The sequence below is a fragment of the Ailuropoda melanoleuca genome, chromosome 4 (genome assembly GCF_002007445.2).
Source record: "Ailuropoda melanoleuca isolate Jingjing chromosome 4, ASM200744v2, whole genome shotgun sequence".
Lineage (NCBI taxonomy): Eukaryota > Metazoa > Chordata > Mammalia > Carnivora > Ursidae > Ailuropoda > Ailuropoda melanoleuca.
Genome location: NC_048221.1, coordinates 52,059,551 through 52,203,729, shown reverse-complemented (window position 1 = coordinate 52,203,729; position 144,179 = coordinate 52,059,551). Strand labels below are relative to the sequence as shown.

The window sequence follows — 144,179 nt, the reverse complement described above, 5'->3', positions numbered from 1 at the left end:
CCCCCACATACTCAACTCACACTCCCATTCTACAAGGGGAAACACAGAGGAGTCGCAGGTCCATCGCAATTACGAAATTCCTCTGAGTACGATTGATTCCCTTTGCTCCAGGGGTAAGGAATGAGTGCTGAGGAAGGCCTGCTCGCTGGGCTGGCTGCACAGGCTCGTCTTATTTTGTTGTACTTTATTGTACTTGGCAGATATTGCAGTTTTTACAAATTGAAGCTTTCAGACTTCCATGGAGGGAGTCATTGCAGACGCGGTAGAAATAGCAAGAGAACTAGAAACCAGAAGTGGAGCCTGAAGACGTGACTGAATTGTGATAATCTCATGATCAAACGTGAAAGGATGAGGAACTGCTTCTTGCGGATGAGCAAAGTGGTTTCTTGAGACGGAATCCACTCCTGGTGGAGATGCTATGAAAACAGTTGAAAGGGCAATAAAGGATTTAGAATACGACATAAACTCAGCTGATAAAGCAGTGGAGGGGTTTGAGAGGATCGACTCCAATTTTGAAAGAAGTTCTACTGTGGGTAGAAAGCGATCAAACAGCATCACATGCCACAGAGAAATTGTTTGTGAAAGGAAGAGTCAATCAATGTGGCCAATTTTATTGTCTTCTTTTGAGAAACTGCCGCAGCCACCCCAGCCGTCAGCAACCACCCCTGAGATCAGCCAGCAGCCGTCCACATCGAGACAGCACCCTCCACCAGCAAAACAATTATGACTGCTGAAAGCTCGGATCATGGTTAGCATTTTTTAGCAATAAAGCATTTTTAATTAATGTGCATTTTTTAGACATAGTGCTATTGCACACTCAAAACTACAGTATAGGATAAGCGTAACTTTTATACACACCAGGAAACCAAAAAATGCGCTTGACTCGCGCTGTCGAGGTGCTCATTTGATTGCGGTGGTCTGGAACAGAAGAATCCACAATACCGGCCGACATGTGCTTGTCTGTGGCTCTTGGCCCCACCCTCTGAGTCATCCTTCTTTTCCATAAGAAATGCCCCATGTTGGCCTGTTTCCTGCCCTTAGGATGTTGGGGTCACAAAGGCTCCTTTTTGTTTTATAATGTCGCTGTTCTTTTCAGTCCAAGTTAGTCAAAGAGAAAAATGTGTGATTTCCTATGTAGCAAATCACCCACTCCAGTAGACAAAAGCCAGACTTCCATTTCTTCCCAAAACAGGCCCTCTTCTACTTTGGGCCACAGGCAAGCTGCTAAGGGACAATGGCTTCAGGGAACCTCAGAAGCCTTTTTGTCTAGCTGAGAGGATCTATCTGATAATACCCATAAATCCAGCCGAAGTCCCAACACAGGGTTGCATGGCTGCATGCTTCATCTAACCTTGACCCTGAGGACACAGCTTACTGGCAGCACCCCATATTGGATCTTTTTAAAGATTTTATTTTTATTGATTTATTTGAGAGAGCACCAGTGCACAAGCAGGGAGAGGAGCAGAGGGGGAGGAGCAGAGGGGAAGGGAGAGGGAGATCATCTCCAGCAGACTCCCTGCTGAGCATAGAGCCCAATGTGGGGCCTGATCCAATGACCCTGAGATCATGGCCTGAGCCGAAACCAAGAGTTGGACACTAAACCCACTGAGCCACCCAGGTGCCCCCTTAGATTTGATTTTTTGCCACCAGGTTCCCTCCATCTCCCTAGGTTTTTATTTTCTTTGAGAATCTTTATTGGGCTACACAGGGTGGGAATGAGATGATTTTCCAACCGAGCAAGCTTGAGGTTAGAAGCTTTTCCTTTAGATTCACTTGAATACCAAACAGTTCTTTCGTTGGGCCATCTCTCTACCCATACCTCAGCTAAAGTGAACCATTGGCTCTTTCAACGTTCTGCCTTGAAATCTTCTTAGCCAAATCAACAAGTTCATGAACTAAATTTTCTATTTTCCACATTATTACAAGGAACAGTTTAACTAAATTGTTCTGTCAGTATGTAAGTTGGGTTCCCTTTCCTCAGCCTTTTATAACAATTTCCTCACAGTCCTTCCAGGTTCCAATAACAACCACATCAAGGCCCTTTGAGCCTCTGCCCACTGCCCTGTCCTTCAGCCAATGTCCCATGCTTTTGGTGGTGTTTATTGGAACTCTCCACTTCTCAACATCAATTCCTGTTTTGGCTAAAGTTTAAACCAGCAAACATTTATGATCTTTCACGATTCTGTGGATTGACGGGGCTCAGCTTCACACGATGTTGGCTGGGACAGCAGTCATCCGGGAGCTCTACTGGGCTGGACTATTCAAGATGGCTCACCGGCATGGCTGCAACTTGTGGGGACAGCTTGAAGGCTGGGCTCAGCTGGGGCACTGGGACACTGGGCCTCTCTCTTTCCATGCCTCTCTCGTTCTCTCGACTTGGCTCCTCCGTGTGCTCTGTCCCAGTGGTCTCTTCAACAGGGCAGGAAGACCTAGGACAAGTTTCATAAATTCTCTGCCCCTAGCTCTGCTTATTCCTCACCTGTCCCTGTTCCCCCAAGAAGGCTCTGACTCTGTACCCTTCTGACAGGGCAGTTATCTTGTTGGAGCCACCATTTATGGCCCACTTGGGATTGTTCTGTCCTGTGCTGAGCCCTGTGCTAGGGATTGGACCTGCATTTTTTTCCATTAAGTCTCAAGCAATCCCTGTTCGGCAGACATGACTTTCTCATTTTATAAATCAGAAATGTTCTGTGACTTGCCCAAGATCATAGGACTAGATAAGGGGCAAAGCTGGACTGGAATCCTGGTCCATCCAACGCCACGGTCTTTGCCCTCTTCAGTCCACTGTCAGTCAGTGAACCCCAGGACTAGGTCACTGCTGGCTGAGAGGAATCTCGATTTTTTCAGGTATAACATACACATGGAGAAATACATAAAGTTTACTAACCTTCCTTGTACAGCTCAGCGACTTTACATACGTACACACCCATGCGACAGCTGTCAAGATCGAGACACATACGTACCACCTCTGACCTTAACAAGCACCCTCATGCCTCTTCGCAACCTCTGACCTCTGACCTCTGCCGTCATCCAGTAGTTTTGTGTGCTTTTGAACCTCGGAGAAATGGAATCATAGAGTACGGGCTCCTTGGTCTGGCTTCTTTCAGTCAGCGTTGAGTCAGCCTATCAGGTTCGCTCCCGGCAGGCAGCTAACGGCAGACCCTCTTCACTGCCCTGTGCTATTCCGTTGCTGGGACACATGACAGTTTCGTTATCTAGTCTCCTGTGGGTGGGTATTTGGGTGTCTCCGGTTTGGGGCTTCTGTGAATACAGCTGCTAGGAACATCCATGTACTTGTTTTCGCGTGGACTTCAGCACTCATTTGTTTGTGGAATAGAACAGCTGTTTCATAGGGTAGGTATAAGTTTAACCTCACAGAAAGCACCAGGTTTCTAAACTGGTTGCTCCATTTTACGTTCCCACCAGCAATGTATGAGCGATCCAGTTAGCAGATTGAGATGTAATTCACATACCCTAAAATCCACCCTTTTAAGGTACACAGTTCAGTAGTTTTACTATACTCACAGAGTGGTATGACCATCCCTGCTAATTCCATAACATCTCATCACCCCAAAAGAAGGCCCACGTTCATTAGTAATCATTCCACATTCCTCCCTTCTGCCCCCAGCCTCCCCTCCCCTGGCAACCACCGATCTCCTTTTACTCTCTATGGATATGCCTGTTCTGGACATTTCATGCAAAGGGAATCATACAAGGACACCTGGGTGCCTCAGTCAGTTAAGTGTCCAACTCTTGACTTCGGCTCAGGTCACGGTCTCAGGGTTGTGAGATCGAGCCCCACACCAGGCTCTGTGCTCAGCTTGGAGTCCGCTTGAGATTCCCCCCTTCTCCCTCTGCCCCTCCCCACCACCTGCACGTTCTCACGCGCTCTCTCTCTCTCTCTCTCTGTTAAAGGGGCGCCTGGGTGGCTCAGTCAGTTAAGCATTTGCCTTCAGCTCAGGTCATGATCCTGGGGTCCTGGGATTGAGTCCCATGTCGGGTTCCCTGCTCTGTGGGAAGCCTGCTTCTCCTGCTCTCTCTGCCTGCTGCTCTCCCTGCTGTGTTTTCTCTCTCTCTCTGTGTGAAATAAATAAATAAAATCTTAAAAAAAAGAAAGAAAGAAAGAAAGAACGTCTTAAAAAAAAAGGCAATCATACAATCAGGCCTTTCGTGTCTGACTTCTCTCACTTCTCGTAACGTTTTCAAGTTCCGTCCATGCTGAGGCCTGGGTCAGTACTTCATTCCTTTTGATTGCCAAATAATATTCTATTACATGCCAATATCACATTCTGTTCATCCAGTTAACAGATGATGGACATTTGAGTTGTTTCCACATTATGGCTATCATAAACAATGCTGCTGTGAACATTGGTGTGCAAGTCTCCGTGGGGACATCCATTTTCTATTCTCGTGTGTGTGCACCTAGGAGAGGAATTACTGGATCTCTTTGGATCTTACAGATCCAGGGAAAGAATTCCTGATGCAGAAATTTCCAGCATGAAGACAGTCCACCCATACATCTGGGCCTCATCATCCACTCTGCAGAAGATGATTCACAGCTGGGAGGCATCCAGAGTCTTTTCATGATCAGCGGCAAAGTTAAAATCTAGATTTATCTAGGAGACAGTGTGTAGAGCAACCTCCTGGGGTTATAAAGGACGACAGACCTGAAATCCCACGGTTCGCTATTTCCTAGTTATGTGAACTTGGGCAAGGTACTTAACTTCTCTGAGCCTGGTGTTCTTATCTGTATGGTGAGCACAAACAACCCCTACTTTACAGATAGCAATCTTCTAGCATTTTGGTCCTGACCCGCGAAAGCAGCATGGATCGAGTAAGCTCGAGTTCCATCCCCTTTTGTCTTCCTTCATCCGATTCTTCCTGTGTCTGAAAAATGTGCTACTCTGAGCAAAAAATAGCTTCAGGCAGGAGCACTGGCTCTCAACTCTGGCTGCGCATTAAACTCACATAGAGATTTTTTTTTTTTTTTGGAAGCATCCCAATGCCCAGCGCCTAGCCCAGGAGTGCTGATTTAATACCCCTGGGTTAGAGACTGGGCATCTGTTTTTCAATGAAGCTCCCAGGGGATTCCGAGGTGTAGCCAGGGCTGAGAACGACTGTGCTAAGTAATGAATTAACTGTGATTGAGAGGCTGAAAGAAGGTTCTAGCGACCAACCAGCTGGTTTGCCCAGGACCAACAAAGTTTTAGCACTACAATTTCTGCATCCTAAGAAACCTCTCAATTCTGGGCCAATTGGGCTATTTGGCCACCCATCAGGAAGATGATAGACAGACGTCGAGATGTGGTAGATATTTAGGATTTCCTTTCAAGTTTCAGGTTTGAAGACAAAACTCTTTTGAATTTACAGAATAAAGACTATAAAACTGCTTACTACACCCCAGCTCATTTGTGGCATCTCAGCACAGAGTTTGAAATGCACAGGGAAGCTACCAGCTCTGCAGCTCCCCCACAAGCAGTGGGAAGGAGACAAAGGTCAGGAGGGAAGGGACTAGTTAGGACAGTACTTCCCAAACTTAAGTGTGTATGAGAATCAACAGAGAATCCTATACAATGTAGCTTCTGACCCAGCAGCACTGTGGTAGGCTTGGGACTGCGCTTTTCTAATAGGCTCCCAAGTGACTCTAAAGCGGCTTGGTCTAGAGACCACACTTGGAGAAGCTAGGGTCCAGGGACAATTTTTGGAGCACAAGCTTTGGGTGCAAGATGTAACTTCTCTCTTAAAATCCACATGACTCTGGAGAAATTCCTTCTTCTTTCATTTTCTTCCTTCTTGCAATTTATCAGCTATAAAATGGGGATAGAGGGGCGCCCGGGTGGCTCAGTCAGTTAAGCATCGGCCTTCGGCTCAGGTCATGATCCCCGGTTCCTGGGATTGAGCCCCCTGCTCAGTAGAGAGCCTGCTTCTCCCTCTTCCTCTGCCTGCCACTCCACCTGCTTATGCTCTGTGTCAAATAAATAAATGAAATCTTTAAAAAAATAAAATAAAAATGAAATAAAATAAAATGGGGATAAGAATATCTACATCACTGGGAACATCTAGAAGTTCCACAGTAGTTTAGGAAGCAGGTTGTTGTGAAGATCCCACGTGCCTGACATATATTAAGGGCTGACTGAATATTGGTTCTCTTTCCATCCCCATCTCCACCCAATTTTAGCTTCTGTTTCTCGAAGGGCTCTGATCAATTTCTTTTTTTCTTTGTTGTTGTGTTTTTAGAGAGGGTAGGGAAGAAGCAGAGGGAGAGGGAGAGAGAATCTCAAGCAGACTCCATGTCCAGCATGGAACCCAACCTGGGGCTCCATCTCACAGCCCTGAGATCATGACCTGAGCCGAGATCAAGAGTAGGACGCTTAGCAGACTAAGCCACCCAGGAGCCTTTCTGATCAGTTTCTTAATAGCACAGTCCTTCATGTTGTAGTGGGCATTGTATTGCCCAACGAGGAGTAGGCATTGCATTGCATTGCCCAATAAAAAACTATTGTTAGGGGCGCCTGGGTGGCTCAGTTGTCTGCTTTCAGCTCAGGTCATGATTCCAGGGTGCTGGGATGGAGTCCCACATCGGGCTCCTTGCTCAGCAGGGAGTCTGCTTCTCCCTCTGCCTCTGCTGCCTCCCCCCGCCGTTCATTCTCTCTCTCTCTTTCTCTCAAATAAATAGAAATCTTTAAAAATTTTTAAGAAAATCAAAAAACTATTGCTGAATTGTTCAGAAGTGCTGAGTAGAGGCATGTGACTGCAAACCTGCCAGGATTGTGGGGCCAGCTGCACCTTTAATTTAACCAATTGTGTGCTACACAGAGGGAAACCTCTTTTAGATAAGATGAAGATGTTGGCACTCAACAGTTTTTGTTTCAAGGCAAAAAAAAAAGAGAGAGAGAGAGAGAACAAAAGAGAGAGAGAAAAACCATGGGAGGACATTTTTTTTTTCTTAATTTGCAGTCTCAAAATGCTGAGGTGCATAGACAGCCCTAGAAGCAATGGCTTTGGGGGGCGCCTGGATGGCTCAGTCGTTAAGCGTCTGCCTTCGGCTCAGGGCGTGATCCCAGAGTCCTGGGATCGAGTCCCACATCGGGCTCCCTGCTCCGCTGGGAAGCCTGCTTCTTCCTCTCTCACTCTCCCTGCTTGTGTTCCCTCTCTCACTGTCTCTTTCTCTGTCAAATAAATAAATAAAATCTTTAAAAAAAAAAAAAAAAGAAGAAGCAGCAGCAGCAATGGCTTTGGAATTAGAAATTCCTGAGTTTGAGTCCCGGCACCATCATTCAGTATGCTGTATGACCTTGGGCAAATCACCAGCTGGCTCTGAGCCTCAGTTACCTCATCTGTAAAATGGAGAGGATGATCCCTATCTGGTCACTAGGGCCACCTCCCTCCAATACCATGCTTCTGTGACTCCTGCCCACCTCTCACCAGTCAGCTGCTGGGTGTCAGGCTTCCTCTGCGGAAGCAGGGCCACTTAAGCAGGATGCCCGAGGGAGTCAGGCTGCAGGCTGGCAGCCTGGGGCCAAAGGGCTCTGCATCTTCTGTTGTTCAATTTGAGCCAACCTTAAACCTTCAGGGACTTCTAAACACCATCCTAGAGTTACACGTCCCTCAGAAAATGCATTGGATCCAAAAGCACTGCCACCCCTTCCAGCCGCAATTTTACACTCTGCAGCTTGCTACAGGCCTTATCCTTTCGAGTACTGACAGCTGTGGCGGCTCTACCGCCTGCCCACGCCTGCCAGGACCTTGCCTTCGCATCTCCTTGTCCTTCCTCTACAGTCTGGGCTATCAGATGGTGGCAGGCTCTCCTGCGATCCCTACTGCACTTTGTACTCGGCAATCCGCATGCGCATGTGCTGACGCAGGTGCTATTTTTAGCCTCCACTCCCTGGGTGAGGAACAGAGCGGCAGAGACGCCAACTGATCCACCCGAGGTCACACAGCTGGGAAGCGGCACTGCTAGGATTTGAAGTCAGGCGGCTTAAACACTACCCCCACTGCCTCTGCCAGCGCCGTTGAGTGCTTGCTCCTATTTCTTTTTCTCAAACTAGCATTTGTTTTTCTGCTATTAAAAAAGATACATGCTCATTAAAAAAAGATACAGAAAGCTTTAAAGAAACAAGTGGGGAAAAAAGTCTCAAACTTGCACTTCCCACCCCTCCCCAGAAGTAGCACTCGGAGGGCGTCTCTGCAGCCGTATTCAAATACACGGTATACACAACTGGATAATAGCCTACAAAACAAAACCCGCAATGACGAGAAAATGATCCAGAACTCACCCTTGGCACCCATGCAGCCTCCGTTCCGCTGTCCCATGTCATCCTCTGCCTGTGTGATCCATGGGCAGTTCATCTAAGTTTCAGTTTTCCTTCTGTAAAATGGGGCTGATGATCGTCCAACCTCATGGAACAGACCTGAAAATTCTATAGTAATACACGAGAAGTACTTAGCATGGTTCCTGGAATTCAGTGAGTGCTCAATAAAAATTTAGCTTCCATTATGATTATTCAAGGCTGATACATGCTCCTTAGGTCAGGGAGCCTCCAGAAGGAAGATCCAGATTCCGGCCACAGAGAGAAGCAAAAAATGAAGTCTGGTTGCACATGGTCTAGGGGCTGAGATGAGGTACCCAGNCCCCCGGCGCTGAAATGTCCCTGCCACCTCCTCCCTCCAAGTAAATAGGTGTTGCTATTCCAAGCAATGCGTGCGATAAAAATACTTGTTTTGCTTTGGAGGGATTTTTTTTTTTTTTTAAGCCATGAAAATAACAGGGCAGTAGGCTGTCTATTTTAGTTTGGGGCCTTTGGCTCGCTTTCAAAGTCACGGCCCAAATGAGATCTATTTAGAAACAGGTCACTGCACACTCCGCACGCGTTGAGTGTCCAGTAGAGCAAGCCTGGATGGGTGCACCTAAGAGACTCTGGGGCCTGTACCCGAGGGGCAGAGTTGGAGCGAATTGCATTGCGAGCCATTGTTTATGCCCGAATGTAACAGCGAGCCCTGGCGTCTCCCCTGGGGGCCCCAGAGCCCTCCCCACGCCCCCGAATTGTCAGGAGGCGGAGCCGCCAGTCAGCCTCTGTCTCCACTTCAAGAATCCCGGGTCAGGGTGGGGCTGGGATGTGGGAATGCTCTCCACCTTCTCTATAAATCTGCGGGGCACGCAGCGGCCTCGGAGCCAGGCAAGCGCTCCAGTCCGGGCCGGCCATCTGAAAACGGACTGAAAGTTTTCCATCCTGTATAGACCAAAGAGTGCCTTTGGGAACTGAGAAAGACACTCTGGAGGGGATGGCCTGGGGTGGAGTGAAAAGAACCTGAACAGATTTAAGTTTGAATCTTGGTCCTGTCCCTCACTAGCTGTGTGACTTTGGGAAGGTAACTTCACCTCTCTGATCCCTTCTTATTAGTGAAATGCAGGTAATAAAGCAAACTTTACAAGACTGTTGGGAGGATTAAAGTAGACAATGTATTTTAAAGTATCTAGTATGTATAGAGTGGCCATGAGATCTGGAAACAGACGGATTTTCAGAGTAAATTGTTTATTGGTAATACATAACAAAATTCTATTTCCAGATTTTAGGGTTACTTTTTGGTAATAAATAATTGTTAGCACTGATATGGTACTTATAATGTCCAGGGCACTGTTCTAAATGCTTTGCATATATCAACTAATTAATGCTTTTTAAAATTTTTTAAAAATTTTAAAATTTAAATTGAAGTTAGCATCAACTCATTAATCTTTTTTTTTTTTAAAGATTTATTTATTCGGGGGGAGGGGCAGAGGGAGAGGGAGAGAGAGAGTCTTAAGCAGACTCGGTGCAGAGCCCCTTGAAGGGCTCGATCTTAGGACTCTGAGATCATGACCTGAGCCGAAACCAAGAGTCAGGCGCTTAATGACTGCACCATCTAGGCGCCGCAACTCATTAATTCTTAATAACCCTAGGAAATAAGCACAACATCATCTCCATTTTATAGGTGGGGAAACAGGCTCAACAGTCAAATGACTTACCCAAGGCCACACAACTAGCAAATGGCATAACCAAAAATCAAACCTGGGCAGTCAACCATTGCACTAGAGCTAACCCTTATGCTATACTTGTTTTTTCTAATACAATTGATGTCTTGACACTCAGATGATGCTAATAGGTAAAAATAATGACAGCAACAATTATGGGTCACAGAGTCTCAGCATTGCAAAGAATCTTAAGAGGTCACCCAGTGGGGGCGCCTGGGTGGTTTGGTCGGTTCAGTGCCCGGGCTTTTGCTTTTGGGTCCAGTAGTGGTCTTGGGGTCCTGGGGTAAAACCCTGTGGTGGGCTCTGCAGGGAGTCTGCTCGGGGATTCTCTTCCCCTCCCTCTGCCCCTCCCCCTCATGTGTGCACACACTCTCTCAAATAAATAAATAAATAAATAAATAAATAAATAAATAAAATCTTAAAAAAAAAAGGTGTCTCTCAGTGATTGTGGTCTTAACCTTCTGCCTTTCCAGTCAAAAATACACTGAAAATATTTGGAAAGTAGTTAACAAATGATTTTTTACTTTGCCCAATCTGATAGGTGAGAAGTGATCTCTCAGTGTAGTTTCTCTTATTTTGATGGTGGCTATCTTTCTCTGTTTGATTTATTTGCATGTTCCTTTTTGTGAATTGTTTGTTCCTATTTTCCAACTATTTTTCTGTTGGGTACTTGGTCTTTTCTTACTGATTTTAGAGCTCTTCTTATAGTAGAGAAACCAACTCATGATGAATTGAATTGCAAGTATTTTTCCCCCAGTGTGCCACTTGACCTTTGATCTTGCTTACAGTATTTATTACCATGCAGAAAGTTGACTTTATTGTGGTTGAATTTATTAACCTCTCTTTTACAGCTTCTGGCATCTGTATCATGCTTAGAAATGCCTCCCCATGCTGAGAAAACATTTTTTTTTTAAACTTTCGCATGTTTTCCTCTGCAATGTCTATGGTTTCATTTTTATATTTAAATCTTTCAGTCATTTGAGTTTCATTCTGGTATTTTGGTATTTCCCTAGGAGCTAGGAAAACAGCACTCTTGGTCCCATTCTTCTCCACACCTGGCACTTCCATGTTCCGTGTAAGATCATTTCTGTCCAGTTCTCCTTGGTTCCAATTTTGATAGGAACATTTGGCCTTAACTTGGTGTCTATATTAGTTTCTAGGGTTTCCTTAACAAAGTCCCACAAACTGGGTGGCTTACACAATCAGGCATTTATTCTCTTGTGGCTCTGGAGTCCATAAGTATGAAATCAAGGTGTCGGCTGGCCTGTGCTCCCTCTGGGACTCTGGGTCCAACCCTTCCTTGCCTTTCTCTTAGCTCCTGGTGGTGTCCGGCAGTGTTCCTTCCGTGGCTTGCAGCCGCCTCACTCCAATCTCTGCCTCTGTCATCATGTCGCCTTCTTCCTGTGTGTCCGTCTTCTCCTCTTCTAATAAGGACACCAGTCCTATTAGGCTAGCGCCCACCCTACGCCAGTACGATTTCATTTCCACTTGGTCACATCTGCAAAGACTCTATTTCCAAATAAGGCTGCATTAGCAGGTGCTGGGGATTAGGACCACAGCATGGCTTTTGGACAAGACACGATTCAACCTATAATGTTTGGTTCCTCAAAAATAAGCAAGCCTCCAGAGAGACAGCTTAAAAGTTATAGAGTAAATCATAAAGAAAAACATGAAAATACAGGTGAAAGACACCTGTAGCTTAAAACCCTTCCAAACTGGCACAACAGTTATAACTATAACTACAAAATCACTACAAATAAATGAAACAGCTTCAAAATAAAAAGGCAAAAAAAAAAAAAAGAAAGAAAGAAAGAAAGAGAAAGAAAGAGAGAGAGACTAGGAACAAACATTTGTCATCAATATTTAAGAAGTAAATAATTTTCAAGAATTCAACACGTTGATAAGAAAAATATGCCAATACCCCCACAGTCGAAGGTCATGAACAGATAAGTCAGAAAAGCTGTATGTGGGAAAACATTTACCTGCGTGATTAATCAAAGAGCTGCAACTTAAAGCAGCGAGAAAGTACTTTTCTTTTTCTAATAACCAACCGAAAAAAGATTATAATATTTCTGTGCTGGCGCAGTGATGGTGAAACTGGCAATCTCACACGCACTGGTGGCAGCGTCCTTCTAGAAAACAAGCTGGCAATAGAGATCAAGGGCCATAAAAATGTTTATTCCAGTTGATCCAGTAATTCCACTCCTGGGACTCTATTCCAGAGAAATAATCTGAAGTGTGGAAGCTGTGTGAAAAGGCAGAGCAAAGGGACGCGTATTGGATCCCTGTTCGATGCCAAGCTCTTTACATATCTTATCTCGATTCTCTCAATAACCTTGTGAGGTCCATTTACAGATAAGGAAACCAAGGCTCTCTGAGGTTAGGCCTCTGTCCAAGGTCACACAGCATTTTTTTTAAGGATTTATTAATTTATTTTTGAGAGACAGAGCCCGCCCTGGAGGGAGGGGCAGAGGGAGGGAGAGAATCTCAAGCAGATTCCCACCTGAATGTGGAGCCCGAAGAAGCCTCGATGTCACAACCCTGAGATCACGACCTGAGCTGAAATCGAGAGTCTAACACTTAACTGACAGAGCTATCCAGAGACACTGGGCTCTGATCTAGGTCTTTTTTTTTTTTTAAGACTTTATTTTTAAGTAATCTCTACACCCAATGTGGGGCTACACCCAATGTGGGGCTTGAACTTGCAACCCTGAGATCAAGAGTCACATGCTCCACCAACTGAGCCAGCCATGCTCCTGATCTGAGTTCTAAAGCCACTGGGCTCTCAGCTCCCCCTGGCTGGTTGGGAGGCAGAGCATCTAGGCCCTCCTTCAGGCCGGCTCACTCAGCTGCCAAATACGAGAGGCAGCGAGGTTTGCCCCAATGGTCTCTAAGATTTCTCTGGACTCTGAGGTTTTATGAATCTATTTATTGCTGTAGGTAAACCTCAGGAAGGATAAATACAGAAATGAGTAAGAATTACACAGACAATAATCAACACACTTTGTTTCCACCTTCATTTGGGACTTTCAGCCAAGACTGATCTTTGTTTTGGATTCTCATTTTGGGTCTATTGATGTGTTCTTAATTAAGATTCATTACTATGTTTAAGTGTCTATTTATTGAACAAATATATTCTAATGATTAAAAGTACAGATTCTATATATGTGAGCTCATTATAGTACTGTTGCAAATTTTCTCTTTGAAATCATATAAACATAAGTAGCTATTTTTTTAAAAAAGTAAGGGGAGAGGCACCTCTTATTAAAAAAAATAAGAGGGGATAGAATTGAACTGCTGGGAATTGCATCCAGAACTCACTCCTGTTAGCTTTGAGTCCTCGTCTCAGTTCCTTCATCTGTAAAATGGAATGGTAATGGTACCTGTTTCGCAGGATTGTTATGAGATTCAAGCATACGATTTATTACCTTACGTCATGGCATTATGCCTGATACATAGTTAGCTCTCAATCACTGTTAGCTATTGTTAATGTAAATTTCCTTTCTATGTTAACCAACTTGTTCTGGAGTCTTTTGGCTTCTGAAATTGTTTCTAAAAGAAAACATTGATCTCTCTCTCTCAGATAAACAAACAAACAAATAAATAAATAAAATTTAAAAAATAAAGGGGGCCCCTGGGTGCCTCAGCTGGTTATGTGTCTGTCTCTTGATTTTGACTCAGGTCATGATCTCAGAGTCTTGGGTTCAGGTGCTGCATGGGCCCCGCATTGGGCTCCGTTCTCGGCATGGAGTGTGTTTGGGATCCTCTCTCTCCTCTCCCGATTCACACCCTCTCTCTCTCTCAAATAAATAAATAAATAAATAAATAAATAAATAAATAGAATTTTAAAAAAAGAAAGAAGAAAACATTGACTTTCCAAATGTGGACAGGACACCAACATTACTGAAAGGACCCTGAGGAGGAAGATAAAACCAAAGTTGCCCAGAGGAAATGAACTGAGAGAAAACAGTCTAGAATTTTAAATGTGCAGATCATATCCAAGGCTGAGAAAAAGGCTGTACAGATGGGCCCAATTTCTATTGCTCTGGTGTCAGAAGGCTGCCCTCTTGTATCATTCGGCTAAGCCTTTCCCTTCTAGAGAGGTAGGTGCAGGGGTACAAATTCAAGCTGGTTACCAGAGGATCCCATCCCCACCTAGTGAACAAACAAAACTCCTCAGTTCTCACCTACTCAAAGTTATGAGGCCAATGTCTACTTGTAAAGGGTGCAAATATTGCTAATAATAGATCACCCAAATTCTCACAATGTGTTTAACCTAGTGTGGTGAAGGTGGAAAGGCCAATACCAAAAACTGTGCGTCCACAAGAGCCTGAGAGTCTGGCAGGCCATTTGAGGGCACAGAGCAGAGGAAGGAAGGCTGCAGGGTGCTGGGCAGACTTCTCCTTCAGTGGTCTTTGGGGCCTGGAACACTCTTCAGTTCAAAGATGCTCTCTCTGGAAGTATGTGCATAGCCTCCCCCCCGCCCCCCGGTGATTTCCCTGTTCTAGGAGCTGGCTCTCAAGAAGAAAAAGAAATGACCACACTAAATGTCCATATCATCAGAGGAAAGCAACAAGTAATTACTGGAACATCTGTTAGAACTTTATTACAAGTGATAGAAAAACTAATTAAATGGTTTTAAGTTTAGAAAAAGGGAATGTAACGCTGCATGGAACTGAAGAGCCCACATCTGGCTGGTTGCAGGTCAGGTTGGTTTCAGTGCTTAACAGATGTGAAGGACCCTGCAAGCCCCCAGGCTCAGCTCTCATCATGTAAAGGTAGCTGAGGCAGCCCCGGCACCCCCCGCCCCCAGGTTCAAGTCCATGGGAAAATTCAGAAGACTCATTTGGGAGCAGCTTCAAAAAGCTGGAGATCCACTTTGGATCTAGTTGGGTCATGTGCCCATCCCTGAACCAATCACAGTGACCAGTGCCATGTGCCACTTAGATTGGCCTGCCCTGGATTACGTGCTCTGTGTAATACGGGGCGCTATAGAGACGGTCTGTTACGTTTGAGATCCTCGAACTTGGCTGTGCTGCATTTGTTCCTCCTTTCTCCCCCCCACCGCCACCCCCGCACAGTGAGCCCCTGGAAGGCAGGGACCATGCTGGGCATCTTTACATCTCCAGCAGCAGGCTCGTAAGTGACCCCCAGCATGCAGATGTGCTCAGTAAATGTTCAATGAAATACTAATTGGAGATAATGAAGAATGAACTGGGCGAGCTGAGATGCTTGCCCATAAGGTTTATGCAAAACAAAGCAACACAAGCACGTCTCTAGCCCTGGTTATTTCATTCTCCCTTTGGAATCAGCCAACCCAAGCTAATGAAGGAAACTACCCATTTTAGACTCTGGACATTGGTGACAATGAAATAACCGGAAGTTAAAGTTTTAGTTGTTCGGTAAACCTTAAGATTTGCTTCCAAGCTGGAGCCACAGTTCCTCTTCTGCCTTAGTGACTAGTGAAATTAGTGTATATTAAGCACCAACTGTATGCTCAGTGGTACATACTGGGGGATGAGGGTGGTAGAATATCACAGAAATGAATAATATGGCCCTCATTCCAGAGACCGAGAGAGGCCACAGCCACTTCCATTTTTGATGCTCCTGGTATATTTTTTTACATGTACAGGTGCCAAAGCCGATATTAAAAAGTTGCCATAGGGGCGTCTGGGTGGCACAACGGTTAAGCGTCTGCCTTCGGCTCAGGGCGTGATCCCGGCGTTATGGGATTGAGCCCCACATCAGGCTCCTCCGCTATGAGCCTGCTTCTTCCTCTCCCACTCCCCCTGCTTGTGTTCCCTCTCTCTCTGGCTGTCTCTATCTCTGTCAAATAAATAAATAAAATCTTTAACAACAAAAAAAAAAGTTGCCATAGGGGCACCTGGGTGGCTCAGTTGTTAAGCGTCTGCCTTTGGCTCAGGGCGTGATCTCGGTGTTCTGGGATCAAGCCCCGCATCAGGCTCCTCTGCTAAGAGCCTTCTTCTTCCTCTCCCACTCCCCCTGCTGGGTTCCCTCTCTTGCTGGCTGTCTCTCTCTCTGTGTGTCGAATAAATAAATAAAATCTTTTTTAAAAAAAGTTGCCATAATGTATTTTAAATGCTTATATTCAACAAATTAATGTGTTTAAACCATAACCCCCCATTTCCAACATAACACAAATTAATAATGCTCTTTACGAGGTAATGACGACACTTATTTTGGAAACTTAATTCATAGCTGTGGCTGATGGTACTTTTCACAGATGGCTGTATCCCACATGAGTTTCTGTAACCTTGCCAGTCCTCCCATCAAGAGACAGAGGCTGTGTTCCCCGCAGTTGAACCTGGGCAGGACCGGGACTGCTCTCCCAGCAGAGTGCACTGGCGGTGATGCTGGGCGACTGAGTCATAAAGACCGCAGTTCTGCCTTGTTTACTGGTGCTCTGCAACGCCAGGTCGGAATTCTGACTACCTCGAGGCCACCGTGCTGGAAAGGCCAGCTGGAGGTGCGTTGGCAGACAGTCCTGGCTAACCACTCCCCCTTCCCCCACACATACCTTCCAGCCATCTCCACAGAGCTGCCAGACAGAGGAGTGAAAAACCGTCTTGGAAGCGGACCCTCCAGTCCCAGCTATTCAGGTCACCTCCAGCTATCAGAGTCCTGACACCTATGGCCCCAGACAGCCCGGAGCAAGCCATCCCTGCCAGGCCCTGTCTACATTCCTGACCCACAGAATCTGTGAGCATAACAACATGCTTGCTGTTCTACACCCTAAGTTCGGAGTGGCCTGTTGCACAATGGGCAACTGGAATAATAGTCTACCAGAGACAATGTGGTCCACTGATAAGGCTTCAGGTTAAACTGTAGGATGAGTGCTTCCTTTTATTCTTGTCAGTGTAACCTCTATGACTTTGCGGAGAAGCTTCCAGAGCTCTGTGGCCCTCCTGGCCTCTCTCCAGGGTCATCTACGTAATTTGTGGGGCCCAGCACAAAAATGAAAATGCAGGGCCCCTCATTCATAAAGTAGGAAAAAATGACTTGAAAGATATTGAAATGTAGAACTTTTCCCTTTCTTTCTCACCTTGTCATGGTGTTTTGCCTGTGCTATTTAATGTCGGATTCCCTGGGCGTAGGGATACTCAGGGCGAGGGCGGACTCCGACGGCTGTGTGTGTCTGCCTGCTGGCTGCCGGAGTCCCGCTCTGGGCTGGCTGCCAGACTGAAAGGCTAGACCTGGGCTGGAAGCAGGAAAGTCAATCTCCCCTTCCCATGGACCCACATCTTAACTCCTGGTGGATAGTGTGACCTCGAGGGACCCCCGTTTGCCTGCCAAATGTGCAGTGGTCCTGCCACACTGGCGAGGGCACATTAAGATTAAACATGCCCTCTCCCTCGCCTGTGCCTACGCCTCCCCGGGCCACGGGACAGCAAAGGTTACTGGGTGGGAGTGGAGGCAGTGAGGTTGGGCAGGACCCGGCTCGGGTGGGGGGTGGAGGGAAGTGGCAGAGAGGAAGGGGAACAGGCAGCTGAGAACCCCAGGGAGGGAGAAGCCAGGAGGCAGGACCACTTGTGAGCAGGGCTTTCAAGCCTCTGGGGTGTATGCTCCATTGTCCCACTGGACTTCACTTAACAAAACACAAATTCAAAGATAAAATTTATTATGCATTTCAAAACAGAGACCACGGAGCCTTAAACCCCAAGAGCTGGGCCTTCTGAGTGCAGGGGCCCTGTGTGACTGCACTGACCTCGTGCCCATGAAGCCCACCCCGGCTCTCCCTAACACAGATGCTTTTTTTTTTTTTTTAAGATTTTTATTTTTAAGAAATCTCCACACCTGGCATGGTGTCGAACTCACAACCCTGAGATCAAGCGTCACCCACTCCACCAGCAGGTGCCTGAGCCAGCCAGGTGCCCCTCCCCAACACAAAACGCCTTAATAAGGATCTCAGCTTCACCAAAGTCTTGTGAGATGGGCGTATTATCCCCATTTCAGAGATAAGAAAATCTTTCAGACGGATGTAGTAGCTTATTTGCCTGGCCCGGAGTCACCCAGCTAATAGAACAAGGAGATGGAAATCAATGTCTGCTTCCGAGGACCGTACCTTTCCAAAGACCAGCTGAGGCAATGAGAGGTCAGGAAAAGTCTGCATAAGAAGGCGTGGGCTACCGCAGGGGCTGCATGGGAATTCAGGAAAGGACAGAACATCAGAGGTTGCAGCTGCCAGAGCAGACTTTGTGGAGACACATGGCCACTGAGCTGGGATTAAAAATAGGGAAGAGCGGGACACCTGGGTGGCTCAGTCGGTTAAGCGGCTGCCTTTGGCTCAGGTTATGATCCCAGGGTCCTGGAATTGAGTCCAGCGTTGGGTTCCCTGCTCAGCGGGGAGCCTGCTTCTCCCTCTCCCAATTCCCCCACTTGTGTTCCCTCTCTCACTGTTTTTCTCTCTGTGTCAAATAAGTAAATAAAATCTTAAAAAAAAAAAAAAAAGCATCTGCCTTCAGCTCAGTTCATGGTCCTGGGGTCCTGGGGTTCTGGGATTGAGTCCCGCATTGGGCTCCTTCCTCAGTGGGAAGCCTGCTTGTCCTTCTGCCTGCTGCTCCCCCTGCTTGTGCGCTCTCACTCTCTCTCTCTCTCTGATAAATAAATAAATGAAATCTTAAAAAAAAAAATAGGGAAGAGCATTTCCAGCAGAGGGAATAGCATGAGCTGTTTCACCTAGTGTGTGGGGTTCCACAGGCCTGAGAGGAGAACAGAACAGGAGAACAGGTCGTTCACTGGACGGGAGGCGTTAGACCAGTGGATTAGGAGAGAATTTCAACAGGAAGAGAACGCTCTTTACCAAATGTCACGAAGGGCACTGAGGCCTCGGCTTGAGAAACTCTTCTGGAGGGTTGTTTGAGTGTGAAGGAGAGGCATTTCAAAGGCGGACTGTTGGGGCTTAGCGGAGGGATGGGTGAGAGAATTGAGCCTGAGTCTAGACCATTTTTGGACAAATTTGGCCCTAAAAATTTGGGGGAAAGGGAAGAAAGAATCAGGGTGGTAACCGGAAGGGGGAAAGGGACATTCGAAAGCGCTGGTGTTTTTCTTCGTCACGATCGGCAGACTTGTCCAGCGAGAGCAGAAAGCAGTACGTCAGGGAGAGACATTGGAGAGGGAAGGGAGGAGGAGGAGTGCTCCCTGAGCACCTATTGCGTGCCAGGGCCTGTACTTTCCTGTTTCATTTCCTCCCAATAACCCCTGACGGTAAGTCTTCCTGCTCCTGCGCCAGCGATCCGAGGGAGAGGCCAAGAATCGACAGCAGTGAAGGCAGGGCTGGGATTGGATCTCTTATTTGCCTGACTTCAGAGCCCAGAGCCTACCCCTCTGCGCAGAGGAGAGATGAAGGGTTGGGTTTATTAAGGAAAAAAAATGTGTGTTCTCCTCAGCAGCTGCTCCAGGAGGAATCTGCTGGAAAGGGGGCAGTGAACAGCAGCTCCGGCTCCTGTTGAGGGTGGGTCTTCAGGCCTGAGGTGTGGTCTGAAGCTGGGAGGAGGCAGGTGGAGGTTAGCCAAGGAAGTGGTGGGAAAAGGCTGTGCACTGGCCACGCCCAAGAGGCAGGTGGACCCCATCAGTTGTTGCATGTGGGGCTGCCTATAATCTCGGGGCTCTGTAGCTGAGAAGCTAGCGTGGAAAAAGGGATGTGCTTCTGGGAAGCCTGGTGAGGTGGGCCAGGCACCTGAGGGCATTGCCCGAGGCCTAGCCCTTAGAGTCCTGGGCGATTAGTCTTGGTGAAGGTCACATTGAGTCGGGGGGCTGGGGCGGGTAGTTTGTGTGGAGTGTGAACACTGGAGAAGGTGGGAAGCCTGTGGGACAGACTGTTGACCCCCCTCTCCCCTCTGTTTCTTATTCCCCCATTCTCAATGTCCGTTTCCAGTGTGCACCATTTCATTGCACCTCCAGGCCTGGGTTGTTTTTTTTTTTTTTTTTAATTAAATTTTTGAGTGGGTAACACACTCACATGGTTCAACAGTTAAAAATTATTAGAAGTTTAGGGGCGCCTGGGTGGCACAGCGGTTAAGCATCTGCCTTCGGCTTAGGGCGTGATCCCAGGGGATCGAGCCCCACATCAGGCTCCTCCGCTATGAGCCTGCTTCTTCCTATCCCGCTCCCCCTGCTTGTGTTCCCTCTCTCGCTGGCTGTCTCTATCTCTGTCGAATAAATAAAAAATAAAAATTTTTAAAAAAAATTATTAGAAGTTTAAGAAAAAAATGAATACAAATAAGATAAAAATTCTTTAAAAATTAAAAAGAAAACAAAAGAAACAAAAAAGAAAAAGTAAGTAAAAATTATAAAAGGTAAGGCAGTGCAAACTATTTTTTTCCCTCCTATACTCCATACTCCCTGCTCCCACCCTCCCCCTCGCCTGTGATCACTGTTAGTAGCATTTTGTGTGTCCTTCAGACTTAATTTAAGCAGATGTTTTTCTCCCTTTTCCCAAAAAGTAGCATACAGTCCACACTGTTTTGTCCCTTGTTGTTGTTGTTTTTTTTTTTTTTCCTTCATTAGTATTTCTTGGCTATCTTTCCATATCGGTACATAAGGGAGTTCATCTTTCACCTAACTGCACGACATTTCTTTGTTTAGATTATAAGCAATGTAGCAAGGAATAACCTTGTACACACAGCACCCCACACACAAGTGTATCTGTAGGATACATTTCCGGGAGACTACCTTTGACAAAAAGTATGCACATTTATAATTTTGATATTGCCAAATTGATTTCCATAGAGATTGTTCCAGTGTCCCCAAGTAATTTCTGAGAGAACCCAGGTATTAATTTCGACTTGGTTTCCAAGATGACTCCTGTAGGCTTTCCTGTACAAGATACCACAACATGTATTGTGGTTAACACCCCAGTAGCCCCTCAACCACTCCTCCACCCCTATTAAGGACTGCCTCATTATGGTTTAAGGGAGACTGACTCTAGGGGAGACATCTTTTGTCCCTCCAGACCTCCCCTTTACCATTCTCTTCTGCCTCAGGGAGGCAGTCTCCAACTGAGAACTGCATGCTGTTTCCCAGACTATCCATATTGTTCCCACCTCCTGCCCTGTCCTCCCACCCTTTTCAGTCTGGAAAATTCTGACTCCTCCTTTAAGACTTAGCTTAAGTGTTGCCTCTGCAGAGGCCTCTCTGACAGAACGGGTCACTCCCTCCCTCCTCTGGTGTGGTACCACAGAACTCTGGTCATCTGGCCTTTAGAGCACATTTGGATCACCAGGTGGGGTAACTGTTTGTTTACAAGGCTCTGTCTCTCCCAGCACCCAACCCAGGTCAGGCCCACACTTCAAACTCCTCTGTAACTAAAATTAAACTCACTGGAGAGGCAGGTTGGCATGGAAAGGCATGGAAGTTGTGGGAGTCAGACTGCATATAACTCCATCCTTTGTCCTCTTCCCACCTCACCCTCCCTCATTCTCTGTGCTCTAAACCACACTGGTCCACACTCCTTTCCCACTTCATGTCCCTTCACGTGCCCGTTCTAGATGCTCTTCCCCTGGCTTCCTCATCCTTCATTGCCCAGCTTAAGTCCTACTCCCTAAGAGAGGCCCTCCATGGCTGCTGAGCCTAAAAGCACATCCCCTTCCCATTCTATCATTTTCTAGTCATTCCCTTCATTGATTGACCATGATCCTAGTTCTTAGGTTGATTTGTTTACTGGTTTGCTGCATGTCCTCCCCCATCAGACCTTCAAGTCCTTGAGGGGAGAGACCTTGGCTTATTCACTGCCATGGGACCAGGGCTAACACAGGAGCTGGCCCATGGTAGCACAAGGAAATCTTTATCAACTGAATGATGAATGAGTGAACAAATGAACAGGTCCAAACCCCCTCTCCATCACTTCCCAGCTTTGTCCTTGGATTAATTACCCTCTCAGAAGGGTTCCTCATTTGAAGATCAGAAATTTCAGGTAGTAATGTGTACTGGTGATTGTATAAAACGACTGATACATGAAAAGTTTCCATAAATGGTAGCTATCACTCGTTTTTCTTTCCTTCACCTGAAAAATTCATCCTTTTTGCTAGGTTTAAAGACTGTGTACATTTTTACAAAGAATGTTTTATTGAGGTGTAACACATGCATAGAAAGAACACATATCAATTTCCACACACACACACACACACACACACACACACACACACACCCATGTAACCACCTCCCAAACTAAATAGAACATTCCAACACCCACGTAAGTTGCCATGCTAGCCTCCCCCTACCAATGACACCTATTCTTTCCCTCCTCTCTTTGATCTGAGATCATGGCATGTCCATTCTTCCTTCAAACTATTTCTGACTCATTTCCACCCTTATTCCTCTTTCTTTTCTAAGAACTCTAGTTCTTTTGACTTTCCCTACCACCACACCAGAGGCTTTTAAAGTAGAGGACATTCAACCCAGTGGGGTGCAAGATGATGCCTGCAATTGTACTCCTAGGTATATGCCTAAAGGAACTGAAAATAGGTACTCCAACAGTACATGTATACGCATGCTTACAGCAACACTATTCACGATAGCCTAAAGATGGAAACAGCCCAAATGTCTATCAACCAATTGTGTATGGTGGAACACTATTCAGTCATAAAAAGGAATGAAGTACTGATAAATGCTGCCACGTGGATAAACCTTGAAAACTTGCTAACTGAAAAGAACCAGACACAAATGGTCAAATGTTGTATGATTCCATTTATATGAAATATCCAGAAAAGTTAAATCCTCAGTTATAGAATGCATCTTGGTGGTTGTCAGGGGCTGGGTGGGAATGGGACGGAAATGCTAAATGGGTAAGGAGTTTTGCTTCGGAGTGATGGAAATATTTTGGAACCAGAAGTGGTGATTGCACAATACTGTGAACATATTAAATGCTATTGAACTGTTCACTTTAAAAGGGTTAAGTTTTTGCTATGGGAGTTTCACCTCAATAAACTAATTATTTATTTTTTTATTATTTATTTATTTATTTTTTAAAGATTTTATTTATTTGACAGAGATAGAGACAGCCAGCGAGAGAGGGAACACAAGCAGGGGGAGTGGGAGAGGTAGAAGCAGGCTCTCTGCTGAGCAGGGAGCCCAATGTGGGGCTCGATCCCAGGACCCTGGGATCATGACCTGAGCTAAAGGCAGACGCCCAACAACTGAGTCACTCAGGTGCCCCTCAATAAACTATTCTTGAAAAAAATAAAATAGCCCCTTTTACTTGTCCACTGTGAGGTTTGAATGAAGCACAGGCTCTCTAAGCTTTCTTAGCTGTTAAGCGCTGGGGCAAATACCAGCTGGGGACCACCAAAGGAAGAAATGGCCTGGGGGTCAGCAAGTGTGGTTTTGCTGCTATACCCTAAGTAGTAATGGTATTATGAGAAGAGATAGCTATAATAATTACAGCTAACACTTCTATGTTTAATTCGAGCCAGGCACTGTTCCAAGTGCCTTACATCTTAAACTCACTAAATCCTTACAACTCTAAGAGGTGGATACTATTCATGTTTTCTCTACAGATGAAGAAACTGAGGAACTGAAGTTTAAATGACTTATCTCAGTCACAGATGAGGAAGTGGCAGTCCAAATTCGAAACTAGGCAGTCAGACTCCAGGTACTGAAGTCTCAACCCCCAGGCTCTGTGCTAAGTGCTTTCCATGTTTTATCTCATTAAATCCTGTGAGGTAGACATTACTGCTATTACTCCTATTAAAAAAAAAGAAAAACAACTCTCATGGATCTTCTATATTCAATGTCCTCCAGTCTTTCCTCTGAATTTTTTTCCATGTTGATCCTCACATAGTTGTCTTTATCTCACATTGCTTCATCTTCATTTTTCTATAAACTGCACATATTACTATCTGAATTTATTATTTATGCTTTCTTTTATTCTCTCATCACTAGAAGGCAGGACTTTTGATTGTAGATTTCCCAATAACCAGAACAATGTGTGGTACACAACAGGCTCTCATAAATATTTAAATAAATGAATGTTGTACATGGTATTGGGCAGTTTTGTGTGCCTGTGTTTGAATAAATAGCATCATACCATAAAAATGTTCTACTTACAAAAAAATGTAATGTCTTGGATTTTAAAAAAAATCAGTACATGGATCCTGCTCATTATTATTATTATTTTTTAAGGTTTTATTTATTTATTTGAGAGAGAGAGCACAAGCTGGGAGAGAAGCGGACTCCCCGCTGAGCAGGGAGCCCACACGGGGCTCCTTCCCAGGACCCTAGGATCATGACTAGAGACGATAACCGCAATCTTTTTAAGACAGATAATATCCCATATTGTGGATGTAGCACCGTTTAAAGTCTTCTAATTAACTCACATCTTTTCCAGTGTATCTCTAATGCAAGCAATATGGCAAAAAACATCTTAGCACATGCCTATTTGTACTATGGGTACACATTTCTCTAAAATTAGTGCCTAAAAGCGAAATTGCTGGCACGAGGGGTATACACATAAAAAATGTCAGTAGATAACACCAAACTGCCCTCCCCATAAGCATTCCTGCCAGCGCTGAATTAGGGTACAGAGCAGGTTTTCATATACTTTGGACCAGATTGGATATTATCAGTCCTGTTAACTTTTTGCCAGTCTGATGGGGGGAAAAGGTCCCCTAATTTACTGATAAGGAAAGTGAGGCTCAGAAAACTTTTATGGTCGGGGTGCCTGGCTGGCTCAGAGCATAGGACTCTTGATCTTAGAGTCCTGCGTTCGAGTCGCACGTATGGTGTAGAGATTACTGACTTAAATTTTTTTAAAAAACGGAATCTTTAGGGGCTTTCCCACACAACCCGTAAGTGGCTGAGTGGCGATTCGAATTCCGACGTGCCTAAGGACAGGACGCGCCAAAGCTATATACAGTATCCTGTGTGTCCTCCGGTAAGTCTGGTTATCTCCGGGCCTGTGATGCTGGCAGGCTGGCGTTCCTCTCGCTGCTAGGCCCTGGACCCTTCCGGGAGTCCGAACACCGACCCTTCTCGATTACTGAGCCTCCCTGCCAGGCGCCGACCAGTACCGGTATCACAGCCTTCACGGCTCCGAAATGGCGACGAGTGACATTGCGAAGCCACGCCCCCTCCCTGGGGGGCGGGGCCTGAGTTCAGGCTAGAGTGATAGATGCCCGAACCAAGTTTGAAGTCCGCTGCCAGGCGGGCTCGCGCAGAAGCAGAGAGCTGGTGGCGCCGCAGGTCGGGAGGAGGAGCACCGAGTGGAGGGCTCGTTTGCCGGGGCCGCCCGAGAGTCTCTTCGTCGCGGACGTTGGGGCCGCCATCTTAGATGGCGGGAGTAAGACGAGGACGAGCGTGAGACGGGAAGGCTTTCCTGCCGCTCTCCTTGGGCCCGGAAGAGGGCCAGCTGGCCCGGCTTTGGGGCGTGTGCCCCGAGGCGCGGAGCGCGAGTGCGACGATGCGGGGACTGCCCGGGGCCCCGTCCCCTGGGCTGGGGACGCGCCGAATGTGACCGCCTCCCGCTCCCTCACCCGCCGTGGGGAGGAGGAGCGGACCATACGCCGCCGCCGGACGACGGGACACGGCGGCTCGGCTCCTTCAGGTAGGCGGCAGGGCTGTGCCCTGGCTGCCGGGGGATCCGGGCGGCGAGGTTGAAGGGGCAGAGTTCCCCGGCGTCCGGGGCTGGGCGGCGTTGATGGAGCGACCCTGCGGCTGCCGGGGGAGGGCCCGGGCCAGGCCTCTGTAACCCCGGGTGGCGCTGGGCGGGCGGGAGCCCTGGGGCCCGGTGTCATGGCCGGCGAGCCGAGTTTCCACATCCCCACTCAAATTTCCTTGTGTTTCGGGGAAACGTGCTAGCGCCACCCCTGCACTCGGTGCACATTCCTTATATTTGGCAATGGAAAAATTGCCCAGAATTGCCCCGTATCTATGTTGTCATTCAGGTGAACTAATTCCTTTTCTTTCTGGGCGCGGAGGGGGTCCCGGTCTTGCATCTTGTCCGAGTCCGTCACGCAAGTGACACCCTTACGGGGAGGACGAAAAGAATCGGGGACGAGAGGAGGAAGTGGGCCAGTGCCCGACCACAAAGGCACTGGGGCCTCGCCTTGGGCTTCGGGACTCTGTGGGTTACTAATGAAAGGTTTGGGATGCGTATACTGAGGTTTGGCCCTGGGATGCTTTGGAATGAAGATCCGGGGCTGTCTTTGTGTAAAGTGAGAGCCGCCGGGACGCTTCAGTTCTGCAGCTGCAGAGGTTCTGCAGAGCTAGTCGATGCCCAGAAAGAGGAGTTTGGGCATCATGAGAGGAGAGGCGGTTGTGTTCATTCATTGTTCTCTTTTCAGAGCTCTGGGTGTGCCCTCTGGTATTCATTTCTCTGGTGGGAAGAATGTTAGGATCCCCTGTGCCTCCTTGAGATGTGACCGGGCCCTAGAGGGTCGTTTAATCTAAGTAGGGATGAATTCAGCTCACGTTCATGGAGTATTTCTGCTTGCTTCGTCTTCTGCGCTTTGAGTGGAGGGAACCTGCTCTTCTTTCCACCAAGGCGTGAAAACAATGCGCTGTGATAAGGATGGACTCACCGAGTGTTGTGGGAATTTGGAACAGCTAGTTTTGCTTGGGGGAGTTGAGGAAGCCTGAACACTGGAGGGAACTTTTGCGGCCAGTTTTGGACTGTTGAGTAAGAAGTGCTTACCAGGTGAGGAGGAGGGGAGAGCATTATAAGCCGAAGGGACCGCTGGTACAAAGGCAAAGAGACGTGCAGGATTTGGGATGAGTTTGGGGTGCAGGAAGGAAGTGGTGAGAGATGAGGGTCTAAAAGAAAAGTGAAGTATCTTTGTTGGAGAGCGTGAACTAGTTGATTTAATTTGGATTGTTGGACTGCAGAATATGAATTAGAATATGAATATTCTGATTTTTTCTTGCTGATAACTAATTTCCCCCCTGATGATGTTGAAGCTGATGGTAATTGAAAAGATTCACTGTGTTAACCCATCTAAGAACATTTTTGATAAGTGCTTTATGTCAGATGTTTTGCACTTACACAGTGGTGAATGAACTGAACTTCATATTCCTAGGTGCTCTTGTAAAAGATTTTTCTAAGGTTTTTCTTGGTCACCGAAATGTTGACTTTATGCATGTAGTGCACGCTGCTAATACTGTATTTTAAATGGCTCTTGGCAATAAAAACCACGCTCCCCAGTCGTGTAGAAACTGGGAGATTATATGAAACAGCTGAAAGTATTTTTAATTTATTAAGTGTGTTGTATATAGTAAACTTCCTTTGCATTGATTCCATGGTTTCCAGTTTTGTTGTAAAGTCGTTAGCTCTCTAAACATAATTTACCCCAAGTTGCTGTATTGTTGTGATTAATGCTTATGCTAAAGTGATTATTATGGTCTTAACCGACTTCAGCTAGCAGTTCCTGAGTTTTTCTTGGGTTGTGATGGTTATATGCCACTGAAGAACATTAAGATACTTATGGCTTGTTTTCACCCATATCACTTCAAGGGCTAAGCTGTTTAAAATGCACCAGAAACATTTGACCCAGTTGAACACTGAGTCCTTGGGAAAATAAACCTGTTAGTGTTTCTGCTGGAAAAGCTTATCTTTTAGGTATGTGGTGTTTGTGATTAAAATTTGTAGTGGGGTTGCTTAGCCTTGTTAAAACTTTTGTCAGCAGTTGAAAAGTGTAAGCCTTCAAAGTAGAAGGCTTGAGTGAAATACATTAGAACATATTTTGTGGGATTTGGGTTAGCAGAAGAAAACAGGGAAACAGATTAAGCTGGTCATTTGTGATGAAAAGTATCTAAAAGTTGAAATGGAGAATGGTTAAACATCAAGTACTGTATTACAACTGCTCTGAAACTAGTTGTGTTTAGTTTAAAACATGCCGTTTGTGAAATCCAAAGGAGGTGGTTTAAACAACAATTTCTTGGAAGTTAAATTTGAGTTTTCCAGAAATACTAGGTCACTTATTAAATGGAAAATACAATTAATAACTTTAAATTACAATTTCAAGTAGGTTGTTAGTGGTAGATGTATGGTTCTACTACATTCTAATTTCAGATAAAACTTTGTTAGTAACCTGCCTAAAAATAGAAAACTGTTACATGAGGGAGTGCTTTTGTTTGCATGTTAGGAACATAATAGGCCATACATAATAATCCTGGTCTTGGGAGGAGCTTGTTAGCCAAACAGCATGCCTTAATGTTGACTTGCAGAGGAGGATTTTAAATATTGCTTTTGAAAGGCAGTGGACTCTGTGACAGTAGGGTGTTTATGAAACCATAAAATGGAACTTGCAAAGGTTTTTTGTTTTTCAAATTGTACAAGTCATGGAAGTCATTTCTTTAAAACTGTAGTTGGAAAATTGCTCACTTTGACTAAGTTAATTGGAAAACCAAGGAACATTGGACTTATTTATGATGAGGTTGCATAGAGTTTGAGGTTGTCATATTGTGTGTGTGTGTGTGTGTGTGTATGGATGGTTAAAAATTCCTATTTGCTAAACTGGTTGCTAAATGTAACACTAGATATTTGTGTTACAATTCAGTATTTCTGGTATAGGGCTAAATTACCTTGCCTATCGTCCTCATGATAGTAATGGCTGGGTATTTTATTCTTGCCCTAAAAGTGGAGTGAAAATTCCTTAATTTCATATTAAAGTTTTCATCTTTTATTTTGCAGTGGTTGAATCATTTTGTTCCTCTATTTCTCCCAGAATACTTGTGTAGCTCTCAATGGTTTTCATGATTAACTTCAGAGCTTTTAGCCTTTCTTCTAAAATTGCTCCTAAAATCTCAGTTTAACCAAGGAAAATGTCAAGTGGGTGTTCTTTCTTTGTTATTGGTTTTGGCCCAGGCTATCTCAAGTCTCTTTGGCAAATCACTCCCAAAGTGTGTTAATTGCTTCACATTCCAATCAGTGTACATAGTTTTTTCTTGAGGAACACTTGACACATAGTTTTATTTTTAGACCAGATTCTAAGTGATCTTAGGGGGTGGGGATTAACAACCCTAAAGCTAGTTTCAAATTTTAAAATCTTTGTGATTTTGAGATTGTTGGTATTTTCGGTTAACTAATGGAAAGCAGCAGGCAATGACAATGTTTTAGGGGACCCAGTATTTTTAAATGCTAGTGAGGACTTTGTGGACTTTACTGGTGTCCTCTTCCTCCTCTTTCTACCTGTTGGATTCCATTTATTGTCATACAGTAACAAGCATAAGTACATTTTTACTGTTGGAATCAAGGTCTTCTATTTTTTTTCTTCCATCCTGCTATGGAAAGCAAAAGTGGTTTGATTTCTTTGAAGCTACTTAATACTAGGCATTACATTTGGACAGTGTTTACTTTTTTCCATCCCTGTACTTTTCTGATGGAAGAGCCAGGCTAGTTAATGTTTAACTGTGTTAATATGTCTTTAAAATTGTGAATTTTCATTCCTTTTTTCTTACCCCCCCCCCAAGTAATCTCTACACCCAACGTGGGGCTCGAATTTACAACCCTGAGATCAAGAGTTCGCAAACTCTACCGACTAAGCCAGCTAGGTCTTAATCTAGGTATTTCTGAGGCATCCTTTTCAACTATGGATAGCTTTTAACATCTGTCCATGACCTGGGTTTGGGAGAGATGAAATCCTTAATTTTCCCTGGAAGTATATGACTTTTGTTCTTTGTGGCAAATCTCATTAGGAAGCTCAAAGTTTCTAGGAGAGGCATTTCTCTGGATCCAGAAGATCATTCAGAAAGGAGCTGCCATTTGCATTTAAGAGAATTTGTTTACAATAGAAAAGACTGGAAAGAGTTCAAATGTCTGCAGTAGTGAAATGATTAAGTAAACTGTGCTACAGCCACTTGATGGGGCACTGTACTTGTCATTAAATATGGATTATATGAAGCATTGATGACATGGAAAATGCTGAACACAAAATTGTGTATCTGGAATGATTGCAGTTGTATAAAAAATACAGTGGAATATTGTTTAGTAATAAAAAGAAATGGTGTACTGATACATTCTCCAGTATGTATAAACCTTGCAAACATGTTAAATGAAAAAAGCCGGTCATAAAAGACCACACACTGTATGATTCCATTTGTTTGAAATGTCCAGAATAGGCTAGTCCACAGAGACAGAATGTAGGTTAGTGGTTGCCGGGGCCTGGAGGGAGTGGGGAATGGGCAGCCACTGTGATAGGGTTTTTTTCTGGGGGAGTGATGAAAATGTTCTCAAATTGATTGTGGAGATGGATGCACAACTCTGAATATGACAAAAACCATTGAATTGTACACTTCAGGTGGTGACTTGTATGATATGTGAATTACATCTCAAGCTGTTTAAAAAAAAATCTCAAAACCTACACATAGGGAGAAAATACATGTAGATGTTAGCAGTGGTTGTTAAACAGTGGAAATAAGGACAATGTTCTTATACTTTCTGTTTTCTCTGAATGTGTTGCTTTTATAATAGAAGAGTACATTTATTTATTTATTTATTTATTTATTTTTTAAAAGATTTTATTTATTTATTCGACAGAGATAGAGACAGCCAGGGAGAGAGGGAACACAAGCAGGGGGAGTGGCAGAGGAAGATGCAGGCTCCCAGCAGAAGAGCCTGATGTGGGGCTCAATCCCACAACACCGGGATCAGGCCCTGAGCCGAAGGCAGACACTTAACCGCTGTGCCACCCAGGCGCCCCAGAAGAGTACATTTAATAAAGTTATTTAATTGTATTCATGGTGTGGGTCTTTATGTTACCCCAGACATTCAGTTGCTGTCAGATTCCATTGACAACTACATTTTTGAGCTTCTTTCAGCCGTTTTCTTTTTTCTCCAGATTAGTTCAAGCTTTGCTTACTATTTGCCTTGACTGTTCTTAGAACCTCTGACACGAACTCCTTTTTCTTATTTCTTCCCATGGTAGTGCTTTTTCCACATTGATGTCGGATTCACTCTTACTGTGCAGATTCTTAAAAATTAAATTTTATTAATTTTTTGAATAGATAATACTGTCACATGCCACAAAATTAAAAGGATACAGAAATTTAGGCCGATTAAGTAAGGTTGTGCAGAGTAATTCTACCTCTCCCTTTGTTCCCCACCTACTCAGCTTTCTTTCATGGAGGGAAATAATGGGGTTTTTATGTATCCTTTTTTTTTTTTTTTGGTAAAGATTTTATTTATTTATTTGACAGAGAGAGAGAGAGCATGAGTGCACAAGCAGGGGGAGCTAGAGGGAGAGGGAGAAGCAGGCTCCCTGTTGAGCAGAGAGCCTGCTGTGGGGCTCGTCTGGGGTTCGACTCCAGGACCCTGGGATCATGACCTGAGCCCAAGGCAGATGCTTAACCTACTGAGCCACCCAGGTGCCCCTTATGTATCCTATTTTGTGATGATAATAATATTCTAATGTAGGTGTGTTGGCCTTACTTCTGTTCGAAGATCTTCCAAAAGTCTCCATTGCCTACCAGACTAAACATAGTTCTTGCTTAATGTAGATTCCTCATACTAGCTTTGGTGGAGTTCAAAAGTCGTTTGTTTTTTTTTTTAAGCACTTATGTAGGCGCAGGCTAGTGAGCTTAGTGCAGTGTGAATGAGGCAAGTTCCTGCCTTCAGCGACCTTATCTAATGAGGAGAGATTGACACAATTTCCTCACTTTTATCTGTTCCTCTTTTAAGAGCCATTTTGAACGCCGTCTTCTAAATATCATTTCCTGATCTCTTTTTCCTCTTCTCACTCATTATTTTATTTCCTTCCTTGAGCACCGCCTTAAAACTTTACTTTGCATTTATTTTTCTTATGGCCTCTATCATGTAATCTGTGAGTTTATTATCCCGTTAGATTATAAACTGAAGGGGCGCCTGGGTGGCTCAGTCGTTAAGCGTCTGCCTTCAGCTCAGGTTGTGATCCCAGGGTCTTGGGATCGAGCCCTACATCGGGCTCCCTGCTCGGTGGAAAGCCTACTTCTCCCTCTCCCACTCCCCCTGCTTGTGTTCCCTCTCTTGCTGTCTCAAAAAAAAAGATCATAAACTGAAATTAATGCTTCCTGATCCATATGCAATTCCTTATTTACTGATATTTGTAAAAAATTTTCCTTTTGAGAGGCTGAGGGACCATATTTGTGTGTTTCAGTGAAAGTGTTGAGTCTACATTTCAGCACTTAGTACTAGGTTTTATAAGACCTTCTATTTAAATTTAAATGATTTCCTTTTTTTTGTACTGTGCACTATAGATTTTATATGTATTTATTGTGACACATATGAAAGTATTTGTTTACTCCTTTCGCTAGAAGATTGTATCTTAATCACCTTTGACTACCCAGAGTTTAGCATAATGGCTGACACCTGATGGCAGCCAATTTGTTGAGTGTAAGGTGCTAAATAGTGTTAATTGAATTGAATTTTTTGTATAGATATCCTCCAACTCTGGCTAGACTTAAGTTCCTTAAAGGTGGGGCATATCTTACTCTCATTTATAAATCTCCAGTTCTTAAAACTGTCTTGATTATATAACAAACATTAACTGAATGAGTGGAGATTCAGAGATTAATCACCTGTGGACTTAGTTCCTTTCTCCTGTCCATCACAAACACACAAATGCTTACTATTTTTTTTTTTTAAAGATTTTATTTATTTATTGGACAGAGATAGAGACAGCCAGCGAGAGAGGGAACACAAGCAGGGAGTGGGAGAGGAAGAAGCAGGCTCATAGCAGAGGAGCCTGACGTGGGGCTCGATCCCGTAACGCCGGGATCACGCCCTGAGCCGAAGGCAGATGCTTAACCGCTGTGCCACCCAGGCGCCCCGCAAATGCTTACTATTAAGTGGATATACTTACTACCAACTCAAACTCAGAACTTTGTAACTTCGGATATCTGTTGAAGGAGTCCTCTTGCTTAGCCTCCCCCTCTATGGGGCATTTTGTAGATTGCTCTGAGTTCTCACTGCCAGCTCCATGAGGACATTTGCCTGCTTTAGCAGCTCCCTTATTCACTGGCCCACATGCTCTTGTCATACTGGCTATTTCCTTTGCATTCATAGGCTTTACACATGGAAGAGAATTTTAACCAGAGGGAACGTGAGGGCGTACGTGATAATTCTACCTTCCTTCACGTTAGTCTGGACTGGAATTAGAGTGCAGTTGTGAATTGTGAGCGTAGAGATCATAACCTTCGTGACTCATATTTAGCTGACAGTGTGAAATGGGCCCCTTACGCTTTTTTTGGAGGGGGGCAGGTAAACTATACATAAAATTTACCATTTTAACCATATTTAAGTGTACTATTCAGTGGCAGTAAGTACATTCACAGCATTGTGCAGCCATCACCACTGTTTCCAGAACATTTTCATCAACCCAAACAGAATACCCTGTACCCATTAAACAAAACTTGCCATTCCTTCCTATTTATCTCTGGTAAATTCTACTTTCTCTCTATGAATTTGCTCATTCCAAGTACCTCATATAAGGGAAAATTATACAGAATTTTTGATACTGCGTTCGGTTTATTTTACTTAATGTTTTTCCAAGGCCCATCCATATTGTACCATGTATCAAAATTTCATTCCTTTTTATGGTTGAATAATATTCCTGTGGGTGTGTGTAAGGTGTTTTGTCTGTTCATCTGTTGATGGATTCTTGGGTTGTTTCCACCTTTTGGTTGTTGTGAATAATGGTGCTGTGAATATTTGTTTACAAGTATCTGTTTGAATCTCTGCTTTCAGTTCTTTTGAGTGTATGCCTACGAGTGGACTTGCTGGGTCATATGGTAATTTGGTTTTAACTTTTTGAGGAACTGCCAAACTGTTTTCCACAGCAACTGCACCATTTTATATTTATACCAGCAATACATGAGGGTTCCAATTTCTTTACATCCTTGTCAATGCATGTTATTTTCCGTTTTTGGTTTGTTTTTGATAATGACTGTCCTAATGGATATGAAGTGGTGCTAGGCTTTTTTGTTACTGCTAATTAAATCTAATGAGCAAACAAGAAACTTAGAAGTTGACTATATTTGCATCTGATGGATTTTTTTCACCCTTATAAATGTATTTGTACATAATCCTCTTCAAAGAGATATCACACAACTAATGACTCATCTTTTTTGAAAAGAGTAAATTTTTTTGATAAGCTAGTATCAAGTAGTAGTTGGTGTAGTTACCTTCTTTATATCCTATATCCTCTTAATCTAAAGTGTATTCTGCCAAGTAGTGAAAGATGATTTCAGTTAATCCTGTTAGATAAGCTCTATTAAGTGAAAAAAGTCGAGTACTAAAATTAATACACAAAGATCTCATCTTTATAAAGAAAAATATTTACAAGTATATATTTATGTATAGAAAAGATTGGATACATATGTCCACGAATGTTGGCAAGGGCCATCTATAGGTTATTATTTTTTTGTGTTTTTTCATATTTTTCTGACACCCCCTCCCCCCATGAACATGTATCTATAATTAGTGTTTTGGTTTTTTATTTTAAGATTATTTTTTTTATTTTTTATTTTTATTTATTTATTTATTTATTTATTTTTAAAGATTTTATTTATTTATTCATTCGACAGAGATAGAGACAGCCAGCGAGAGAGAGAACACAAGCAGGGGGAGTGGGAGAGGAAGAAGCAGGCTCATAGCGGAAGAGCCCGATGTGGGGCTCGATCCCATAACGCCGGGATCACGCCCTGAGCCAAAGGCAGACGCCCAACCACTGTGCCACCCAGGCGCCCCAAGATTATTTATTTTAGAGCGCTTGTGCGTGAGCACGGGTCGGGAGTCAGAGAGAGAGAGAGAATTCTGAAGCAGACCTTTTGCTGAGTGCGGAGCCCCACATGGGGCTCAATCGCAGGACACTGAAATCATGACCTAAGCCAAAATCAAGAGTTGGCTGCTTAACCGACTGAGCCACTGAGGTGCCCCTGTAATTAGTGTATCTTTTAAAAAACTAATAGATTGGAAAATACAAATTATTACAAAAAGCCTGTGTATGCATGCGCATATGACATCTGTATACAGGGCTTATAAGCATGGAGAAGATACCAAAAAAGTAATTGGAGGTTGTTAACATAGGTTACTTGGTGGGGTTAGATGGAGGGAAGAAAGGGAAGGGTAAAGCAAAGAAGGGATTTTAAAAAACATTAGGTGCTATAGAAAAATAAGGTAGAGTAAAAGTTTTAGAGGGTACTGAGGATGGGGAGGGGCTGCTATTTGTAATGGATGTGTTTGTAAAGTCATTAAATATGAAGATTTAAAATAAAAGGAAAACAAAATTGTGTAAAAAGTAAAAGACTGTACTATTCTTTATCAGACTTGTTTCCAGACTTTTCCTCTACTCTTACTCCCTGGATACACTTTGGCTTTTGTCTTACCTCTGCATCTATCTTTTGAAATGCTACCCCTTCTAGTTCAAGTACTATTGGGAAAGGTTTCTCCACGCTCCCAATTTCAGAGTTTTCTTAAGGGGTGCCTGGGTCGTGCAGTTGGTTGAGCAACCCACTCTTGGTTTCGGCTTAGGTCATGATCTCAGTGTTGTGAGATCGAAATTGAGTTCAGTGAGGAGTCCACTTCAGATTCCCTCTCTTTCTTTCAAATAAATAAATCTTCAAAAAAAAAAAAATTGAACTACCCTATGACCCAGCCATTGCACTACTGGGTGTTTACCCCAAAGATACAGACGTAGTAAAGAGAAGGGCCATATGCACCCCAATGTTCATAGCTGCATTGTCCACAATAGCCAAATCATGGAAGGAGCCGAGATGCCCTTCAACAGATGACTGGATTAAGAAGCTGTGGTCCATATATACAATGGAATATTACTCAGCTATCAGAAAGAACGAATTCTCAACATTTGCTGCAACATGGACGGCACTGGAGGAGATAATGCTAAGTGAAATAAGTCAAGCAGAGAAAGACAATTATCATATGATTTCTCTCATCTATGGAACATAAGAACTAGGATGATCGGTAGGGGAAGAAAGGGATAAAGAAAAGGGGGGTAATCAGAAGGGGGAATGAAACATGAGAGACTATGGACTATGAGAAACAAACTGAAGACTTCAGAGGGGAGGGGGTGGGGGAATGGGATAGACTGGTGATGGGTAGTAAGGAGGGCACGTATTGCATGGTGCACTGGGTGTTATACGCAACTAATGAAGCATCAAACTTTACATCGGAATCTGGGGATGTACTGTATGGTGATTAACACAATATAATAAAATAAAATTAAAAAAAAAAAAGTCACCACCCCCTTTCTCCCCCCACAACGGCTGCCACCTTTTGTTGTAGGACTGCTTGTAATCATGAAAGTTCTTAGCACAATGCCTAGCACACAGTCAATCTTTAGTAAATGATGGTTCTTTTCTTCTACTTTAAAAGCTTCTGGGAGGCAAGGGTCAGTGTCTTTCTGAATTTTATATTCTTCATAGCAGCTAGCAGTTGAAAGTAGATTCTTAGAAATTGTGGTGGGTTTTTTTTTTTTAAGATTTTATTTATTTATTCATGAGAGACAGAGAGAGAGAGAGGCAGAGGGAGAAGCAGGGAGCCCAACGTGGGACTTGATTCCAGGACCCTGGAATCCTGACCTGAGCTGAAGGCAGATGCTTAACTGATTGAGCCACCCAGGCACTCAATTCTTAGAAATTGTTGACTGAATAGTGCTCCTTATTCTTTTTTTCTCTCAGTTCTATGCCTGGTTGCAGTATATACAAAAGCATCTGGTTCCTTAGATATTTTTATGTGGTAGATAGTGATTTAGTGTCCATGAAAAAGGTTAGGATAATATTGTAATTATATCTTTTCTCCATTAACATTTTATTCAGGTACTTGAGCACCTAATTTTATGTAAGGTGTACTATACTGGATGACGAAGTATAACAAGATGTAAGAAATACGTATAGTTCTTTTCCTTAAGGCATTCATATTTTAGTATATAATTACATAGGTTACATTTTCATGTTTTTTTTAATCCTGTGGCAGAGTATCTGGGTATAATTTAGAGCTTTAATGAATTAATGGTCTAATTACAGGGAAAACTTGTGCACATGTTCTTGTTTTAAGAAAATTACTCTTTTTTTTTTTTTTTTGTAAGATCTTATTTATTTGACAGAGAGAGACAGCCAGAGAGAGAGAACACAAGCAGGGGGAGTAGGAGAGGAAGAAGCAGGCTCCCAGCGGAGGAGCCTGATGCGGGGCTCGATCCCATAACGCCGGGATCACGCCCTGAGCCAAAGGCAGATGCTTAACTACTGAGCCACCCAGGCGCCCCAAGAAAATTATTCTTAAAAAGTTGCTTTAGAATATTTTCTGAAAAAAAAAAAGATAGTATAGATTTTTATAGGTACCTTCTTGTAATTTAAAAAAGTTCTTAAAGCAAGCAAGCTGGGTACCTTTGGGGATACCACTAAACACTAGGGAAATCTTTTCTATATGAGAGCCATTGACTCTGGAAGGAATTATAGGAGATTTGACTGAATCAGATGGTTACTTCTTGAAATTGTTCTGCCAAGTTGTAAACATGAAGAACTGCCTCCTATCTCAAGGATAAATTCCAGTGTCTGCCTGTGCCAGTGTGCAGAATAGTGGATTTATTTATTTTATATTTCATGTCTTTATTCTTGAGGAAGGCAAAATGCTATTTTTTAAGTTATTTGTTGATTATGCAAGATTTGCCACTAAAATTCATGCCTTTTATGTGGATTAGAAATTAGCAGTACAAGATTGCCTGGCTGGCTCAGTTGGTAGAGCATACAGCCCTTAATCTCGGGGTCTTGAGTTCAAGCCCCACATCGGGCATAGAGCTTACATTTTAAAAAAATTATAAATAAATAGGGGCGCCTGGGTGGCACAGCGGTTAAGCGTCTGCCTTTGGCTCAGGGTGTGATCCCAGTGTTGTGGGATCGAGCCCCACATCAGGCTCCTCTGCTGCGAGCCTGCTTTTTCCCCTCCCATTCCCCCTGCTTGTGTTCCCTCTCTCGCTGGCTGTCTCTATCTCTGTCGAATAAATAAAAAAATTTTAAAAAATCTAAAAAAAAATAAAATTATAAATAAATTAATATAGTGATACAAAGTTAAGTCAGTGTTTCCAGGTATTAGCAGGGTGAGATATCTGGTTGGTTTTTGTTTCCCTTCCTACCCCTTTGACTGCAGCTATTACCTCATTATTACATGGCCATCAGAGTGTTCATCCCTAAACCGGATTTTATTTGTGCGTTGTATATTTTGGTACACTTTGTAAATGGGTCTGTGCATTTTAAAATTAGTAGTTACTGCCTAAATAAAGAAACTGACAGGTTTGGAGATGAAAAGTAAAACTTGGACTGAAAAAGAGTTCAAGATAAAGTGACTTTAAATGAAAAATAATGAAAAACTAATTTGTGGCAAGAGTTAAAAATGAAGTTGTTCCTAGAGGTCTTTTACTGTGGGGCTGATTGCTTTAACATACTGTTTTGAACTAGCTGATTTTTTACTTGTATTTTTAAACTAATTAAAAAGTTAGAATCTTTTCTAAACTTGGGCAGCCCTGGCTTGCTAACTTTTGGAAGGGTAAAGTGTCCCATTTCCTCATGTGCCTTTATGCTACCCAGTCATCTGATGAAGTTGCCAGTTTGTGGTCAGAAATTGAGAAAGAGGAGTGAGGAAACTCAAAATATTGACACACATACCACCTTGCAGTGCATCAGAGTGCCCTTTTGGACTGGTTGGAAAACTGTAACCTAAGCCTTTTCCAAACTAGACATATTATTTCCTAGCTTGGATGAGATGACATTTGATTTTTTTAAGTATTTGACCATGTCTGTCAGCAGAAACTTTTTCTATGTGAGGGTGATTTTTTTTTTTCCCCAGGATTGTGTGACCAATTGAATGATGATGATGATGATAATAATGATAATAATAATAATAATAGTAAAAAGAACAAAACACTTACTAAAGGAAGCTTGGGGAAATCATGCAAAATTGATCACCCGATCTCTCAGGTGGACCAGGGCTTGACTGAAGAAAGAAATGAGCTTAAAGGAGAAATAAATAGTGAAGTTGCATTATATAAGCACTTTAAAATATTCAGTTATGTTTTCGCTCTGCCAAAAAAAATAAGTTTTTTAATAGTGCAGGCAATTTCAGCCACCATTACTCATACTGAGTATATGTTCTTGTGAGATTTTTATTGCATTTGAAAAAAGTGATCTTTTGTCATTCTCAATTCTCACAAGCCTTATAATTTGTGGCACAGTTGAGTGTGCTTTTTTGTCTAAAGATACATTAAAAACAAAAAAAAAGAGACTTATAGATAATAGCCTACCTATGTTGACTGCTACCTGCCATGTTCTTTTAAGAGCTGACCTTAATTCATTTAATCTTCCCAACAGCCTGATGATACAGGTAAATTATGATCTTTATTTTAAAGAGGAAGAAAGACAGACATAAATACCCTAAATACAGCCCGTCAATTTAGGGAGAGATTAAAGGGATTTTCCACGGCAATTTCGACTTCATCCTACACCTTGTCTTCACCCTAAAATTTAGTGCCTGTGTATGATGCAGACTTAGTGTTTTTGTTAGAATTCTGGGAATGCCTTCCACTTCATAATTTTCTTTATGATCCATGGTAGTTTTATTTCCTTCTTACAGACCTTATGTTATTGACCCCTCCTAATCCCTGTATTATGTTTTAAACTAAATTCTGAAGTTATTGAAGGCAGAGATCCAAGTCTTAAGCTAATTTGCCTCTCCAAGTACTCATTTTTCATAGAACCCTCAGAGATAGCCCCTTTGAAGAGTTTTCTTTCCTTAACTTTTGTTGACCTAAGTGGAAATACTTATTTCCATTACTTTTTTTGTAAGACAATAATGAACCATTTTGCTGATACTTTATCTGTGAAAACTTTTCTTCAATATTTGATTTAGGGATTTAGTTTAAAATAACACTTTAGAAAAATTCTTTCTAAAATGTTCTCTTTCCCCACTAATCAGTGTTTCATAAACTTCTGGGAGACATCTTATGTGTAAAGCATACCCAGTTTATTCAAGCACAGGGTGATGATTATGAGTCTACACTGAAGCCTTTAATGTAAAGCTTGGAGTGGTTGGTGGTACTCACCTGGTATTTTATCTTAAACATTTATCATATAATGGAGGGGACTTCTCTTTTTGGAAAGTTTTCTGTGCTAATTTTGCCAGTTCTTATGAGAGTGTTTAAGGTGCTTGGAATTTTAGGGGTGCCTGGGTGGCTCAGTCGGTTGAATGTCCGACTCTGAATTTCGGCTCAGGTCATCATGTCAGGGTCTTGAGATTGAGCCCTGGGTTGGCCTCCTCTATGGGCATGGAGTCTGCTTGAGAGTCTCTCTCTCCTTCCTTTGCCCCTCCCCCTGCTCACTCACACTCTGTCTCAATAAATCAATAAGTAAATACATAAAGTCTTTAAAAAAGAAGATTCTTGGAATTTTATGTAATAGATAATTCTCTGAAAAATGAGCATAGTGGAAAGATACCTAAAATGATTGATTGGCTTTTATTTTAAAGCTTCATTATACAATTAAGTAATTAAAGCTGAGTAGAGACACATCTTTGGAATTGTATTGTGATCAGAATGGCTATTAGGGGCTTTAAAAATTATGAACTATTTCGTTTATTTCATTGTTACCATTTCTCCTGCTTTATGTTCCCAGTCTATTTTCTAATTTTCTGATTTATCAGAAAGATACCTAAGTGTTAGATTACTTGAATTAGTTTACTGGTTAAAATATAAACGACATATACTTCAAATACAGCTGTATACCATATAGTGTTAATAGAGCTACTTTTACCCATATTTTACTTAAAGAGCAGTGAATTGGGATATTTTATATTTTTCTTACACATTAAGTCATAAGTTGTACATAGCATTTGGGTTATTTTTTTTTTTTTTAAAGATTTTATTTATTTATTTGACAGAGATAGAGACAGCCCGCGAGAGAGGGAACACAAGCAGGGGGAGTGGGAGAGGAAGAAGCAGGCTCATAGCAGAGGAGCCTGATGTGGGGCCCGATCCCTTAACGCCGGGATCACGCCCTGAGCTGAAGGCAGACGCCTAACCGCTGTGCCACCCAGGCGCCCCAGCATTTGGGTTATTATCTCTTATCTTTGATATTAAATTTTATTTCTCCTATCCTGACAAAGTAAAAATAACCTTTTTGAGGAAATGATAAATCCAAGCAGAAAAATATTTTCCAAAAAAGTTGTGTTGGTTAATTGTAGGTAATTTAGCAGTGTGTTGATGTCATGTACAAGTCCAAAATAGGCTAATGGGTAAAGTATCCAGAATTGCCCCATGCAGGCTCTGCAGAAGATCTCTGGGAATATGGAGACACTTTGCAAAAAAACAAATGAATAAGATAGTGTATAGCTGGTGTTATTCTGACTAATGTGAGAGCTAAACAAGGTCTTTCACAGTTGATCTGTACTTTGGAACTTGGGGCTTAAGTTTTGAACACAGTATAGCATAGTGGTTAAGAGCTTTAGGCTTTGAACTCAGGCTGGAGGTTTAAGGGCTATTTAGAAGAGTTCCTGATTATTATAATCAATAGAACCACCATTGTTTAGATAACAAATGATAATGGGTAACATTTTCTATCTCAGGCTAACTCTATGTGCTTTCCATATATTATTTAACCTTTACACCTTAAAAAACCTGCCCAGTAGAGGAGAAAGAAATACAAGTAAATCTTAAATTTAGATGACAGTAAGTAAAAGGCTCTTTAAAAATACAGACACCTATGGGACGCCTGGGTCGCTCAGTCGGTTAAGCGTCTGCCTTCGCTCAGGTCATGATCCAGGAGTCCTGGGATTGAGTCCCGCATTGGGCTCTTTGCTCATCGTGGAGCCTGCTTCTTCCTCTGCTCCTCCCCCCACTTGCGCTCGCTCTCTCACTCTCTCTCTCTCTCTCTGGGAAATAAGTAAAAATCTTAAAAAAATAAAAATAAAAATACAGGCACCTTAGTAAAGTCAGGTCATTTATGCCAGATGTGTAGAATTTTAAAGCTCTTGCTGTCATTCCTCCTCCTCTCTGTTTTCAAAACAGAGAAACTCAAGGCAGCTAGATAAAATTATAACAGAACTCTAGAGTAGTGCCCAGGTTATTTTGATGTATAGGAATTCTTTTATATTGACTAATATTCAGAATTAGTGAGTCATGGTTTATAATTCAGCAGTCTTCTACTTACATGGGGATTTTATCTAATGTGCATTTATTACCAGTTCTGGGGAGAACATTTTTGGAATGAATGTAAAAAAGAATGACTTAGAAATCTATGTAATCTTCACTGTTTTGTATTAAATTCCTATCCATTTGTTGCAGATTATAAGAGCTTTCTGAATAACAGATTATATTTCTGATATATTCTCTATTCTATATTGTTTAAAGGATAAGAAGAAAGGCCAACTTAGAAAAAGCAGTAGAAATACAACTGCTCTAAGGTAATGAATTTAAATGAAATCACTAATAATTTAGAAATAAAGTAAAAATCTTTTAAATATGAAGAGTAAATTGCTTGTGTTATATAAGGCATGGTATGTATTTTCCTGTCTTCACATACAGGTTTGATGCATTCCTTATAAACAGTATTTATTTCAAAGTAGTATTATAGTAACAACATTAAGTATTTTTTTTTTAAAGATTTTTAAAGATTTTATTTATTTATTTATTTATTTATTTATTCGACAGTGATAGAGACATCCAGCGAGAGAGGGAACACAAGCAGGGGGAGAGGGAGAGGAAGAAGCAGGCTCATAGCAGAGGAGCCTGACGTGGGGCTCGATCCCATAACGCCGGGATCACGCCCTGAGCCGAAGGCAGACGCTTAACCGCTGTGCCACCCAGGCGCCCCTAAGTATTTTTATTTTATTTTTTCCAAGCATTTATTTGAGAGAGAGAGCGGCGCGCGCGCGCGCACGCACACGCACGCGCACACACACACACACACACACACACACACACACGTGGGGCGGGGAAGGGCAGAGAGAGAGAGGGAGAAGCAGGCTCTCTGCTGCAAGATGCCCACAGGGCATAATCCTAGGACCTTGAGATCGCGACCTGAGCCAAAGGTGGATGCTTAACCCACGGAGGCGCCCCTAAGTATTTTTTGTTTTTTATTTTTTAAATCAGTGTGTTGTAATAGAGTTGGAATTTACAGTCTGAGGATTTGAACATTTTTTTGCTTTGCTTCTTTTAAATTGTGACTAAGCCTTTTGAATTTCACATTTTCTTCATCTAAAAAAGAGAGGAATAGTACCTGCTTTAGCCTAACAATCCTGTGAGGTAATGGAGAGGAGAGCTGAATAAACTGTGAAGCTTGTCAAATTTTAAGTTCTCTTGACTGAGGTAGACTTTCTGAAATTAGTCTCAACCATACAGAATGCATTGCTTTCTCAGAAATTAGATTTTAGGTAGATTGCTTAAGAAGTTCTTACAACCTCGTTTAACACCAGCATGCTGGCTGCTTTAGGTATGTTTGCTCTACCACTTTAATATTTTTAAGTGAAATGTTAAGACAGTATTTGAAGAACTAAAAAATGAGATTTTTCGGAATGTCTGATTGTTAGAGGAAAATTTAAAATGTGGGTGAAGTATTTACATTGTTTGGGGTGTGTGTGTGTGTGATCTCAGTAAGATATATTTGGCACATTGGCTTGGCCACGGTAGGGAGAGGTAAAACAAAGCTTTAACCCCAGGTTTGCCCAACTGCTTCTTGACTCTTTAGGCAGAAGTTTTAGGACTTTTTGTTTTTTATTTTTTAAAAATATGTTTATATTATAAATATAAAATTATTTATTATTAATAACCAATAATTAAAATTAATGTGTAGAATTTTAAAGCTCTTGCTGTAAATAATTAATTTTTATTAATTATTTATTGATATATTAATGTATAATAATTTATTAATATATTACTATAGCTAATAATAAATAATTAAAATTAATAATTATTAAAATTATAAAAATTTTAAATATTTATTTGAGATAAGAGTGAGAGAGTGAGCACGAGCTGGGGGAGGGGGTGCACAGAGGAAGAGGGAGAAGTGGACTCTGCAGGGAGCAGAGAGCCCAGCTCCATCCCAGGACCCCATGATGATGAACTGAGCCAAAGGCAGATGCTTAACTAACTGAGCCATCCAGGCGCTCAGACTTTTTGATTCTTGTATGCTGAATTCCTGAAAACCTCCTGATTTAATCAGGATTGTTAAAATTGATTTTTTCTTACCATGGTTCAACAGAATCTAACCCCATCTTTTAGCAGAGGAGCTGTCATAAGATAATCAATGAGAAGTGTTCAGTGAGCTCTCTAGTCTCCATCTCCAGAAGTTGGTAGAGTAGCATTTCCAGACAAACACTTATGCCTCAGATTAGGCTTTAAGGTGGGAGATGGACCTTGAGGCAGAGGACTCAGATCACTTCAAAGTATACCCTAAGTACTGGTAGTTACATTTTCATAATTATAGTCGTTTCAGATTTGACTTGTCCTGAGGCTACTTAAAAGTACTTTGTATGTGTTGCTCCCTAATAATCTTGTGCCTTAACCATAGTCTTGTTTTCAAAACATTTTTTATACCATCTGCTAAATTCAAAATGCAGAAACAACAAGACCCTCCCAGGGCTTTTGAAAAGTTTATTTTCTAACTTATGTTTTATTAATCTGACATGATTTTTGGAAATACTTCTGAGTGCAGCAATACACTGAAATTATTGCTGGAGCTAGGCCACAAGGGTGAGAAGGCTGAAATGAATGTGTTGAGTTTAAAATTGTGCCGTTATCACAACCTGGTGTTCTCCTGGATTATGAGCATCAGAATAAATCATACAAGTTTTTTCTAAGCTCACTTCTCTACGGCTTATTAGGAATTGTACTAGGAAATAATGTGATTTCTTTAAAATTTTTCACAGGGGCGCACCTGGGTAGCGCAGTCGTTAAGCATCTGCGTTCGGCTCAGGGCGTGATCCCGGCGTTCTGGGATGAGTCCCACATCGGGCTCCTCCCCCTGGAGCCTGCTTCTTCCTCTCCCGCTCCCCTGCTGTGTTCCCTCTCTCGCTGGCTGTCTGTCTGTCATATAAATAAATAAAATTTAAAAAAAAATTTTTTTTCACAAACATTGTATGGCCCCTGTATTTACTACCTTCTTACTTTGTTTGATCCTTAACATGTTTACATACCCAGAGTGTTACCTGCTGTAACCGGTTTCTCAGCTACATGGTGCTTTGTGTAGATGGGTGCATGAGAATTGTGGGAACAGTTCTCAGAACTCCGCAGACTCTCTGGAATGTTACTAAGCTTTTTGCCTTCGCCAACAGAGCTGAAGAAGGGCAGTGATTGAGTGGTAGGTGCTGTTCTCTTAATAGCCATTTGATCTGTTGCCTGAGAACAGAAGTGCAGTTTTATGGGGAGAATTTATACCTTGCCTTACCAACGTTTAGATGTTTAAAAAGTTAATCTTATTCCTGGAAAGTGTAAGGAGATGAAAATCACTGGCCTCCTGCTTCCGTTGTCTTCAGATGTTTCTGCTTGGCATATAGTAGAAAACTCATTGGCTGTACTGGTGTGTGCTCCTGGAAACCCTCAGGAATGTATTCCTGATTTTATTTATTATTTTTTAAAGATTTTATTTATTTGAGAGAGAAAGAGCGTGAGAGAGAGCACAAGTGGTGTGAGCGTCAGGGAGAGAAGCAGGCTCTCCGCTGAGCAGGGAGCCCAGTGCAGGGCTTGATCTCGCGGCTCCTGGATCATGACCCGAGCCGAAGGCAGACGCTTAACCAACTGAGCCACCCAGGCGCCTCTGTATTCCTGATTTTTTAAAAAACGTGAATTTACTGTAAAAGATAAGTTTTTCGTAACATTCCTATATTTTTCAATTATTCAAGAAGGAGTTTGAGGAATTTATGTTGAACTGTAGAAATCAGCTAATTAGCTCTGGCCAATAAAACTGTTGACATTCAACAGTCCTTTATTTTTAGTCACAGAGAAATTGGTTTTATCCTTTTACTAAAATGAAGAATCATTCTTAGGGCTCCTATTATGGCCTATGGTATTTGAACCACAGGAAATACAGAGAAAGTAGTGACTACTATCCAATTAGAGAATCATTTGCAAGCAAGATGTGAAAATGTGGCAGCTTCCCCAAATTTTAGCTTTTGCACGTTCTGGAAATTGTTTTTTCCTCCTTAATTTTACTGAATGTCTGGTTGGTTTTGTAGTTGACAACGTATGTATATGAAGAACATGTTAAATTAACATCCAGGAATCTAAACTATAACTAGCATTGTATGGTTATGCTTAAGAAAGGGTTCTTTTTTTGGGACATGTACCCAGTATATTTGGGGATTATTGCATTTTCTTTAAGCTGAACTCTTTCCACTCCCCCATTTGAAATTGTTCTCTTTCTAGACATTCTTTTGCATTCTACGTGATCTTATGCATGTTTAAAAACACAGTTCTACGTTTTCTTTAGTAGGGGCACTGTGGTTTAAAACTATTTTTTATTTTCAGCGATGTGTATTTAGGACAAAGTGGATATTTGTGTAGGTGGAAAATGTTTAGTTCCATGTGCCAGAGCAGGTGAACAAGAATGGTGCTTGGTTTTATTTTTAAAATAAAACAGCTGTGAAGGGAAATGCCAAACAACACTAGTAAATCAAACTTTGGAAATAACTCCAGCATTGTAGAATTCCATAATGGCTTCAGTTGGGTGTTAACAGCTGGTTTTTGTCTGTTTGGAGTCTGTCTGATGAGCTCTTATGTGAGTTTAGCTGACTTCCAGTCAACGGCTGTATTGTGCATATTCTGCAGTGGTAGAATTCCGTAATTGTCTCGTGTTCTAGTTTTAGAGTGTAGCCCCTTAGCATAGTGTGTTTCATAAATGACTGCACTGATGATTTCTTAGAGCTCCGCACTCATTGGACCCAGTTTCCAGCATCTCTTATTGCCAGAACCGTCTTAAGGACCTGCTGCTATATGCCAGACATTGTTGTTGTTGTTGTTGTTGTTGTTGTTGTTGTTAAAGATTTTCTTTATTTCAGAGAGAGAGCAAGAGTGCGCAAGCGTGAGGGGGGAGGGGCCGAGGGAGAGGTGGACACCCTGCTGAGCAGGGAGCCTGAGGTGCAGGGCTCAATCCCAGGACCTTGGGATCATGACCTGAGCTGAAGGCAGACACTTAACCAACTGAGCCACAAAGGCTCTCTGATGCCAGACACTGTTAAAGGTGATGGGGTTATAAGGACGAACTGAACTTAGCTTCTTGGAGCATACTATCTAGTGGGGAGGCAGATGTTAATCATTGGGTAGGCATAACTAATATAATTTCAAAGTATTCTATTAAATGGTGTAAAATACTATGAAAACCATAAAGCTGAGCAAAGGGAAGAATGACGGGGAAGGGCAGAATACACTTGAAAAGGGGATGTTGGAGGACAGTTTATTTGGAAAACTAGGGAAGCATGTTCCATATTAGAAAATTTAATATATGTTAGGTTATCATGACTAGAATCATGGTAAGATGTTAAAGCTAGAAAGGTCAATAAAGGTCACCTCACTGAACTCCGTATTCTGCAGGAGATGTAACTTGAGATCCAAAAAGGTAGTGACTTATTTATGGTCTAGGTTGCATAGTTTAGATTTAAACTCATTTAAGGCAAAATTACATAACTTTTTTTAGGTTTTATCCTTAATTGAAACAAAGAACATTTTCCTCAGAGTTATGTGGATTAAATGAAATAGGGAACAAACACCTGTATATATGCTCAGGGCCTAACTCATGGTAGTTGCCTGGAAGATGCTGGGTTTTGTTTTTCTTTATCTGTCAAGTCACTTTTATTATATCTCATATTTCACTTCTTGGAATTTTTATTTCCCTGGTCCTCGTAACAGATGTGTTCCAGAGAAGCAACTGAACAAGAGAACTTCTGATACCATGTCCCCTGCCTGCTCATAAGGCTTTAGTCTTCCAAGGATCGTCCCCTGAGATTTGCTAGAGACCAGAGCCACAAGGGCTTAAGAAGACCCATGTTGCTTGCGTGATTTGTCATGGGTGGGTGTTGTATGAAGAATGTCAGTGTTTGAGAAACTTGAAGTTAAATATATTACCTGAATTTTGGTTGTACCATTTTTTTTTTAAGATTTTATCCATTTATTTGAGAGAGAGAGAGCGCGCTCTGTGGGTGCCCACATGCAAGCATGAGGGTGGGGGTGGTGCAGAAGAAGAGGGAGAAGCAGACTCCCCGCTGAGCAAGGAGCCCAATGAGGGCTTCAATCCCAGGACCCTGAGATCATAACCTGAGCCAAAGGCAGATGCTTAACTAACCGAGCCACCCAGGTGCCCTTTGGTTGTACCATTTAAGAATATGCCCAATTTAAGGATATTTCTCTAAGTTCCTCCTTTAATCCCTTGAGTTTTGGTAATTGTTACCTGTAAATGACTGAAGTAGACACTTGTTTCTATCCCCCCCCCCTTCATGGTAACTGTATCCCATATTTTTCTCTGAAGAACTGTCAACCCTTACTCCCTATTATAAAGCCATTTAGTTTGGGTTTTGTTTTGTTTTTTGTTTTGTTTTTAAGATTCATTAATTTGAGATAGCATGTGTGCTCGCGCATGCACAAGTGAAAGGAGGAGCAGAGGGAGAGAATCTCAAGCAGACTCCCTGCTGAGCCTGATGAGAGACTCATCTCATGACCCACGAAATTGTGACCTGAGCTGAAACCAGGAGTAGGATGGGCGCTCTAACTTACTGAGACACCAGGTGCCCCACAGCCATTCAGTTTTAATGACATTGACCTCATCCTTAGCGTTAGGGGAGAGTTTGGTTAGTTTAAAGCAATCATTAAAGCCCAGACATTTGGACATAATGATTTGCTCACAGTGACTCACTGAAGGTCAGTGAGATGTGAAGTCATGTTTGGGGGTTCCTTATTCCAGAGGGCTTCCTTGAGAAATGCTGTTTACCTCTTAGACTTAGATGAGAATGCACATAGCTCTCAAAATCTGCTTGCAGTCACTGATACTTAGGGCTTGGGGTGGGGGATTGCTAGCCTTAGAACAAAAACACCAAGGAAGGCAGAGAGAAGAAAGCAGAAGAAACCAGATCTTTAGTGATATCATTGGACCAAGCTTTCCTGAAGCCATTCTACCTTTGGTCTTATTAGTTAAATGACCCAGTAAATTATTTTTATTTATGCAATTTTAGTTGAGTTTTCTGTTACTTGCAACCTCAAAACTTTTAAATAGTAGCACCCAGCTTACCCCTAAACCACCTGTAATTCACTTCAAATATCTGGGAGCCTGTACTTAGGAAAATCAGTGCAAAGAGTATGCTGCCAGGTGAATTAAATTTGTCATTAAGTACTGGTTGAGCTGCTCATCCATTTATTTATTCAGTTTATGTTTGAGTACCTACTCTGCCAGGTCCCATGCAAGGTGAAGGAGCTGAAGATTGATTCCTCCCCCCAGGGAACTTACAGTTCAGAGCAGTCAAGTCCTATATCAAGTAATAGTTAAGTGTCTTTTTTCTTTTCTTTTTTTTTTTTTTTAAAGATTTTATTTATTTATTTGATAGAGATAGAGACAGCCAGCGAGAGAAGGAACACAAGCAGGGGGAGTGGGAGAGGAAGAAGCAGGCTCCTAGCAGAGGAGCCTGATGTGGGGCTCGATCCCATAACGCCGGGATCACGCCCTGAGCCGAAGGCAGGCGCTTAACCGCTGTGCCACCCAGGCGCCCCTAAGTGTCTTTTTTCTTGAAATAAGCTCCTCCCTACCATTGTCTCAGTTTTCTTTGTTTTAGAATGTGCTCCTCTGTCTCATTTGTATCTCTTTATTGTAATATTTCTACCTTACAGTAGAGTGTATAGTTTTACTACAGTTAAATAATATATATGTATCCCCCATCTAATTTGTTAGTCTCCATAAAAGTATAATGGGTATATATACTTGAACTGTTAAAAACTGTGTTACTGGCATATAAAGCGGCAAGTCAGAAATGAGCAAAGGTCAGAGGGTTTCTAATTGCTGCTGATCCTTCTCTTAGTGATACTTAATTACTTATGGATCATGCATTGCTTTCAAATGNGGGCATATAAAGCGGCAAGTCAGAAATGAGCAAAGGTCAGAGGGTTTCTAATTGCTGCTGATCCTTCTCTTAGATACTTAATTACTTATGGATCATGCATTGCTTTCAAATATCGATAGAAGCTAAGGACACTCCCCAGAAAGGTGTAAATATGCACATGCACAAGATTTTGTATTCAGTTTCTGGGAGTTCTTGAATTCACTAAAACTCTCACAAGTTGAACTCTCAGAGGTTAACAGAAGTTAAAACTCTCAGAGGTCTCAAGTTAACCTCCATACCTGCTACTAAATGTTGCTCTAGTTTTTAAGCTTGCTAGTGAGCATAATATACCCCACCCAAACTGAGTAAGTTCAGCTTCCCACCTGAAAAATTTGTAATAGAAGAGGTGCACAGTTTTTGCTCACTTTCAGAATGCTGTGTACTAGACACTAAGCTAGATACTTTACGTACATTATCTTATTTATTCTTCACTGTGATTCGGTACTGTTTGGACTATTACTGTTTTAATTTTATAGCTGAGGAATCTGAGACCCAGGTAGTTTAAAAGTAAGCTGCCCAAGTGTAGATAAGACTATAAGTAGTGAGGCTGGATTTCAAATCCAGTACCTTTCCTCTTTCCACTAACTGTTCTGCTTCTTAAGTAATTGATAGAAAGTGCTTAGTTTGGTCCCCAGAATGTAGTAAGCAATCAAATTGTTGTTGCTGCTGCTGCTGTTCATTTATTTAGCAAATATTTTTTTGAGTGACTGCTCTTCATACCTTTACTTCTTAAGGATAGAAATGTTTTTTCTTAGGACTCTTAGATGCAAGAAAAAGTATCCTTTTCAAACTAGATTAAATATAACAGTGTATCTTGTGGGTGGTTACTTGTGGGGCAAGAAAAGTTGCAGGATGTATGAGAGTGGAGTCAGGGAATAGTTCAGAAACCCAGATGGCCACCACTGAATTACTGCAGACCTGTGTTTTTGTGAGGTAACAGCTTTATTGAGATATCATCCACACACCATGCAATTCACCCATTTAAAGTATATAATTGAGTGTTTTTTGGGGGTATATTAACACAGTTGTACAGCCATCACCACAGTCAAATTTAGAACATTTCCATCACCCCCATTAAGAAACCCCTTAGCTATAACCCTCCAAACCTCTCTATCTCCCCAGCCCTAGACAACCACTAATCTGCTTTCTATCTCTGTGAGTTTACCTGTTCTGGACTTCTATATGAATGGAATCACGTATTATGGATTTTTGTGATCGACTTATTTCATCGTCCATGTTGAGGCATGTATCAGTACTGCATTCCTTTTAATGACTAAGTAATATTGCATCATTTGGATGTCCATTCCTCTGTTGGTTGGGCGTTTTTGCTATTAGTAATAATGCTGCTATCTAAGGTTCTAATAACTTACAAGTGCAACCTAAATTTAATTTAGGTTTTAACTGTAATTTCAGGCTGTAGGAAAGAGAGAAGCCTGATGTTTTTTTTTATTGCTCTGGGCAGTCTTTTGGAAGAGAAAAGGATAATTTTTATTAGGTTTTATTTGGAAATACTGAGAGGAACAGGAGGATGCTTTTTTTTTTTTTTTCTTTTTCTTTTTAAACACATTTGAAGTCCCTGGGGGTTCAAGACTTTAAGCTAGGAGTAGAACTTACCTACTCCTACCCACCTCAATTATAAGATGAAACCACAAAGTCCAGGGAGGTATATGGGTTTCCCCAGTGTCTCCAATTTTAGTATCTGTGATATTAATTTTTTGATCATAATAATCAACATGCTTTTTTTTTTTTTAAATAACAGTAGGTTTAGGCAACTGTACATTCTTTTTTTAAGAAACTTTATTGTGGTAAAATACACATAACATAAATTTACTACCGTAACCATCTTTATGTGTACAGCTTAGTGGCATTAAGTACATACACACTGTGCAACCATCCACCACTATCTGTCTCCAGAACTTTTTCATCGTCCCAAACCGAAACTCCACTCTCATTGAACTCCCCAGTACTACCTCCCCCTGCTGCCCCTGGCAACTAAATTCTACCTTCTGTTTCTATGAATTTGACTAGGTATGTAATGTAAGTGGAATCATAACAATAGTTGTTTTTATTTTTATTATTATTTATTTTTTAAGTAAGCTCTACATCCAACATGGGGTTTGAACTCATGACCCTGAGATCAAGAGGTGCATGTATCAGTACTTCATTTCTCTTTTATGTCTAAGTAATATTTCATTGTTTGGATGTACTACATTTTATTTATCCACTTATGGGTCTGTGAACACTTGAGTTGTTTTTTGTTTTGTTTTGTTTGAACACTTGAATTGTTTCCAGCTTTTGGCTATTAGGAATAATGGTGCTATGAACATGGGTGTGTGTATTTTTTTTGAGCCCCTGCTTTTAATTCTTATGTATGCTTTAATTCTTCAAGTAGACTTACTGAATCATAGAATAATTCTATTTTTAATTTTTTGAGGAACTACCATACTGTTTTCCTTGGTGGCTGCACCATTTTACATTCCTACCAGCAGTGCTGCATAAAAGGTTCCAATTCCTCCACATTCTTGCCAGCACTTTGCTTTTCTTTCTGTCTTTCTGGTTAAATGCCATTGTAATAGGTGTGAAGTGGTATCTTGTGGTTTTGATTTGCATTTCCCTCATTAGTGATGTTGAGCACTTTTTTGTGTTCTTTTTGGCTGTTTCTATATCTTCTTTGACAAAATGTCTATTCAGGCTCTTTGCCTATTTTTAAATTTGGTTGTCTTTTAAATTATTGAGTTGTAGGAATTCTTCTCTAGAATATTCATATTGTATATGCAGATCCCTTGTCAGATATATTATTTGCAGATATTTTCTCCTATTCTTTGGGTTGTAGTTCACTTTCTTTATGGTGTCTTTTGAAGCACAAAAGTTATTAGTTTTGATGAAGTCCAGTTTATTTATTTTTTCTTTTGTTGCTTGTGCTTTTGGTGTTGTATCTTAAGCCACTGCCAAATCCAAGATCATGAAGATTTACTCCTGTGTTTTCTCCTGGGTTTTCTCCTAAGTGTTTTATAGTTTCAGAGTTTTAGCTCTTACATTTAGGTCTTGAACCATTGAGTTAATTTTTATGTATGCTGTGAAGTAAGGGTCCACCTTTATTCTTTTGCAGTTGCTATTCAGTTGCTGCGACCATTGAATTATTTGGCACCCTTCTCAGTTCTGTTCCACTTATCTGTATGTCTGTTCTATGCCGTTACCACACTGTCTTGATTGTGGTGGCTTTGTAATAAGTTTTGAATTGAAGTGTGAGTCCTTCAACTTTGTTCTTTTTCAAGATTGTTTTGGCCATCCTGAGTCCTTTGAGTTTCCATTTGAATTTTAGGGTTAGCTAGTCAATTTTTATGAAGAAGCGTATTCTGGTAGGAATTATGTTGAATCTGTAGATAAGTTTGGAGAATATTGCCATCTCAGCAGTAAACTGGCTTTTACTGTTTTGGACCTACATGGACCAACATTCTTATCTTTTAGCTCCTGAGTTTACATGTTTTCAATTCAAAGGACCATTCTGTCTAGTCTCTCAATTTCGTAACAAGTCCCCAGCTTGGATCCTTGCTGCATTCTGTTGTGGGGCTGAGAGGGGCAGGATCATGAATATGAACATATAAACATTGCTGCTCTGGGTTTATTCCTGTGGGTGAAGGAAAGAAGCTCTCAAAAGAGTATTGTGGGTTTGAGAAACAACATAGAGTTGTCCAGCACACTTTTTACTGACGGAGGCAGTAATTCAGGGTAGAAAGGCTGTGGAACACTTGAAAAGTGAAATAGAGCTTTACAGTACATCCATGGTTGAGCCAGCAAAACAGATAGAAGAGATACAATTGGGGACAGAAGAAACCACTGGAAGTGCAGTATAATGGAAGTCTCTCTGTCTTTAAATTTTCTTTCTTTCTTTATCGAAGTATAGTTGACACACAATGTTACATTATTTTCTGGTGTACATCATAGTGATTATATGTAATGCTATGCTTACCACAAGTGTAGCTACCATCTGTCACCATACAATGCTATTATAATACCATTGACTGTATTCCCAGTGCTATACCTTTTATCCTTGTGACTTATTATTTTCATAATTGGAATGAAAGGCTCTTCAGGAGGAAGACAGAAGGACCGTTAGGCTGAGAAAAGCTCTAGATTTGATTGTTAGGATTTTATTCATGATAAGACTTGCTTAAAACCTGAGAGATAAGTAATGGCAAAGTACAAGCTCATTTATTTAAAGAATATTGCTTGTTTTAGACAGAGATGGCTCAGTCAGTTAAGCGTCTGCCTTCAGCTCAGGTCATGATCCCAGGGTCCTGGTATGGAGTCCCGCATCGGGCTCCCTGCTCTGCGGGACTCTGCTTCTCCCTCTGCCTCTCCCCCCTGGGCTTGTGTGTGTGCTCTCTCTCTCTCTCTCTCCCTCTCCTGTTCACTCACTCTCAAATGAATAAATAAAATTAAAAAAAAAAAACCACAATGAGATTATCACCTCACAGCCGTCAGAATGGCTGTTATCAAAAAGACATGAATTAACAAGTGTAGGTGAGGATGTGGAGAAAAGGGAGCCCTCTCGTACTTTGTTCGTGGGATATAAATTGGTACAGGCACTATGGAAAATAATATGGCGGTTCTTTAAAAAATTAAAGATGGAACTACCAAGTGATTTAGCAATACCACTTCTGGGTATTTATCCAAAAAAAATGAAAATGTCAATTTGGAAAGACATGTACCCCTATGTTCATTGTAGCATTATTTACACAGTAGCCGAGATAATGGAAGCAACCTAAGTGTCCATCAGTAGATGAATAGATAAGGAAGATGTGGCATGTGCGTGTGCACCCACACACAGGGGTATTGTATTACTCAGCCATAAAAAGGAATGAAACCTTGCCATTTGTGACAACATGGATGGACCTAGAGGGTGTTATGATAAGTAAAATAGGTCAGGCAGAGAAAGACAAATACCATATGATTTCACTTACATATGGAATCTGAAAAGCAAAACAAATGAACAAACAAAACAAAAAGAAATAGATTCATAGATGTAAAGATATAAAGAACAAACCGATGGTTTCTGGAGGGGAGGGGAGTTGGGGAATGGACCAAATAGATGAAGGGGATTAAGAGGTACAAACTTCCAGTTATAAATAAGACATAGGGTGTAGTGTATAGCATAGGGAATATAGTCAGTAATATTGTAAAAACTATGGATGGTGACAGACTGTAAGTAGTATTACACAGTGATCATTTCATAATGTATATAAATAATGAATTACTATGTTGTATACCTGAAATTAATATTGTATGTTAAATATACTTCAGTAAACATATATATTGCCTTTGCTAGACTAGTGTTTCACCAACTTTACTCATGTACTGCCTACCTTTTACTAGAACAGAGAATCTTCTATAGTATTACTTATTTAATATTTTATTTTAAATAGGTCATGTTTAAAAATTAAGTATATTTATAGTACATTTATTGTTTAAAGAAAACTTTAAAACTTTACCATATATAGAAAACCAACATAGGTATTTCTGCCACAATGTGATAAATGTTCCTGAAAATCCATACATTTTTGTCAAATCATACACCAGAAATAATAGGGCTTGTGGGTAAAATGAGGACAGACCGCTTAACATCTATTCAAGCCTCCTTATATAAATGTGAACTCTAACATAAATATTAGCATAGTTCCAAAGACAGCTTAAATTCTTAATAAATATATGCCATAGTAAATATAGAGCTTTAACCTTTTTTTTTTTTATTAGAACTTTAACTTTTAAAAAGGTGAAAGTAGTTTGGTGCTATTGAGTTACAGAGTTACGGGCTGAATGATAGCATCATCCTGAAATGCAGAGGCAATGCAGATACAAGTTTCTTTGCTGGAAATGTAGTGATGTATTAAGGGTGAGTGGATGTGACTCAGTATCGTGTGTTGATTTCTTTTTTGCAAAAATGGAGAGAACCATGTTAAAAACACTTTCAAAGTACATAGACAAAATGAACCCAGAAGAAGCTGCTAGGAGAATAGGAGTCACATGTAGTACTAGATTCCTTGCTGCTGTTTTAAAGAAGACAACAGTATTAGTTAGTTAAATATTATGGTCTGTCAGGTTAACTGTCACTTAACTATGTCTTTTTTTTGAATTGGAAATCTTTTTATGTTTTTATTCTTTTTCATTAAAAAAATTAGGAAGTGCTAAAGAAGTATTAAAGATACCAAACTGAGACTTTTTCCTTATCATGATCTTTATCTGTGTTATTTTATGTCATGTCCACAGATTTCCTAAAATCATTTTATAAACCATGAATAATATATAGGCTATGCTTTGGGAAACCCTATGCTGTTAAGACCCTTTTATTCGTGTTGTTCAACTACCTAGAGTGTCTCAAGACCCAGCACAGGTCTCACTACCTCCTCTACAAGTGTTTTTAAAGGGATATAGGAACATGTAAAACTTAAAAGTGTGAGCTTTTTCCCTACTTTTTCAATTCTCTGAAGAAAAGAAAAAGCCATCATATGGATGAATGCTGTTGGTGGTTGTTTTAGGTTGCTAATCATATAATTATGGCCTCTTCTTTTTTTTTTTTTTAAGATATTATTTATTTGAGAGAATGAGTGAGCCTGAGTCGGGGTGGGGGGAGGGGGGCAGAGGGAGACACTTAACCGACTGAGCTACCCAGTCACCCCATAATTATGGCTTCTTGTCCCAGATGCACAATTGTTACTTAGGGATTTCCCTCCACTGGCCTCCTGGGGATTACATTTGTTTCTTTCCTGTGTGGATGCCATTTCCTAGCTTTCAACTTTTTCTCTTTCTTGATTTACTATTACTCATCTAACAAATTCCTTGAGGTAAGGATCATGAGGAATAAACATTTTGTAAATTCGAATGTCTGAAAGTAGCTCTCCTCTACCTTTATTGATAGTTGGGCTGATAATTCTAAATTGGAGATAATTTTCCTTCAGAAATTAGAAGGCTTTGCTACATTATGTCTTCCAGTGTTGGGAAATTTGAAGCCATGCTTTTTTTCCTTTTTAAAAAGATTTTAGGGCACCTGGGTGGCTCAATCAGTTAAGTGTCTGCCTTTGGCTCAGGTCAGGATCCTAGGGTCCTGGGATTGAGTCTGGCATCAGGCTGTGGCATCAGGCTCTCTGCTTGGTGGGGAGTCTGCTTCTCCCTCTGCCCCTCTCCTCATCATGCATGTGCCCGCACGTGCTCTGTCTCTCTGTCTCTTGCAAAAATAAATAAAATCTTTTTTTTTTTTTTAAAGATTTTATTTATTTGTTCGACAGAGACAGAGACAGCCAGCGAGAGAGGGAACACAAGCAGGGAGTGGGAGAGGAAGAAGCAGGCTCCTAACGGAGGAGCCTGATGTGGGGCTCGATCCCATAATGCCGGGATCACGCCCTGAGCCGAAGGCAGACGCTTAAGCGCTGTGCCACCCTGGCGCCCCAATAAAATCTTTTTTAAAAAATTAAAGATTTTATTTTTAAGTAATCTCTGCACCCAGCATGCGACTTGAACCCACGACCCCAAGATCTAGACTCATAAACTCCACAGACTGAGCCAGCCATTCTTATTCCTGATCCTTTTTAATTTTTTCTCTAGAAGTTTATAGAATCTTGTGGTCTCCCATTGTAAAATTTAATGTGGTAGGCATTTGATAGGCTCTCTTCTGGTAACTCCAGTTAATCTGATAGCTCAAGTCATTTAGTTGTGTGTTTTTTCATGGATGGTCTTTATCATCCATGTTAGAGGCTTTCCTGAAATGTCTGGTAATCCTTAGCAGTCTGTATTTTTAAAAGGATAGGATTTTNGTAATCCTTAGCAGTCTGTATTTTTATTTTTAAAAGGATAGGATTAAACGGCTGATGGGAATCTTTGTGTGCAGTGGATTAAGCTTGTTGTCTTTGAGCTTCATTGTAAGGTAGGAGAACTCACGTCAGTTTCATTAGGCCTTAGTGCCCAACCATGGAAGAAGCTGTTGGTCTCTGCATTCAGTTAGCATTGTTTTCAGAATGGCATGCATGCTTTCACCTGTACCTGGCATCTGCCACTCTAGAGACCTTCCATTTTACCTTTCCAGGAATAAAGACCTGGGCCTTCTCATTAGAAGGGTTTCAGAGAGCTCTTTGGGGACTAGGCATTGAGTTCTACTTTTCTTTGAAGGAGTATTAAAAAAACACAAAATAATCTCACTCAACACTTAACCTGCTGATGGAAAGCTGACCTAGTATGAAATTCTTAAAATGTTTCACTGACTGATACTGCCTTTATCAATCTGTATCTTTACCCTTTCTAAACTTTTAGAAGCTTTTATCACTTCTAAGAAGTTGAAGTAGCATCACACCCCTCCTTTTCCGGGTTCAACCTCCCCCTACCAAAAAAAAAAAAAATCAAAAAATAGCGGCCAGTTACTTCAGAAAATAAACTTAGCTTAAAAACAAAGTCACTCAAGGTCAGTTTTAAAATACTAAAAATATGACAGTAGCAATACTCAGACATAATTCTTTTTTACTCAGTAATTCCATCCCTAGGGTGTTAGGCAAAATACCTTATATATCTGAAGGTGTTTATTTCAAGTTCTTGGATAGGACACATAAGGCACACTGTTGTTTGTAAAATGGGTTCTAATTTCAGAGATTTTAAAATTTGAAAAAATGGGACTTAAAATAGTAAGAATTACATCCAACACAATGGAGTATCCTTACAGAAATGATTATCAAATATAAAATTAAATTGGAAAGAAAATGTAGCACAGGATTTGGATCAGAAATACAATTGTGCATATATATGGACAAGGATTAAGGCCATGACCAGCTCTGAGGCACCATTGCTAAATAGCAAAAGGTCCATAGCTCAGATAGCAGGGCTGCCTCCTTCATATGAATTAGGAGAATCCCCTTCTTCTAGGCTGATGCTATCTGAGTACTAGGCACATTGCTTAGCAAGTGAAGCATGGGCTGAATTTCTGCCCTCTTATGGCAGATGCTATAACTGTATCATTTACTCTGTGTAAGGCACAGTGCTAAGTTCTTTATAAACCTTAGACAATTTTCATAATAACTCAATGAAGTAAGTATTATCTTCTTTTACAGTTAATTCTTCAGCTCAGGCATCTTTTGAACTCCGTAAGTATGAACCTACTGCTTGTGTAGTTAATTTGCATTATAGCAGCTGGAGTAGTCCTTTTATTTTTTTTTATTTTTTATTTTTTTTTTTTAAAGATTTTATTTATTTTTTTTGACAGAGATAGAGACAGCCAGCGAGAGAGGGAACACAAGCAGGGGGAGTGGGAGAGGAAGAAGCAGGCTCACAGCAGAGGAGCCTGATGTGGGGCTCGATCCCAGAACGCCGGGATCACGCCCTGAGCCGAAGGCAGACGCTTAACCGCTGTGCCACCCAGGCGCCCCAGGAGTAGTCCTTTTATTAACACCTAAGACAGAGTGTGTGTTTCTTTGCTCAGAACCTTTCAAAGGCTTCCCATTTCACTCAGTTAAGAGGTAAAGTCCTTACAGTGACCTATAAGGCAGTATGTTATCTGCATTGTCCCCCCTCCCCTCAACCGTACTTTGACTTCACTGAATTTTATGATCTCTTTGCTGTTCTTTGTACACAGGACACTCCTGCTTTAGGGTTTTCTCTGGCTATTCCCTGTGCCTTAAATATTTTCCCAGCTACCTGCAAATCAAACTCCCTGACTTCCAAGTCTTGGCTCAGCTGTTACCTCCTCATTGAGGCCTACACTGACCAGTATAAATTGCAGCTTGCCTCTATTCCCCCAGCAGTGATTATAACCCACTATCATATTATATAATTTATTTTACTGTGTGTCTCTCTGCTGGAAGATGTACTTCTGATACCAGGGATCTTTGTCTGTCATTCACTGAGGTAACCTAAGCATTTAGAGCAGCACCTGGTACATAGTGGGTGTTCAGTAATGCTTATTGCATGAATGATTGAGTGAAAATGGTGTGGGAGAAGTTAGGCATTTTGGCAGATGTCCACACAGCTAATAAAAGGTGGCGGTAGATTTTGAACTGATAATTTACGTGTTGTGTTTCTACTGTTAGAAAATAATATCCAAAGAACGTCCAAATCCATAATCCAAAGATTATGGATAACTTTTTTATCCTCTCTCCCCAAATTTAATTTTTATTATGTCCTATTTTTAAAAAAAGCATAATTAAAAAATAAGTTACCAGAGTAGAAGGAAAAAGCCAGCTATCAGGAAACTAGAGTAGGCAGCCACAAGGTTGAAATCTGGCACCACATCTGAGGAAGAGCTTGTCTCACAAATGCACTGATCTTATCTGCCTTACAAATAAAGAATGATGGTGTGATAAAGTCCTGGTAAAAGTTGTGAGTGCTTTTGACCTTAGATATTTTGGGAGTACTCTTGGTGCTCTGTGTAACCTTAGACAATTTCATTTAACCTTTTTGATCCTTCAGAATCAGGATAATAGTCTCAGAGTTGTTGGGAGGATTAAATGATATGGTATGTAAAGAACTGATACTTATTATGTACATGTTGAAATGTAAAGAGCTAAATACTATTATACATAATATTGTATGTTCTTAATAGTGTTGTACACACTGAAATGTAAAGAACTCCATAGCTATTAGCTAGTATCATTATTATCTTTGTTGCTGCTTATTTGGTACAGAATATTTAGAAATTTTAGAAATATTTGGTGTGTAATCTTGTTACCTAGCGAGTTTTGGCACATGGCAAAGTAGAGCAAACTAATGTTGTTGTTCAGATACGGGCTTTGTTAAATATGTGTATTTTTCATGGATGCTTGTTTTTGGTTCTGATTTATATCTTACACATAGCTGTTGTTTCCTTAATAATTTACATAAATTTTAGATTCTGTAACTACCATCCATTGGTTTTTGAAGTCTTGGTTGAGTAACTCCTGTGGGTCAGGTGTGTCCTACTAAGTTTTGGGAGAACAAAGAACAAAGAAGGCATGCACTCTATCCTTAAGGAGCTTATAGGTAGGAGGGAAGCAGACATGTAAATAAGTGTAATACAAGGTGGGAAGTGCTGTTAATATATATTTAAATAATATGATTATGAAGAAGAGTAGGGAGTAGTAAATGCTTTATGATTAGGGAACAAAGAAGGGGGGACATTATGAGGGAGAATTTCAGATGCCTTGCCTAAAGAACATTATGGACCCAAAGCCTCAATAGAGGCATACAAAATTCTACTGAGGGGCTGCCCTCCAAGAAAGACTTTTGGAAACCAACTTTGTACATTTTAAGGTTTTCCTACGTACAAGGACTGCAATCTCTGAAACCATCCAGAAGAGACTTTTTTTTTTTTTAAGTTGCAAGATTGTAAATGAGTGTAATCTTTGTTGTATATGCTTTGGAGAAGGATTTAAATTGGGAAGGAATCTACAGTAAGTTCAGTGAAATAGTTAACACCACACTCTCATTTGGTATTTTCTTTGAAAGCCAAAAAGAACATCATCTCAGCAGACAGGAAACAGAAGGCCTCATGGCAACAAAGATCATTATAAGAAGTGATAAGTGAGAAAGTAGAGGAAGGGCTATTTTTAGAGAGAGATGAAATTCAATAATTAATTTAGTAAATAAGACTATATAGCGTAAGAACCATGGGTCTATACCTTCCATGCCTTAAAAATGGCTTATTATTGGGGTGCCTGAGTGGCTCAGTTGGTTAAGTGCCTGACTCTTGGTTTCCACTCAGATCATGATCTCAGGGTTGTGAAATTGAGCCCCACATTGGACTCCACACTGGGCATGTAGCCTTCTTGGGATTCTCTCTCCCCCTGTACCCCCTCTAAAGAAAATGGTGTATTGCTTAAAGTCAACCATGTTAACCCAATCAGCATTGGAGAATGGTCTCAGATTGCTGTCAGTGTATCCATTAAAGTAGATATCTTCACAGTAAATTTGAATGATAAAGTCACAAAATAACTAAATGAAACTGAGAAAAGAATGAAAATTTAATATATGGAGGTTTTTGAGTACACATAGCAATGAGACATGAAAACGGGAAGACTTACATGAAGTAGGAGAGATGACTATTTCTAAATGTAATATAAGGTAGAATTACACACAGTGAGAATTCATTGGGAGGGCTAAGAAAGACTTTAGGACTAGATGGATCCTTTAAAAAAGTGATCAAGGGTACGAAGATGTATTTTGTATGGGTTATTGCATTTGCAGAAATCGATGTAAAGTGGTCTAGGGATTCTGGGCTTTCAAAGTTAGTGGTCCACATTAAACAGTACTTTAAAATTTTTTTTTAAATTAAAGTAATCACTACATCCCATGTGGGGCTCAAATTCACAACCCTGAGATCAGGAGTTGCCTGCTCCTCCGACTGAGCCAGCCAGGAACCCCAAAATGTACATTTTTATAATGTGTGTGTACCTGAATCAAAGATTCCTCAAAATAGTACTTATCTGTACTATGTGTGATATATTCTTTTCTGTCTTATTTTTGAAGAAAGCTGGTCATAACTCACCAAAATGATTTCCTGACAACTAATGGAACATACCACATAGTTTGAAAAAGTAGTCAGTTACACTCTAGGAAAGAAAGAGACTTGAGTTTTTGAAGTCTCTTCTCTGAAGAATCTGGCTGTTAAGGTCCTGATTCTTGGGGTGCCTGGCTGGCTCAGTAGAGCATGTGACTCTTGATCTAGGGGTTGTGGGTTTGAGCCCCATGTTGGGTGTAGAGATTACTTAAAAATAAAAAGTCTTAAAAAAAAAAAGGTACTGATTCTGTCCCTTTTTGAAACCATGTTGGTGCTATTTTAGTTATACCACAAAAAGGACTCAGGCTGTTTCACCAAACAAGTGTTTAAGATCAGGGAACTTTTGTGATAAAAAAGCTACATTAGGTGAAGAGAGTTACCTAAAAAAAAATTGTTTTTTTTAATCATTGGACAGAAATGAACTTTTAAAATTAGATTCCATATAAACTCTGTTACCAAAGTTATCTTCAAACAGTGTACTTAATCCTCTTTTAAACAATATACTTTTATGTAAGAGTTGAAAAATTTGCATAAATACCAAGAAATACTTTTTAATTTCTTTTTTTTGATGTTTTACTTTTGACACTACACAACATGTATAGTCCTTTATTTACTTATTTTTTTTAAGTCTGTTTGTTTTAGAGGGAGAGGGAGAATCTCCACAGACTCCCTGCTGAGTGAGGAGCCTGACGTGGGGCTTGATCCCACGACCCTGAGACCATGACCTGAACCAAAATCAGGAGTTAGATGCTCAACTGACTAAGCCACCTAGGAGCGCTTATGATCCTTTGAAGTATTTTAAAAGTTTATTGCTGACAGATAACATGACATTGGCTTCATTCTGACATTATGGAAAATAATTCACCATTTTAGAAGTGAAACCCAGTAGTTCTTTTTCCCTTAAATGTAAAAGTATATAAAATACTCCCTATTTAAAACTTAAAAGTTTTCTTTTTAAAAAGCTTTCTGAGGCAAAACAAAGTAGGATTTTTCATAACTTTTCATAGTGTTTTTCCTAGACAAAGAAGTCTAGTTAAATATTCTTTATTTAATCAAATTTATTTATTTATTTATTTAAGCTTTTATTTATTCAATAGAGATAGTGAGAGAGGGAACACAAGCATGGGGGAGTTGGAGAGGGAGAAGCAGGCTCCCCGTCGAGCAGGGAGCCTGACACAGGGCTCGATCCCAGGACCCCGAGATCATGACCTGAGCTGAAGACAGATGCTTAACAACTGATCCACCCAGGCACCCCAAATATTCTTTATTTTTAAAATTTTAAAATTTTTAATTGAAGTGTAATCGACATAGACTATATTAGTTTCAGGTGTATAGCACAGTGAATGGACATTTATTTTATTTTATTTTTTTTAAAGTTTTTATTTATTTATTTGACAGAGATAGAGACAGCCAGCGAGAGAGGGAACACAGGCAGGGGGAGTGGGAGAGGAAGAAGCAGGCTCACAGTGGAGGAGCCTGATGTGGGGCTCGATCCCATAACGCTGGGATCACGCCCTGAGCCAAAGGCAGACGCTCAACCGCTGTGCCACCCAGGCGCCCCAGTGAATGGACATTTATATACATTACAAAATGTTTACCATGGTAAATGTAGTTACCACCTGTCATCAAAGTTATTACAATATTATTGACTATATTCCCTAATGCTGTATTTTTCTTTCCTGTGACTTATTTATTTTATAACCGAGTTTTTACCTCTTAATGCCCTTCACCTATTTGGACCATTCTACCACTCTCCTCCCCTCTGGAAACTACCAGTTTTCTGTATATAGAATCTGTTTGTTTTTGTTTTGTTTTTTTTTTTTTAGATTCCACGTTTAAGTGAAATCATACAGTATGTGTCTTTCTCTGACTTATTTCATTTAACCTACTACCCTCTAGGTCCATCCATGCATCCATGTTGTCACAAATGGCAAGATCTCTCTTTTTTATGGCTGATATTCGTGGTGTGTGTGTGTGTGTGTGTGTGTGTGTGTGTGTGTATGCACGCACCACATCATCTTTATCCTTTCATCTGTCAGTGAACTCTTGGGTTGCTTCCATATCTTGGCTATTGTAAATAATGCTGCAGTGAACATAAGGGTGCATATATCTTTTCAAATTAGCATTTTTGTTTTCTTTGGGTAAATACCCAGAAGTGGAATTACTGGATCATGTAGATCATCATCTATTTTTACTTTTTTTAGGAACTTCCATACTGTTTCCGTAGTGCCTGCACCAGTTTACATTCCCACCAACAGTGCACAAGGGTTCTCTTCACAGTCTCACCAACACTTGTTATTTCATATATATATATATATATAGTTTCTTATATATACACTAGCCATTCTGACAGGTTTGAGGCGATAATCTCATTATGGTTGTGATTTGCATTTCTCTGAAAATTAGTGATGCTGAGCATCTTTTCATGTGTCCATTGGCTGGCTGTATGGTGGTTTTTTGTTTTTGCTTTTTTTTTTTTTTTTTTTNTTTTTTTTTTTTTTTTTTTTTTTTTTTTTTTTTTTAGAAATGGCTTCAGGTCCTCTGCCCATTTTTAAATCAGATTGTTTGGGTAGTTGTTTTTTTGGTGTTGAGTTCTGTGAGTTCTTTATATATGTTGAATATTGATCCCTTATTGGATATATTGTTTGCAAATATCTTCTCCTATTTAATAGGTTGCCTTTTCATTTTGTTGATAGTTTCCTTGGCTATGCAAGAACATTTTAGTTTGGTATGATCTCAGTTGTTTATTTTTGCTTTTGTTGCCCTTGCCTGAGGAGGAAGATCCAAAAAATATTGCTAAGACCAATGTCCAAGAATTTTCTGCCTATGTTTTCTTTTAGAAGTTTTATAGTTTCAGGGCTTATATTTAGGTCTTTAATCCAATTTGAGTTTTTGTGTGTATGTGTGCGTGTGGTAAAAGGAGGTTATTTCACTCTTCTGCATATAGCTGTCCAGTTTTCCCAGCACTACTTATTGAAGAAACTGTCTTTTCACTACTGTATATTCTTGTTTCCTTTGTTGTAGATTAATTGCCAGTGTAAGTGTGGGTTTATTTCTGGGCGTTCTGTTCCATTGAACTATGTATGTGTCTGTTTTTTTTTGTGCCAGTGCCATACTGTTTTGATTATTATAACTTTGTGGTATAGTTTGAAATCTAGGATTATGACGCTTCCAGCCTTTTCTTTCTCAAGATTGCTTTGGCTATTTGGAATCTTTGTGGTTTCATATAAATTGTAGGATTATTTGTTCTACTTCTGTGAAAAATACTGTTGGTATTTTTGCTAGGAATTGCACTGAATCTGTAGATTGCCTTGGGTAATAATGGGCATTTTAACAGTATTCTTCCAATCTATGAGCATGGTATATTTTTTCATCAATTAATTGTCTTCATTCTCTTTTTCAGTGTCTTAATAGTTTTCAGAGTACAGGTCTTTCACCCCCTTGATTAAATTTGCACCTAGGTATTTTATTCTTAAAATCTTTTTTTTTTTTTTTTTTAAAGATTTTATTTATTTATTCGACAGAGATAGAGACAACCAGCGAGAGAGGGAACACAAGCAGGGGGAGTGGGAGAGGAAGAAGCAGGCTCATAGCGGAGGAGCCTGATGTGGGGCTCGATCCCATAACGCCGGGATCACGCCCTGAGCTGAAGGCAGACGATCAACCGCTGTGCCACCCAGGCGCCCTAAAATCTTTTTTTTTTTTAAAGTTTTATTCATTTGAGAGAGTGAGAGCGTGCACACAAGCAGAAGAGAGGGAGAGAATCTCTGAGCATGGAGGGAATCTCTGAGCGTGGAGCCCGACACAGGGCTTGATCCCACAACCCTGAGACCATGACCTGAGCGAAAACCCAAAAGTCGGATGCCAACCGACTGAACCACCCAGGTGCACTGCTGGGTTTTTTATTCTTTTTAATGTGATTGTAAGTGGGACTATTTTTCTGATTTCTCTTTCTGCTAGCTTGTTATTAGTGTGTAGAACTGCGACAGATTTTTATATATTGATTTTGTATCCTGAAGCTTTACTGAATTCATTCTAAGTTTTTTTTGGTGGTCTTTTAGGGTTTTCTATATATAGTATCATGTCATTTGCAAATAGTGACAATTTTACTTCTTTCTTAGCAATTTGGATGCCTTTTATTTCTTGTCTGATTGCTGTGGCTAGGACTTGCAGTGCTATGTTGAATAAAAAGTGATAAGAGTGGACATCCTTATCTTGTTCCTGATCTTAGAAGAAAAACTTTAAGCTTTCTACCCATTGGGTATTATGTTAGCAGTCAGTGTCATATATGGCCTTTATTATGTTAAGGTATATTTCCTCTGTACCCACTTTATTGAGAGTTTTTTATTTTTAATCATGAATGGATGTTGAATTATTAAATGTCTTTTCTGCATCTATTGAAATGATCATATGATTTTTATTGTTGATTAATGTGGTGTATCAAATAGTTGCAGCTAATGAACCATCCTTGCCTCCCTGAAATAAATCCCACCTGATCATGGTGAATGATCCTTTTAATGTTGAATTTGGTTTGCTAATATTTTATCGAGTATTTTGTAGCCATGTTTATTGGGGATATTGGCCTGTAATTTTTTTTTGGTAGTGACTTTGGTTTGGTATCAGGGTATGCTGGCCTCATGGAATGAATTTGGAAGCATTCCTTTCTCTTCACTTTTTTGAAATAGTTTGAGAAGGATTAAGTCTTCTTTACATGTTTGGTGAATCTGGGACACCTGGGTGGTGCACTCAGTTGGGCATCTGACTCTTGGTTTCAGCTCAGGTTGTGATGACAGGGTTGTGAGATTGAGCCCTGCATCAGGCTCCGTGCTGAACACAGAGTCTTCTTTAGATTCTCTCTCCCTCTCCCACTCGTGTGCACATTATCTCTCTCAAATAAATAAATAAATCTTTTTAAAAAATTAAAAAAATAAATGGTAGAATTCACCTGTGAAAGCATTGGGTCGTGAACTTTTGCTTTTTTAAGGAGTTTTTTAAATTACTGATTTCATTACTAGAAATTGATCTTTCCAGATTTTCTGTTTCTTCCTGATTTGGTCTTCTAAGATTATATATTTCTAGGAATTTGTCCCATTTCTTCTAGGTTGTCAAATTTGTTGGTGTATAATTTTTCATAGTCTTTTATACATCTTTTCTATTTTTTTGGTCTCAGTTTATTTCTGCTCTTTATTATTTCCTTCCTTCTACTAACTTTGGACTTTGTTCTTCTTTTTCTAGTTTCTTTAGGTGTAAGGTTGGATTGTTTGTGATTTTTTCTGTTTCTTGAGGTAAGCCTGTATTGCTGTAAACATCCTTAGAACTGCTTTGGCTGTGTCCCATAGGTTTTGAGATCAAGCGTCGCAAGCTCCACCAACTGAGCTGGCCAGGTGCCCGTATGTCCCATAGATTTTGGATCATTGGGTTTCTGCTTTCATTTGTCTTATTTTTTTATTTCCTCTTTGATTTCTTTGTTGACTCATTAGTTGTTTAGTAGCCTGTTGTGTAGCCTCCACATGTTTGTGTTTTTTCCTGTAATCGATTTCTAATTTCATATCTTCGTGGTCAGAAAAAATGCTTGATAGGATTTCAGTCTTCTTAAATTTGTTGATACTTGCTGTATGGTCTAACATGTGATCTGTCCTGGAGAATGTTCCATGTGCACTTGAAAAGAATGCACACTTTGCTGTTTTTGCATGGGATTTTTTGTGTATATATATGTTAAGTCCATCTGGTAATGTGTCATTTAGAGTCACTGTTTCCTTACTGATTTTCGATCTGTATGACCTGTCATTGATGTTAATGGGTGTTAGTACCCTACTATTACTGTATTACTGTCAATTAATTTCCTTCCGTCCCTCCCTCTCTTCCATAAACTCTATGTCCAACATGGGACTTGAACTCACGACCCTGAGATCAAGAGTCACATGCTCTACTGACTGAGTTAGCCAGGTGTCCCTGTCAACTTCTTTCTTTATGCTTGTTAATATTTGCTTTATATATTTAGGTGCTTATGTTGGGTTCATAGATATTTATAATTGTTATATCTTCTTGTTGGATTGATCCCTTTATCATTAAGTAATGCCCTTGTTACAGTCTTTTGTTTTCAAGTCTATTTTGTCTGATACAAGTGTTGCTGCCCCATTTGTTTTTGTTTTTGTTTTTCATTTCCATTTGCACAAAGTACCCTTTTTTATCCATTCACTTCAGTCTGTATGTGTCTTTAGGTCTGAAGTGAGTCTTTAATAGGCATCATATAGTTGGGTTTTGTTTTTTTAATCCATTCATTCATTCACCCTGTCTTTTGATAGGAGTGTTTAGGTCATTTACATTTAAAGTAATTATTGTGGTATAGGTATATACTTATTGTCATTTTGTTAATTGTTTTCTTGTTGTTTTGTAGTTCTCTGTTCCTTTTTCCTTCTCTTTCTTTCCTTGTGATTTGGTGACTTTTTTAGTGTTATGCTTGAATTCCTTTCTCTTAATTTTTTTTTTTTTTAATCTATTACAGGTTTTTGGCTTGTGGTTACCATAAGGTTCATATATTATGTCCTATGTACATAGCAGCCTATTTTAAGTTGATGATCACTTAAGTTCATACATTCTAAAAACACTACATTTTTACTCCCTCCTTGTTTTTTTTTAAATTAATTTATTTGTGTGTGAAAGAGAACGAGGACGAGCAGGAAGAGCAAATGGAAAGGGGGAGAGAATCTCAAGCAGACTCCATGCTAACCACAGAGCCCAGCGTGGGGCTCAATCTCACAATCCTGGGATCAGGACAGAGCTGAAACCAAGAGTTGGATGCTTAACCAACTGTGCCACCCAGGCGCCCCCTCCCTCCATGTTTTATGTATATGATATCACATTTTACATTTTTTATTTTGTGTATCCCTTAACTAATTATTGTAAACATAATTGATTTTATTGTTTTTGTCTTGTAACCTTCATAGTAGCTTTATAAGTGATCTATTTTTACTATATGTTTGCTTTTCTTTCTTTCTTTTTTTTTCCCCCGACAGAGAGAGGGAGCACAAGCAGGGGGAATAGGAGAGGGAGAAGCAGGTTCCCCACTGAGCAGGGAGCTGATGCGGGGCTCGATCCCAGGACTCTGGGATCATGACCTGAGCCAAAGGCAGACACTTCACCGACTGAGCCACCCAGGCGCCCCTGTATGTTTGCTTTTAGCAGTGAAACTTTATTTCTTTCATTATTTTCTTACCAGCCTATTCTTTTCCACTTAAAGAAGTCCCTTTAACATTTCTTGTAATGCTGGTTTAGTGGTGGTGTACTCTTAACTTTTGTTTGTCTAGGAAACTCTTCAGTTGTGAATGATAACTTTGCTGGGTTGAGTATGTCTGTAGGTTTTTTTTCTTTCAGTGCTGTGACTATATCATGCCACTCTCTCTGGACTGCAGAGTTTCTGCTGAACGGTCAGCTCATAACCTTATGGGGTATGAGCTTTCCTCTTGTATGTAACTAGTTGCTTTTCTCTTGCTGCTTTTAAGATTCTGTGTTTATCATTAATCTTTAACATTTTAATAATAATGTATCTTTGTGTGGACTCTTTGGGTTTATCTTGTTTGGGGCTCTTTTTGCTTCCTGTACCTGGATGTTTATTCCCTTTCCCAGGATAGGGAAGTTTTTGTTGTCGTTGTTTTTAATGTAGGCTCCACACCCAGCGTGGAACCCAGTGTAGGGCTTGAACTCACAACCCTGAGATTGAGACCTGAGCCAAGATCAAGAGTCAGATGCTTAACCAAGCCACCCAGGCACTCCTAGGATAGGGAAGTTTTTAGCTGTTATTTCTTCTAATAAATTTTCTGTCCCCCTCTCTCTTTTCTCCCCTGGAACCCCTATAATGCTACTATTATTACAGCTGACGTTGTTTCAGAGTTCTCGCTCTTTTTTTTTTTTTTCCTGTTTGCAAGAGGTGCACTTTGTTTTTTTAAGATTTTATTTATTTGACAGAGAGAGGGAGAGAGCAAGCACAAGCAGGGAAAGTGGCAGGCAGGGGAGAAGCAGGCTCTGTGCCGAGCAAGGACGCTGACGTGGGGCTCAGTCCCGGGACCCTGGGATCATGACCTGGGTTGAAGGCAGATGCCTAGCCAACTGAGCCACCCAGGCACCCCGTTTCAGAGTTCTCTTAAGCTATCTTCATTTAAGAAAATTTTTTTCCATTTTTGCTATTCAGTTTGGTGATCCCACTACACTGTCTCCCAGATTAGTGATCTGTACTTTTGCATCCTCTAATCTGCTGTTGATTTCCTCTAGTGTATTTTTCATTTCAGTTATTGTATTCTCCAGCTCTGATTGGTTCCTTTTATATTTTCTCTTTGTGGAAGTTCTCACTGAGTTCATCCACTCTTTTCTCAAGTCTGGTGAGTATCTTTATAACCATTACTTTGCTTATTTCTGTTTCATTTAGTTCTTTTTTTCTGAGGTTTTGTTTTATTTTTTCATTTGGAACATATTCTTCCATCTCCTCGCTTTGTCTGACTCTGTTTCTATGTATTAGATAGGTCACCTGTATCTCTAGTCTTCAAAGTAGTGGCTTTAAGTAGAAGGTGACGTGTGGATCCTAGTAGCTGAGCAGAACCAGGTGTTTCATGGGTGTCTCCTGTGTGGCCCTCCTGTTATGACTGGGCCTTGACTGCTCTAGGCATCTTAATGGTTGGTGCTAGTCCCCAGCTCATCTGGCTGCAGTGACTGGGTGTAACTACTGTGGGTGCCCTGGTTGGCAGGACTGGCCCCGGCACAGCTGGCTGTTGTGGGCATGCTGGTGGGAGGGGCACCAGTCCTGTCTGGGGCTGCCTACTGGGTGTGGTGGGGCAGTAATTGTTTTAGGGGATTGCTGGTCTCTATTGAGGGTGTCCACTGGGTGTGGTGGGGTGGGAGCAGCTTTGGAGGGTCACCTGCTACAGTGGTGGGCAGGTGAGTGGTGTAGTAAGGTAGAAGGAGAGTGTCAGAATTGGTTCCCACCAATTAGGCTGAAGGAGGGCAAAAAAAAAAAAAACGATGCCCATCAACTCTTCCTTTCCTGGAGAAAGTTCCTACAGATTTTGCCCCATTAGCACACACCCTAAAAGTAGTTAATAAATCTCCTTCATGTATAATTCAGGTGCTTTTCAAACTGCTGCCTTTGTGCTGGGTCTTGGAGTGACTGATACAGTGCACTGGCCATTTAAGAACAGTCTTAGTTTTCTGTAGCCCTCTGGCTCTCCTGGAGTTAAGCCCTGCTGATTTTCAAAGCTAGGTGTTGTGGGGGCTTGTCTTCCTGGTGAGGGTCTGGGGCAGGGGTTGCCTTATGTAGTGCTAGATTAGTTTGCTTCCCTGGGAAGTCCTATGTGTCTGTGATATCCCTCCTGCTTGTGAGTTACCACACTGGGGGTTTCAAAGGTTCTCAGCTGTCTCAGCCCCTCTTCACCTTCTCAATATAGTCCTTTAAAAAACATCTTTAACTATGAAAATACTGTTTTGCCGGGCTTTGGGTTGTTTATGGAGTGAGTTGCACTTTATGTAGTTGCAGCCTTGATGCGTCTGTAGGAGCAGGTGAGCTCAGTACCCTCCTACTCCACTGTCTTCCCAAGCTTTCCTGGATAAATATTCTTTAAATTAGACCTTTAGCCAGTGTGTTGGGGTAGCATCCTTCCCTGGGAAGTCTTATTTTTGTAAACTAGTCTTGCTTTAAATTGTTTCCAGTTTGGTTTTATGGCTTTGGCTCTGAAGTAGTTTATTGATATTACAAATAATGCTGCAGTAAGTATTCCTTAGTAGTGCTGGGTATTTCTGTAGCGCTGGCTGTTGTATTACCCCTGTCGGGTAGATTGTCAAATGGTATAGAAATTCAAATATTTAAATGCCTGTGATGGATATTTTCATTTTCAGTCTTAAATTTTATAAATCTGATATTAAAAATAGTATTTTGCTTTTCAGAACTTGCATTTCTCTGCTATATGTGTGTATACACACACACACACACACATACACATACACACATATACACATGNGATATTAAAAATAGTATTTTGCTTTTCAGAACTTGCATTTCTCTGCTATATGTGTGTATACACACACACACATACACATACACACATATACACATGTGCTTTTTTTTTTTTTAAAAGATTTTTTATTTATTTGACAGAGATAGAGACAGCCAGCGAGAGAGGGGAACACAAGCAGGGGGAGTGGGAGAGGAAGAAGCAGGCTCATAGCAGAAGAGCCTGATGTGGGGCTCGATCCCAGACCGCTGGGATCACGCCCTGAGCTGAAGGCAGACGCTTAACCGCTGTGCCACCCAGGCGCCCCCTTTTTTTTTTTTTAAGATTTTATTTATTTATTTGACAGAGATAGAGACAGCCAGCGAGAGAGGGAACACAAGGGGAGTGGGAGAGGAAGAAGCAGGCTCACAGCAGAGGAGCCTGATGTGGGGCTCGATCCCATAACGCCAGGATCACGCCCTGAGCCGAAGGCAGACGCTTAACTGCTGTGCCACCCAGGTGCCCCTACACATGTGCTTCTATTCTGTGAATTTAATTCCCTGGTTTTTTCTGTGGCATTGTTCATGTTTTTGTTAATTTTCAGGAGTTCTTTGTATGTTAGGAATAGTAATCCTTTATAGAAAGAGAGAGAGATACACCTTTTTAAAAATGATTGCTTTCTTCCAACATAGTGAATTTCTCCATTCATGAGAGAATGCATTTATTTTGAAACTTTTCTTTGGAACCGAGAAAGACTTCACATTTAGAATTTCATTTCTACTTTGGGCTGTCTACTTTTAGTATGTTTCTAGGTATGTTTTGTGAGTATATATGTGTTTTTTAGCTGAGATTTGGTCAACAGACCAGAAGGAGAGATCAAAATATTAGAAGCTAGGTTTACATTTATGTTACATTTATATTTGAGAGTAGTAGCAATGGGGTTTCTGAATGTCTCCAGTTAAGACAAGTGTGTTGATGCTGAATGGCTGTTAGAAGCTGACTTTTTCTTGTTTTCAGATGTGTGCCCTTTAGTAATTAAGAATACCTTAGAATAGAACTTCCTGTCATGAACAGGTTAGTGGTGTATCCATCATCCCTGGGGCAGCTGGTAGGGCCCTTGGTCTTCCTAACCTGTCTGCTGACCTCAGCATGCCTTACAAACACGATTCATCATTTTGTATGAGTGATGTGAAAAAGGTTGGGAAACACTGACTTAACGTGCTTCTTAGCCTAGTAAGTGGTCTTAACAAACCCATAAAGAAAAAGAAAAATAACAAATGATAGTCTAAAACTTGAGAATTTAAGTGAGCTTGCTTTTATTTTGTCACTTTTAATAAATAGTTATTGTAGTATGTTCTATACTAAGTGCCTTTGAGACTTAGAATTCATCATAAAAGATGTATGTTCTTGGAGTTAGGCCACATTTAAGTTTTGTAAGTGGGTTCTTTAGCTAATAATTTATGGTACAGTCTCTCCACCCCTCCCCCCAATTAAATACAGTATGCTGTGTACTGCAGTGTGTCATTTGCTGAATGGTAGATATTTTTTAAAGGTATTCTGCTGAATGGAGATTTAACTAATGTTTACTAGTTCTGACAGGTCTGTTTAAAAAAATTATGCTGTATAAATCAATTAATCCAATCTTTTAAAAAGGCAGGATGGTGGGGGGCACCTGGGTGGGTTAGTCGGTGAGCACCTGGCTCTTGATATCAGCTCAGGTCATGATCTTAGGGTCCTGGAAATTGAGCCCTATGTCTGGCTCCCCGCTCTGTGGGGAGTCTACTTGAGGATTCTCTCCCTCTCCCTCTGCTCACTCACGCTGTCTCTCTAAATCTTTGAAAAAATTACATATGTTTGCAACATTATTCTGGTTTCTAACTTAATTCATTTAATGTTTTGAGTGCCTTCAGGTTCTAAGTACTGTATTAAGGACTAAGAATCAGTAGTGAACAGGATTTGGCAGGGTCCTGCCTTTGTGGAGTAGAAGGAGGGTGGAGGGTACTAAACCTGAATCTGTGCTAACTAAATCTGAACAATTTAACTGGGAAGTAAGTGCCATGAAGAAAATAAGGCAGGGTTACTTAATAGCAGTAGGGAGGAAGGTCTCTTGGCTGGGGTGGCTAGGGAAAGCATCTCTAAAGTGATCTGTTAGATGAAGGCCTTAATAATGTGAAAAGGCCTGCTTGTTTGTTTTGAAGGTGTCAGCCTTCCAGGTGGAGGGAACAAGAAGTTCAAAAGTCCTGAGACTTGACATGTTTGTTCAGGAAGGAGTTTGACTTATATTTTGAGTCTAAAATTGGGGAGAGTTGCATCTTTAAGATTGCTCTGGTTGCTCTGTATTTCTAGATCAAGGGAGCCACATCATTTCAGGCTAGTGAGATGCTCAGGTGAACCCTCTTTCCTCATGTTTTTCTCTCATCTAGTTCTAAACTTCTTCATCTCTTCCTTTTTTAGTTGGGAAAAAAGATGTAGGGAAAAGAGGATCTGTGGGTGCCTCTAAAAAGTGACCTTATGGTAATGAAGGGATAGAATTAGGAGTGTGAAGGGGCTGAGGTTTACGTGCTAGAGGTGGAAGGCAGTGTGCCATGGCCCTGCCACTTGAAGGCTGTGATATCTTGTCCTGCCTCTCCTCCTTACACAAATAAAATAGGCTTTATAGAAGTTTATAGTTGTAGTAGTAAAACACAAAAAAAACGAAAAGTAGATAAGATATAGAAAGTAAAAATTCCTCACAATCCGGCTGAAACAATCAGTTAATACTTCATTATTCTAGATTTTCTCACCTCTTTATGATTCTGGATTTTCTCCATTTTTTGTTTTGTCTTGGATAACTTTTTTCCATCTGCACATACAGATTACATTTACCACATAGATACTAACATTTGTTTAGTTCCCTATTAGGTATTTGGTCTCCCAATTTTTAAGTATATGAACAGCACTATAGCAAAGATGCTTGTACATATATCTTTTCTCTTTTTTTAAGTTTTTATTTAAATTCCTGTCAGTTAACGTACAGTGTAGCATTAGTTTCAGGTGTACAATGTAATGATTCAGCACGTACATACATCAGCCGGTGCTCATGACAAGAGCACTCCTTAATCCCCATCACCTGTTGAACCCATCCCCCAAACCACCTCCCCTCTGGTAGCCATCAGTTTGTTCTTTGTAGTTAAGGATCTGTGTCTTGGCTTGCCCCCCCCTTTTTCTTCTCTATGCTTATTTGTATATATCTTTATACACTTGCCTTATACTTCTGTAGGATAAATTCCTAGAGTGCAATTGAATTACTACTAGGTCAGTCTTTAAATTTTTTCAGCTGTAAAATGGGGATGTAAGTCCTACCTAGAATATTTCTCTAAGGATTAGGTTGGATAATACTAGTGGTATGTATGCAGTATATTCTTCCTCATAATAATAGGCACCTAGTAGATGGTAGTTAAGGGAAGAAGGTGTGAGAAGGATGGGAATCCCTGTCCACATCACCATTTTCTAGAGAAGGAGATAAACCTCACTTCTTCATGATTGCCGATTCCTAGTCAATGCCAGGGCAAGGTGTGTACTAACTGCACAGTGTCTGACTTTATTGTCGTTGTGTGACTGTGGACTTCTTTTACAGTTTTCTTGTTGCCCACTTAGAACATTTGGTTATTTTTGGTTAGGTGACTCTCTGCTTCCTCCTGGTTGTAAGTTCATTTTTGTACCAAAACTGAACTGTTAATGTTATGGTGGAAAGTTCATGAACTTTAAATTTGAACATCCATAGAATCTGGTTATTTTACCTATCATTTGGGTATTTGGGGGCAAGTGTGATTTTTTTCTGTGCCTCATTTGTTTAAAAGGTAGATGGAGGATGGGATTTAAAGTCTTTGAGGTTCTTATACACATTGAGATCATTTATGTATCAAGTGTCTAATACATATCCTAGAAATACAGATTTCCTTCCTTTAAGGCAGAAAATTATGGCTTACAGTTCTTTTTTTTTTTTTTTCACTTCTCATGGTACTTACATGTTACTGATACCCAAGGGTAGTCACTTGCACTTAATATACAATAACTAAAGAAGAAGAGAAATGTAATTTTAAAACTATTAGAAGTCAGGAGACCTGGGCCCATGGTCCAAGCTGGCTTTTAACTGGTGGTATAACCCTTGATGAGTCTTTTGATTTCCAGTCCCAATTTTGCTCATTTTTCAGTTGTCTCCAAAATATTTTATGGAAATACACTAATATAGAATTTTCCAATTTACTTAAGCAGAGGGTGTCACTTAAGAGAAAGTCCACATACTGTTTTCTCATTACTGTATCTATTGTGTTGTTGAGTTACTTGCTTTTGTTCTAGAATTAAGTTGTGTTTTTTTTTTTTTTAAATCTTGATCAGGTTTAAGTATTGTGTAAGCTGCATCAATGGAGCACATACAGGGGGCCTGGAAGACGATCAGCAACGGTTTTGGATTCAAAGACACAGTGTTTGACGGCCCCAGCTGCATCTCCCCTACAATAGTTCAGCCGTTTGGCTTTCAGCGTCGGGCATCAGATGATGGCAAACTTACGGACTCGTCTAAGACAAGCAACACTATCCGTGTTTTCTTGCCAAACAAGCAAAGAACAGTGGTATGAAAATGTTCCTCTCAAAAAATTTCGCAGTCCATCTGCCTGTGAAAGGCATTTTGGATAATTTTACTCACCTTGTAGATGGGCAAAATCTTCACTGTCACTTAGCATATTTATTAATTGGCTTTCCATTTGCAGATTTTATTCCTTTATATTGCTGTGTTCCTTCTACACCCTCTACTTTCCTCCCACTCCTTGGCCTGTCTTTTATTATTACTCTTGCCTGGAATGTCTTCTGTCCTGCCACTGCATTCAAACAAATAGTATGCTTTTATGGGTGTTTTCTTGAAAAGACTTTTCTTTTGAAAAGCTCCCTCAGACCTTTCCATCTAATTTTGTGTATGTATTATGGATATTAAAATGCTCACTAAATTTTTTGGACATTATAGTCAAGTATATGGAAGAAAATAAAATTACCTAGAAAAAATTATTTTGGTAAATTTTGTAGGCCCCACGCAAAGCTGGAGGTAGCTTAGAAAGCACAGTAACTTAGAAACTGCCACTCGGTTTTCTGACATAGAATCCCAACTTTTCCAAGAAATTACTGCTCAAAATGGTGAAAAACCCACCTGGTTAAATCAGGAGAGTGAAGTTGTGCTAATTTTGCTTGGTGGGACATTTTGAGAAAACCTTAGTTCAAAACCACGTCTCCCCGTGTTCCACCCCCCATTCTTTGAGTAAAATCAGGGCATTGTGTTTTTTCTGTGTACCTAGGTGAGACAAAGTTCCAAGGTTGGGAAGTCCAGTCCAGAATTTTCTGTTTGTTTCTAACAGTTCCACTCTCCTCTCCCCAGTTGACTAATACATTCCATTGTACTTCTTTTGTGACCTTCAGGAGCCTCCCAGTTAGAGTGTTGTACATTTATGTACGTTTTGAACTGAAGGCAAAATTCAAAAGCTATTTAAAGTTTGAGTAAATTTATTTTCGTTCCCCTTACTAAAAATAAAAGTTTAATGGCTGGCAAAATAAATAGTAATAACCTCCTTGTATTTCAGCAGTGGCCTTTCATTTGCAAGGTGATTTTTACCTATTATTACTCATCAGTTTTCTTTCTAACATTAAATGGAGAGCCCAGATGCGCAGTGTGAAGGAAATGGGAAGCTGAAGACCAGCTGAAGACCGTATAGTACTGCTTCAGGGTGTCACTGTGCTTGTCTGCCCTGTTCTCCTCTACTTCCAGATTGCCTGAAGACTGGGAAACTTTGTTTGGCATAATGATTAAGTGTATGGACCTTTAAGACAACCAGGCCCCAATTTAAATCTCTGTATTGCCTTTTATTAGCTCTATCATCTAGACAAGTTACATGATATTTCGAGCCTCTGTTTCCTGACCTTAATGAAATGAGGCTCATGCTGAGTACAGTAGCTAGTTTATAAGAAAATGGTAGCTGTGATTATTTGAGTTTTTTCTACATCTGTGTAGCCCTTGACAGCTTTCAGTTGAGCACAACTAGTGGTTGGGAACCAGTGACTGGAAGCCTGACTTCTCGTACAGCTTATGAGAAGGGTCTAGGGGAGAAAGTTGCTCCTATTTCTTTGGCAGAGGGGGATCATCACTGTCTGGAAGAACCGTCTTCTTTCAGCAGGCACCCATCTTTAGGGGACCATTGGAAGAAGGAGTCACTTGCTGGCCCCACAATGAGTCAGCGGTTTCTAGTCATCCCCAGGTTGCTTCACTGCTTGGAAGCCAGAATGACTCTCATAATCACTTAGTGGGCTCCAGAAATTAGTCAGACTTAACTAATTTCAACATGTATCCATGGGGAGTTGTAGAGAAGAGAATGACCGAAAGGATTACATATATGATTTAAATAATTGTAGAAGTATAATTGGTAGTTGATTGGGGGGAAAAAAAAAACCACCTTGTCATTTATTTGTATGTGTGTCTCTTTGCCACTGCCTGTTTATTGGATGGGTGCTTAGACCACAGCTGAGGACCATTAGTTTACCATTAGAATTACCTGACACGGGTTAAAATACATATTCCTAGGCTTCATTCAAGATCAAGTGAATCAGAATCCTTGGATGTGTTGGAGTGGGTAAGCTGGGAATCTGTATTTTCAAAAGCTCCTTGCATGAGTCTAATGCCAGGTCACATTTGGGAACCCCACTGGATTAGAGACTACTTAAAGAACTGACCAGCTCTTAGAAAGAGTCTGTGTCTTTCATATATTTATTTTTAAGATTTTATTTATTAGAGCGAGCATGAGCGGGGGCGAAGGTACAGATGGAGAAGCAGACTCTCTGCTGGGCAGGGAGCCTGACGCGGGACTCGATCCCAGGACCCTGGGGTCATGACCTGAACCGAAGGCAGACGCTTAACCAAGCCACTCAGGCGCCTGAGTGTGTGACTTTTAATGAAGATTAATGATAGAGCACAGATAGCACTTTATATTTTTCAGGGCCACATTACACAGTATTTGATGTACGTAATGATTCTGTTAGTGTGTGTGTGTATTACTCTTCATTGTCCTCATTCTTGGTGTCTTATCTTCATAGTTCAGATCAGTATATCTCACTTTCACTTAGTTTTGTTTCTGAAAAGCTGGAAGTTAGTGGCTCTTTCCCCCCTTGTGCACTCAGTCTCTCTCTCTGAAAAATAAAAACAAAATATATAGGGCTTTTATCAAAACTCATAGGGTCTTAGTTGAAATTTTTATATAGCTGCCATTACTAGCACCCAGAGTACTCACACTTCTACTAGGCCTCTGAGTGCCTGCCTAGCATTTGAGGATTGGGTATAGGAGAATGTGGAGGGACATACACTAAGGCAACCTGGTATGGTGTGCACATTTATTTAAATTCATGGTGTGTGTCCTTGTAGCAGGACAGAAGCTCTTTTTCCTCTCCTTGCTTTCCCTTACAGGTGTGAAGTGTGTATGAAAAGGAATTTTTCTTAGGAAGATAAACCATTTTGTTGAAAACAGGTTGAAATACAAATTTTGACCGGAAAACCTCTTGTTTGCTTATGGATGAGATTGGTTTATTTTCCTTTCTGGTGGATGTTCATGTATGCATGTACGTTTCACTGAGTTAAACAAATTAGAACTGTGTAAAGGGAAGTTTGATCATTTTATCTCTGCCACTCTCCTGATGTTAATAGCTAGAGGTACATCTTTTCACGCTCATGCAACATATATAAACATATATGGGTTTCCCACCCTTTGAATAATCTGAGTCTTTGTATATACAAATACTCTTTGTATTTTCCCACAATTAACATATTGTGGACACTTCTCCCTCTAGGTCATTATAAATAATATAGTAATGGCATAATGTGACATATACAGGTATTCTAGGCTTTATTCAAGCACTCACCTATTGCTGGACATTCCACCTATTTCCTGCGTGTGTATGTATTTACCATTACAAACATTGCTATCATTAATCTACATATATCCTTATAAACTGGTGCATTTATTTCTGTGCTCACTGAGGGATGTGCAGTCTTTGTTGGTTCTGAAGATGGTCTTTTGTTTATAGGTCAATGTGCGAAATGGAATGAGCTTGCACGATTGCCTTATGAAAGCACTCAAGGTGAGGGGCCTACAGCCGGAATGCTGTGCTGTGTTCAGACTTCTCCATGAGCATAAAGGGTAAGAACTCAAAAGTCAGCTTCTTTTGCATACTAGTAAGGAGCTGATGGCTTCAAATAATAACAGTTCCCATTTTTTTAAAAAGTGTACTAGCTTCCTATAGAATATTATGTATTTATATGCTCTTGTTCATAGACAACTCAGAAAAATAAAGTGCCAAGAACTCGAAATTATTGCTTGAACATTGCATTGAGAAAAGAATACATATTAGGTGTTGATAGTATTCCATGGATGGAAACAGTGGTGTCAGGTGATGTGTTTCTTGAGAGCAAAAAATTTTGTGTTTTGTGGAATGCAGTGGACAGAATGCGTACTCAGAAAATGTTTGCATTATTATTTATAGTTAAAGAGTCTTATCCTCAAGAGATTAACTCTTTTGTAATTTATTCATTCATTTTTTAAAAAAGTTTTATTAAAGTAATCGCTACACACTCAGTGTGGGGCCTCGAACTCAGGACCCTGAGATCTAGAGTTATATGCTCTTCTTACTGAGCCAACCAGGTGCCGCTCATTCTTTCGTTTTTATACAGTTAATCTTTACAGTTAATCTGCAGTTCAGCAGACATAGGACTAAAAGTGCAGGAGAATTTCTGCTTCAAGGAAGATCCATAGTTAATTTCATTTCTGATGGTGGTGGCAAGATAGAGGCATCCCATCAAAAGGCTAGGAGTGATAACCCAAAGCTTCCATGATTATCCATTGTCCATTACTATCCACCCCCAATTTGGGGGAAGTAATCTTTACTTTCTTCTTGGAAAATGCTGGTTCTGTTACTGATCTTTAGCTTACATCTTTTCTGTTTCAAGGAGTTCCCCATTTTGAGAGAATAGCCTAGGGAATGAATCAACTCAAAAGGGCCATCATAAATTCCATTATGCTGTTCCTCTCAGCTTAGAGGGCAGTTTGTTGACATGCAGATCTCTGAAGCAGATGTCAGCTTTATCTGCATATAAGCCCAGGGTTGGTCTCAAGCTAATCTGTAGCTCTCCTTAAAGACTAGAGGGATTCTGGTACAGTGAGGGGCTTGTCCACTCTCATCTAAGGCCATGTTGGTTTGGAGCTACCCTCACTTTTCTCTTGGACAGGGCTTGCCCCTCTCTCTCTTCGTTAGGGCGCAATAGGACTTTGGAGTCCTTGTATAGGGAATTATATTAAGGAATGGATTATTTACTATTGGGTAACCAGAAGAATGGCTGGAATAGGCTTCTGGTAGGCAAAGGGAGAAGTCTGAATTGTGCTATATGTGTGTTGTTCTCTCCCTGCTTGAGAATATTCTTCCTTCAGGAAGTGGGCCTGATGAACTAACTACACAAGACATGAGAAAGGAGCTTCATTTTTTTTTAAGCTTTTTACTTCGTTTTACCTATTTTCTGTGTTGTCTAGGCACAGAAAGAATGGTGGCAGAGTAAATGTTAAGACAGTTAAGTCCCCTTTCAACTTATATTTATAGACCCTGCAAACAACTCTACAGATGTGAGGCTAGTACTAATAGAAAAGTGCATTTCATTCGCGATTCCTTTGTACTTACGTATCTGCCTGATTGAAGTAGGCGACCGAAGATTAAATTTTGCTATTACAGCAATATTTATACCCAATTTTAGGATTTTAGAATTTTTAAAGGATTTTAATATCACGAAGTTCAGTTTATTACATATTTACTTTATCATGAGATAGTTATAGTTCATTTTTTTATGCTTTTTTTTTTTTTTTTAAGGGAAAGAGCGAGAGAGTGGGAGGTGGGGAAGAGGGAGAGGGAAAGGAGAGAATCCCAGGCAGACTCCCGCTGAGCACAGATCCTCACACGGCTGGATCCCACAACCTTGAGATAATGACCTGAGCTGAAATCAAGAGTCAAGACACATAACCTACTGAGCCACCCAGAATCTCCGTTTTATATAGTTCATTATTTTTTTTTTATAGTTCATTATTTTAAAATAAACTTTATTCTAAGACCATAAGCTTTGGAGTCCAGCTGAGCTGGATTCCAACATAGGCCTTTACACTCACTGTGTGGCTTTGAGCAAGTAACTTTCTTAGGGCTCCCATTCTCTCAGTTTTAAGGTGGGGATATTAATGTGTACTTGACAGGTTTGTTGTATGAATTAAATAGCTAGTGTTGTATGGGATTAAGTTTTATGTTCATATAATAGATAAATGGTGGCCGTTGATGTTATTGGCCTTGAAGTCTTACCTTGTTTAAACATTTCCCTTTTATATTATGTTTATTTTTAAATACCCTTCAGTAAAAAAGCACGTTTAGATTGGAATACTGATGCCGCCTCGTTGATTGGAGAAGAACTTCAAGTAGATTTCCTGGATCATGTTCCTCTCACAACTCACAACTTTGTAAGTTACAGAGCTCTTCCCTTTTATGGCATGTTGGGTGCTTTGGCTGACATAATAGGACTTCCTCAGAGGTACTAGGCATATATATTGTTGGATTGTTCAAAGTCGTCATTACGCCATTGTTTACAGTAAGGCAATTTCAGTTTAATTAGCCATAGATAATACTCTAATTTGTAGGCATGAATCTTACAAATGTTGGAAGTACAGTTCTTCATTCTGTAAGATCTCTTGGGGGCCAAGAGGAATTTACTTTGTCTTTTGTTGTCTTTCATTTATTCAACATAATTTACACCTGTGTTCTTGTTGTAGGCACGGAAGACCTTCCTGAAGCTTGCCTTCTGTGACATCTGTCAGAAGTTCCTGCTAAATGGATTTCGTTGTCAGACTTGTGGCTATAAATTTCATGAGCACTGTAGCACCAAAGTACCTACTATGTGCGTGGACTGGAGTAATATCAGACAGCTCTTGTAAGGCATCCTTCTTATTTCAAAGGATATAAGTGGTTGGGGAGGTTTAAACTCTTTTGAAACTACTTATTGTATATTTGACTGACAAGTTGGGATTTAGAATTATTAAATGAATTATCATGATCTGGAAACCATCTACTTTAGAAACATGACAGTTCTGAAGCCAGTGAGTTTTAGTGTGGCATAGCTCTCTAAAACAAGCAGGTATAGGACTGTTATCTGTGAAATAGGGATTGATGTGCTATGATTCAGTAAAGCAAAGAACAAAAGGGTATGAAAACCAAAGACTTTTGGCTTTTCTCTCTAAACAGTATCATTTATTTGGTTGCTAGTAGACACTGCCCTTTACTTTGTTAAAGATGCTAAACAGACCTTTGTTGTTGAGAAGGGGCAGAGCATAGTCGGTGTTATTTTCTTCACCTCAAACTGGAGAAAACATTATTAGTTTTAGAGTGATGTAAAACCTCAGAAGATACTTGTGTTTAGTGAGGTTTAAATGAAAAGTACATGTTCCAACTTGCCTCTTAAGAACTGTTAAAGGGGTATGAAAAGTCAAAGTTTGATCTCTTTTTGAGAGTACTAGAAAAACAAAGGGATTATTATCATTAAACCATGATGGGAATGCCTTTTTTGCTTTTGTGGTAGTCACATTGATTTTGCTTGTGTAGCCTAAGTGGCGCAGGCTAGGAGTTCAGTAGACACGGCTGAGAATCTTGGCGTTACCATTAACTAACTACAGTCACTGCTGAGCCTCAGTGCGCTCATCTGAAGAAAAAAGGTAGTACCCTCCTTGCAGGTTTCCCGTGAGGATTAACTGAGGTAGCTAACCTGTGAAATTGCTGGGCACAAGTGCTCATCTCATGGAAAGAAGATGCCCAGTTAATGCTAATATCACTTTTATATATGATTTTTGGTGCTGATTGACATTTATTTTTCATATTCAGTCTTTTCATCATTGCATTTCTAAGACAGAATATTTCCAGAAAAGTTCTATGTGATTTAGGTTATAGCATGCCCTACGGTAGTGTTAAAAGGCATTATTTTGATACAACTGGATACTGGACCAGTATTCTTTTTTTTAAGAAATGCACATTAGAACCTGTATGTTTATTAGCAGGTCAGTATTGTTCATATTCTGTACTCATTCAAACCCAAGTCATTTGGGTTGGTGGTCCCTTTTGCTCTGGGTAGCCTAAAATGGTCGAGCAAAATGTGACTAGAAGATTTAGTTTGAGTAGCTGTTAGCAAGAGTAGTCTGACTCTATAAAATTACTGCAATTCTAGTAAACCAGTCTTCCTCTGATTTCATGTAGATTGTTTCCAAATTCTACTATTGGTGATAGTGGGGTCCCAGCACTGCCTTCTTTGACAATGCGTCGAATGCGAGAGTCTGTTTCCCGGATGCCTGTTAGGTAATTTTTTTACTTAAAGCTTTTCTTTGGAAAATTACATTGAGGTGGGTGGGATTGAAAGCCTGAATACAAAAGACTGGAGTTCCTTTGCGTTCCCTTCTCTCTCTGTGTAAACCCTGTACTTCTTCTGTGGGACTTGATATTGGTGTTAGAGCAAAATGTGGTCCTGTAGCTTTTACATTCTGGAAAGTGACTCTGACTACAGTTTTCTTCTGTTACCATAGCATGTCCCTTAATAGCTCATCACATTTTAAAGAGCTTCCGATTTTGCCTCCCTCAGTATGGTAGCAAGTTGCACCTCAAGGGAAGGGTCCCAAAACTATATACAATGATCCAATAAAAATAAAACTCCTAACTTTGAAAGGCTAATTATGGCCTTGCATTGCTAAAACCATGGTATTTAATAGACTGCGATCTTTCAAAAGAGTCTAGATTTTTAATACAAATATCCTGTCTAATGTGCCTGTGAGTTTGGACATAACTTGTTTTTATTCTGTTCTCCAGCTTTAAAGTCAGAGCTTTGTTGAGTTCACATGTCTTGTTCAGTGTTACACATGAATTTGGAACCTAAAAAAGAATCTACTTCTTTGTCAAAATATCTGACTTTTATGAATATCATTTAATGACCTTTTAAAAACTACCATGGAAGTTGTTAAAGGCAGCATATATCTCAGAACAAGGAATTTGTATTGAAATGTTATCTGGATATACATTTGTGTATGACTTTTATTTTTCTTGATAATTTGAAAAGCAAGTCTGATGAAAATTGTACATGCTTCTGAAGATTTCATACTAGAAGACCAGCTTCTGAGGGCCTAAACATTCAATTACCCGAGAAGGCAATTTTTCAAGGCAGTAGAACAGTTTCTCTTAGAAAAACTAGCCTTCTATTCCTTGAATTCATGCATGGTGTTACTTGAATCTGAAAAAAACTCAAAATAATCTGTAGAGCAAATAATGAAAATGTTATACTTACTGCATTTTCCTAGTGTGGTTGATGGGGGAGTGGGGTTGGCTGGAAGAGGTCAGTGATTATTTCCCAGTTGCACATTGGCATCCTGAAAACTGAGTTCACGTTAACTGACTGAGAGCTGGTTAAGTGGGGAGAGGGTGCATAGTGGCTAAAATGCTGGCCTTTTTGCAGAGGTGCTCTATAGTTTGTCTTAACTGTAAGACTCTTCCTTCAAGCTCTCTAAGTCAGTCTCTAAACTGGGCAAGTGCCAGCTTGCTTGGTTGGTGGTGGCATGGTTGGCAAATGCTACTCTATTCTGTTCTAGAGATGGTCTGCAAATTTTGTATATTCTATAGAGGTGATTTATTAAAAAGACAACTTAAAATGTATTGTTGTTTTCACGTGAATTCCAATCTGCATATATTCTTTCCTTTTCAAAAATTGGCATGCAAAACACCTAGACAGAAACACCTAGAATTTTTTTAAGTGGTGCCTGTTGAAAGAAAGGAACATTTTGTCCAAGGTTTTAGTACAAGTAGGATTTGCCTGAGTATCTTAATGAAGTGCTCAGTTGAAAGACTTTACCAGTGGGGAGGTCTCAGTGTCATTCATGGCGTTTTCTTTTTCCTCCTCGTCTAGTTCCCAGCACAGATACTCCACACCCCACGCCTTCACATTCAACTCCTCCAGCCCTTCCTCTGAAGGTTCCCTCTCCCAGAGGCAGAGATCGACGTCCACACCTAATGTCCACATGGTCAGCACCACCCTGCCTGTGGACAGCAGGATGATTGAGGTAATGGGCCCCCTTCCGGGTGGTGAGGAGTATTGGAATTGGTTATTGGGGTGGGGTTGACTATTGTGTGAGAGAGTTTTGGGTTTCAAACCTGATAAAAGATGTTGCTGCACTTTCTCAGGACCCTGGACTTTGTGAATTTATTTAACCACTACATCTGTAGACTGGCTGAATAATCTGATTGGTATATCATTCAAGTGGAGAACTAAAATTCCCTGAAGAAACGTTAACATTCGAACTCCTTCTTTCCATTTTAGATTTGAATAGGACTTGAGTGAACTAGTGAATGAGCTATATAAAGAACAGTTTCATTTTGGTATGGGAAAGAAAATAATAATGATGGAGAACTACAAGCTCTCTGAGAGACTGTAAGTGATTTTATTTAGAAGTAGAAGGGTGGAGTCGCTGGATTACTAAGCAGGTTTTAGGGAGATGCAGAAGTACCCAGAGCTAGTGTTTTCAAACTGCTTTTTCTTTTCTTGGCTTTTTGGTATGTTCTGTTTGTTTGGTTTGCTTTCTAATTCATCTTTAATAACAACTGAATACACTTAAAATACTTCCTTTGTTCTTTATTCTTCTTTATTTCTCATTGCTTTGGACTAGAATAACAGCCTGAATGCTTCTCCCAGGGCGTGGTCCAGACGATTTTGTTTGAGGGGAAGAGTAGGTATTCTTCTTCATGCCTTTGCTTTCTTGTACATTAACAGGATTGCTAAGACTGTCAGACAGTAGCCTATCAAAAATGAAACAGTCACTAAGTTCAATTTATATTTCTTGCCAGACTTGTTTTCTTGTTTTCTTTTTTGACAATAGAGTATATAGAAGTAAAAAAAAAAAAAATATATATATATATATACACACACACACACACACACACACACATACACACACTGTATGTGGCATTGCTGACAGGTGAAATAAGTTTCTCAAATGAGATTTTGAGGTAAAGGGCATTAAAATGTTTTTTAAAAAAATTATTTCCAACCAAAGACTAACGCTAGATTTATTTAGTTGGTGCTGTGACTATCACTGTTGTATTTATACCTCGTTTAGAGACTGGATATGCCCGTTTGGTTGATATGCCCTGAAAATCTTTTGCCAACTCTTATCAGAGACAGCTGTGCTCTCTCTGCATTATGAATTGTTCTTGAAAAATCTCAGGGACACCCGCCACTGCGGGTACAACTGTACCTCACTTAGACCTTGAATCACTTTCCATATACTTGTCCTACCAGTCAGAGGTGGCAAGGACTCAACAAAAATGTTGACTTCTGAATGTGGGGCCTGAACTGGCCATTTGGGGGCCAAGTTTGAATAGCACAAGCTTATTGTGAGGAGGTCATGTGTATGCAAGCTATGAATTTTGTTATTTCTTTTCTGTCATGATTAGCCCTGATAATAAAATGATATACTAGTGACTTCTGTTATATGATTTGTTTCTGTGTAAACACCCTGATATTTAAAGGGGACATTAAAAGTGAAAATTCTTGAATTTTTATTAAAAAATAACTAGCGCTATTGTTTTAATTCTCTCTCAGCTTTAAAGGCAGAGCAAATTTTGATCCTTTTTTAAAAATCACATATGATTCAGCTTTTTTAAAGGATACATTCTTTGTTCAAACCGTTTGTCATTGTCTTTAATACTTGATTCCAAGATGATTGAAAAGTTCTTTCTAGGGTAAATCTAACTTTAGAAATCGGCTCAGAATAAAATATGAGGTGTATAGTGGATAAGGGAAGAAAATTACTGTGACATTAAGAAAAAAATCCTAGTGCATGAGAATATAATTCTGGTCAGTAGAAATACATTGTGACATGCTTTGACCAAAAACAAAGAGTGGGTTAGTTGGATAATAAGGCTATACCTGCTGAATATTCTGTTGAAATTCAGGTTATTTTTGGCCAGTGTTTTGCCCATCTGGCAGTCATCCTGTCTACTTAAAAACAGAGATTCCTTCTTCCCTCCCAGAAATGCTTAATCAGTCCTAGTTGAGGGAAGGAGGAATCTGTATTCTTAAACACCTCTCCAGGTGATCCTGAAGACTGGCCAGGTTTGGGAACCCCAGGTCCAGGCTTTATTGCTTGGGTGGGGCTGCCAAAGGTAGGGGGAGGGGTCGCTTGGTTTATGATTCCTTTTATCTTATAAAAATGTTATGGATTGGAAACATTCCATTAATAGTTGTGTGAAAAAAGTTATCTGTTGTGGTTACACAAAGAAAACAGAGTTGGGGACCTTTTTGAAATATGGAGACCAAATGGATTTATGTAATAGTTATTTACATATTGCAAGTGAGGATTTATAAAATGGGTATTTAGGTCTTATGGAAGGCCTTGTGATTTAAACTGTTATACCCAAACAGTTTCTAGTAAGTTCTAAAGGTAGTCTTTGATTTCTCACCTAAGTAGAATGTGACTAATTTCAGAGCTTACCCATAAGGTCTCAGGAGCATTTTGTGGTGAATGAGCTCAGGGCTGAGGTCCACGGGTGATGGTTTCTGGTTCTATTTCTGCCACCTACTGGCTGTGTGATCCTGGCCAAGTCTCTTTATCTGTTTATATGTGTTTACTTGTATGTAAAATGTAGGTTTTGGACTAAGGGATTTATGGTCCTTCCAGTGTTTCATGACTTTAGGCTTGGATACAGTTGCGTAGTCATGGTGCTTACCCTTATCAAGTCCAACTTCTGGTCAGTGTGCCCTGAATTCCTAGAAGAGTAAGAGTGAGCTTGCCACCTAATCCCCAAGTTCTGTTTTGTTTTGTTTTGTTTGAGCCTCAGTGGAGCAAAGATCCTCAATCATTAAAAAGATCTCAGCTGATAGTAACTTTGCTAGCGTTCCTGCATGAGTATCGCTTTGCTGTATATGCATTGCTTTCTCCTGAGAAAAGGAATGTAGTTTCCATTCCAAAGAATGTGGTATATGAAAAAGCTAACATCAGTTCTCCTAATAATTAATGATAATCTTGGAGATAATTGGCCACTGACATTTGGTAAATTTAATCAAAGGAAAGTTAAGAGTATATGATTAGACATTCTGTATTTTAGAGGTTTTACAATTTACTTTGTTCCTGCAAATTCTCCTCCTCCCCTTTCCTTCCCCCAGAGAACATCTTTTCTGGTGCAGAAATTGACCAGCTTTCCTTTTCTGTTTCAGGATGCAATTCGAAGCCACAGTGAATCAGGTACTTGTCCAAAGTTACTTAGCAAATAATAATAGGCTTTTTTTCTTTATGCTGTGTATCTTCTGTTGGCTTATCCACGTGTGGATTCTGTTTGTCTCGTCTATTAAGCCTCACCTTCAGCCTTGTCCAGCAGCCCTAACAATCTGAGCCCAACAGGCTGGTCGCAGCCCAAAACTCCTGTTCCAGCACAGAGAGAGCGGGCACCAGGATCTGGGACCCAGGAGAAAAACAAAATCGTGAGTATGGCTTACAGTACCTCTTGCATGTTAGGGTTTACTAAGAAAAACCTAGTCAGAAATGAGAATACTTTTAATTGGGGTGGAGTGGGGTGCTAATAAAAAAACATTTAATGAAGGATATTATAAACATCAGTGCCATTTTTGGCATGCTTATGTTGAAGAATTTGTTGGCACAACTAAAATGCTATTTTTTCAAAATATCAAAATTGGAATTACAGTTAGTGTTTAACTTTAAAAGATAGGAGAGTGAGTGGATTTGGGGGTGTTCTTTTCTCTGACACCCTCACTAAACAGAGCTTTACCATTCCATGGAGTATGTTAATGATCTCTGCTGGTTTCAGAGGCCTCGTGGACAAAGAGATTCAAGCTATTACTGGGAAATAGAAGCCAGCGAAGTGATGCTCTCCACTCGGATTGGGTCAGGCTCCTTTGGAACAGTGTATAAGGGCAAGTGGCACGGTATGTTTGGGGCACTCCCTTTATTGCAAGGCCCAGAAAGGGCCAAGAAGGGGCTACTATTGATTCACTGCTGTGTCGCTCATGGTGCTGCTCTTCAGGGTTATTTGATTACATCTCAAGATTGAACTTAGTATTTCAGTGACATTTCATAGCATTCTTTTTAGATTCAGTGATGCTGTAATTGGTATGATATGGTTTCCAGGTGATCCTAGAAATTGGTGAACAAGAGTTGAGCCCTCCAGTCAAGTGTCAGGAACTGATTAAATACAAGCTGCACAGGGGATATGCTTTCAAGTTCCTTAGATGAGTAAGAGTCTGCTGCTGTGAGGGGGGCATGGATTCTAGAAACAGAAAGCTGGAAAGAGCCTTAGAGATTTGCGTGTAGAAAACTGAGGTCCCAAGCAGGGAACTAACATGCCCATGGTCACACGGCTGGGCTCAGGAAAGCCAGGCGCCTCAAGAAGCAGGTTCTCTTGCGCTGCCCTGGGTTGGTTGTGGGGAACCCCCATCAAGCAGGGAACGTACAGACTTCGTTCTTGAATCTGTGTGGGGTGTTAGTGTTCTTATTGTAATGGAAACACTTTGTCACTTGGAAGAAATGTACTATTTTAATATCTGTGGCCACAGCTTGTGTATTTTGGCAACATACCTTACATTTTTCCCTCAGATTTTTAATGCCTCTCGCTTTAGGGTGTTAGCAAATATAGGGAGTATTTTTTTTTTTGAAAATGCTCTGTGTTCCCCAAAAGGTGTCCTTCTAGAGTCACATTTTAATGAAGCAAAAAACAAACAAACAAACAAAAAAACCCTAAAGTGCCTAGGTGTATTTCTAGTTTGGATGGTTTCATGTTTATCTTTATACATGGAGGGGCAGAGATTGCGAGAAGTTAAGAGCATCAAATGAACAGAACATTAAAATCAAGATGTTGAAAACTGAGAAACGCCTCCAGTCTTCTGAGTTCCTTATGTTAATTAATATATGGGTTTGCCCCTGGTAGCTAGGTAGATAAATTTCTTGTTCTTTAAGGAAACTGGCATAGGACTGAATGTGTCATTTCTTTTCCTTTGAAAACTGTATCTAATATACTATTGGCCTGCCTCCCCGGGTCACACAGAATTTATGCTCTTGCAGAATATTTCCCAAATAGACCTCATAAATGTCTTGGCGATTCCCTCAGAAAGGAAAACAATTAAAATACTTTTTTACTACTGAAGTATAGTTGGCAGGCGATCTGTTAGTTTCAAGTGTACAACATAGTGAGTGATGTGACAGTCCTGTACGTGTGCTCACCCCACCGAGTATGCGCCGTCTTTGTCACCCTCCAGTGTTATGCTATTACTGACTGTATTCCCAACACTGTACTTTTTTTTTTTAAAGATTTTATTTATTTATTCGACAGAGGTAGAGACCAGCCAGCGAGAGAGGGAACACAAGCAGGGGGAGTGGGAGAGGAAGAAGCAGGCTCACAGCGGAGGAGCCTGATGTAGGACTTGATCCCACAACACCGGGATCACGCCCTGAGCTGAAGGCAGAAGCCCAACCGCTGTGCCACCCAGGCGCCCGCAACACTGTACTTTTTATCCCTGTGACTTACGTATTTTCTAAGTGGAGGTTTATACCTCTTAATCCCCATCACCTGTTTGGCCCATCCTCCCACTCCCCTCTCCTGTGGCACCACCGGTTCTCTGTATCGCTAAGTCTGTTTCTGCCCTTTTTGCTGTTTGTTCACTTGTTTTATTTTTTAGATTCCACATGTAAGTGAAATCATATGGTATTTTTCTTTCACAGATTTATTTCACTTAGCATAATACCCTTTAGGTCCGTCCATGTTGTTGTAAACGGCAAGATCTCATTTTTTTTTTTTTAATGGCTCAGTAATGCTCCATTGTGTGTGTACATCACATCTGTATTCATTTATGGATGGACACTTAAGTTGCTTCCATGTCTTGGTTATTGTAAATAATGCTGCCGTGAATGTGGAGGTGCAGATAGGTTTTCAAGTTAGCGTTTTCATCTTCTTTGGGTGAATGCCTAGCAGTATAGTTACTGGGTCTTATGGTAGTTCTGTTTTCAGGCTTTTGAGGAACTTCTGTACTGTTCTCCACAGTGGCCGCACCAGTTTATGTTCCTCTGAACAGTGCACGGGGTTTCCTTTTATCCTACATCCTCTCCAACTCTTGTTATTTCTTGTCTTTTTGATACTAGCCGTTCTGACAGGTGTGAGGTGATATCCCATTGTAATTTTGAATTTTGATCTGCAGTTCCTTGATAATTACTGATATTGAGCAACTTTTTGTGTACCTGTTAGCCTTTCGTGTATCTTCCTTGGAGAAATGTCTATTTAGAACGTCTTTCCATTTTTAAATCAGATTTGTCTTTTTGGTGTTGTGTGAGTTCTTCATATATTTTGGATATTAACCCCTTATCATATAAATCATTTGCAAATACCTTCTTGCATTCGGTAGGTTTTCTTTGATAGTTTCCTTCACTGTGCAGAAGCTTTTATTTTGGTGCAGCCCTCTGGAAGAACATCACAATCTGTGGGGTCGAGTGCCTGTATCTGAGACTAGGCTGTTAGTAATTACAGGCAGGGAGCAGTGCATATTGCTTTTAATGCTTCCATTAGGAGCACTTAATCATTTTTTTAAAAGATTTATTAAAAAATTTTTTTAAAAAGATTGATTCAATTTATTTATTTTAGAGAGCGGGGAGAGGGGCAGAGGGAGAGAGAGACTCTCCCAGTAGACTCCTTGCTCAGCATGGAGCCTGATGTGGGGCTCAATCCTAGGACCCTGAGATCATGACCTGAGTTGGATGCTTAACCAGCTGAGCCACCCAGGTGCCCCTGCACTTAATAATTCTTATACCACATTTTTAAAGCATCAGCCAAAAGCCAATAGATGTAGTTAAGTTGTACTCAAATTTAAGTTTCCTCTTCTTGAGCATTTTTATTTGGGGGGATTCATAATTTTTCAAAGCATTAGTTACATTTGCCACAGTACTGCCTGTGAGCCTGTGTTTTCTTTCAATTCTGGAAGCTTTTGGATTATGGTAAGGGGACGTATTTGTTACAGTGTTACTTCCAGAAAGACTTCTGTTAGAATGTAGATAACATATTTAATACTTTTAAGATTCTAGTTTATTCTAAGTTTCAAAAGTCAGAAGAGCAAGGAACAAAGGACTTTTATGTCAGCCCCTCAGAAAGCAAGCCATGGTCTGTGAATGAAGAAATAAAACAAGAGGGCCAGGGAAACCACAATTTCTGGATTGTTTGTGCTATACTTGCTTGTGTGTGTGTGTGTGTGTTTTGTTGTTGCTGTTTTTCTGGTTCCTGTATACAATATAATGTTTTATCCATTTCTTAAAAACTACAGTTGTTGTGATTTTTAAAATTCTTGATTCTGCCTAGGAGCTGTGAAAGTAGAAAGAGTCTCAGAGCAGCCAAGATAGATGCCTCAGATCCATGAACTAAAACTCACTTACTTCGTGTAAGAAGCTGTCCTTGGGCTCACACACAGAGCTAAGTCTGGGATCTGATTGGCCAGCCACTGCAGATGGTCAACAACACAGTAACAGGGATGCAGACAGTAGCGCTGACGTAGCCGGGATGGGACGGTCACTGACGGCCCGAGGAGAAGGCAGCAAAGCCCCTGGTCTCGGGCTGCTTAGTGTTGAGGCCACCACCCTGGTGGAAACTATGTCTGGGTCCCCATCCCAGCCTAGCGCAGGAGTGGTGTTCATTCTATTCTGTTCTAGAAAGCATCGATGTACCTATTAGGTTTTAGATAACCCTAAATGTTATCTAAAACAGGAAATGGGTGTTTTTAAAAAGGTAAAAACATTCCACATGTACCGACTGATAATAGCTCTTCCTTCTTCAGCTGATGAGATACCAGTATCTTACTAAAAACATGATAAAATCAGTAGGAGTGTGTCTTAACTCGTAGTACATTTGCCTCTGACTTCACTGTTAGGGGAAGGTAAGACGCTCTGGTGTCATGAAGAGTAACTACTTCCCGCAGTTGTTTCGAGCTACCCTCCATGACATGTTCCCTGGCCATTTCCCTCTGTCATTTATATTGCTAAAGGAAAGAAGTACCATCCTTTATGTTATAAGATTGCCAATTATAAGGGTGTGTGGATAATTCCAGAAAGAAAAAAAATGTTAATACTATACAATTTTCTAGTCATCTTAGAAACATATTCAAAGGAAGAGATTAGCAATAAGCAGTATTACTAAACGTCTATTACGTGGAGTGCTGGAGAGGTGGGCTTGAGTGGTGGACTTGGCCCCGAGGACTTCCAGGGCAGGTTGGAGAGCAGCCTTTGTTGGAGGCCCAGACCTGATTGTGCACACCTGGGGGCCTCCAGCTGGGCACCGAGTCTCCGCTTCCCCGCCAGAAGCTGACTGCTGACCTGTGCTGCGAGCAGCCGGGTCCCTAGTATTAGTGCCAGCGGCTGTCCGCACGGACTGCTCCAGAGCTTCAGACAGCTTGTCCGTTCATAACATTCCCTGTGGACAGTTGCACCGTAGAATTCATTCGTTTCTTTATCTGGTGTTTCCTGAACATTCTTCTAGTACCAAGCATTCTTCTAGGGGCTACGAGTGAAGCAGTGAACAAAACAGATAAAAATTCTTTCTCTTGTGGAGTTTCTATTCTGGTGGGGACAATAACCAAGCAAAGTAAAGTATAAAAGTGTGTTATAAGTGCTAAAGAGAATAAATGGAGGAAAGCAGGTATGGAGTGGCAGGCCCCGTGCCCAGTTCTGGTGGGTTAATAGAGAAGGGCTCTGCTGAGGAAGTAGCACTTGCGTGACGCTAGGGCCTGGGCAGTACCTGGGGAAGAGGCAACGGGGGGTTCGAAGTGCTCCACCCGCCTGACTGAGGAACTCAAGGAAGCTAATAGGAGTGAGGTCCAGGGATGGGGAGTTGTAGGGTCCCGTAAAGATGTTGGAAATCAGTGGTCTCAGATTGTGCAAGACCTTCAGGAGGCTTGGCGAGCCTTCTCCTGAAATTCAGAACACTGGGGAGCTTATTACCGGAGAACTCATTCTAGTTCGGGGCAGTCCTACCAGTACAAAACCGTTCGTTCTTTATAGGAGTTGAAATCCACTTTCCTATAATGTTTGCCCCTCGCTCCTAGCAGATTGAATTCCTGTTACGGCGATGCCTGGAGTATTTGTATGGAAGTGAGGGAATGCTGGAGTACACAGCCTTTGGGTTTCAGTAAGAAATTGCGAATCGCCTGTTATCCTAGCTGCTAACCGTGAGCTGGCAGGCAGGATGGTCCTTGTAAGCACCATAGGGGCTCTCTGGTTTGACCCGATTCAGTCTTCCGCCAGTGACTTGCATGAAGACACAGGTCTGGACAGCAGATACGACTTACACGGAGCCGTAGTGTCGATTCGGGTAATAGAGTTTAGAAAGATGAGAGGATTTGAACTGGCTCTGGTGATGGAACAAGGAGAATATGAACTCTGAACAGGGATAGTAAGTCCTGCTCACGCTGCCAAAAAGTAGAGGCCGGAGGTGGAGGATGTGCGTCTGACGGCAAGGTCAGAGTGAGTCACTGCAAGCAGGCTTTGGCTGCTGGTGAGTCTTCTGAGCTCTGAGGTTACATTATGAGCAGGTCTGAAATGGGTGAAACAGAAGGTGATTTCAGTGACGACTGGAGCGCGCCCCTGGGAGAGCTGTAAAAAAGGGACGGTCCCAAGGAGCATCCCCTCCTGAGGGCCCATCCAGCATCTCCCCCAGTCTTCCTCTACCCACTCTGGCCTATCCCTTTAAAGCCCTGTCTAGTGCCTGGGCCACCAGCATTGTCCTTTCCTGGCCCCACCCTCAGTTGACTGCCATGTCAGATCAGCCCACCTTCCTGGGGTTTCTTGCCCCACCCCCCTGTCACCAGTGTCACCGCTGTTGCCTGTATCTTGTCTGAAGATGCAAGGCTCTTTGGGCAAGACTCCTGGCCTCCGTCATAGTCTGCAGGGGCCCAGATCTCACACTAGAGTTCCCCATACACAGCTCATGTTTCTTACATCCCCCTTACCTTCCCTTTGTTCCTGGTGTATCTAGTTTGGAACGGCCTGTCCCATTTAGTTAAATCCTTCCCTTGGATTATATCCCATTTGTTTCAGAAAACCTTTCTACATCCTCTCTGCAAACAGATTTACTTTCCTCTCTGTCCCCCGCCCCCAGCATTCTTATCTTGGCTCAGACTGCTCCAGAAAGAGCACTTCTGCAGGAGACTCTTAACGTCCTACTCAGTCGTAAGGAACTTTAGGTGGGCCTGCATGGTCTGTCAGCTCCATCTTCCTGAATAGAAAGCCGCTCTGGGCCCTCGGTAAATCCATGTGCCAGTGAATTGGATGGGCTCCTGCCCTGGATGGACTTCAGCTCTAGATGATAAAACCAGAGATCTCAGGGCAACAGTTTGGGACCTGTCGTAAGAACCACCTCTTTACCAGTTGGTTCTCAAGTGAGGTGAGGAATGCTCCCACAGAGGCTGCAAGGGGGTGCTGCCGAGGGGGCATGTTTGATAAGTGGAGGAATTCCGTTACCTCCAAGGTGCCGTCAACCAACTCCTACTTTGTTTGATCCTAAGAAGTCTGTGTTTTAGTAAAATTCATTTGCCGAGAAAATCCGAGGTCCTTACAGCGCTGTGTGTAATTTATTATAATTACTATTATAAATACAGCATAGAAACACTTCTGAAAGTGGCTTCTAAATCAGCAGCACACATAAAGTAGAATCAATCTCTGGATGTTTCTGTGGTTGTGTAAAAAGGTTCACAGTGTGACACACTGTTGTCAGTATGGAAGTTAGAAGGGCAGCCATTGGAGTCAGGCTGGGGTTCTGATCTTGGCTCCAACCCTTCTGGTTTTAGGCCATATGACCTTGGACAGTGACTGAGCTTCTGGGTTGTCTGTGAAATGAGGGTAACAGTACTTACGTCATAGGGCAGCTGTGAGGACTGAAGGTGATAATGCCGGTGAGGGCACACGCCGTGCCAGGGCACAGTGAGCAAGCAGTGTGAATCACTAGGATTACTTCTTCATGGTATTAAAGGCAAAGAAGCTCAATTTCAGTGTCATCTTTGAATTTGTATAAGGCACCATCTAGATCTCACTAAAAATGTGGCTGCTGAGAGGCGCCTGGGTGGCTCAGATGGTTAAGCGTCTGCCTCCGGCTTAGGTCATGATCTGCAGGTCATGGGATCAAGCCCCATGGTGGGCTCCCTGCTCAGCAGAGAGCCTGCTTCTCTCTCCCCCTCTGCGTGCCACTCCACCCCTCCCCTTGCTTGTGTTCTCTCTCTGTCAAATAAATAAAATCTTTAAAAAAACAAAAAAACAAAAAACAGAACCAAAAAAGGAAAAAAAAAAATGGGGCTGCTGAGTTTGGCATCAACTGCTTGCTAACTGGCCTGTCTCCTGGCCCCAAAGACCCCGTGTCTGCTGGCCCCCTCCATGTCTGCCCACCACTGCCACCCCCACAGGCCCGTTGAAACCAAACCTGTTCAAGGCCTGTGTGGTGGTATTGAAAGGATAGTAGTAGAACTTACTTAACTTTTTCAGCCACTTGAACAGTTTAGAAATGTGCTGTTTGTTCCATATGTGTAGGTATGTGCTATCTGAATAAGTGATTCACTATCTTTCTCAAAACTAGGGTATGTGAAAAACAACAAAATAAGGTCATTCACCTGATTGCACTGACTACAAACTAATTTGCAGGAGATGTTGCAGTAAAGATCCTAAAGGTTGTCGACCCCACCCCAGAGCAGTTCCAGGCCTTCAGGAACGAGGTGGCTGTCCTCCGGTGAGTAGGGTGCGGGCCCTTGCAGCCTCCCCGGCGGGGCAGAGCAGGGCATGGGCGTGGCCGGGGTGGGGGGCAGGAGCTGCAGCTGGTGCGCCGGTCTCTGAGGGCCGGTGGCTGGGACTGGTGCTTAGTGAGTGTTCACTGCAGAGTCCTGTGGCTGGAACTCCTTCCTTACCAGTGAAAGGGTGTGGAAGGTTTCCTTTCTGCTCACGTGGTTGTCAGACCTCTAGGAGAGCCGCCTGTGCTGAGGACACCCCCATTCCGTTCCTCCAGATCTCTGGACACGCTGCCCTCAACAGCCCAGGTTTTTCTCTGGGTTTTGGTTTGAGATAGGGAGAAATAGGTTCTATTTTTGCATTTATTTCCAAGAGCTCTTTTTATGGCCAGTTTGCCTTGTTCTGGACTTCCAGAACCTCAGCGTCTAAGTCCTTGAGTCATTATTTAGACTTGTAGGAATAAGGTGAATAATGATGGATTCCGCAGATTCAGGTCCCGTGACCCCTGCGGGAGGAACTGTGAGTGCACGCTGATGGGAGAGAATGTCCTCTCTCTAAAGGCCGGCACTGAAGTGAATAACAGTGAGGTTCTTTTGTCACAACACCAACTCGATGATCAGCAATCTTACCTGTTTGCTTTGCTAGCCACCCGGATTGTAAGCACGGTGGCGTCAAGGACAGACAGGATCTGGTGTCAGTGCGAAAGCAGAGTAGACCCTCTATTCTGCAGCAACTGAAGAGTCAGAGCCTTTTTTCTCCAACCCTCTGTAGCAAAACACGGCACGTGAATATCCTGCTCTTTATGGGGTACATGACAAAGGACAATCTGGCGATTGTGACCCAGTGGTGTGAAGGCAGCAGCCTCTACAAACACCTGCATGTCCAGGAAACTAAATTCCAGATGTTCCAGCTGATTGACATCGCCCGCCAGACTGCTCAGGGAATGGAGTGAGTAGACGGCTTGTTGACTAGAGTCTGGGGTCCCGGCATCCGCGTGCCTTCCATCGGGACCTGAGTTAGGAAAAAGCCAAGTCGGCTAAGTGGTTTCTGTGATGTTGCTCGGCCGGAGAGTAAGCCTCTGGGGTGGGCCGAAGGAGAGCGCGCTCCGGGCTCCTCGCCCGAGCTGCGGCGGCCCGCCCTGGGGCTTAGATTCAGGTCGGAGCCACTGCCCTCAGAATTCACCCAGACGCCCAAGAGCATAGCGTGGGCTCCGAACCTTCTGCTTGGACAGCCGCGGCGCTGCCTTCTGCGGGAACGCGTGCTCTGACGCGTGGCACGTGTGCTCGTCCACGGCAGGGTCCGAGCAGATGGTTTTGGATAATTCATTTACCTTTTGGACAATGCTTTAAAGTCACCCCAGCACCTGCACATAACACTACCCGTGAGTCTCTGCTTGAACACAGTTCTCTGTGAAAGGGGTGTATGTGTGTGTGTGACACTCTCTCTCAGGTACCCTCTTATGTGGAAGAGCGGGAATGCCTCAGCCCCGACGTCTGGAGGCGCGAGCCGCAGCTGTGCTTGCACATGCTCTCTAGAATCGCATGGTCTAGTTTTGAAATTCATATGGAATTTACATTCTATACGTTCTAAGAAACAACTGGTCGGGGCACCTGGGTGGGTCAGTCAGTGAAGCATCTGCCTTCAGTTCAGGTCATGATCCTGGGGTCCTGGGATCAAGTCCTGCATCGGGCTCCTTGCTCAGCAGGGAGCCTGCTTCTCCCTCTGCCTGCCGCTCCCCCTGCCTGCGCGCTATCTCAAGTGAATAGAGTCTTTAAAAAAAAAAAAAAGAATTACTTTTTAGAAAAAATTATGGATATATTCAGTCCTTAAATGCATACAACTTAGTGGTTTTTAGTACATTCACAGAGTTGTGCAGATGTCACCACTATCTAATTTTAGAACATTTGTCAAGAAAGATGATGAGGTCGGGGTACCTGGGTGGCTCAGTCGGTTGAGTGTCCGACTCTGTTTCAGCTCAGGTCGTGATCTCAGGATCCTGGGATCAAGCCCCACATCCAGCTCTGTGCTCTACACGGAGTCTGCTTGTCCTCCCTCTGCTTCCCTGCCCCCCACTTGTTCACTTGCTCTCAAGTAGGAAGAAGATGAGGTCTTTTGTGTCTGGCTCGACTTAGCGTAACGGGTTTGAGAGGCTCATCCGTGTTGTAGTATGTGTCAGTACCTCATCCTTTTCTGTAGCTGAATGATATCGCACAGTATGGGTAGGCCACGTTTTATTTATGCGTTCATTAGTGGATGGACATTTGGGTTATCAGAATTACTTTGAGTAGAAGTGATGCTTCACTCACTGTGGCCTCACCTTAAGGTAAAGGCCCATGTGGCCCAGCCTGCACCAGCACCCACCAGTCCCCACCTGTAGCCCCTTATCGGGTGACAGGCGTTCAGGTGGCTTCCATCCTAGCTGTAATTTGAAGCTGCTTTCTACCCATGTCCCTCAGATTGTTTTTAATAGATTTATTTTCCCTTCACAGCTATTTGCATGCAAAGAACATCATCCACAGAGACATGAAATCCAACAGTATCCTTTGATGGTTGTTTCATTTGACTGTTCAGTTCTAAATTTAGAAAAACAGAAGGGAGACTTTTTAAAGTTTATCCCAGCAAAAGTGACTTTGGAAAGATTTCCACAAAAGTTGAGATACATGTTTGGGTTATGCTTGAAAGTTTTATTCTCTTCATTATTAAATTTAACTTGGAGGGATGGGGCTTTTGTCTTTCATGTTTATTTCTAGCATGTGGACAGTGTGTATCTGGTCAGAAAGTAGCTGCAGGCCAGATGTTTCAAGACTGTCAAAGTGACTACTAAACATTGTCTTCGGTGTACAGAAGTGGTTTCTTTGGAGGTCAGTGTCAGAACCAGCCCTTCCCCTTTCTGAGACTGTTCCTATAGAAGGGAACTGCAGATGGAGTTTTTGTGCTGTAGGGCAGGAAATGTCACTGTTGTCCATGTGCCTCCGGCCTGCGGCCTTTCTCTCTGAGAGGAGTGTGAATGGCGGTACATCCCTACTCTGCTTCTTGGCCAGTGAGAGGAGCACAGTTGGGTTGAGTCGGATCGTGGGATGTGGCCTTTGTGGCCTACTCCCACATCAATAACCGTGACATGTGGGATGTGGCCACATGTCGGAGGCATGGGATACATTTTAGTGATGGGTTTTTGGGAGTGACGTGTCCCATCGTGAGCGGAAACCCCGCAGATTTGAAGGAGGTACATGTTACTGGGCACTGGCAGGTCCCAAGTCAGCTTTAAACTGCCTGACTTCTTTATCCAGAAATGAGGTGAGTTTGGTCCTGATTTGAAGTCACCAAGCGGTACCTCTTCTAGTGAGAAATCTTGGGACAGTATTCAGTGCTCAGTGAGGGATGTGCCATTTTGTTCTTCACAGGTTTGTCATTTGAGGGCACAAAGCAGGCAGACACAAATATAAGCCATCACCGGCCAGGCCTGGCCCCAAGGAGCACACTGGCAGCCCGTGCTCTTAGAAATCTCGGGGTTTAAGGCACCTGTGTTATATGGGAAGGTCAGAAGGCCAGGGATCTGGCACCTAGATGTGGAAACAGGGAGAAGCAGCACGGGGAAATTGCCTTATTTTTGGCCGGAGCCAAATCATCTGGCACCCTGAGCAACTGTGGCATGCCTCCTGGAGGAAGGGGCCTTTCAGAAGCACTTTTAAAACTAAAGAAATCCAAGCAAACCAGTGCAGAGAAGGCTGGGGACAGGTAGGAGGCAGAGAGATGCTGTGCTCTTAAGACCTTCAGGAAGTGTTTCAAAATTAACTTGACCATTCTTTTGAAACCAGAGTCCTTAACAAGCATTGAGATATATTTCTCCATGAAGGCCTGACGGTGAAAATCGGAGATTTTGGTTTGGCAACAGTAAAGTCACGCTGGAGCGGTTCTCAGCAGGTTGAACAACCCACTGGCTCCGTCCTTTGGATGGTGAGGAGGCGAGGCTCCCATGAGCAGGGTGCAGGGCAGAAGGGGTGCCCTGGAGGTCTCTGTGCAAACTTAAGCGTTTGACATTCCCCCAATGTCCAGATACCTCAGTGAGGCCTTCCGTGACATCAGACAGCCCGAGGCAAATGTGGGTTTCCCGGAAGCTGGCGATCAGAACCAGGCTGGGGCATAGGTGCTGGGCCCCGGAGACCAGGCCTCCTGAGCCTGTGTGGGCCTGACCCGAGCGGGGAAGACTGTAGACTCTCGTGCCCGGGGGAGGAACAACCTGGCACCTGGATGTCTGTGGGGTCCAGATGGTGATGAATGAATGCATTTTGTCCCTATAGGCCCCCGAGGTGATCCGAATGCAGGATAACAACCCGTTCAGCTTCCAGTCCGATGTCTACTCCTACGGCATTGTGCTCTACGAGCTCATGACAGGGGAGCTTCCTTACTCCCACATCAATAACCGCGATCAGGTACATGCCCTGGTGCTGACTGGCGCGGAAGCCTCTGGGCCTCCAGCCAGTTTGAGCAGCAGGAGGGTTAGAAGTCGCTGCTGTCACTGTTGTCCCTCCACCCAGTCCCTCAACTATTTCCTCCTAGATCATCTTCATGGTGGGCCGAGGGTACGCCTCCCCAGACCTCAGTAAGCTGTATAAGAACTGCCCCAAAGCAATGAAGAGGCTCGTAGCCGACTGTGTGAAGAAGGTTAAGGAAGAGAGGCCTCTTTTTCCCCAGGTAAGACTTGGCTCCGGGCACAGGAACCGATTCAAGTAGGAGATCCTAAATAGAAATGAGGAGGGAGGTGGGCTCACGGTCTCCACCAGGTGCCGTAGGTGGGGTGGGAAGGGCATGCGTTTGGGCTCCTCACTGAAAGCTGCTGCTCCTGCTGTGACACCAGGGCCACCTAACGACACTGCCTCGTTTCAGATCCTGTCTTCCATTGAGCTGCTTCAACACTCTCTGCCGAAAATCAACCGGAGCGCTTCTGAGCCATCCCTGCACCGGGCGGCCCACACTGAGGATATCAACGCCTGCACATTGACCACGTCCCCTAGACTGCCTGTCTTCTAGCTGACTTTGCACCTGCACTCAGGCCACCAGGGGAGGAAGGGAAGTCAGCAGGCACCACCTTTCTGCTCCCTTTCGATGGAGGCAGAGAGCTCATTTTCAGAGAAGCTGCTGCTAAGGACCTTCTAGACTACTCACAGGGCCTTAACTTCATGTTGCCTTCTTTTCTACCCTTTCTGGCCCTGGGAGAAGGAAGCCATTGAAACGCTGGTTTGTCCTGCTCCCTCCCTGCATCCCTTATGCTCTTGAGCCGAGAGCCTTCTCCAGATGCACCCACGGCTGCCCAATGGCAGTACGTGATCTGGGGCCTCACCTGTTGGCCGAACGAGTACTTTTTTTAGGGCAAGAAAACGCACTCGGAGGGGAAATGAAGGTAGCAGACAAACCAGCCCTGATGTGGACATGTGGATTGTGGATATCAGCTCCTAGGAGGAATGCTTGTCATGGGAAGAACTGTTCTTCAGAGAGTGGTGTGGCGTCAAACAGGTAGTTTTGCACATAACACACCGAACAGCCCAGGACTGTCGAGAGACCACAGCCGCCTGAGGGAGCATTGGTACTATGGACCTTGACTTTGGGGACACTTCCTTTCCTTGGAGGTCTCCAGTGCATTGGGACGGTTTTCCAGAAGAGGCGCTTGGCCCGCCTCTCCCAGTCTTCGCCCTGTCGGGGAGCAGTCTTCCATCTCGCTGAATCTGTCTTCCAGGAGCTGCCCCTGTGGGGCGGGGCCACCGGGCCAGCCTCTCTCTTCAGTCACATCATGTGGATGCAAGGAAGCCAGGAATACAGGTTTTCTTGATGATTTGGGTTTTAATTTTGTTTTTATTGCGCCTGACAAAATACAGTTATCTGATGGTTCCTCAATTATGTTATTTTAATAAAATAAATTAAATGTAGGTTTAATGGCTGTTTCTTCCTTCTACTGAGCTCACAGCTTGAACTCCCCCATCTGTTCATCTCTCCTGGAGCAAGAAGACAAGCAGCAGGAAATGGGCCCAGAGCCTCTGCTGGGAAGGAATCTAAATCAGCCTTTGTGCTGTCACCCTTCACTAAAGACTTAACTAACTATAAAAATTATGCAAAAAGCACTCTTAGGTCAGGTAAGAGTAGACCTTTTTCTACGCACACTTTAATGCATTTTACAAAATATTCGGTATCTATAGCTGTTTGTTTATAAAAATAAATAGATTAATTCAGGCTTGGGGTGAGTTCTGATTCACAAAGTTCTGTTCCTTCAATTAAAGTCACAACCTAACGAACGACAGCGGACTTATTTTTTTCAGGACCATTCCTGGGTCAGAACTAGAAACTTTGTTTGGTGCCATTAACTTTTTACAAAATTTGAAATCAAAGCCAGGCTTTACACATCAAATGTGTGGCTTTGAGCAGGGGCCACACGTAAGCGCATGTGTGTGTTGAACCCTCAGTAAAATGATCCTTAGGGCACGAGCCCAAAGAGAGTCTCAGGGAAGCCCCCGGGTGACAGCCGGGATGGGTTTCCCTGGAGCACATGGCCCCAACACCAACCAGAAATGAGGGCCTGTACCTCCACTTTGCTGTGCTACACTTCCTGCTGCTCCGAGAGCCCCCGCGCTATAGGGAAGAAGGTTTATAGTCTGTTTACTGAACACGCGGGCAGCTGGACTCCTGCCCTAGTGGCGGACACCGAAGAGCACTACAAGTTTCATGCTAAGGTGTGTGGTGCCCACGGTAAGTTGATTTACACAGAGCTTTTTGAGAAACGTTTTTTGACTACACACTATTTAAGTACACTAGGGAAATCCACTACAGAGGAATCGTCTCACGGGGGTGAAGAATCCTTTGTCAAGAACAACAAATCTGCTTTAAGGGCAGTTGCAAGGTGACTGTTTCTAGGGAGCTAAAGCTCAAGGACAGGAGCCAGGCTGCTTTTAAAAGCAATCAAAACTCTGGCTGGTTAGCTGGTCCCCCTGAGGAGCCTGAGGTGCAACTAAAAAGATCAACTAGAAAAGTAGCGATTCCATATACTTGTTAGGTTATTTTATATCCTCCACTCCTCCCATGGCTGTAATAGTGGAGAGGGGACGAGACCAAGGTTAAGTACAACCACAATCAAATCCAAGCAACGTGCCACCGTGGGCTGCAGTAAAGGAAGCTCTGCACACCCCAGCTTGGGGAAGGCTCGGCCGGCAGAGCCCCAGACGCAGGGGTAACCGTCTACTCCTTAGGGTTCTGACGACTCCACTCCAGACAGGTGCATGAAGAGGTCCCCAAGCTCTGTCATGTCGACATCTTCAGTGTTGGGGACATGCCGGGTTTCTCGATTCTCAATGAAATCCCAGAGCCGCACTGAATTCAAGAACTGCAAAAACAGCCAGCAAACACGCCTGGTTATTGTTAACGGCAACATGAAGGCCAGTTTATTTTTCTTTGGTTACCCCATTCCCTGCTGCCAAAGCTATCAGAGAAGGGGGCTAGAAGCAGTACCTGGAAATGCCACCAGTAAGTGTCCTTGACAGAAGTGGCAAAGTCCTTACCCTCACGGTGCCCTCAGAACTGAGCTGCTTCCGAGGCTTCTCCGGCTCTGCCAGCCGCCCATCAGGATAAGCGTGGCGGTAAAGGCATTTGCTTCCAAACGGGCAGGTCCCCTTGCCTTGCTCAAAGTATTTACAAGCTTTTTTTCTGAAAAGTAGAAAGAAAAAGTCAGGAGGATGGTGGGAGAACCTGGGGCCCAGAAGAGCCAAGGCCTTGCCTTCCTCCGACCCTGCCCATGATGCCAGAGCTAGGGGAGCCTTTCTAGGTGGGGAAGTTGAGGCTCAGAGAGGTTAGGATGCTGATTTCCAAGCTGGATCGTGTTGCCACGGTGACATGCAGCCTCACACAGAACTGAACCCACATGGGGGACTCCAGTCTTTTGAGCTCGCAGTGCTCCAAAAAGGCCTTCAGGGGGAGCACAGGCCTGACGTCTCCTCTGGGCAGGCTGTCCGGGCTCCAAGGTTCTGAAGCTGGGCTATTTGCCTCAGCTAAAAGTCCCAATAGGAGCCCCACCCAGGGAAATTTCCCTCCCTCCTGGCCAGCAGTGATGTCAAGGGAGCGGGGGGAGCCTTGACTTAGGAGGGACAGAAAAGCAGTGAATATCAGCAGCTGCCCAAAGTTACAGGTCTCATTCCAGTTTTCTTTGGTCTCCACCCTCTAGCTCTGGCTCTAGAGCAGGGCTTCTTAACTCATGTTAACTACGGACCCCTTCTCAGGGCAGTTTTTAAACAGATACGGTAAAACAGGCCTAAAAAAAACAGCAAAAAGTTAATTTTTTACCCTATCTTCAAATTCTACTCATAGACCCCTATTTTAAGAACCCCTGCTCCTGAGGAAAAACACAACCAACTAGAAAATTCCCATTTCTTTTTACGTAAATGAAATTTGACTTCTACAATCATAAATGGCCCATGGTGAAGAGGTGATGGCGCCCAAGAAGGCAAGAGGGCATCTGGGAGTGCTGAGGAAGGGAAGCCGCACAGAGAAAGCCAAATCACAGCAGGAAAGGGCAGGCTGCTACCAGGGGCAGCTGGGGTATGTGCCAGGGACAGATGACAAGGAAGGGGGACTCCCTGACGCCAGTGTTTCTCCTGTCTTCTCAGACAAGGAGATGGCAGAGACCGGTGATGAAGGTCTCTGAGACCTCAGAGCAGCACAAAGTTCCCTCACAACCGTTCACCGAAGGGAGGAGTGCCGTGCTTCCTCCCACCAGGTCTGACCCTGGTGCCGGCTGGCGAATGGATCCAAGCAGAGTTGTGTGCGTCCTCCCGTCACGGCCTCCGCCCCCGAGGCTCCAAGCCGACCTTCCGGTGACTGCTCAAGCAGCGAGTTCTCACCAGACTGCAGGACACTGGCTTTAACAAACTCAACAGGTTCAAGAAACCATTCTCTAGTCCTGCCCCCCAAATAACTGTGCTTTTTCCTTCCCCAGCCTTACCTGGTCACCAAGGACAAAGCCTCCAGGGCACGCGGACTGCCACCTGCTCTCAGCTCTCCCATCCGACTGTACTCCTGCTTAGAGAGCACCTCCCCAGTCACCCCGTCCCTTCTGTCCCCACACTGCTGAAGCCACAAGGGTACTGTTCTTAACTGGCCTCCTTCCCACCAGCTTCTAGCCTCTTCACACTACGACAGCGGAGCATGTCAAACAGTGTGTCACTTGTTCTGCCCATTTGATTTCACTCCAGTCTATCCCATGTCCTTCTACACACCTCGTTCAACCCCACGGCCACTCCCACTGCTCCCACACACAACATCTGTACCATTCTGCACCCGTGCCATTCCACTCACTCCCCCCTCACCCCCAACACACATGGATAGCTGCTCATGCTTCCTGGCTCAGGGTCCCCATGCTGCTTTCCCTAATGCTCCCAGGTAGATCCAAATGCTTTCTCTGGGACATGTGGCTTGGGCCTCTCATGAAGAACTTGTCACCAGAACATGTATCATAATTACCTTTTTGCAATTTCCCTTGAAATTATCCTACTAATCTGTACTCTATGTCCCCCCCACTGGCGCTTAGCTTGAAGGCGCCTAGCCCGTAGTAGGTGTGCATTAAATGTGTGTGAAATACATAAAAACACCATCACCAATGAAAACTAAGGCCAGGAAAGACCCAAACAGAAAGAACATGAGAATTTCCAGACCACTCCAGCATAGCAGCTTCCTACTGGCCCCTCTGCCTTGCCACTCCTGCCCTCTGGTGGACACATGCCACCACATGCGGGAGGGGGAACAGGTAAACAGAAAAGTATTAGCCTTTAGTAACTGACAGGCAATCTGAAGGAACCATTAAAAGAGGTGACATGCATGGGACGCCTGGGTGGCTCAGCCGTTAAGCGTCTGCCTTCGGCTAGGGTCACAATCCCAGGGATCGAGCCCGCATCGGCCTCCCCGCTCAGCGGGAAGCCTGCTTCTCCCTCTCACACACTCCCCTTGTTTATGTTCCCTCTCACACACTCCCCTTGTTTATGTTCCCTCTCTCAGTGTCTCTCTCTGTCAAATAAATATTAAAAAAAAAAAAAAGGTGACATGCAGTGTCCTTTAGTACAGCCAAGCACACTTCTCCCAGAGCCGACCCCCCCCGCAGTTAACTAGCAATACCAATTTTTAAAAGACCTGAAGACATTTAGAATGAACAACCAGCAGGAGAATTCTTTAAGAAATTAGACACTGGGAAGAACAGAATGGCAAGAAGGGAGTTACCTTTCTCAGAAAAAAACAGCTTTTAGCCTAGAGCAAGCCAAAGTCAGGTGTCTAAAACTCCAGGGGCAAATCCAGTCTCCCTGGCCTGAAGGACCAACGGGGGCTGGGAGGAAAGCACCCACTGGAAAGTGGGGAAGCAGTCCCACGCAGAGAAGGGCACAAGAGGGAGGCCTCCAAATACTATGTATTAATTCAGCCCAAAGGGCTGGCCCGGACAGCAGAAGCTCACGGCCACTTAGCTGAGGGTAAGAAAACCAAACAGAATAGAACTGCTGTGCAAGAGCTGGAATGTAAACACTTTACCTGCATATAAAAACATCAACGCTTTATTGTTTGACTTAAGAGAATCCAGAATCTCAACAAGATAACACTGGCAGTGTCTAGGCTACAATCCAAAATGGTTCAGCATACAAAGAATCAGGAAAACATGACCTAGAAACCAACTTCAAGATGACAAGGAGTTCAAAGCAGCTACTACTGGACAAGATAACCGTGAGGGGGGGAAAAATGGAAAGAAACGAACAGACCCCAGTGCCCCTTTAGCAGTATCGAAAAGTCTGTAACATGTTATTAAGAGTCCCAGGAGAAGAACGGGGCAGGAAAAAAAATCTGATGGCCAAAATTTCCCTAAATTTGGCTAATAACCTTACAGATTCTCAGAAAACCACTCCCAGGCAAAATAGCAAACCGCTAAAAACCAAGATAATGAAACAATCTTGAAAGCAACCCCAGAAAAACAACATACTACAATCAAATTACCACTGACCTCTCAGAAACTAGAGGCCAGAATATAGTGGAACAACATTTGCAGAATACTGAAAGAAAATAAACTATTAACCCAGAATTGTATTCACTGAAGAAGGAGACAAAGATGGAAATAGTACTGATCAGACCAGTATATTCAATGAAAATATCCTTTAAGAATGAAAAGAAAAGCCATTTCTGCTAGAAAGAAAATAATTCAACAGATCAACAAACGTTAAAGGCAGTTCCTGAGGCTGAAGGTAAATAATACCGACTGGCAGGAAGTATGTACCAAATCACAGAGCACTAGAAATAGCGAATATATGAGTAAATATAAACCACCTTTTTTTCCTCTTAAAAAAAGAATCACAGTATTTACCTTGCTGGGTTCTAATGTATGTAAATATTACATCCATATCTTTTTTTTTTTTTTGAAGATTTTATTTATTTATTCGACAGAGATAGAGACAGCCAGCGAGAGAGGGAACACAAGCAGGGGGAGTGGGAGAGGAAGAAGCAGGCTCACAGCGGAGGAGCCTGATGTGGGGCTTGATCCCATAACGCCGGGATCACGCCCTGAGCCGAAGGCAGACGCTTAACCGCTGTGCCACCCAGGCGCCCCTACTTCCATATCTTGTACCTATAAAATTGCAGGATACAAAATCAATATATAAAAAATCAGGTGCCTTGCTACAGACTAACAATGAACTACTAGAAAGAGAAATTAAGAGAACAACCCCATTTACAATTGCATCAAAAAGAATAAAATACCTAGGACTAAATTTAGCAGAGGACGTGAAACAGACTCGTACACTGAAACTATAAGACACACTAAAAGAAACGAAAGGCATAAATAAATGGAAAGTATCCCATGCTCATGGATTGCAAGAATCTTGTTAAGATGTCTACACTACTGAAAGCAATCTGCAGATTGAAAGCAATCCTATCAAAATCCCAACAGCATGTTTCAAAGAAACAGAACAACTCCAAAATTTGTACAGAACTATCAAAGACCCCAAACAGCCAAAGCAATCCTGAGAAAGAACAATAAAGGTGGGGAGACAGCACACTTCCTGATTTCAAGCTACAAAGCGACAGTAATCCAAACAGTATAGTACTAGCAGAAAAACAGACACATAGATCATAGAGGATCATAGATCTCTGTGAAATAGAACAGAGGGCCCAGAAACAGGCCCTCGCAGATATGGTCAATTTAGGACAAAGGAGCCAGGGATATTCAACAGGGAAAAGACAATCTTTCCAATAAAGGGTGCTGGGGAAACTGGACCACTATCTTACACCACACACAAAATCAGCTCAAAATTGAAGACTTGAACGTAAACCCTGAAACTATAAAAACTCCTAGAAGAAAACACAGGGTAAGCTTCTGGACATTGGTCTTGACATGCTCTTTATGGATTTGCTGCCAGAAACAAAGGCAACAAAAGCAAAAATAAAGTGAGACTACATCAAACAAGTTTCTGCACAGCAAAGGAAACCAAACAAAATGAAAAGGCAACCTTCTAAATGGGAGAAAATATTTGCAAATCATCTATCTTAGGATAAGGGGGTAATATCCAAAATACATAAAGAATTCATGTAAGAGCAAAAACCACCACATTCCATTTAAAAAACGGGAGAGGAACTGAATAGACATTTTCCCAAAGAAGACATCCAAATGTCCAACAGACACATGAAAAGGTGCTCAACATCACTAATTGTCAGGGAAATGCAAATCACAACCGCAATGAGATAGCACCTCACCCGTTAGAAGAGACATCTACACTTCCATGTTTGCTGTCACATTCGTCATAACAGCCGAGACACAGAAAGACCACAAGTGCCCGTCAACAGATGAATGGATAAAGAAGATGTGGAATATACATACAAGAGAATATTATTCAGCCGTGACAAAAAGGGAAATCCTGCCATTGGTGACAACGTGGATGGACCTTGAGGGCATTATGCTAAGTGAAATAAGCCAGACAGAGAAAAACAATCCTGTATGAGATCACTTATATGGTATCTAAAAACAAACCCAAACAAACACAAACTCACATAGTAAAAAAAGGGTTGCCAGAGGCTAAGGGGTAGGGTAAATAAGGAAAAGTTGATACAAGGGTTATCAACCTTCCGCTAAATGATGAATAAGTATCTCATGTAAAACACGGTGACTAGGGTTGGTAACACTGTGTTAAAACTGAAATCTGCTTAAGAGAGTAGAACTTGGAGGTGTTCACAAAAAAAAAAAAAAAAAAGCGATGGGTATGTTAATGAGATGGGAGTATCCTCTCATCATGAAGATCAACCATGATGACACTTGAAATATCTTACAATTTTATTAATTATACCTCAAAGCTGAAATTTTAAAAATTACATTACCTTGTGGGGTTCGAAGTTATGTACATATAATGCATTTGCCAGGCAGGCACCGGAATCATATCTGAACTCGAAGTAACTTACCCCATTCCCTGTTTGAAAGCTTCAATCAACTCGTTCTTTTTATTCTGATCTTCTACCCAATACACACTTGGAATTACAAACTCGGATATCACACGGCATTCTGGACAAGACCTGAAATTAGAGTAAAGGTTAGTGTGGGAGAGATGAAGTTATAAATCCTGCACCACCAAGCGCCTTGCTCAAATGCATAAGCACTCCAAATGTTTCCTAACCAAAAATTCCACAAGGTGCAATCACAATCCTCTAAGACCCTTCTTTACTGTTTTCTTTTTAAAGTTTTTATTTAAATTCCAGTTAGTTACCATATAGTATAATATTAGTTTCAGGTGTAAAACCTTACTTACTGTTAAAAACGTGTTCTTCTCAACAATAAGACAGCCCAATTTGGGGCGCCCGGCTGGCTCCATCGGTGGAGCACGCAACTCCTGACCTCGGGGTTGTGAGTTCAAGCCCCACTTAGGTGTAGAGATTACTTAAAATATTTAAAACGAACAAACCCAACTTTAAAATGGGCAGAAGATTCAAGTAGGCATTTCTGCAAAATGGCCAAGAAGATGCTCAAGATCATTAGTTACCAGGGAAATGCAAAGAAAACCACAAGGTACCACTTCACACCTCCTAGGATGGCTAAAATCAGACAAACAGATAATACCAAGAGTTGACGAGGCTGGGGAGCAACCGGAACCCTCCTACATCGCTGGTGTGGCCACTGTGGAAAGCAGCCTGGCAGTTCCTCAAAATGCTGACCAGTTACCATATGGCCCGCAATCTACCCAGAAAAAAACAAGGGCACACGACAACTTGTCCATGAGAATTCGCAGCAGCATTATTCATAATAACCAAAAGAAGGAAACAATCCAAATGCTTATCAACTGAGGACCCCACAAACTGTGGACATCCACACAGGGCCATGCCCCTAGGCCCGGAGGAGGGAGGAGCGCTGGCACACGAGCCCGGAAGGGGGAACGCGGAGAGCAGACGGAGAGCCGACGGAGAGCCGTCTGCCAGCAGGGGGAAAGCAGCCCGATCTAGAATGGCTTCGTGTTGTAGGACTCCATTTACAATCAATGTCTGGGCAATGCCAGAGGCAAGAAAATAGAGGAGTGGCTGCCGGGGGCTGGAAGGAGCAGGGAGGAAATGGGCAGTGAATGCACAGAGAGGTTTCTTTTGGGGATGATGATAACGTTTTACCATTAGACTCAAGTAATGGTGGCTACGAAAGGACTAAAAACGACTGAACCATACACTTTTATCTCAACAAAGCCGCTATTTTACCACACAAATGTGTGACTTCAGGCACATTACTTGACTTCACTCTACCCCAGTTTTCTTATCCATAAATGAGAATGATCACTGGGCCTGAGAGAATTAGGACTTATGAGAATGAGGAGTTATGTGTGCGAAGAGCTTCTAACAGTACACAGCACACATTCACTTTTCAGTATGAGTAAGCTCTTCCCCCATCCCCCTGCAGAATTTAAGAATCCTGGGTTGTTACAGGTCAAGGATATCTCAATAAAGCTGGGGACAAAAAGAATCCTGCATTGGCTCCATGGAGCACATCTTGTGTATCATACATAACATGAAATGTGTTAGATGTTTTATTCCATTTAAAACAACCGTATTTTACAGATGGAAAAAAAAAGGTTGAAAAGGTCAAGAGGCAATCAGCCTAAAGGCAAACTACTAGTAAACTATCAGTGCTAGAGTCAAACAAACCAGTGCTATGAATACCTTCTCACACGGAGGGATCCCCACTGAGTGTCCCCAAACACCCTGACGGTCGGCAGGAGTTATTACCCATATTTTAAAGGAAAAGGCACTTGGGCTCAAGAAGGCTGCCTGACATGCCCGGGCTCCTGCAATCACAGGCTTAGACGCACTAGTTATCTTCAATCTGGAGGACAAGGGGGGGGATTAAGAGTAGACAGAAAGCCCCCAATCTAACGCTCTCCCCAGCTTCCAGAGCTAAGACCCCTAGCTGGACTTACTTAATGATTGGGTTCTCAAACTGCTTGGCACATCTCCACTGCCGGATGCAGGACAAGCAGTACGTGTGATTGCAGTTGGAGAGAATCCCAAATCTCCTCTCAGAAGCAGACGCCTTCTCAAGGACCACTTCCATGCAGATACTGCACACTTTGTCCTGACTTGCTTGGAAGGCAAAGGCCTTTTCCATCTCATGTTCGAATGTTGACATGCAGATCTGAAGTACGGAGAGAGGAGGGCCACACTGTTAGGTTCTGGGCTGCTGGACACAAAGCTCTTTCAGACCACAAAAAGCACTTCAAACCATCACCTGCCCAGCCCCTTGCTTTCCTAGCATGGTACGGTCACCTCCGGTTCAGAGCCAAGACTATGCATGTCCCAAAAGATTCGAGGACCAGTGTGGAATCACAGAGTTCCCAGAGCCCGGAACCCCGGTCTCTTGGCTCTTCTGGGCACTCGTCCCCACTCTGAACTACACCAATATCAGAAATGCTGAACAATCCTTACCTTGAAACATCAGGCTGGTCGCTCAGAGGGAAGCAGCGCCACCTCTCAAGAGCACGAGTTATTTAATGAATGTATTCAGTAAGCAGTGCTGAGAACCTCCCAGGTGAAGCTCCGTGTATCAGGCATGAGTCAATGCGAAGAGCATGAAGACCCAGGCTCTGCCCCTGGGAGCTCATGATGGACAGATGGGAGACACACCACCACATACAGCACAAAGACCTCAACACCCTGGGTGCAGCGGAAAGCTCTCATTCTGCGTTCACCTGAACTCCCTCCCCGGGGGGAGAGTAGAGACTCGGCCTTCCTTCACACACTATGGCCTGCTCACCGTCATGAGCTCCAACACTGAGGCTGTGGGCTCCTTTCTGTCTCTCCTACCCATCTTCATACCAAGCACAGAGCCTAGTGTGAGGCGGCACCTCCATAAACACTGGGGACCTAATAACCTGAAAGGTCCCTTCCAATACTTGGCTCCTCAAATTCTCTAGAACTTGGCCTGGCTGGACCCCAGGCACAAGGATATGTAAACCTAGGCAGGATGTGTGTGCCTCTCTCTCTCTCTCACACACACCCCCACACTCCTGAGTTAGATTCATTCTCTGAACTTTGCATGCTTTATGTTTCCAATGCCTCTTCCCTTTTTCTTTATTTTAAATAATCAAAAATTGTCAAAATGACAAAGGGGAAAAAGGATTTGAAAATATGATTATAAACATGCCAGGTACACATTGAGGGCATTACTGGTAAAGAGATGATTACAGGAATACCAACAATTTTGTCATTTAGCACATTTTAAATTTAAGTAAGTTCATGCAAAAGCTTGCAATTTTACCTTCTCATGAGTTTTCCTTTGCTCTGGGTCGAAGGGATGCAGGACTCGTAACCTACAGATTTCACACACTTCTCCATGCAGGTAGACACAAGCATCCCCAAATCGGCACTCCCCAGCCGCCGCGTAGGGGCACAGCTGCTGATCACTGCTGTAGGAGCTGCTGGCTTCTAAGTCATCAAGGCCACTCCTGATCGCATCGAGGTAGGAATGTGGCTTCATCTCTGGGCTGTTTTGGGTATCACTGCAGCCTCTTGGATTACTCACGACACTTGGGCAAGTCTTTTCCTCAGCCATGCCAGAGAGATCTTAATACAAAACACACAGCACACACATAAATGAAAACTGGCCCAAACTTTCTGCCTGGTAAGCAGTAGTGAAAACCTAACAAATTAAGTAACTCTGACCTTGGGAATTCCACTCTTTGGATCATACAGAAAAACAAACAAACCAAAAAACAGGTCAAGAGGGAAAAACAGAAGGAACAGTATAAAATGTTCATAGGGACATTAAAAAAAAAAACAAATCACGATTATAGTAAAGAAAAAAACATAATTGGCAACACAGGAAATTTGCAAAACAGACCAAGATAGACAAAAGAACAGTGAAGTTGCTGTTTAAAAATGACAAATATGGAAATGTCAACCAATGGACCAGTTAACACTAAAACAATAATGATAATTTTTTTAAACACCAAAATTTAAGTCACTGGGAATTTAGAATGAAGTCAATAAAAGACAGTACTTTCCTTTACATTAGTAAAGATACCTATCATTTTAAAGTAAACTAGAATGAAAATCTAGTGAGTCTTTGGGTCCCGAGGCCAGTGTTGAACCCTCCTATGGCCCCCTTCTCCCCTATAGCCTTCCCACCGCATGCACTTCTGGCCTTTAGAGGGAGGACATTCGACTAGCACAATTACTTGTTTGCTTAGGATGGAATCTACCTATCTTACGCCACATAATTCCAAGAACCAGAAATCCCTTTACTTGCTGAGGACCAGCCAATAAAAATAACTTTTATGATCTGTAGCCTACTTCCTCCCCAAACCCCAGTATTGTTGCTCTATTATCAAAGCTGCAACTGAAAATACCAAACACTGACTGAGCGTAATAACTAAGACTATGAACTGACCCAGAAGCAAAACAGTGAAACATAAAAATATGGAGCTTTGAAATGAGTCGCCTGGTGCTTCTCAGAATTGGGGAACCACCCCATGGAGACAGCAGTTATACACTGACAAAGGTCCCTTTGTATGTCCTGTCAGGCCAAACTTGGCAGTGAGCCTGGCCTGCAGGCAGAACGCATCACCTAAACGCTCTGCAGCCAAAGGAAGCTGTCTGCAGGACAGGTCTGGTGTCTACACTTGAACAGCTGGCAAGGGGACTAGATGAGGAGCCCTCTGACAAGAGAGGGCCAGAAAGGAGCATCACGAACAAACAGGACTGCTTTTCCAAAAGAGGCAACGAAAGGACTCTGCTCACTCACTTCGGTCTCTAAGTACCAACGTTCTCTTTTCACGTTTCCCAGGCTCATGTAAGGTAGTTTTCACAATAGATGCAGTGAGGTCAGAAGCAGGGTGAGGACTGTGGAAACCCGGGGAGGGCACACCGTGAGGCACAGTGCACACGGCACCACCAGCTGCAGCAGAAGGCCTCGTGTGATCGTATCTAAACAAAATGCACAGCAAATGCATTAGGGACACACTAGCTGCACACGCCTCCCACGTTACCTAGACGGGGACCGTCTTTTCCTCCGCTCCACTTGTGCAGGTGGAGAATGAGACAACCTTTTCCCATATTTTGAATAAAAGGCTTATCAATTAGTAAGAAATGCCTGGTAATTCAGAGTGAGTGGTCGGTACACTGCCGTCTATCACCACTCTTGGGAGATGTGAGTGGGGCAGACAAAATACCGCAGACCACACACATAGAAATCCTGAAAATTCCAGCCGGATGTTGAAGTGAAATCTCCTGACACCCAAGCCAGCGTTCTTCTGCCAGGAGTCCCCCAAAAGCTAACGATGGCCAATGTAACAGCTGGAGACAGGCCTTTCCTGGACTGTCTCTCTGGGGCATGCACTGGTGGGGCGGGCGGCGGGGGGGCAACTTCTACAGCCTCCAGTCAGCACAGGAAAGAACATACCAGCCCTTCACTATAAAAGCACTTGAACAGGTTTTTGGAATGTTTCCCTGTTTAGAATTTACAAAACTTGCCTACAGATGTAAGTGGGGAAAAGGCAGGCTCTATATGCATATAAATGTTCACTGCAAGGGTACTCATAGCAAAAAAAAAACCCCAAAAACCACCCTGGAAACCACTGAACTATCTAAGAGAGGAATCGTTAATAAAACGATGGTATGTTAACATTATGAAACATAAAATTACAAAGTAGCGCTTAGGGAAAAGCTTGTGACATGTTAAGTGAAGAAAAAAGCAAGATATATATACTGTGAGTGCAATTTTCTAAGAGACTCATAAGAATAAGGCCTGAAAACTGATTCTGAAAAATTAAAATTACTTTTATTGTAATGAAACTGAGATTTCAAAATGATCTGCTGTACACTTTTTATTGTTAAATTACTTTCAAATTAGAACTTTCCCCTCATCAGGGCGCCTGGGTGGCTCAGTCGGTTAAGTGTCTGACTCTGGATTACAGCTGAGGTCACGATCTCAGGATCTAGAGACTGAGCCCTACATTGGGCTCTGCACTGGGCAAGGAGCCTGTTTGGGATTCTGTCTCTCCCTCCCCCCTCTGCTCCTTACCCCCCATGCTCTCTAAAACAAATAGAATCTTAAAAAAAAAATTTCCCCCTCATTGACACCCATGCTCCAAATGAAGGATCTGAGTCCTGATAATATTTAAGCTAATAGAATAGTTGGGAGCAGCTGTGGGGCTCTTGCCTGCAACGAGTCCCATAGGCGCAGTAGCCCTTCTGATAGTATTTGCAGATGGTGGATGGCTTGCTGTTCGCCAAGTCATGTGAGAACAGGCACTGGTTTCCTTCCCGACACACACCATGCATAAAATACCTGAAAAGACAAGCAGAGGTATAAAACTTTAAAAGGCACAATTTGCTTTCTAAAATCACCACATTCTGGAACCTAGTGTACAAATGCTTATAATACATGTATTATGTATCACGGCTCTATTAGGCACTGGAGTTTACATATTTCCTTGATTCTGAGACATAGTGATTTTTGATGCATCACAACTAATTCAATGACAGTTTTCTGGAAGGAAAAAATCCCATAAATTTGTTTTAAGATATACCCGCTTGATTTGAGATGTTACATATGTAAATGTGAGGCTCCAAACTGAGAAAGTAACTCTGAAAAACTGTTCTCTCTGCTCTCATGGAGCTTAAAGGGTATGGTTGTAAAGGAATCAGAGACCTGGACCCAAGATCCAGCCCTGCCATATAAGAGCAAGTCACAACACAAACTTCCCTACGCCTCACCACCTTCATCTATAAAATGAAAATTACACTATCTACTTAACTGGCTTGTGGCAAGGATCAAACTAGATGGTGTAGCACCAAAAGATATATAGAAGAATGTTTCACTGAGATGTCTCGTTCTGGTCCTGAAGAAATAACTGGGAGGCATTCTAATTCTGTCCAGCTGGAGTAGAGAGACCTGGCTAAATACTCAGAGGAAAGAGTAGAGAGATTTCAAAGGCACATGCCCTGGTATTAAGGGTAAAGAGTCCTAAAGAGTATTTTTAGACCCACCCTTACAAAGCTTAAAAACAAGTTTCAAAAGGATCAAGCTGATAGCGAATAACTGTCAGCCAAAACGTACTTTAACACTCTTTGAAGGAAGACAATAAAATCCAAATGCTCAAAAACACTCACAATGGCATCCAATAAAAAATAAGCAGTTATGCCAAAAAGCAGACAAACGTGACCCATAACAGGAGAAAAATTAGTCAATTATAAGAATGTCAGATGATGGAATCAGTAGACGGGACTTTAAAAACAGCTATTATAAATATGTTCAATTATGCTAAGCATGAAGAGAAATGGAAAATATATAAAAAGAACCAAATGGAACTTCAGAAATGAAAAGTACAATATCTAAAATGAAGACTACACTGGACAAACTTACTGTAAATTAGGATGAAAGAAAATCTCGAAGACCTGAAGACACAGCAAAGGAGCTACTCACACTGAAGCACAGAGAGAAAGAGAAAGAACAGATTTTTGCTTCTAGCTAAGAAGGAGCATGGAACTTGCCCTCCAATGTAAAAAAACTAGGAAACAGAACAATATATATGAAACAACTGCTCTGAGACAGAGACAAAAGACAACACAAGACGGTCTTTGAGAGAAGGGAAGCAAGGGATGTGAGCCCAGGTTCAGCCTGGCTTTCTGCTGGGAGGTGTATTCTGGACCTCGATGGAAGGTGAACCCTGAGCAGAGCACAGCAGTCTTGCTGAGCTGAAGAGACAGACTGGAGTTCAAGGAGGTGGAGGCAAGCTCTTCAAAGAGTTGTAAATGGTCACACACACATGATCAACTGACTTTTGATAAATGTGTCTGGGCAATTCAATAGGGGAGAGAATTGTCTTTTCAACAACGAATGCTGGACCCAGTATCTACATGGAAAAAAAATGAAGCTCAAATATTATGTGTCTGCTGATGTGACCCAATATGAATTAAGTATAAAACACAGCCTGGATACATTCTAGCCAAAAACATTTAACTTGAATCCAACAAAACTCCAGATCTAACTCACAGTTTCTAGGAAATACAGGGGAATGGGAACAAGCTAAAAGCCATCATGCAAAAGCAATTAGATAAATACAAAATTAGATAAATACAAAAGAGGTGGTATGTGAATTAGGTTTCCAAGTGTCCTGGAAGGTGGGAAGGAGGAACCTGAGCTTGGAAAATAGATTGGTGTTTTTTAAAAAACTTACATTTACCATATGACTCATCAATTCCACTCCTGGGTGTTTACCCAAGAAAAATAAAAACATATATTCATATAAATACTTGTACATGAATGTTCATATAAACATCAATCATAATGGCCAGAAAGTGACAACCTGTACAATTCTGTCAACTGGTGAATGGGTAAGTAAAATGTAATATATCCATACAATGGGATATCATTTGGCAATATAAAGGACTAAAGTACTGATGCATGCAATAACATGGATGAAACTCACACTATGGTGAAATGACCCAAACACAAAACACCACATTTTGTGTGATTCCATTTACATGTAATGTCAAAAAAGGGGGCAGAGGTACCCGCCCGATTCAGTCAGTAGAGCACACGACTCTTGATCTTGGGGTGGTGACTTCAAGCCCCACATTGGGCACAGAGCTTATATTAAAAGGGGGTGACAAATCCGTAGAGACAGAAAGTAGATAAGTGGTTCCCCAGGCTGGGAGAAGGGGTAATGGGGAATGACTGTGAATGGGCACAAGGGGTCATTCTGGGGTGATGAAAACGTTCTAAAATTTAATTGCGGTGTTGTACAAGTCTAAGTTTACTGGAAATCTTTGACTTGTATGCTTAAAATGGGTGAATTTTATGGTATGTAAATTCTACTTCCATAAAGCTGTTGAGAAAATTTAGGGACACCTGGTGGCTCAGTCAGTTAAGTGTCCGACTCCTGATTTCGGCTCAGGTTATGATCTCAGGATTGTGACATCAGCTCCCTATCTGGCTCCACGCTCAGCGGGGAGTCTGCTTCTCTCTTTCTCTCTCTCTGCCCTCCCCTCACTCATGTGAGCTCACTCTCTCTCTCAAATGAATAAATCTTAAAAAAAAAAGAATAAAGAGGGGTGCCTGGGTGGCACAGCGGTTAAGCGTCTGCCTTCGGCTCAGGGCGTGATCCCGGTGTTATGGGATCGAGCCCCACATCAGGCTCCTCTGCTATGAGCCTGCTTCTTCCTCTCCCACTCCCCCTGCTTGTGTTCCTTCTCTCGCTGGCTGTCTCTATCTCTATCAAATAAATAAAATCTTTAAAAAAAAAAAAAAAGAATAAAGAAAACTTTAAAAAGGAGACAGCTGTGCTAGGTTAGTAGATATTACATAAGGTACATAATAACCAGGTGCAGTATTTAGTCCAGGATTATACCCTGGTTTTAACAAACCAGATGAAAACACATTTTTGGAACCAATGGGAAAATCTGAATATGAACTGGGCATCAGATAAAATGAAAACTTATTGACATGGGAAGTTGAAGATTAACTGAAAAAAGCAGATTATAAAACAGCATTTACAGTAAAATGGTGCAGTCGCTATGGAAAACAGTATAGTGGTTCCTCAAAAAATTAAAAATAGAATTACCATATAACCCAGCAATTCCACTTTTGGGTACATATACAAAAAAACCCCAAAGCAAGGACTCAAGTATTTGCACACCCATGTTCCTAGCAGCATTATTCACAGTAGCCAAAAGGTAGGAACAACTCAAGTGTCCATTGATGGATTAATGGAGAGACAAAATGTAGCACATACGGAATATTATTCCGCCTGAAAAAGGAAGGAAACCGACACATTCTACAGCATGGATGAACCCTGAGGACACTGTGCTAAGTAAAATAAGTCAGACACCAAAGGACATATACTGTATGATCCCACTAACATGAGGTTCCTACAGTAGTCAGATTGCTAGAGACAGAAACAGTACGGTGGCTACCAGGGTTATGATGTGGAGGGATGGGGAGTTAGTGTTTAATGGCGACAAAGTTTCAGCTTGGGAAGATGAAAAAGTTCTGGCGACACAGATGGTGATACGGTTCCACAGCAGTGTGAATATATTTAATGCTACTGAATTGTACACTTAAAAAATTGTTAAGATGGTAAATTTATGTTATGTATATTTTACCACAATTAAGAATTTTGAAAATAACACAGTACATTCTCACTTTGGAAAAATCAACATTTAAAATACATACACATATACATACATACATGAGCTTTAAAAATCCAGAAAGATACATAACTGCACATTAAGAGCAGCAATTCTTGTGGGTAAGGTATACGGTAATTTTATTTTCTTATTTTTGCTGATCTGTACATTCTAACATTTCCACCATGACTATACACTGCTTTTGGAATAATAAATGATTTTAGTTAAAAAAATATATACATATTGGTGAGGCAGGGTTAAAAAAATAAATAAAATGCTCAGCTCAGTACTTATCTCACAGCAGGTACCCCTAAAAGCTCCGCTCTTATTAAAAGTCCAGTAAAGCACAATGACAATTAAGCTGACAGTTACAAAAGTGACCTGTGCCTTATTACAAAGCACGCAGAGTGCTGAGGAGACACATACCATGGACTGAGAGAGGACAACATCCCAGAGGAGGTCAGGCCCAAACACAGTCCGCAAAGTGATGGGGGTGCCAATGGGAGAGGACAGAGAAGACAGAAAGAAAAATGCACAGAAGGGAGGCACTGTGAGGGAGTGCAAACAGGCCTGCCAAGGGACGAGGCCGGAGTATCATTAATTATGCTCCAGGCTACCCTGGTGTCAGCTGAAATACTGATGAGTGCATCTTAAAACAAGGAATAACAATGGGCCCGCAGTCAAATCAACTTAGGAAATGGCACAGTCTAGTCTTTCTCCGAGATTTACAACAGACAGTAGCAGAGGAAAGGTTCTGAGAGTCCGGTCATAAAGAAAACTGTTTACAGGCGTAGCTCGTTTTATTGTGCTTTGCAGACACTACATTCTATAAATTGGAGGTTTGTGGCACACTGTTTCCAGCATGGTGCTATTTTCCAACAGCATTTACTCACATCATGTCTCTGTGTCACATTTTGGTAATTCTTGTAATACTTTAAACATTTTCATTATTATTATATTTGTTATGGTGATCTGTAATCAGTGATCTTTGATGTTGCTATTGTAATTGTTTTGGGGTACCATGAACCTTGTCCATATATGATGGGGAATTTAACCAATAAATGTGTGTTCTGACTGCTCCACCAACAGGCTCTACCCCACCTCTGTTCCTTCTCCTCAGGTGGCTCCCCATTCTCTGACACACAATATTGAAATCAGGCCAATAACCTGACAGTGGCCTCTAACTGTTCCAAGTGAAAGAGTCACATCTCTCACTTTACATCAAAAGCCAGATGATTCAGCTTAGTGAGGAAGGCATGTCGAAAACTGAGACAGACCAAACGCTAGGCCTCTTACACCGAACAGTTAGCCAAGTTGTGGATGCAAAGGAAAGGAAAAGTGCTACTGCAGCGAACACACATGGTAAGAAAGTGTAACAACCTGAATGCTGATACGGAGAAGGCTGTAGTGGTCTGGAGAGAAGATCAAACCAGCCACAACATCACCTTAGCCAGAGCCTAACGGAGAGCAAGGTCCCGACTCTCTGTAATTCTGGGAAGGAGGAGAGAGGTGAGCAAGCTGCAGAAGAGAAGGGTGACGCTGGCACAGGTGGTTCGTGAGGGTGAAGGAAAGAAGTCGCCTCCGTGACATAAAAGCACAAAGTGAGGCAGCGAGTGCTGATACAGAAGCCGCAACAGGTCACCCAGGAGATCTCGCTGAGATCATTCGTGAAGGTGGCAGCACGAAACAAGGGATTTTCAGTGCAGATGTAACAGCCTTCTAGGGAAAGAAGATGCCATCCAGGACTTTCAGAGCTAGAGAGAAGTCAGTGCCTGGCTTCAGGACAGACTGACTCTCTTGTTAGGACCTAATGCAGGTGGTGACTTAGAGTGGAAGCCATCATTTACTAGATGAAAATGCCAGGGCCCTGAAGAATGTGCTGGATCTTCTGTGCCTGTGCTCTGGTGCCTGGAACAGCAGAGCCTGGGGGACAGCACAGCTGCTTACAGTGTGGTTTACTGAATATTTTAAGTCCACTGTTGAGACCTGCTGCTCAGAAAAAAAGATTCCTTTCAAAACATTATTGCCCACTGACAATGCACCTGGTCATCGAAGAACATTGGTGGAGATGTACGAACAAGATTAATGTTGTTTTCATGTCTGCCAACACAACATCCATTCTGAAGCCTAGGGATCAGGGAGTGATTTCAACTTTCAAGTCTTCTTATTTAAGAAATACAATGTGTAAAGGTATAGCAGCCATAGATAGCGAATCCTCTGGTGGATCTGGGCAAAGTCAACTGAAAATTTCCAGAAAAGGATTCACCATTCTAGATGCCATTAAGAACATTTGTGATTTGGGGGCACCTGGGTGGCTCAGTCATTAAGTGTCTGCCTTCGGCCCAGGGCGTAATCCCAGCGTTCTGGGATCGAAGCCCTGCATCGGGCTCCTTCGCTGGGAGCCTGCTTCTTCCTCTCCCACTCCCCCTGCTTGTGTTCCCCCTCTCGCTGGCTGTCTGTCAAATAAATAAATAAAATCTTTAAAAAAAAAATTGTGATTTGTGGAGAAAAGTCAAAATATCAACATTAATAAGAGTTTGGAAGAAGCTGATTTTGACGCTCATGGAGGACTTTAGGGGTTCAGGACTTCCCTGGAGGAAGTAACTGCAGATGCGGTGGCAACAGCAGGAGAACTAGAACCAGAAGTGGAGCCTGCAGATGTGACTGAATTGAGACGATCTCATGATCAAACTTGAAAGGATGAGGAACTGCTTCCTACGGATGAGCAAAGAAAGTGGTTTTGTGAGATCTGCTCCTGGTGGAGATGCTGTGAAGCCTGCTGAAATGGCAATAAAGGATTTAGAATATGACATAAACTCAGCTGATAAAGCAGTGGAGGGTTTTGAGAGGATCGACTCCAATTTTGAAAGAAGTTCTACTGTGGGTAGAAAGCGATCAAACAGCATCACATGCCACAGAGAAATTGTTTGTGAAAGGAAGAGTCAATCAATGTGGCAAATTTTATTATCTTATTTTGAGAAACTGTCGCAGCCACCCCAGCCGTCAGCAACCACCACTGTGATCAGCCAGCAGCCGTCAACATCCAGACAGCACCCTCCATCAGCAAAAAGATTACAACTTGCTGAAAGCGCAGATGATGGTTAGAATTTTAGTAAGAAAGTATTTTTAAATTAAGGTATGTGCATGGTTTTAGACATATGCTATTGCACACTTAATCGACTACAATATAAACTATAACTTTTATATGCGTTGGGAGACCAAATAAGTTCATTTGGTTCACTTTATTGTAGAATTTGCTATATCGCGGTGGCCTGGAACTGAACGTACACTATTTCAGAAGCATGCCGGTATGATTATTACACACACCCTCTCCCAGGCTTTTTTCAGAAAAAGTCAGTTGAGCTGCAGGGTGGAAGACAGATTTGGAGAGGGCTGCAAGCATAGGGGAGGAGCCTGTTAGGAGGGTGCTTTGTAAAGGAGCTTTATCTGTGAACCCATGTTTTAACTTATTTAAAAAAACATTTTATGGAAAATTTCAAACATATACAAAAGTAAACTAAAGGGCAGAATGAACTCTCAAGATGTCCCATGCTGAGGCTCAAAGAGGAGCGATGACTTACAGAAGGTGAAACTGCTAGGATGGGGACCCCAACTTTGGTCTTCCCAGATAGCCCTGACCTCATACAATTCACTTCCCTGTCACTCTGCCTTTGCCCATGCTGTGGCCCCTGTCAAAAACACTGCACCCCATCTTTCAGTGCACTGAATGGTTATAAGCACCTTCCTTCGTGGACCAGCCCAGGAAGACTTCTCACCCTCCAGCCTACTGTGCACTTTCCCCCCTTCAGCCAGAAGACTCACTAGTGGCAGCCACACACTATGGTGCTTCCCAGTCTGAGGCCTCTGACCAGAGCAGGCACGTGCTCTTAAACAAACAGTTGGGAACATGTGGTCTCTAATGAAGAAAGCCTGGCAACAGCTTCAGGAAGGCACAGCTGGAACATCACTAAATGTGACTGAACAAAGAAAGCCTAAACCTAACCAATTACATGCCTCTGCCTGTAAGTGGAGATAGGCTTGGCAACAGAAGGAAGGCAATGGAAGGCCTGAGAGACCAAGGCTGCCCTTTCCAGAGAAAGGATGCCAGAGAACACAAGTGACAATTCATGCTGCACATCAGACTCTGCGACGGGCCTGGGAAGCTGCCTCAGCTGGGGGCCACAAGATTCGAAGACCTTCAATCCCTCCTTACTCACTAAACATACTTCCAACTTTCCTCACCTGTTCATCTTCCCAAAAGCAGAGGAAGTGTTGACCAGGCCCACCTAACAGTTCCTTTTCTCTCAGGAAAGTGAGAAAAGGCTATCTAGTTGTTACATCTCTCTTGAGTTTAGCTAGCAGAGCCAGCTCTAAGTACACCAACAGAATCAAACTTCTGAGCCTACAAAGATGAGAACAGGACCCTATGACGTCAGTGACCATATAGAGGTGCCTCCTACAGGGTTTTTCCTAGGTGATCAGCTAGGTTTTTCCCAGGCAACAGCCCCCTGGGGGTCTTCCACTGGATCAGAGGTTATACAGTAACTTGCTTTAAGGTGGCTGTAGGTTAACCTAAGGAAAAAATACAATAGAGTATTTTTTTTTGTTGGAAACTTAAAAGGAACTTAAAAAAAAAAAGGCTTATACCAAAAGGATCTTTTTATTCACAGTACTGTCTTTAAAAGTGTGCAGAAGAGAGTTAACACAGCAAGTCTGAGCCTGCTATCCTTAGAAAAGCCTATTCACAAGCTGGCTCCTGCCTAGCCTCTGGAGCTAGACTGATAAATAGTTTGCTATATGGTTAGAAAATTTCCCTAAGTGATAAGAATGGCTCACTGTGCTTAAACTCTACAATGTGGTTTATGCTGAACATCTGCTTTCCTTCTGGGAGTCTGGAATTTTGGAAGATGCTAAGCAGACCAGCCTGGGCACTGAATCTCTAATGGGCTTCTTTGGGTACATGTTGCTGCATTTTTGTTGCTGGGGGAAGAGTATGCTGTGTGACCGTTTATGGGAAGGAATGAAAGTAGGAAGCCTGCACACAGGTTCCTCCAGATACTACCTGTGCCTTTTCCCCATATGATCTAGCCATGACTTCTTACTGTATCACTGTAGTAAATCTTAGCCTGCAGTACAACCATATGTGCTGAGTCCTGTGAGTCTTTCTAGCCAATCTCTGGATGCAGGGGTGGGTCCAAGGGATCCTGGACACAAAAGTGTATTACAGTACATCTAAAGAGTTGAATAATTCTTCTGAGAAATGCTATAAGACTATATTATTTCAACAGTCCTTAAATACGGCAATCTTTGAATGTATAAAAGTTAAAAAAAAAATTCAGCACCAAAAGCCAACTCTGAATGACAAAGAGTTATCAGGATTAGTAAACTCATACATACTGGAAGAGAACAGGCTCAAAGTGGCTATATGAACAGCTCCACAAAAGTAAGATCTAATAAATACTTCATTAATAGTTTATTTTGGAGAAACTGAACAAGAAGAGTTCCTTAAGGGCGGGGGGGGATTGGACAGTGGAGATAGGAGACTACCAGAGGTTCTTTACCAAATACTATTTGTTAACCAGGCATGCAAAAGGGCAGATACTTAGTGGTGGTCCTACAAGGGTGCCTTTTATAATTCTACTGCCTCCCATAAGCCCTATTCAGACAACCTGCCTTTCAAACTCTACTCACTATCTTTCTCATTAAGAAAACAAATATTTAACCATCAACTAGAGCTTCTAGTTAGTTTTGCCACCTATAAGCTGGTGACTTCATGCAAGGCATTTCACTTCTGTAAGTGATTAAGCTGAGATTTAAACAGCTTCAAAAATAACTCCTAGACCACCATCAGTGCATTCAAGAAAGGGGAGCATGAAACAAGGGTTATATAAGAGATGATACCAGCCCAGTCCTATTTTTGTAGCATATGTCATCATTTCCACTCCCCAGTGACAAATACAAAACTAGCTTGAACATATATTGCTTGTCCTTTGGGGCATCTTGTCAACTGCTTAGAGCTATCCCTCCCCATCTACGTTATACTATGCTTCACCCAGGCCTCTTTCATATAGCACCCCGTAATGAACTTCCAACAGCTCAAACTTCCTAATGGTCAAACCATCCCTTGTATCTTCTTAGAGAGAAGACTGAGACATGAATTGGGGTGGGGGAAGGTAATATGAAGGGGGAAGTGCATAACTGGAGACCCAGAGTAGGGAGATTTCTGGGGGACACTCCAAAAGGGTCTTTTATGCTGGGTGACCCCAAAGGACTGTTTTAGACAGTGTAGCTATTATATGTTGCAAAGGACATTGGGTTCACTTTTAGCCACAGAACCACTAGCAGCTCTAGCTGCAGCTGAGGGCTGAGCCAAACAAAATCAATCTAGTTTCTTATAAGCCTTTCAACGGGGCATATCTCTAGCAAAATGCTTCTGCAAATCATATCTGAGTATATGGGTAATTTGCATTCTCAGTGTCACTTTTCTTTACATTTCTCTACATATTTTCAGACTTAAATTTTATGGCTGTACTGCATGTGATAACAGATCTACTGAGGGGGAAACGGGTTAATGCTGGGCCCAGTGGTAGACCTGAAATAAATGTATGAGAGGTAGGGATGAAGTATAGTGTAGCGGTTAACACTCTGAAATCAGAGAACTTGCCCCATGACCTTGAGCAAGTTATTTAAATTTCCAATTTCCCCATCCCTAATGTAATAATTGTATTTCACCAGCTGCTATGATAGACTGCTCTGAGGTTTGGCTGAGACAATGCATATAAGTGCTTAGTCTACCACACCAAAAATACGATCATTTGTTGTTACTATCTAATCTGTTAACCAACCCTGCTAGTTAGGCATTACCAAGTCCATTTTACAGACAACAAAGTTGTGGCACAGGTGGTACCAGCATCAGAATCCAGAACCACCCAACTCCAGAACTCAAGCTCTTCTACCACATACTAGCTGACAAGGTCCTTTATGTTTTGTGACTTCCAAAGAATTAAAAGCTCTAAGCTTAATGCTCTAAGGAAACAAATTCTAGGTCTTCACCTAGTGATGATAAGACAAAGGGGCCTCCATCGTAAGAAGAGGAAGAAAAGAAAGTGGTTATTAAGCTATCATAAAGACCTGCACCAGCACTTTGAAAACAGATTGGAAGACACAGGGAAACAGACACAGGGAAATGGTGAGCAAGAAGAACCAGCAAAAAATAACCCCCAAGTTGAGATTCTGGTTAGAGTGGCATGCTGAGAAATCAGGAGAGCTGACTGATGGCACAACTGTGAGAGCAGCCATTGACGGCACAACTGTGAGAGCAGCCATTCTTGCCATTCCAAGCGATAAACATATGGAATGTCTTTGTCATTAAACTTGGGAATCCTAGCATTTCATGTCCATCTCTTGGACAGACATCTGTGTATCAGAATAGAAGGAAAACTAACACTTTCTGTGTTGCTGCTATTCAGAATAAGCATGTACATCATATCCCACAGCCAGGAAAAGAAACCCAAAAAACAATTTGGACCCTCAGATAAATTAAAACCAGCTGAGCACCCTGTTAAGATCCGCTCCCCAAAATAAATCGTATCTTTTTTTTTTTTTTAAAGATTTTATTTATTCATTCAACAGAGACAGGCCAGCGAAGAGAAGGGAACACAAGCAGGGGGAGTGGGAGAGGAAGAAGCAGGCTCCTAGCGGAGAAGCCTGATGTGGGGCTGGATCCCAGAACCCAGGGATCACGCCCTGAGCCGAAGGCAGACGCTTAAGGACTGAGCCACCCAGGAGCCCCCAAAATAAATCGTATCTTGAACATTTCCTGTGAGTTACCAACGTCTGGAGGTAAGACTTTAGCGAATAAGATAATAAAGTGAGAAGAGGTTTTCTACCATGAAACAATGTAAACTTGGTACTCTGGTAATATTGCGGTTTTTTTCATTTAAATGTGTTCTGGTTTTGGGATGCCTGGGTGGCTCAGTTGGTTAAGCATCCGCCTCTTGGGACTCCCGTTTCAGCTCAGGTCATGATTTCAGGGTCCTAGGTTCAAGGCCCATGTCAGGCTCCGAGCTCAGCAGGGAGTCTGCTTCAGATTCTCTCCCTTAGCCCATCCCTGCTTGTGCACTCACATGCACTCTCTCTCAAATAAATAAATAAATCTTAAAAAAAAAAAAAGGTGTTTTTATTTGGTGAGGCAATCCTTGTGAGATCTGACTCCTTCAGGCCCTTTTGCAAGTAAACTTCTTTTACTTTCTATGTCTTCACATGCATTTTCCTTTCAAATGTGCATATGAAAAGCTTTAAAAATTCCTGCAGTGAAGAAACTTTAGCATCTCCCAAATTTCTTTGGAGGCCAACCAATCAATGAAAGTATGGACTCTGATGCCACACCTTGGCCACTCAGAAGCTGAATGACCAGGGCCAATCACTTCAGTGCTGAGGCTCTGTTTCACAATCTGTGCAATTGTTGGGTTACATGCTATGGCTGGTAGAGCACCTCAAAGAGCACGCTGCACATTATACGGTCCCCACCAAACAGTTAGTACTTAAACTCAAGGGATCCCTCTCCAACATTCCAACCCACTCCTGACTTTATATGCAACAACATCCTGCAGGATGCCCCTGTCTGGGAAACGCAGAATTAAAGTTTTCAGGTTAGGCCATTTCTCAGTGCAGAAGAAAAAACCCAAGATGATCCTGATTTAAATTTTTGCTCCTGCATTTCGATGTGAAGTTAGGGGCAAGTCTCAAGTCCTTCTGAACATAAGATTCATCCATAAAACTAAATACTACACAGAGTTAAGATCCAATGATAAAGCATTATATAAAAGTGTACTCTTTTGTGGACACATCTTAAGAGGAGTAACCAGAATTTGCTATACAATTACTCAGAATACTTGCTTCATAAAAATAAAAACGAACACACAGGTCGTCACAAAAGATCTTCTAGCACAAATAACCAAATAAAATTATTTTCTATAGACCCTAAGTGCAAATTTCTAACAACTGCCACCTGGGCTTTGGATAAACTGTTTGAACAGTTAATATATACTAATACTAACAGAAAACTTTTTACATAGTCCCTTCTCAATTATTCATGCTAATGAAGAAAAGGAACAACACAGATGATACTTAAACTGTGTATTACATAATCAAAACATACGACTGATTTTGGGGGCATTGTTTTCCACACAGGTTTTACTGAAACCAATTATTAAAATAAAATGTGCACTCTCCAAGTATCAGTTCTGTAAGACTAGGAACCCAGTACTGATAAGCCACAGGTTCGCCAAGGAAGGCGGGTGTTACACAACCAAGCTCTTTCTGCTTCACAGGAGCAGTCACACTGCAGCATCCGGTTTTGAATTTTCTACACCATCCATCCATCACCGTTGTGTTTCTCCACGTAAATGGATGTCTCAGTGAGAGTATCCCTTAATCTCTTTCAGTCTGAATGCCCTGCACTGTAAAATGGGTATCGTATCTGCTTAGTAGCGTTACTGTGAAGTGTAGTGACAATGAATACAGAGCACTTGGAAATACGCGAAGCACTTTACCAACTTCCAGTAAACGCTACCCGCCATTATTATTTTCGCACAATTCTTACTTGCCGACTCTGAAAGTTCAGGCTGCATAGGAATTCTAAAAACTCTTAGGAAACGAAGACCGCTTTCGGGCCCCCAGCTTCTTCGAGGCCCTTATCATCGATCAACAACCTATTCCTGTGTGGTATCCCCATTTGTAAAAGACCACTTAGCTTCCCTTTCCCCAAATATCCTTTTCCAGCTAAACTCTAAGTTCCAAGGGCCCCACCCCCACCCCGGGCCCCAGCGCCCTGCACTGCTCTGGCTAGCACGCCCTTCCAGCCCACAGGCCCCCGCGCTGGCGTCGCCCGGGTCTCGGCCCCAACACACCGCCATACGCACGCCGGGTGCCCGGCTCCGGGCGCAGCGCGAGCTCCGCGCGGAAAGGCCAGACCGCGAACAGCTGAGCAACTTCTCAAGAATCCGCTCCAGCCTCAGTTTCCTTGGCGGTGGGGCTGCGGTGCACCGGCCGCCCGGGGCGGGGTTGGGGGCAACAGAGGGGAAGTGAAGTGGCCTGCCGTTCCCGGCCCCCGTGGCGCCGCGCACTGACCTGCAAGTGACCTGCTTGGTGCTCATGGTGGTCGGGCTTGAGGGTCCTCGTCGTGCCGCCGCCTCTAGCCCTCGCCGCCGCCGTCGCAGCCGCCTCGGCCTCGGCCCTGCCCATGCCGCGCGGCCGCGTCACGCCGGCGCACACCGCCCCTCCCGTGTGGCACCTTTGTAGCGCCGGTCGGAAACCTAGGCGCCGTCATAATTGGTTCCGTCTGGGGGCTGAGGCCGGTCCGACTCCCCTTGACCGCGCTCCAGGTTAGGCATTTCCGAGCCTCCCGGGCCTCCGAGCCTCCCTGGCGTCCCAGCCCTCGCAGTCTTATCCCGGGTGTTGGTTTCTACGGATCTTACCCCGTCCCGTCATTACAATCGCCTCACTCCACATGAGGCCTAGTTCCCGCTTCCTCAAATGCGCGCCTTAATCCCAAAAGCTTTTTCTTACCCAAACTTGCACCCTTTAGGTCCCTTTCTCAGGCCCCGCCTCAACTGTTCCGGACCGACCTCTCCTCCCCCTTAAGGAATTCCTCCGCTCTCTCCCGGCTGATCTTGGTCAAGAGCTCTACTCCCAAGTTTTAGTTCGTCTTCCATTTCCTAGGGTGGATACCCAAAAAGATGCTCGTGGCAATTCCCTCTGCTTCTCTATATCCTTCAGATCTGCTCCCACACCTCTCTCCAGTGCGTCCTCTCATTTCCCTCCTCACGGTTCCTGTCTAAGCAACCATTACTTCTTGCCTAGACCTATGCAATATAGCCTCCTACCTGGTTTTCCTGCTTCGGCTCCCGCCCTCTTCCAGTCGGTTATCACCCAAAACATATTTTTAAAACGTAAATAGGATCATCTCACTCACCTTTAACCCTTTCAATGGTTTCCCATTGTTTTTTTTTAAATACTCTTTTTAAATTTTTTTCAACGTTGGGATGTAACAGTCTGAAATATACAAAACACATATATGCCTCTGTGAATTTTTTACATGTGTATACACTCATAAAATCATCACCAGATCAAGATGAAGAACATTATCCATACCCCAGAGAGCTCACTTATGCCCCTTCCCAGTCAATACCTCCCAAAGGTAACTGCTTGTTCTCACCTGTCACCACAAATTAGTTTCGATTGTTCTTGACCTTGATATAAATGATACCATTCAATATTTACTCTTTTGTCTGTCTTCTTTTGGCCAGCATTAGGTCTATGAGATATATCCCTGTTGTTGTATATAGCTGTGTTAATCTTTCACTTTGCTGTAAAAATATTAAATCTTACAATGAATAAGCATGGTATAAACTTCCAGTTACTTAAAACTTGAAATTCTCTCAGAAATTTAGGAAGTATACTGGAAAATTAGTATTTTCAGTGTATAGGTCTTCAACGACTTTTATCGGATTTATTCCTAGGTATCTAGATGAGTTTTTTGATGCTATTTTAAATGATTTTTTTTTAAATGTCCTAATCATTTGTTGCTTGCCACATGCTAAATTTCGTATATTAATTCTAGTGTGTTCACTGTTTGGGATTTTCTACACACACAATCATGCCATCAGCAAAGAATGACAGTTTCCAAACTTTATATCTTGTATTTCTTTTTCTTGTCTTTCTTGCCAGGGCACTTTTGAGAACCTTCAGTGTAACTTTAAATAGAAGTGGTAATAGTAGAGGTCCTTGTCTTGTTCCTGAATTCTGGGAAAGTTTTTAGTATTCACCCTTTAGTAGCCCAAGGGTTTTTGAAGCCATTTTCAAATTAAGGAAGTTCTTTCTCTTTCAAGTTTTCTAAGCTTTTTTTTTTTTAAATCATGAATGTGCCTTTTTTTTTTTAAATCAAGTTCTTCCCCCCCATCTATTGATAAAACCGTATTGTTTTATCCTGTCTTCTGTGTAAATTGTATTAATTTTGTAATGCTAAACCAACCTTGAATTCCTCAGACATACCCCACTTGGCATATTATTCTTTCTATAAATCATCAGATTTTATTTGTTAATATTTTGTTTAGGAGTTCTGCATCCTTTTTTTGAGAGATAAAATTGATCTGTAATGTTGCTTTCTAGTAATGTCCCTGTCAGGTTTTAGTATTTGAGATACGCATAAAATGAATTCTCTATCTCCCTCTTTTCTCATCTCTGGAAAAGTCTGTGTAATATATGTATTAATTTTTTCCTTAAATATTTGGAAGAATTTACCACTGAAGCCGTCTCAGCCTGCAGTTTACTTATAAGAAGATATTTGATTAAAAATTTAATTGATGTATTACATATAGGACTCCAGATTTTCTCTTAGTGTGGTAGGTTTGGAAAACTTCTCCACACGCCCCCAAACAAATTAGTCCAGTTCATCTAAATTGTTGGATTTATTGTCATGGAGTTGTTAATATCTTCTTTTTAAAAAATGTCCATTAGATCTGTAATAATGTCTCTTTTTCACTATTGATATTAATATTAATGTTTTCTCTCTTTCTAAAAAGTCAGATTAGGCGTTTATCAATTTTATTAAGCTTTTCAATAAACCACCTTTTGGCCTGGTTCATTTTCACTATTGTACATGCGTCTTCTATTTCACTGATTTCTGTTTATATCTTTGCTATTTTCTTTTTCTGTGTTCTTTGCATTCAAATTCCTCATTTTCTACCTTCTTGAGATCAAAGTTTAGATTACAAATTTTCAGAAGTTCTTTTTTACGTATTTAAAGCTATAATATTCTCTCTAAGCAACTTTTAGTTGTATTCCACCAGTTTTTATGTCATATTTTCCTTATCATTTGGTTCAAAATATTTTCTCATTCTCACTGTTATTTATTTTTTGACCCATAAGTTATTTAGAAGTGTGTTGCTTAATTTCTAAACTATTGAGGATTTTCTAGTTATCTTTTTCTTCTTGATTCATTTTCATTTCTAGTATAATCCCACTGTGGAATTGTCTATTCTTCTTTTAGTTTGGTCAACACTTGATTTATGTATTTTGAAGCTATGTGTTTAGGTTCAAACAAATGTAAGATTGCTATATTTTCTGTTTTGCCAACACATATGACTAAGAAATGTCCCTCGTTGTGCTAGTCACACGTGAATCAGGACAGTGCTACATCAGTACAGGTAAAACACGTGTGTAAAAGGTGTTTCTAAGAATGCTAGTAGTTTGTTGCATCAGGGTAGTGTTTTCAATGAGAATGTGTTGACCGCACTGTAATGCATGCAATACACTGTGTAAAGACAATAAAAGATGTTCCTGAGAGTGCTAGTTTAAAAAGGAAAAGTCTAGCAATTCTTGTCTTAAAGTGTACTTTGATATTAACATAATCATATCAACTTTCTTTCAGACAGTTTTTGTGTGTTATATCTTTTTCCATACTTTTATTTTCAACTTACTGGGTTTTTTATATCTTCACTGTATGTCTTATAAATGGCATATGGTTGATTAATTTTCAAGTTGGATGATGTTTGTTTTTGAATTATTTAGTCCACTTACATTATATGTAATATAGTTATATTTAAATCCATCATCTTGTTATTAATTTTTCATTTATATCATCTGTTATTTGTTCTTTATTTTTCCTTTCTTGGATTGCTTTGGATTCCATTATTCTACATTTTTCTTCATTGGTTACACACTTTCAAGTATACATTTTAAAAATTATTCTTTTGGGGTGCCTGGCTGGCTCAGTCGGTAGAGCATGTGACTTTTGATCTTGGGGTGGTTTGAGCCCCATACTGGGTATGCAGATTACTTAAATAAATAAATGAACTTAAAAATTATTCTTTTAGTGATTACTCTGGGAATTACAATATGCATCTAAGACTTATTAGAGTCTACTTTAAATTAGTACTATTACCAGTTCCTAAACAATGCAAACAGCTTAACTGCATTTACTCTCCTCCCCACTTTCATGCTACTCTTGTCATATGTTTTACTTCTGCATATGTTTGAACCCAACAACATACTGTAATAAATGTTTTAAAATCTGGTATTCTTAAAAAATAAAATAAAATTTGGTATTCTTCATTCCTTTCAACCATTTCATATTTTCATTTAGGATCATTTTTTTTTCCCAGCCAGAAGAACTCTTTTAGTATTTCTTTTACTGAAGATCTCCCAAGAATTAATTTTCTTAGCTTTTATTATTTGAGAAAATATTCTCTACTCTTTAAAATATACTTTTAAGATAGTTTTAGATCTACAGAAAGTTGTGAAAATAGTATAGACTTCCCATATACTTCACAACCAGTTTCTCCTATTAATAGTATCTTAGTATATATGTCATCATGAATGAAACCATATTAATACATTATTAACTAAAGTCCACAGTTTATTCAAATGTCCTTACGTTATACCTTTTTCTATTCCAGGATCTCATCCAGGATGCTACATAGCACCTAGTAATAATGTTTCCTTAGGCTCCTCTTGGCTGTGACAATTTCTGAAGTTCTCCTAGTGTTTGATGACCATGACAGTTTTGAAGAGTTCTGGTAAGATATTTTGTAAAATATCCCTCCATTGGGATTTGTCTGATACTTTTCTTGTGATTAGACTGGAATTACAGGTTTTGGGGTGAAGAAGCTGGACCTAAAATGCCATTTTCAACATATCATATAAAGGGTACGTACTTGGGTGCCTGGGTGGTGCAGTCGGTTAAGCATCTGACTCTTGATTTTAGCTCGGGTCATTATCTCAGGGTCCTGGGATGGAGCCCTGCATCAGGTTCTGTGCTCAGCATGGAGTCTGCTTGAGTTTCTCTCTCTCCCTCTCTCTCTGCCTCTCCCACGTACGCTCTCTCTCGCAAACAAATAAAATCTTTAAAAAAAAAAAGGGTACATACAATCAAGAAAACTTATCACTATTGATGGTAACCTTGGTCACATGGATGAGGTTGTGTTTGTCAGGTTTTTGCACTGTAAAATTTCCTTGTTTCCATATTATCCTCTCTCAAAGGAAGTCACTATACACAGCCCACATTTAAGGAATGGGGAGTGATGCTCCATCTCCTTGACGGTGGAGTATCTCCATAAGTTATGTGGAGTTTTTCTGCATCTCCATAAGTTATGTGGAGTTTTTCTGCATGGGAGATTTGTCTGTTGCTGCCCTATTTATTTAGTAATTTATGTATATCAATATGGACTCATGAATATTATCTTCTACTTTGGCTTATAACCTAATACTAATTTATTTACTTTATTGTTCAAATTGTTCTGTCTCTGGCCTCTGGGACAGTTTTTTCATTTGGCTCCTGAAAATACTCCCTTAATTGAGTTTTATTCTTTTTTGAGGACTTCAGCACTATCTGGGACTATAAGATGTTCCAGGCTCATTTTGTATATCACCTACTTCAATCCTAGAATCAGCCATTGCTTCAAGGGAGCCAAGTTACTTCTTTTGGAGAATATTATTCAAAACCAAGATCCAGGTACTGGGTATATTCATTGCTACTGGTATGTCACTGCTTATCAGCCATCTCAGCTGACAAAGCAAGCAATATATATGTGTGTGTGTGTGTGTACTAATTCATGTATCTATTTTGTTTTTGAAGGATATTTTTCCTGGATATATAGCTCTGGGATGATACTTTCTCCCCTAAACACTAAAATATCATTTCCTGAGCACCTGGGTGGCTCAGCTGGTTAAGCATCTGCCTTTAGCTCAGGTCATGATCCCAGGGTCCTGGGATCGAGTCCTGCATTAGGCTCCCTGCTCCATGGGGAACTTGCTTCTCTCTCTGCCTCTGTCTCTGCCTCTCTCTCATGAATGAATGAATGAATGAATGAATGAATAAATCTTTAAAAAATAATAAAATAAAATGTCATTTCCTTGTCTTCTGGCTTCAATTTTTTCTGTTATAAGGCATTCATCGATCTTATATTTACATCCCTGAAGATAAATGTTCCTTTTCTCTGAATACTTTTCAGAGGTTTTATGAAGTTCTAGAACAGCATATAAGAACAAACAGGGAATGGAGATAATTTGACTTTCAGAATTGTCATGTTATATTATTTAAAATGCCCAGTTGTCAACAAAAATTACAAAACACTCAAAGAAAGAAGAAAATATGGAAATCAACAGAAACTATCCCAAAGAAGCCCAGATCTTGGATTTCCTTAACAAAGATTTAAAAGTCAGTTATTTTAAATATATTCAAGGAACTAAAAAGCAACCATGTCTAAAGAACTACAGGAAAGTATGAGAATGATTTCTCATCAAATAGAAAATATCAATAAGATGCAGCTAATGAATCATCGAGCTTTGCATCAAAAACCGGGGATGTACTGTATGGTGACTAACCTAATATAATAAAAAAAAAAAGAAATAAAAAGAAAATATCAATAAGAAGATAGAAAGTATAAAAAAGAACCAAGTAGAAATTCTGAAGTTGAAAAGTACAACAACTGAAACAGAAATTTACTAGAGGAGCTTAATAGTAAATTTGAGCAAACAGAAAAAGAATCAGCAGTGAACCTGAAATATGAGTCAATTGAGATAATCTAGTCTGAGGAACATAATAAAGAGTAAATAAAAATGAACACATTCAGTGGGTATAAAGTTTCAGTTATACAAGATGAATAAGTTTTAGATATCTGCAGTACAACATAATGGTAATAGTTAACAAAACTGTATCATACACTTAAATTTTTTTAAGATAGTACATCTCATGGTAAGTGTTCTTGACACAAAACAATACAACAGCCAAAAAACAAAAAGGCACAAGAAAACTTTTGGCAGTGATGGCTATAACTATTACTTTGTGCTGATGGTATTATGTGTGTATACATATGTCCAAACTCATCAAATTGTATATATTAAATGTGTGCACTGTTTGTATTTCAACCATACCTCAATAAAGCTGCTAAGAAAAATAAAACAAAACAAAACAAAAACAAAAACAGAGCCTCGAAGAGCTCTGGGACATTCAAGCATACCAACATATGGGAGTCCCAAAAAGAGGAGAGAGAGAAAGAAGCATGGAGACTATTTAAAGAAATAATGGCAAGAAAACTTTCCCCATTTGATGAAAAATATTAATCTACACATCCAAGAAGCTAAACAACCTCCAAATAGAACGAACGCAAAGAGATTCATATGTAGATACATCATAATAAAAATGATGAAAGACAAAGAATTTTGAAAGTAGCAAAAGAGAAGTAGCTTATGATGTACAGGGATTCTCAATAAAATTAACAGCAGATTTCTCATCAGAAAGCATAGAAGCTATATGGCATGGAAAGACACAGTAAAAGATCTGAAGGAGAAAGATTATCAACAAAGAATTCTATATCCAGCAAAACTATCCTTCAAAAATAAAAGAGAACATAAGAACTTCCCAGATAAACAAAACTGCAAGAATTCCTCCCTTGAAAACATGCTCTACAAGAAATATAAGAGGAGTCCTTCAGGCTGAAGTAAAAAGGGACTACACAGTAACTTGAATTCACATGAAGAAATAAAGAGAACAAGTAAAGGTAACTACATAGATAAATATAAAAGGCAACATAAATGCATTTTTTGTTTGTAACTTTAAAAAATATGTATATCCTATCTGGTTTGAAAGACATCTGCATTAAGAATTATAAATCTGTATTGATGGGCACACATATATAAAGATATAACTTGTATGACAACAAATGATAGGGAAGGGAATGGCACGATATAGAAGCAACGTTTTTGTATGCTACTGAAATTAAATTGGTATTAACCTGACCTATATTGTTATAATTTGTTAATTGTAATTTCCAGGGAAACCATTGAGATTTAATAAATTTCAAAATATTGAGTAAAAGAAATAACAAGGGAAATAAAATAGTACACTAGGAAAAAAATATATATTTCACACAAAAGATAGCAGTAATGGAGGAAAAGAGGAACAAAAAAGACATGACATATTGAACACAAACATAAATCTTATCTCATCAGTAACTACATTAAATGTAAATGGATTAAAGTAATTAAAAGGCAGGAGTTGGCAGAATGAAAGATAACAACTACATCTGACTACATGCTGTTTACAAGAAACTTACTTTATAGGAATAAAAGTACACTGAAAGTGAAAGGCTGGTGAAGGTATTCAAAACAAACAATTACCAAAAGAGAAATGGAGTGACTAAACTAATATCAGATAAAATAGATGTATGAAAAAATTTTACTAGAAACAAAGCTTTTAGAATGATAAAAATGTCAATCTATTAATATAACAATTATAAATATGAAGCAGTAAAACCTCACAGAACAGAGGGAAAAATAGATCAACAATATTTGAAGACTTCAAAGTTCCATCTTCAATAATGGATAGAAAACCTATACAGAAGATAAATAGAATATAGGAATAATGCTATAAACCAACCAGACCTAACAAATATCTATCAAACTTCCAACCTGACAAAAACAGAATATACATTCTTTTGAAGTGCACAAGGAAAAATCTCCAGGATAGGCCATATGTTAGGCTATAAAACAAGTCTCAATAAATGTGAAAGGATTGAAGTCATACAAAGTATTGTCTCAGATGGACATGAAATAAAATTACAAATCATAATTACAGAAGAAAATTTGGAAAATTCACAAATACGTGGAAACTGAACAACACACTATGAAATAACCACTGGTTCAAATAAGAAATTACATGGGGAATTAAAAGATATTTGGGATGAATAAAAATAAAAATGCAATACACCAAAACATAGAGCATGCATTGAAAGCAGTGCTTAGAGGGAAGTTTATAGCTGTAAATTACTATGTTAAAAAGAAACAAGAAAACATGAAAAGATGCTCAACATCACTTATCATCAGGGAAATGCAAATCAAAACTACAATGAGATATTACCTCACATCTGTCAGAATGGCTAAAACCAACAACACAAGGAACAACAGGTGTTGGCGAGGATGTGGAGAAAGGGAAACACTCTTGCACTGTTGGTGGGAATGCAAACTGGTGCAGCCACTCTGGAAAACAGTATGGACATTCCTCAAAAAGTTAAAAGTAGAGCTACCCTATTATCCAGCAATTGCACTACTAGGTATTTACCCAAAGAACACAAAAGTACTAATTCAATGTGATATGTGCACGATGATGTTTATAACAGCATTATCTACAATAGTCTAATTATGAAACATCCCAAGGGTCCATCAGTTGATGAATGGGTAAAGAAGATGTGGTGTATATATACAATGAAATATTACTCAGCCATAAAAAAGAATGCTTGCCATTTGCAAGAAGGTGGATGGAGCTAGACAGTATTATGCTAAGCAAAATAAGTCAGTCAGAAAAAGACAAATACCATAATATTTCACTCCTATGTGGAATTTAAAAAACAAGACAAATGAGCAAAGGGGAGAAAGAGAGAGAAACCAAAAAAGAAACTCATTTTTTAAAAAGATTTTATTTATTGAAAGAGACTCTTAACTACAGAAAACAAACTGATGGTTATTAGAAGGGAGGTGGGTGATGAGATGATTTAAATAAGTGATGGGGATTAACGAGTGTAATTGTAATAAGCGCTGGTGGTGTATGGAAGTGTTGAATCACTATACTGTATACCAGAAACTAATATTGCACACTATGTTAACTACTTGGAATTTAACTAAAAACTTAAAAAAAAATCTTAAGTCAGTAATGTAATCTACTGTAAGACACTAGAAGAGGAAACTAAACATAAAACAGCAGAAGTAAGAGAATAATAAAGATCTGTGCATAAAGAAATGAAATAGAGGGGGCGCCTGGGTGGCACAGCGGTTGGGCATCTGCCTTCGGCTCAGGGCGTGATCCCGGCATTATGGGATCGAGCCCCACATCAGGCTCCTCTGCTATGAGCCTGCTTCTTCCTCTCCCACTCCCCCTGCTTGTGTTCCCTCTCTCGCTGGCTGTCTCTATCTCTGTCGAATAAATAAATTAAAAAATCTTTTAAAAAAATGAAATAGAGTATAAAGACACAATAGTGAAAATTAATAAAACAAAAAGTTGGTTCTTTGAAAAAAATCAACAAAATTGACAAACTAGTTAGAATGACAAAGAGAAAAATAGAGAAGACTCAAATTATTAATATCAGGCATGAAAAAGGGGATATTACTACCAACCTTACAAAAATAAGTTATAAGCTAATATTATGAGCATTTGTATATAAAAAAATTAGATAACTTAGATGAAATGGAAAAATTTCTAGAGAGACACAAACTAGTGAAACTGATTCAAGAAGAAATAGCAAGGGGTGCCTGGGTGGCTCAGTCAGTTAAACATCTGGATCTTGATTTTGTCACAGGTTGTGATCTCAGAGTCATGAGGTTGAGCCCTGTGTCAGGCTCTGTGCTGGGCATGGAGTCTGCTTGGGAGTCTCTCTCTCCCTCCTCCTGCTGCTCATGAGCGCTTTCTCTCTCTCTTAAATGAAATAAGATAAATGTGAAAGATGAACATTAAAAAAAAAAGAAATGGAAAATATGAATAGACCCTTAACAAGTAAAGAGATTGAATTAGTAATCAAAAAACTTCCCACAAAATGGGGCGCCTGGGTGGTACAGCGGTTAAGCGTCTGCCTTTGGTTCAGGGCGTGATCCCAGCATTATGGGATCGAGCCCCACATCAGGCTCCTCCGCTATAAGCCTGCTTCTTCCTCCCACTCCCCCTGCTTGTGTTCCCTCTCTCGCTGGCTGTCTCTATCTCTGTCAAATAAATAAATAAATAAATAAAATCTTTAAAAAAAAAAAAAACTTCCCACAAAGAAAAGCCCAGAACCAATAGCTTCACTGGTGAATTTTACTGAACATTTATTTTATTTATTTGAAAGAGAGTGAGAGTGAGCGCTGACTGAGCCACCAAGGCGCCCCTGTACTGAACATTTAAATAAGAATTAACACTAAAGTTTTACAAATTCTTGCAACAACAAAAACAAACAAACAAACAACAACAACAAAAACAGAAGAAGAAATGCTTCCCAACTCATTCTTTGGGACCAGTACTACCTTGGTACCAATCCAGACAGAGAAAACTATAGATCAATATACTTTAATAATAAAAACATAAAAATCCTCAACAAAATAATAGCAAACCAAATCCAGCAGCATATAAAAAGGATTATACACCATGACCATGTGAGACTTATCAGGAACACAAGATTGGTTCAACATACAAAAATCTATCAATGTTGGGGCACCTAGGTGGCTCAGCAGTTAAGAGTCTGCCTTCAGCCCAGGTCATAAACCCAGGGTCCTGGGATCAAGTCCTGCATTGGGCTCCCTGCTTCTTCCTCTCCCTCTGCCTGCCACTCCTCCTGCTTCTGCTCTGTCAAATAAATAAATAAATAAATAAATAAATCCTTAAAAAAATATATCAATGTAATTCATCAAGTAAATAGAATAAGCAAAAATTAAAATCATATGGTCATTTCAATAGATGTGGGAAGAACATTTGAAAAAATCCAATACCTTTTCATGACAAAAACACTCAAAAAACTAGGAAAAGAAGAACTTCCTCAACGTGGTAAGATCATCTGCCAGAAACTCACAGTTAACATTGGACTTAATGGTTAAGGACTGGAAGTTTTCCTTCAAAGATCCGGAACAGGGTAAGCATATTCACTCTTCTCACTTCTATACAGCACTGTACTAGAGTTTCCAGCTACAGCAAGTAGTCAAGAAAAAGAAATAAAAGTTTTTCAGATTGGAAAGTAAGAAGTCAAAGTATACTTATTTGCAGATGACATGATCTTGTATATAGGAAATCTTAAGGAATCCACAAATAAACATTAAAGAAAGAAATGAGTTCAGCGAGGTTGCAGGAAACAAGATCAATACACAAAAATAAATTGTATTTCTATACACTAGCAATGAATAACCTGAAGAAGAAATTAAGAAAACAGTTCCAATCTACAGTAACATTGAAAAGAATAAAATACTTAGGAATAAACTTAACAAAGGAGTGTGAGATTTGGACACTGAAAAGTAAGAAAAAAATCATCAAAAGAAATTAAAGAAGACCTGAATAAATAAACTAACTGGAAGATCTGCAGTTGTTAAGATG

At 41.5% G+C, this 144,179-nt stretch overlaps 2 protein-coding genes across 5 annotated transcripts; one reads left to right on the top strand and one right to left on the bottom strand.

Annotated features, from left to right (window-relative positions):
* Window positions 1-25,433: 25,433 nt before the first annotated feature.
* Window positions 25,434-104,343, top strand: RAF1 (Raf-1 proto-oncogene, serine/threonine kinase). Of its 4 annotated transcripts, XM_019801842.2 has the most exons (18): window positions 25,434-25,571; window positions 42,349-42,401; window positions 76,935-77,167; window positions 80,652-80,764; window positions 83,008-83,110; window positions 83,420-83,577; window positions 84,891-84,989; window positions 86,581-86,734; window positions 89,887-89,914; window positions 90,023-90,150; window positions 90,495-90,612; window positions 98,342-98,426; window positions 99,194-99,370; window positions 100,912-100,958; window positions 102,258-102,376; window positions 102,721-102,852; window positions 102,980-103,114; window positions 103,307-104,343. In XM_019801842.2, exons 3-18 carry the CDS (start codon window positions 76,961-76,963, stop codon window positions 103,448-103,450), a joined length of 1,947 nt encoding a protein of 648 aa, XP_019657401.1. In that variant the 5' UTR covers window positions 25,434-25,571; window positions 42,349-42,401; window positions 76,935-76,960; the 3' UTR covers window positions 103,451-104,343. The 4 variants fall into 4 exon arrangements, with proteins under 4 accessions (XP_019657401.1, XP_011225822.1, XP_019657402.1 ...); XM_011227520.3 differs by lacking the exon at window positions 42,349-42,401 and having other exon boundaries at window positions 25,438-25,571; XM_019801843.2 differs by lacking the exons at window positions 25,434-25,571; window positions 42,349-42,401 and adding an exon at window positions 45,154-45,295.
* A 205-nt stretch (window positions 104,344-104,548) lies between these two features.
* On the bottom strand, window positions 104,549-132,361 carry MKRN2 (makorin ring finger protein 2). The gene is made up of 8 exons (XM_011227521.3): window positions 132,206-132,361; window positions 118,104-118,232; window positions 116,688-116,869; window positions 115,203-115,507; window positions 113,866-114,080; window positions 111,875-111,985; window positions 105,964-106,108; window positions 104,549-105,788 (listed from the first exon to the last, which is right to left on the bottom strand). The coding sequence occupies exons 1-8, from the start codon at window positions 132,229-132,231 to the stop codon at window positions 105,651-105,653; spliced, it is 1,251 nt and encodes a 416-aa protein (XP_011225823.1). The 5' UTR covers window positions 132,232-132,361; the 3' UTR covers window positions 104,549-105,650.
* Window positions 132,362-144,179: the final 11,818 nt, after the last annotated feature.

Excerpts from the sequence above, each read along its gene's own strand:
- RAF1 (XM_019801842.2), top strand. The coding sequence starts at position 76,961 with ATGGAGCACATACAGGGGGCCTGGAAGACGATCAGCAACGGTTTTGGA. Across the intron at positions 77,168-80,651 it reads CAAACAAGCAAAGAACAGTG|GTCAATGTGCGAAATGGAAT; the intron begins GTATGAAAATGT and ends TTTTGTTTATAG. Across the intron at positions 100,959-102,257 it reads CAGAGACATGAAATCCAACA|ATATATTTCTCCATGAAGGC; the intron begins GTATCCTTTGAT and ends ACAAGCATTGAG.
- MKRN2 (XM_011227521.3), bottom strand. The coding sequence starts at position 132,231 with ATGAGCACCAAGCAGGTCACTTGCAG. Across the intron at positions 118,233-132,205 it reads ACCAAGCAGGTCACTTGCAG|GTATTTTATGCATGGTGTGT; the intron begins GTCAGTGCGCGG and ends TTGTCTTTTCAG. Across the intron at positions 111,986-113,865 it reads TTTGAGAACCCAATCATTAA|GTCTTGTCCAGAATGCCGTG; the intron begins GTAAGTCCAGCT and ends CTCTAATTTCAG.